The sequence below is a fragment of the Mustela lutreola genome, chromosome 9 (assembly GCF_030435805.1).
Source record: "Mustela lutreola isolate mMusLut2 chromosome 9, mMusLut2.pri, whole genome shotgun sequence".
Lineage (NCBI taxonomy): Eukaryota > Metazoa > Chordata > Mammalia > Carnivora > Mustelidae > Mustela > Mustela lutreola.
In genome coordinates, this window is record NC_081298.1 from 19,422,651 (window position 1) to 19,566,829 (window position 144,179).

The following is a 144,179-nucleotide window of genomic DNA, read 5'->3' on the forward strand; positions in this document are numbered from 1 at the left end:
CTGTTACTAGAAATTTAAAATAAAATTTGGTAACCCATAGTGCAGAATTCCGTCCATTCAGTGGTCTGCAGTACACCAGAGCAGGAGAGCTCTGGAATCCCAGTTCTCATTTCCCCTCTTACTCGCTTTGGGCCCTCAGGCAAGCTGCTTTTCTTTTCTCTTCTCCTTTGCCCTGTGGAATGAGCATGCTAATACTACCTTCCCTATAGTGTTATTTTTAGGATGCAGTGAAATAATACAGAGCAAATGCTTAGTATGGCCTGGAACATAAGTGTTTAGTCAAGCATCAAACCCCCAAATTAGCTATGATTGTCATTATTTTCCACTCCAGGGACCAATATCACACTGGGAGGTAAAGAGGCCAAGTAAAACATTCAAAGGGTTGAACTCTTAAAGATACTGAATCTTCCTTACCAGTCTCCTGAAGACATATCTTACAAGACCAACAAATCCTGTACTTGCTAACATATACCTCTTCTCAGACTGTACTTCCCTGCATTTTTCCCCTAACACGGTTGCTTCCCTTTCTCCTGTGTGTGTGTGTGTGTGTGTGTTTTCCAATAACAGTCTTCTCTAATTCTGGCTTGCATGGTTGCTAACCTTAAAAGGTGGACAGATAAGCACTCTGTCCCAGGGGAAAAGGAAGGGGATAGGGATAAAACCTCTATTCTGCCATATGTATAACTTCCTCTTTTTCCACCCTCTATTGAACCACCATACCAACCAAGCGGAGCCTGGGACTGTTCCCAGTCCAACAGGACCCCACAGTGGGAGCCTGAAGTATGTATATCTTGAAGCTTCAGACACGTCCAGGAATGCCTGGAGGGTTAGCCAGGCAAGCAGGATATTAGCCAAGGAGCCTTGTGGGTGGGATTTCAACCTATGATTCTCTCCCTACCCAGTCATAGCCCTGTTAGAGCAACTGTAGAGTTCTGGTTCAGGTCTTAGCTTGCCTGTTGGCTCTTTCCTAAATGCCAAATTCACTGAGGTCTTCAAGGATGTCTAATTTAGTAATATTCATCCAGCACCCAACAGAGGGCCTGACCCACAGAACACACCTACACGACACTGGTATGGAATAAATGAGTGAATGAATGACAAAGAACTAAAACTCGTAAGTCCGACCCAAGGAAAATGGTTTTCTTTATTACAGGAGAGGATATTTTGAAGAAAACATAGCACAGTAAGGTTTTCATATGGAATTTGGCTACCCCTGTCCCTAAGAACTTGTGATCTACTGTAAGAAATCGACTGTAAGAAATCTATAATCTACTGTAAGAAAACAATTTCAAGTGAAACAGATTCCCACCAATCTCTCTAATCGAGGACAACACCGAACATTCTGGCTTTAGGTCTATTTCCCAAGAACATGTAATGAGAGGGCCTGGATAATTTATCTCCCTGGTGCTTGACCACTTGAGAACATTGAAAAACAGAAGTAAGGGGAAGTTAACAAACATTTTGGAAGCCATCGAAGAGGGTGACATCCCTGAAATGACCTGGGAGTCCTTGTAATTAGAGATTGAATAAGAATCCAGGGGCAGGGTGACTGGAGAAAGGAGACATCAATAGTACTAGCTCTGTTAATGCCCTTGTTCTGTGGCTTTGGGCATGAACCCCAGTTTATTCATCACTAAACTAGAAGTTTTAATGGTATTATTGTAAGATTAAATTATATAAAAATACACAGTGTTCTGTATGGATGATAATTCCAGTGTGTGACAATTTAGTCAGCCTGATGAAGAGAACAATGCTGAGGAGGAGGAGGAGGGTAATGACAGTTGATGAGATCATGTTGCAAAGCTTATCAAAAATACTCCATTCTGATCAGGGTAGGGAAGTCTTGAGTGAGTTTTCCCAGTTCTGGCATGTGAGTAATGAGATAGAGAAGGACTGTTTTATAACTATTCTGACAATTCAAAGGTATTTTAAGACTGTTGTGGTCAGGATTAAAAATTAAAAAGGATTGCAATTTTGAGGACTTATCCAGATGTATTTAGCAAGTGCCCATCTGGACCATCAGCCAATTTCTTCTCTCGATAGTAGAGCCAACTCCTCCTTTGTGAGCAATGTACCAGATAGTTCACTGGTGTAAGAGACGACTGTGTGTCTTCACATGTTTCTTCTAGCGTGGGTGATATGAATGAGTTCCTCTAAAAGTCTGTGCAGGAGTTAAGTCTTGGAAAGATGTTCAATATAAGGAGACATTAAAAAGGCAGTTTTCCTAGAGCTTTCTGTAAAGATAGATTAAGTGATTATTCCCAAGAGTTTACTTGTAAAATGGGAACCCAGCTCTGTGCATCTCAGAAGAGTTTGCCCTTATTTGTAGAAAAAGAGTTTAGGATCTTTTTAGCAAAGATCCTGTTGCACATATGGGAACACACCCATAAGTGCTGAGTACTGAATGTCGTCAGAAAAGTATGACCTTATGGTAGGACAAAATGGAGAAATAATTTAATCTTCTTATGAAAACCATGCCCTAAGGGAAATGAAATTGGTCCTAGGAAGAGTTCCTTGAAATTCAGAGGGGAAAATATCTGAAACATAGCTGGTCAAATGAGTATTCATTCTCTAGGTGTGGTGTACAAGTTTATGTGTTCTTATCACATTAATAAAGCCTTACATATCTTTACTTATTTTGTCTGTATGATGTGTCAAGTTGAGAGTAATGTATATATTGCAAACAAAAAATTCCCTTTGAATTTCTAAAATTTGGCATGTTTATTTAATACTGAGCTATTGAGACTAGCAGAGAATATTAGTTACTCATTCAAAAAGGAATATAACTCCTAGTAAATCAACTCTTGTCCTATTTGTATGTTTTTCCACCCAGGAATCTGCTCTATCTGATATTAATACTGACACATCTATGTTGGTCTTATTTGCATTTTCCTGATATGCTTTTTCCAAATACTGTGTTTAAAATTTTTTTAAAAATTGTATCTGAGACATTTTTAAAAATTCTATCTTCCAAAAGGTATATTTTTATTTCTCACTTGAACCAGTGGTTTCTAAATATTGTGGTGTTACAATCACTTACATTTATTGTCATAAGAGATAAATTCCTGCTTCTTTCTGTGATCCTATGTTTTCTGTATTTCAAGCTTTCCTACCATTTTCCCCTATTTCCTGTCTTTTGCTAGTTGAACTCTGCTTTGATTTCTTTAATCTCCTGCGGTAATTTGGGAGGAATCATCCTGTTTTTGTTTCTACTAAATTTTGCAAAATAACACACTTGATCTGATATTCCTCTAATTATCAAGGTCAAGAAGAAACAATAGCCTTTGACTCAATCCTATTTTGGTCAAGAAATTTAGCACATTTTATTTTTTCATCCCTTCTCCCATTTCCCGGTATTTCATGGTACCATATGTGATTTTAGGCAACTGTTATTATTTCTAAAATATCTTATGTTTTAAGTTATAAATATTTACTTTAAAATTTAGAAATCCCCCCCCCCTTATTTCTTTCAGAACGTTCTTGGCCTCATTCTCATTAATTTCCACTTTGAAGATTCTTGTTCAGTTTACTTTTCCCTTGTCTCTGCTAGGTCCTTGATGTGGCAGCTCTTAGAGGCTGGCCCGGGGTCTCTGTTCTGTGCCTTCTTCTTCTTGATCTCTGTAGCCTCTAGGGGGTCTCAGATACTCTGAGGCATCTGATCATCACCTCTGTGCTTGTGACTCTTGAATCTCTGTTCTCCAGGTCGATTTCTCTCCTGACATTGAGATTGGTGGACCCAACAGCTCACTGGATCTCTTTTCCCAGTCTTGAAGGGTTGCCTTCATGTCAGAAGTGAAACTTACCATTCAACTGTGTCCTGACTCTTGGTTGTCTTTTGAAACTCAGTGATTGTCTGAGCAGCGTATTTTACTTCTAACAGCTTGTGGTTGTTGAGGGGTGCCAAGACCTGACGGTGTCCCCAAAGGGGGCAATTTCAGTCAGTACTTAGATTTAGGCTGATCGGAAGCCAGATCCTCGGGCAGCAGCTCTTAAAGTATGCAAATATATACAGACTGTTGACCGAGAAGACGACAAGGCTGTAAAGCAACCCAAAGTGTTTATTTGGGGTTTTAGGGATTGCAATCTGGGAGACACAGAGTCGACTGAAATCGAAAGTGTGTTCCGAATTGCAAGTAAGGAGTGCAGGCTTATAAAGGCAGAGACCACAAGGTTACGTAACTTGTTTTGAAGAAATTATGATTGGTGCTGACAGAGTTAAGCTGACTCTCTAACACATCATTGGCTATATAGCTAACAGGTGTTACATTATCTTTATTTCAGTCCAAAGTTGGAAGGGTGTGTTCCAGAAGGTGGTCCAGGTGCAACTGACAAGTTACAACGGACAAAAGTCAAAAGTCCGTGGTGTTCCAAAAATTGAAACCACATAGGAACAGGAGACTTGCATAGGCCTAGCTTTCTCAGTATCCTCCAGATGCTATTTTTAATGACTCCCTTAGCACTGCTTGCTTCACTTTGGAATCTTCTTTCATTGAAAGCTCCATTGGCTTTCAAAGCCAGATGTTTTGGGGGTTTATTTCTCAGATGCAAGTCTTAAAAGTTGGGGTACCTGATGCAGTGTACAAACCCTTCACTCCTGAGGTCAATGCTCCAGGTTTGTGAGTTCCTTCCAAGTTGTGGGTCTCCCCAGGGTTGTGGGGTATGGCAAGACTGAGTTTCAGCCTCTCCTGCCTACCTCAGATGTGGCCCCTTTCGTGTTTTCTCCATGAGAAGGCATTGCTCTCCAAGCTGTCAGGTCTTTTTCAGAGGCTACCGTCTCAGCATATGTCTGCAGATTTCATGTGTCCTGGGAGGAGGTGGGGTCAAGGTCTTCCTATGTCACCATCTTGGGCCACCTTTCTTGGATATCTTCTTCAATATCTCAGAGACACACAAAGATTTTCAAAAGAAACAGTTACAGAAATACAGACTGCTCACATTCTCAAGTCAAGGGAACATGGTGCAGAGCTGACCAATAATGAAGACCTATTATATGCCTGGGTCCACATGTAGCATTTTTACACTCAATCCCCATTTTAACACCGGTCTGATGACTCAGGTGTCTAATTCAAAAAGAGTCTTGGAAGAGTCTTGGGAAGGTTAAGAAACTTATCCAAGACCCAGTTTTGGGTTTAAATGCTTGAATTTTATATTTCATCAACATCAAAACTTTTCTCTATTGTTTCTTCTGATTATCTTCATGGCTTGGTTTCCTTTCTTTAAAGAGAAGTATCTTAGTCTTTCCCTTTGGACTCATTCTTTTAGGCTATCCATTCTTTTCTGAGGCTATTTCCAGGTTTGGTTCAACTCTGAAGAGGGAGTGGCTTTATTCTACAGTTGGCCAGGAGACCAGCTTCAGTCTGTAGTGGGAGTAAGGATGTCCTGAACCCCAACTCCCATGACTCTAGTGGAGCAATCTGCTGCCAGAACCCAGAACTTGAGGTGGATGGGACCATGGCGATGATGTACTATGGGGTTCTGCCTAAGAGATTCATTGGCATTCAGAAATATTTTGCTTCTAGTTCTTTCCATTTTACTTAAGAAGATAGATGGAAGTAGAACAGTACACTGTTTTGTTTGTTTTGTTTTGTTTTGTTTTGTTTTAATGGACTACTGTGTGTGGAGTGCCATGTGGAAGGTTCTAGTTTAGTGTTAATCCTAGAGGATTCTTCCATGGGCCCTGTTTTTCTGCAGCCAGGTTTCTCTTCTCCAGAACTTCAGGTCAACCTAAAACATGGCAAAGTATTACAATGATCAAGCTAAAGGAGCTCTCCAATTTCCATGTAAATGGAATGTGAGCATGGAACTTTCCTACCTATACTTTGGGTGGTACAGAATGCCCCATTCCTGCAGTCCTGCTTCTCTGGACCAAGGCAAACAGATTGTCCTTTGAATGTCTCAAAAGCTCTTTTTTTTTCTTGTAATGCCAAATGCAATATTTGTTTGAAAAGACTACACCAGAAGTTTCCCAGCTGAGAAAACAGGCTTGTGAAAAATGGTTTCAGAAAATGAAATAAACCATGCAAAAGTTGTTCAGGGTGTGTTTGAAATGAACATCTGGATATGAACTGCTAAATTACCTCCTTCCTCCTCCTCCTCCTCTTTCTCACAGCTGTTTGAAAGAGTCCTGAGGGCAGGGAAACAGGTCAATGGACCAAATTGCACCTTTCTCCCCCCCCGCTTCTAATCCCTTTTGCACCTATGCGAGGAATCTCGCTCACATATGTGTTTAATAAGTGGGCACAAATACAAGAAAAAATTATCTCAATTCCTGTTGACTCTCTACAGCAATACCAAAGGAAAATAAACTCTGGATTTTAAAATTTCTTTAACAAAACTTATGGTTCTAATAAAATATCACTTTCCAGTTGACTTTTTTATATCAAGGGCTGAACAAACCACTCATTCCTCTTCATTTCTTCAGAAAGAAGGAACGATTATTACGTCACACTTTCCCCAACGTTAAGAAAATTCAGTCCCCAAGGCTCTGCCTTTTAACTTATAATTGAGAAACATGAGCAGTTCTGCGTGTTCTTACTGAATTTCCCATTGCATCTGTTGATCACACACCCCCTCCATAACCACCACTTCAACACACACACACACACACACACACACATCTAAAGAAGCACGTTAAGTACATTGGGAAAGAACAAGTTGACATTTATAGGTCTTTGTGAGAGTATCAGTGGCCACAACTAATGCAGAAAATATGAAATAATTGTCTCATATCAGAAGAACGTGTAGGCAGATCTTTGGGGAGGTGTGATAGATATTTTCACATAAAAGGAGGTTGACTGGCCAACTCTGTACTGTCAGAGGCCAAAATGGGCCTAATGAGAAAAGGAGACTCAATATCTAAACAGATTTATCCTCTGTTCCAAGTGTGTTTCCTTTACCAGCCTCTCGTCTCTGCTAAGATAGGAAAGGAGCCATGCTCACCCTTGGATCCTGGTGTTATGTGTTCACAGAGCATGACAGGTGCTCAGTGGATGGATGAACACCTAACTGACCGACTGAATCCAGCTACTAGTGTAGGTTTCTCAGAAGAAACAGAAGAAAACGCCCTTAAGAAGAAATGGCCAAGTATTTGCAAGGAAAGTTTGAGAGGCGTGGGGAGGAGGTTTCTTAGATTAGATGGACTCCAAACTCTTCCATTCCTTTGAGTCTGAAATTCTAAGTTCTCCTTCCATGTTGTTTAGAAGGAGATTTCTATCCACACCCAGGGTCCTATCTCAGCAGTCCCCCTTCCTCTTATATCCCCCAGGCTATACTTGAAGACACAGCTGGTTCTTGCTAGAACCACTGTAGAAACAGTCTTTGAATTTGACTCAAAGCTGCATGCTTCTAAGCTATGCATCTCTTTCCATCTGATTTTATTTTGTTGTTTTAACCTCCTGCTTTGTACCAAGCAAACCATTCATAGCACTGGGTACCTACTGGGGAGCCACTGAATTGGATGGCAGAGAGAAATGACCTGGCACAGGAGATCAGAGAAGGCTTCCTTGACAAAGCAGGGTTTGAGGCAAACAACAGCAAAACAGATGAAGAAAACGTCCAGGAAAAGTGTCTTATAGTACAAAAGAAGATCATGGACGATACTACCTTAAAGTAGGGGTCCTATAAAAAGGTGTGACTGGAGAGTAGAACCCAAGTGAGAGAATGTGTGATCAGAAGTAGGGAGCAGAGGCCATTGTGGGACATCTCTATAAATCATACTAACTTGAACTTTACAATGATCCAGCCCCAATGGATTACCTAAAGACCCATACTCCTATGTACTCCTCAGGCCAATGCTGTTTGCCAGGCTATACCATCTGTCAGGCATTTCATGCTTCTAATTTCTGTTTCACATTTTCTCTCTCCTCAAAACCAACCCTAGAGCTCCCTTCTCCAGGAGTCTCTGATCATTTCCTCCAGTAGGCATTCTTCTCCCCATGGGGAGTCTGTAACTCTTAGAGCACTTCCGCCTCCCACCTCTCTGCTGCTTGGACTGGGACGTTCCACCCCAAAGACTGGGAGCTTCATGACAGTGGGGGCTATCCCCTACAGCTTTCCCTGCCCCAGTCGTCTTGGTAAATATTTGTTGATGAACTGTGTACAACATTCTGCTCAAAATAGAGTATTAGTCAGGAGGAGCGTAGGTCAGACTTCTTAGGTAAGAATCTGGACACTATGACCTGCTTGATGTGGAATCTTCAGCAGGTCGCTTCATCTCTTCCAGTGTCATTTTCTTCAATGACAAAGTAGGGATAGTGATAATACCTATCCTCTAGGAATTGCATGAGCATTAAAAATAGCATGTTTTGAATAACTCAACCAAATACTCAGAAATGTTAGTCATTATTATAAAATCCTGAGGAAAGATTAGAGAGGCTGAATTGTCAAGCCTGGTTCACACTCACTTTTTTCAGTGAAGTCAAAATCTTCAGAGGATCTTGTTTCCCTTAGGTCCCATTCTAGTATGTCCTTAACTACCCTACAATAATGCAACTTGTGAAAAATTAAAGAAAAAAGGATGGCCATAGGTTTTTTTCTTAATTGAGATATAACTGACATATATCATATTAGTTTCAGGTATACAACATAATGCTTTGGTCTTTGTATATATTGCAAAGTGACCACCACTAGTTAACATTCATCACCATAGTTACAGCTTTTTTTTTTTCTTGTGAAGAGAACATTTAAGGTCTTTTTTAGCAACCATCAAATATGCAATATAGCATTATTAACTGTAGTCACCATGCTGTACATTATATCCCCAGGACTTACTTATTTTATAACTGAAAGTTTATACCTTTTGATGATCTCACTTATATGTGAAATCTTAAAAATCTGAACTCATGCAGAGACCACACAAATACAGAGAACTCAGGTTGTGATTCCTCACATGCCCAAATACACAGACGGAAGCTGAGCTGAAGGAACAAGCTGGGCTCTTCTTCAAGTGACTTGTTTGCCCCTCCCCAAATAGATTGTACCCCATCCAGTCTCTCACTATAGTTTAACTAGGTATGTAAATTACACAATAATTACACAAAATAAATAGTAAAATACACTATCACACAATAACTAAGTATGTAAATTACACAACAACACAACCAGGACACTTTGGGGAGGAAAAGGGTGCTCTGTTAAACTTTACACTGGGACTGCAGATGTGAATTGCACAGTCACAAGTCATTCATCATGATCATCTGTTTGATCATCTAACTTAGAACCAGTAGTCATGCCGCACCTGGATGGCTCAGTTGGTTAAGCATTCGACTCTTGACTTCAGCTCAGGTCATGATCTCAGGTCATGAGATCAAGCCCTATATCGGACTCTTTGCTCAGCGTGGAGTCTGCTTGAGATTATCTCCGCCCCTCTCCTTCTGCCCCTCCCCCTGCTCACTCTGTCTCTCAGATAAATAAATAAATAAAATCTTTACAAGACAAAAACAGCAGAAAAGACCAGCCATCATGCTGACTTGAGTCACACAGCTTTCAGTGTTTTTCAAGTTCAAAGCTTCAGCTCCCAGCAAAAGAAGAGCAAAGGCTCTCTCTGATCCAATTTATTTTTAATTATATCAGAACATTTTCAACTCAGTGTTGTACATAGGTTTCCTGGAAGGCTATGTCAATATACTGTGAAACATCTGGATCTTTGGGTATTAGGATGTTGGAATATAATGAGCAGTTTTCATCCCAAATCTTTAGAATCATGTAGATAAACCGATTGTTTTCGATTCAGGGAACTTAACTGCCAGCTTCAATTAGCCTGGGTTCTTTAATATATTCTTTTTCTAACATAGTAGACAACTTCAATAAATTATTATTTATAGAGTACTTATTAAAATGCTACAGGGAAATCGTTCCTGGAAACATCTCACTGTATAACTGTAAATGATCAAGCCCTTACTTGCTGATTGAGTGTTTGAGGACTGAAGTCAGATCACAGGATCACAGCTACTCATGCCTAAAGACCTCAGACAGCACCCATGCCAACTCTGCACCCAGTCCCTGAACCCTTTCAACAACATTTCTGCCATGGAGACACCCAGGAAATATTTGATGTCTTGGTGATGGAGGGACTCCTTCCTGCCCAAAGTAGCCCTTTCCTTTGCTGGATGACTTTGCCAGCTAAAGAAAAAAAAAAAAAAAAAAAAATCCTGGTTTTAAGTGGAAATCTGCTTCCCAAATTTCCAGGCACTGAGCCCCATTCTCCAATATGGATTCATTCTGTGACAAAATGAATCGCTTTCAGCCCCTCTCTGCTCTCACAGCATGAGAGGTACTACAGACAGGCATCATCTGAACCAATATGAAGCAAGCACAGCCCATGAAGTGACAGCACAGCGAAGTGGCTCAGCCCATACACTAGAGCCAATGTGCCTGAGTTTGAATCCTGGTCCAGCTGTCAGGAGGCAAGGCATTTAACCTTGCAGGATCATAGTTTTCCCATCATTAAAATGGGAACCATTCCTGGGTATCTACTTTAGGCATTCTTGAAAGATAGGAGGTGGTATATACAAAGTGCTTAGAATAGTGTCTCCTGGTGATGTAAACTCTACATAGTTATTATCACATATAGTCCTATCAAATAGAGTCTGGAAATCATCTTTCAGTTGTTAAGATCAGGGCTCACTGGGTCAGGAGTTAGTACAGGACAGGTGGCGACCCTAAATGCAGCCTTCTCAAAATACCCCATCAAGCATTCCTAGTTCTTTGGCTTGAATGCTGAGTTCCCTTTTGGAGGGAATAAATCCTAGTAATTAAGAATCAGGGCCTGGGAAATTGTATTCAACACTGGATATACATTAAATTGATTGGACAGGTCTGTTTATTTTTTAATAGCAATGAAATAAGAATTATTGAGGGATCAGAAATGGGTATTTCCTCAAAGCTCCTAAGGAAATGTTAATGTGCAGTCAGATTAAGAACAATAGATTTAAAGTGAGTCTTAATGAGTGAGAATCTGGGTTCCTTCAATAACTAGCTGCACAACTTTGGGGGAACTTCATAATCTCTTCAGGGCTCTGTTTTCACATCTGTAAAATGGAAATACAAATAAAAGAATTTCCTTGCTCATAAAGTTGCAATGGCATTTAAGTGAAATAGCACATACAAAGAGAAGAGTACTCAGTGGGTATTTGTTCTCTTTACCTCCCCTTAATAAGTATTTCCCATCTTTAATTCTCATCCTTTCTCCACCTATGACCTTTGCCTCAACCTGCTAGCAGGTGCCAAAGCGTGCTGAGCCCCATCTTGGCTAGAGGTACAACCCAAGGGCCTAGATGCTAGGATCTATCAAGAAACCCTTTCCAACATGGGTACACCTTAGACTGATGGTGGCCCAGTTTTGTTTTTGTTTTTGTTGTTTTTGTTTGTTTGTTCGTTTTGTTCTTTGAGTAATTAATGATGACTTGCCTTGACAAAGCACTGGAATAGACCTGAGTTCCAGAGCACTCAGAAGAGATCACAGCAAACTTATTATCATAGGCTATGGCTTATATCAGCATTTGACTCATCTGGGTAGTATCTGCTCCAAGATTGGTAGAAGTGCTCTGTGTACCTGCTACTCAAACTGGGGAACCTAAAGCAGCAGCATGGGCATCAGCTGTGAACTGGTTAGAACTGCAAAATCACTGGTCTTAGCTCAGACCCACTGAATCACAAAGGGAATAGTTAACAGAACCCCCCCGGTGACCTGTGGGCACATTAAGTTTAGGAAGTATTGTTCTTCATCAGCATTAAGAGAAATTCATCCCCAAGGTTTGTGAAATTTTCCAGAAACAACCGTCATTCTTTTGCCACCAAAAATTGATGCCTAGATAAAGCTCTTAACATCCCCTTGAATCAAAGGCCTCTAAATGAGTAGCTTCTCTCCATCTCTTCACCATCCTGTACCACTGGTTTAGCATTTATATAAATGCCCTCTTTGAGTTATTTCCTGGCTTGGACTTTCTACTTGATCCTTGGTCCTTGTTAAGAAACAACAATTATCCTGATATTTGGTGTAAGGGGGGCTTCCCAAGACCAGTTCCCTATGCTAGTCATAGAATGAGGGTATGCTACTAGTTCTTCTAGCTTTCCTCACTGATTGACATTCCATCTCTATGATGTTCCTCTCTGCAGGCACACCATATTTAGAAAGTTAGGGGGTGTTGGAGCCTGAATTCACATAGAAACAAAGAGGAGTCTGGCCTCAGGGAATATGTGCTAAAGGCTTTCACTGAACAACAAATACCCGGAGCAAAGTCAGAGAATAGCTTGCCCCAATTATCATTTGGCTTGACATTGTCATCAATATGTAATGAAATCCCTGATTTCACTGGATTTCAAATAACTGGAGAAAAGATGGCAAGAGACTAGTAAATAAAAACCTGAGGTAAGTTTTGGAGTGTAAGAAGCCAGCCATTATGCTGGACAGCGTAGATCCCAAAGCAAACAAAACCAAATCCTACCTCCAGCTCTCATCCTTGGCCCTTGTGGAACTTACACCTTCAAGAAAAAGAGACATGAAGCAAATAACCACAAAAGTATACGTGGCATCACAACAGTGATCAACATGCATCAGAGAGAGGTATGAGCATCCTAAGAACACAAAAAAGGAGACGGCTCTATTCAGGATGTCTCCTCTGAAGAAACGACAAAACTGGAGGGTGGTAGGGTTCAACAGGCCAAGGCCAAGGCGGGTGTGACAGGGAAGGGTGGCACAGCTGGTGCTAATGTCCCATGACCAGGGAAATCAGGGCCCCTTGAGGAACTGAAACAAGCTGGAGTGAGAGGAGCCCAGAGGAAGGAGGAAGCAGAGAGATGTCTGGGAAGCTAAGGCTAGAGTAATTAATGGTGGGTACGTTTCAGTCCTCATTCTGAGAGCACTGGGAAGAAACGAAGGGGGCAACAAGATGGTGTCTGTGTTCCTACACTAGTGACCTTTCGGCCAATATAGAGGACAGATTGGAGAGCGACATGAAAGGATGTGTGGAGCAGACCAGCTAGGATTGCATCAGAGCCCCCAGGGTGGGGTCCTGGTGCCTGAGCTGTGGAGGTGGTCGGGGCAGTGGAGAGAAGTGGGGTGTTCCTAGGGGTAGGTGGTAAAATCAAAAGCACTCAGGTTGGGTTGGTGGGCAGGAGTAGGGGAGAGGGAGGTGTTAAGCATGACAGTTTGCAGAACTTCCTGGGTGCTGCTTTCTTGACTAAGTAAGGCAGGGAGTGCTGGACAGTCATCAGATGGGGAGGTTGGCTGTGGAAGTCATGAGTTACATTTTTGAACATTGTGAGTTGGAAGCCTTCCCTGACCTCCCAGACAAAGATACGCAAGACTGGAGTTTGGATGGGAGTTCTGGGCTGGAGGAGAACATTTTACAATAATAATTTTAAAAAGTAGGAATAACAAATGTTACCATTTATTGAATACTTGCTCGATGCCAAAGCTAACCATCTATTATCTAATTTAATTTTGCAGGACTCCATGAAATGACTGATCATTCCCATGTAGCAGATGAGGAAGAGGAGGCCGAGAGACAACATAGCATCCAAGCTCCTACCCACTGTGTCACACTGCCCCCTGCTGAGCACCTACTAAGTGCCAGGCTCTAGAAAAGAGTGGTGTTTGAGACATTCCAAGGAGCTTCTGTGTGCGTCACGTAAGTGCATGGATTTGTGTGTCTCCCATAGAAAACTGGAGGAGGAGAGGCCAAGAGGTAAGGATTCCTGCCATTTTTCATTTATACTGTCACTCATCCACAAGCCACACCCCTCTTGTATTGACATGCCCAGGTACAAGGCACACCTGTGCACAACTTTCTCCCTAGTCTTCTTTCTAAACTTTTGAACAAGAGCAATTTTTTTGTTTTGTTTTGTTTTTGGTCCCTGGTTTCCGGTGGCCCATGGACAGGTAAGTTAAATAAGAAGAATTTCACCATGCATCCATCAGGGAACACACCCCATTGGGCTTCAATTTCAGGGTTTCAAACACAAAGGAGGGGATCTGGGAGGCAGCCCAACACTGCTCTCTTTTTGTAAGATACCCTAATGTCCTTGTTTGCTGTAAGCTTCTTCTTCTGGGTACCTGTCTGGGTATTTTTCTGACGACGACAAGAATGACATACTCCCCTAACTAGCTCTGAAGTGGATATACACTCACCACAGCAGCTAAAGAAAGCATATTGATACAAAATGATCCCTTCAAACATACTCTGCTTTTGCCCCGAAGTTGAACATAGAATGGAAGAATTTCACTGCTCCCGTTACCTAGAAGAGCCTGAGATTTGAAACTGGGAACTTTTCCATAGTTTACATGGAACAGAGCATCCAGATCAGTACTGAAAACATAAATCACTCTTAAACCCTTATTTCTTATCATTCTGGTAACAATAGTCTAGTTAGAACTGAAGAAATTCTGCCTGCCTGTGTGTCTTGTGTGTGTCTGCCTCTGCGTGTGTGTGTGTGTGTGTGTGTGTGTGTGTACTGAAAAATAAATACATTTCAAGTGATCCACTTGGGATTTAACTAAAATTTAATTTTATCTATTGTCAAGTGTGTTTTTACTCTTTGAAATACTACCAATCTAATTTTTTAAAGAGCTGTTTAGAATTAGTGCCAGTGATGATAATTAATGCCAATTCTGTCGTGCAGTGAGAAGTCTCAAGCATAGATCTGTTACTGTGTTTGACTTTTATACACCCTATAAAACTTTTTTCTCTTGTACAGAGTCATGCTTTTCATATTTTATAATTTTCCTTAAACTTAAGTCCAAGATCATAAAAGAAGTGATCCTTGGACTATCGGGCATGAGGCAATTCAGAACAATGCCACATTTGAGCAGATAATCAATGTTATCCTCAGGGACTGTCAGAGGTTATTGGCCCTTGGCAAACAACTGAGAATACGTAAACCTAAGCCCAGAGAGGAGCATATCACTTTGAGCATATTTTTTCCAGAAATATTATTATGATTTATTTTTACTGAGAGAGTAAAATATATTCATTCTAAGTCGTTTGACTATTAGGGGGAATAGAAAACAGTCCATTTGCAAGGAGGGTGGGGAAATACCTTTGGCAGTCGCTGTCGTGGCATCCCAAAGCAGAGTTCCAGATAACTCATGTCCCCCCCACGATCATATAATTGTCCACATGTTAGTGTGCAGTGCTGGTAATTACATCAAACCCAAGTTAAGAACAATTCTAAGAATTTCTAGATTTCTACCTGAGGCAGTTCCTTCATCTGTGCCCTGGATGACATTCATTTCTGTGTTTTCACTAACTTTGCACTCTCTGGACTGTGGATCTTTCCAGAATATAGTTTGCTCAACTCTTTCTACTCTTAAAAAAAGAATCTTCCTTGATTTTACTTCCCCCTTAACTCTTGCTCTATGCCCTCTGTTAACAGCAACATTTCTCGGAAAGTGGTCCGCTCCACTGATCTCCATTTTCTAACACTGCTCACTTCTCTAGACATGCCAAATCTGGCTTTGATTCTTATCAGTCCAGGAGATAGCCTCTTTTCAATGCCATAAGAGGCCCAAAACCACTACATAAAATGGATCCCTTCGATCTCTGTTTCATTTGTTTACTCATTCTGGTATTTATTGAATGCCTGCTACTTACCCAAGTTCTGTTCCAGGTACTGGGGACACAGCAGTCAAGAAAACTGACAAGAACTCCTGTTTCTTTGTACATCACCATTATAGAGGAGGTTACAGATAATAAACTCAAGAAGTCAAGTTGAATAGTCTGATCACTCACCAGACTTCAACTAACTTGACCATTTCCTGCTTGGGATAGTCTGGGCTTGTGGGATCCAGCACTCTTGCTTCTCCTCTTCCCAATCTGATTCATTTTTTTCTTTCTTTAGTCCTCTTTGTCAACCCTTTTTCCTCTTTGGTCGGTTATTCCATATTGGAGTCCTTCAGGATTTTGCTTTAACTTGTTTCTTTGTATTCTTTGCATTCATTTATGTGATCCTCATTTGTGTATGTTCTATTTTATTCCTAGGTGATTTTTTAAATAAGTTATTCCCCATTGTTTTAGCCACCACCAGATCCCAGTGATGCTAAAAGTAATGACTCGAAACCCAGAGATGGGTTTATTGTAAAGCTGAAGAGATTGTAGTTATGCCATGCTGCTCTTCATGGGCCTCTGTGAGTGTTGCAAGCTTCCAGGGAATGTACAATGTTTCAGATGTGGAGGGAAATAAAAGTTACAATTAGGGACCATTTCCTTGGAAACATTCCTGGCAAATCGCCTAAAGAAATCTCAGAAGGAAAGAAACTGAATCTTCGTGATTACGGTAATTTTGTTGTGACTTCTTTTCCCACTCTAAGCTTGTGCTTGTAATTCTGTTCATTTGTTTCTGAAAGATGGTCCCCCAAAGTGCATAATCTTCAGGCCCCATAAAATTTGGATTCCTCTCTGTCCAGAGCTCACCTCTCTTCTGAAGCGGTTAGTGCCAAACAAAGTCTTTCTAAGTTTCTACTTATTCTATCATTAGCCTCTCATCCATATTCTAGAATTCCTTTCTTTCTTCCTAGATTATGGAGTATCTGTCGCTCTGGTCTTTCCAACCACAGTGAACCTCCCAGTTGTCCTCTCTATGCTTTGTCAGCCAAATACCTTCTTCACAACATAACTGATGTAAAATTTTTATAAACAGATATCATCTGTGCTACTTGCATCTTGGTATTCTTCATTCTTCCATTGTTCTTAGAATCCACAGATTTATATTCAGTCCAGTATTTTTAACTCTACACCCACATGCCATAGGATCTCACCCATGCTTACATCCCTGTTTTCATTCCTGGCTTCCTTTCTATGAACCAGTAGCCCTTTTCTCATTTCCTTCCACAGATAGCACTCCTCCATCAGCACTGTGCTGCATGACCTTTTCACTTGTTGGGATTCTCTTATCCAAGATTTTTCAGCCGGCTAACTCTTAAGGTCTTGGATAAACATCTTCACTTTAGAGAATCCCTCAGCCCCTGGAGGGATTATTGCTTCACTAAAGAGATATGGGATAGGGAAAAGGTCAGTTACACCCAGTGAAGGATCAGGTTGCCACTGCCACAAGGAGGTGTATGAGTCCGAGATAGAAAGACTAAAATAAAAATGATGCAGGCTGCTGTGTTTTTATCATGTCCTGTTTCTTCTTCATCTACTATATATAGCCCTATGACTGCGGTCTTACCAGTGGAGTATGAGCGGTTCAGGTCTGGCCCCATGCAATCCTCCATGCTTGTTCTCTCTTCCCTTGTCTTTCGGCAGGATGCAGGGGATCTAGCGTAGGGCTCTGAAGCCCTAGACCTGCATGGAGATAGCCACTTGCCCTTTTGATGATAAAAAAACATCCTTCACTAGATTTAAGCCTGTGGGATGTGGAGCTTGTTTTTACTGCTATTAGTATCACTTACTATCATCCCTCAAGCAGCAGATTCAGAAATGAGCATCCACTATGTGTCCTCATCTCCAAGCCACTTTACTTTCTATCCTATTTTTAACTTTCCATACCCCCACATGGATATGGAGTGGCCAAAAGAGTTTGCTTGGAAGGCCCATTGGACTGTAGCCCCTGCAGGAATCTCAAGATTCAAAGGATTATTAATTTCGATGAGCAATAGACATAGTCGTTAAAAGCTGGGGCTTGAGAATCTTTCAAAAGTCGACTTACTGCATTATAGCCTAAATGTATGCGCACTCTTTGTCCTTTCTTTTGTAGTCCCTCCCCTTGTCAACTCTGGGTTCAACCATGTGACTTCCTTGGTTATGGAGTTGTTTGCAGACCTGACGCAAGCAGCATCTTGAAAAGCACATTCATGTTTCTCCTTTCTCCTTCCTCTTGCCGGGCTTCTTCATTTTCACACTTCTTCCTTGCCATAAGAATGTGCTATTCTAAGCTCCTAGAGGAATGTGAGAGATTCACGGAGAAAAGTCAAGGTCATCTTAGATGACTTGACAGCTAGCTGACTCCCCTACCGGAAAAAAGAGATAGAGAGAGAGAAATACCAGACAAGATTAACAGCCACCTATCTCGCTCCCAGTTGTCTTCAGAGACATGAGTGAGACCAGAAGAGTGTAGCCTACTCAAACCTCATTAACAATAAATGGTTACTGTTTTGAGCCATTAAATTGGTGGCTTGTTTCAGAGTATTACAGAGGTTATAGATCAGTGTGAAATAGGTCAAAGTAAGAATCCCAGAGCTGACATTTGTTAGCTCTGGGACCTTTGGCCAGTTACTTAATGTCTCTGTGCCTCAATTTTTGCATCCAATAAATGGGATATAGTGCTGTTTGTTTCAAAAGATAATTTTGAAGAGTGATCAAGGTGACAGATGAAAAACACAAAGTTTAGTTATTCATGTGTTGATTCAGTCAGTAAATCTTAGGATGAAGAGGAGAGGTAAAGGAAAATGAGAAGGGGAAAATAGAAGGACCGTGAAGTCTTCTGTAAGTCAAGAGTTTGGATTCACATTGTCTGCTCAGCATTTTGGGTATCTAAGAGGCGAAAAAAGTACATAGAAGAAATAAAAACCAAAAGACAGCCCACTCATTCATCACTTCAAATAAACTAAATTCTTTATTTTTATAAGATATGTACACTTAGCCCCAATGTGTTCAGTCCCTTAGAAGATTTGTAGACTTAGTCCTTGGGAGCTCAGTCCCTTGGAAGATATTCTTCTCCAAATCTTGCTTTAGTATTTTACCTTTAATATTTATCAGAGATTTTTTTAAATCAAATAACCATTTAAAAACCAATTCTGTCTTGGCTTCAATGTTGCTATAAGTATTTTTCATTCTGCCCATCAATACTCCCATTAGAAGATGTCATGTAACATGTTTCTTTTAAAAGACAGAAAAATACAGAGAATGAAATGGAACCCATCATTTCCCCTTAGGAATCAATCCGGTCCTCCTTTTTGACAGACCTTTCTTTTAACCCCAACCATCAGGACGCTCAAATAAATTTCTCATCTTAACAACTACATTACTCTTGAGTTTAGCATATTCATTTAAGCCTCCAAAGATTCTGGATCCTTATGAATATATCTCTAATGCTCTTTCTTACATGCCATATGATTCAGCCACCTCAAGTTACACATAAGCAAATGGGCCTTTTCTCATGCATGATGACAGTCTAGAACCAAATGTTCACAAACATTTGTAAAATCTAGACCAGAAGCTATTTTCTAAGGGCCTCAGCTCAAACTCTGAAACCTGTTTTATGGTCTCTCAGCCTTAGTTTTGGAAAAATCATCAGGTTGCTAACTGCTTTGGCGATCATAAAACAAAGTTTGCTCCTAAACAGAGGAAAAGGCTCTAAGAAGGAGAAACTTGTTCACAGAACACAGAGTGAGAAAGGCCCCTCAGAAGCTTTGCTGGCATGAGTCCCAAGCTCATGTTACCGGGAATATTTACATTAAAAATATATCTCCAGCTTGACCAGCAGCTCTGAGGTCAAGCTCAAAATCCTGCCTGGGAGTTCTTTGGTTTTATTACCATTTGTCAGCTCAAGCTTTGGCTATGATTTCCCTGCTTTCTCAGGCATGAAGGCAAATAGAGTGGAGTAAGGGCTGGAAATAGCAGCCTTGCTAGTGTGAGGAAGGGATGAGGGGCTTCTGAGGTTTTCAGCAGGAAGGGTCTGGTTGAAGCCCTGGTGGCCAGGAACTTTTCCTTTACATACTGGCCTTTTTATAGGCAAGGAAATGCCTACCAGGAGGTTAGTAGGCTGTATCTTGCCTCCCTTTCTGAGACATGCTTCTAGAGATAAACTTATTTGGTTCCCTTTCTCCACTCTCCTGGAACCCCCTGAGAGGCCTTGCCAGCTTCAGGAGTGAGAGGGAGAGATTTATGTAGTCTCCATTGTAATTATAGCTATAATTATGATTTTGCTAGGTTGCTTCTCAACCTTAAATATCTTATCCTGAGCTTGACAGGGCTAAACACCTGTCAGGGAAGCATGTAAAATATAATTTTATTATTCACATTATTTCGTTTCAAAACAATTATAGATCTACGTTTAAAGAAAAAATAAATGAATAAGCAATTCCAGTTTCAGTCTGTCTCAGTAACAACACCAGCCCAAGCAATTCCATGAGAGACCACATAGTACAGAAGAAAAAGACCATGGTCACACAGACCTGGGGTTAAAGAATATCATCACATTGCAGCAACATATAAATAAAGTTTCAGCCCTCACCCACATTTCCAGTCCTGGTTCTGAACATCTTATCCCTAATCATGCTTCATATTTTACTCAGTGAATCTTTTAGGCTTCTTAGCAGATTGCTTTTCCACCAATATTAGTCACCTTTGCAGTTTGGACTTGACTTTAGACACTAATGTCATTTTTACCTTCCACTGCTGCATTTAGATCTATTTTCCAGCTCATCAATTCTCTCTTCAGCTGTGTCTATTCTGGTACTTCATTTGTTCACTGAGGCATTTTTAAAAAATTGCTTTCTGTATTTTTTTCAAGAAGTATTATTTGATCCTTTTGCAAATATCTTATTTTTATACCATATTTTCATTATGCATTCTACAATGCCACTTAATCTTTAATAACATTTAATGTTATTTTATAGAATATTTCAGATTATCTTAGTTCCTTCAAATCTTAGAGCTGTGTGTATGTGTGTATATTGACTCATTGACTCTTCCTTATGAATTTTTCGGCTGACTCCTGGTTCTGTCCCTACTCTGGACATGTCATAGGTAAAACATATCCAGGGTGCCTGGATAGCTTAGTTGGTTAAGCTTCTGCCTCTTGGTTTTGGCTCAGGCCCTGATCTCATAGGTCATGGGCTCAAGCCCCATGCTGGGCTCTGTGCTCAATGTGGAGTTGGCTTGGTATTCTCTCACTCCTCTCCCTCTGCCTCTCCCCCATGCTCATGGTCTCTCTCTCTCTCGGATAAATGAATCTGGGATGGGGTGGGGAGGAAGAACACATCCACTCTGGGTGGTAATAAGGAGACAGAAAGCATTGCACAGACAACAGACCACCTAGATACTTTCAGTTCCAGGGTATCCTTCCCATAGAAAGCAAGGAGTCTTTCATTTTGCAACAATTTCTCTGGTCAGTCACATTGATGAGTTGAACATAGAATAGAATGTAGATGTGTGATTAATGTTTACATACTCTTAAGATAGCCAGAGACACAATGAACAAACAGTACCAGAAGCTTTTTAGAGCATATAGCCTCAAATTAATTCTTATTAACAGAAATCACCTTTTCACCCCTTGGTATGCACCAGAGACTCTTCCCCAGTTCATCCTCCAGGGGGCGCTCACCAGACTGCAAGTGTCTCTTCTGTCCATCATACTGATGGATGGATGGTAGGAAACCTACTCCCCTGTTTCCAGATATAAGGAAACTAAGGATCAGAACAGTGAAGTAATTTCTCAAGGTCACATAAGTAAGTAGAAGAGTTACTTTTTGATCCAGGAAACCTTCTGATTCCAGGGTCTGTGTTTATTTTCCCCAAAGGACAAGTCAAAGGAGAATGGACACATAAGTCTACGGATTAGAGGCTTTCCCCAAAATGCATAATAAAGGCAATCTCACTCTATGCCTTTTATTCTATGTTAAAAATTAATATGAATCTTGTATATTAATTCATAAAATTTGGTGTCAGTCTTAAAGTGAAAATGAGGTTTCATATTTTGAGTTAAATTACCTAGTTACCTAATTTTAATCCCTCTGTAGGTATTTTTCTCCCTCTTGTTGAGGCCTTGGCTAGCTGTCCACTAAGAATCCGTGCTCCCTCACCATGACAGTGCTGTGGTGGGAATGTGGCTACCTGATCAGGAACAAAACTTCCTGGCCCTTTTTGGGTAATATGATGAAGTTACTTATATCCAATGAGATGTGGGTAGAATTGATAATGTGCCATTTATAATCACGACTTGTAAAAACACCCCAAGTGTAATTTTCCTTTCTTTCCATCTGATACCTGACTGCAGATGCCCGAGGCAACCTCAGAAATTATACAGTAAAGATGGGTGAGCCTCCATGGTCTCAGTCCTTCTCATGGAACAGAGAAGGACTTGCCTCTTCCAGTTCTCTGTGGCTTCCAGCCTTCCCTGGCTCAGAACTCATATCTCTGCCTCCATCTTCACACTGCTTTCTTGGTTTTTATCAGATCGCCTCTCCTTCCCCCTAATAACAACAGGTGATTAGATTTAGGACATACTTAGGTAATACAGCCTAGTCCCCCAAGTCTAGATCTCTTTGGGGGCCACAATTCAGCGTAGTATGCCACCCAAATGGCTGGAGTGGATCCAGAGCCAAAGATGATGCAGGAGGACGGAGTTCTTAAAATGGGGAGGATGGCAAGTTGGGGGCTACTAAGATCTTTCATGAACTTCTTCAGGGAGGTTAAGAACATACATTTTACACATGCACGAACAGGCACACGCAGTGAGGAGAGAGATCAGAAACCCCCAGTGTTGGCTCAAGTCATGCAGGCTCTCTCACAGTTACCTGGTCTGCCAACTAAAGCCCTGAGGAGCATCATCATGGGAGGAGCTGCAGGCTCATCTCCATCCCCTGCTTTTATTGACTCACTCAACCAATATTATTCAGCCCCTGCTGTGAATCAGACTATGTTCTGTGCACCGGGTTACATCAAGGGAGCAGATGAAAGCAAGATTCCTGGACCTTGTGGTGGGACTGACACTTAACAATACACTTCATTAATGACTAAATTAAGTGTAAATAAAAACATTCCAGTTTCCAGTCTTCTGGCATCTCTCCTGTTTCCTTGACTCCCCAGAGATTAAAAGTAGAAACCAATAAGTCACCACCGGGCATGCCTTCATCACTTGGGTGGCATCTGGTTCTTCTTTTAGAAGTCTTCTTGCTGCCTTTATATTTGGGGTGGATTTTTTTCAGCACCTAGTAGATTGTTGCCCAAATTCCTACTGATCTGTAGGCAGGAATTACTTTCCAAGGACAAAAATGTAGTCTGTGCCTCACAGTTTCAACCGCACAGCCTTACATCTCAGTGTTTATATTTGTGTCCATCTTTCCTTGCCTCGGTGCAGTGCCTCTGCCCTCCCTCCCCCCGTTCTCCCATTTGAGGTCTGTACAGGCTGCCAAGAGACAGACAGCCCATCACGGCCACACTGGCTGCCCAGCCTCTCCTGTCTGGCCCCGCTCTCAGTACAACCTGATGAAAAGATGTCACCGCAGACAAGCGCTTCACCTCCTCACCTCTCCCCTTCGCCCTCTGCCTTGTCTGAGCAGCAGTGGGGGAAGCTGGGAGTGAACAGAGAGATTAAATCAGGTGGTTGAAAGCTAACACCGTCTCTAAGCAACCTTCAAAGCGAACCCAGGAATTCCAACTGTAATATTATCCCCCAGGAAAGGGAGGAAGAAAATGAGAAAGTCAGTGCCTTGCTGGGCTCAGCATTGGGGTGCCCAGGCCAGGCTGGCGACAGGGAGGGGACAGCAGCCTGGTCTTAGCTGAGGAGCCTCTGGGGACAGACAGAAAAGTAGGGACTCACGTAGACATCCATGTGGGAGCAATCAGGAACACGCCTGCCAAGGCTCTGGGCTCTGGGAGACATTCAGAAACTCCAAACAAGTGCATGGAAAAGATATACTTTTGTTTTCTTTTTCCCCCACTGAGAAATGCTGTGCATTGTGTTTCCATGGGAGGCTTTTGTGGCTAATTTTGAAAAATGAAGCGAGCAGGTAAACTGGAGCTAATGGCCCCAACCCCGGGGGCAGACATCTGGGGCGATGTTGACTTTGCTGCCTGAGACCCAGCTGGCCTCTGCGCGGCTCTCCCCACCGGCCCCATTCCCTGCCCACCTCCAGGGGGCTGCAGCTCCTAACGAGCTAACTGCGTGGTCTTCTGGGCTGGGTTCCTGTGGCTGCCCAGCCTCTTGCCACAGTGCCAAAAATGTTTGTTTTATGAATGAACTTGATCTGGGCACACCTTGAGGGTGCCCTCTCCCTCATTTTGAGAAGCAACAGCTTCCCAACAGCCCTTCCCATGCTGGCGGAAGGGACTCTCAGGTCCAGGGAGAGCTAGACTTGGTGGAACTTGCAATATGAGCTCGGCTTACTGATTGAGATGTTGGGGAAAGAAATGTCCTATACGCCAGACACTGTGTGTCTGCTCTGCACCCCTCACCCTGACAATTTAGGAAAGAAATTTGTTTTTGTTTTTGTTTTCTCATTTTATAGGTGAGAAAACTATAGCGTAATGCATGTAACAGAACTAAAACCACAAAATAACTAGTACCCTGGTTTTAAAGATAAGTGACCCGTGCAAATAAATGCTCAAAAGGTATTTGTTAATGATATTGGAAGATTGGTGATCCTTCCACTGAAGTGAAGTTGGTTTTTAGAGCATAGAAAAATGGTTGGTTTTCCACTACATACAGGATAACCCTAAGGTTTGTGCAGATATTCCCGCTGGGCTGATTTTAGGTGGTCACTGTTTGGTGGGATGAAGTGGCCTTCCCCATTTCAAAGCAGTGTCTGCTTTCTACCATGGATTGTGTGTGTGTGTGTGTGTGTGTGTGTGTGTGTGTGTGTGTGTGCTTAAGGGTGCTGGGTTAGAGGGAGAGTCAGAGACTCTCCAGGACTGAGAAATGAGGTCTAGCTTCCTTACATCTCTATGCTGGGGTCTTTTCCGTTTTCGGCAACAGAAGGTCACCTTCCCAGAATTGACTGGAGTCAGCTCCATCAACAGCTGGGAGTCCACAAGACTCCTAGAATGAGGTTCTCCAGGGCCTCTTCTCTATCCTTTGTCTAAGTCTGGTGGCAAGACTTAGACACGAAAGAGAATAAAAGGGAAAATGATGGTTAGTCCCTTCTCCCTGCTAAATGGTCCCATTCTTTGATTATTCATTCATTCATCCAACCATCCACCCATCATCCAACCATCCATCCATCCATCCACCCACCCATTCAAATTTTCTTAGCATTCCCCACACACCAGTCATGGTGTTAATTGTTGCCCAAGAACAGAAGAGAAGAGACACCTACAATGACACGTGGATGTAAGTTTACTACAAGAACAGCCCCTTTTCAGTCTTACTGTCAGTCAGGAGTGTAGATGTGTACCCAGAAGCTGGGACACACACACAACAAGAACACAGGCAGAGTAGGGAGCATTCTGTTGATGTGGATCTGACTTAGCATTTCATGTTAGCCAGGCACAGGCTCTTGTGTCTGTTTTTACTCTTCCACTCCTGTCCCTGAGCCTCTAAATCTCCCATCCAGCACTCTGAGGCTTTGCTGCCTCTGCACCATTGTATTCCCCTGACTTCATGTCTGAGCTTACAGGGAGAGACTGTCAAGCAGAGTTTCAGAGTGAGCTCCCATGCTTGCTCAAAGAGCAAGTCTGTGTTTCCTTCATCCAGAACATCAAACAAATGGTCTCCCTGGGGCCCTGAAATCCATGTTGCCACCTCGTTAATGACTATCCAGGAGAAGGTTTTATGAGGTATCAGGGCAGATGCGAACAGATATGGGGGAGAACAAATGTCTTCTAGCCTGAGTCATGATGGGGTAAAAGCAGTGCTGACCTTTTTGTGTATCTTCCCAAGTCATCAGCATGTTTACTGGGTTTTTGCCCTGTGCCCTCCCTGTGCTCATGAGCCTGGGAAGACACAACAAAGTAGGGTTACTTTGCTGAGTATGATTCCTTGCCTCAAAGTATGCAAGAGACTCATGGGAGAGCGGGGTTCCAACCCTTCCTGCTGGTCGGGTGGCTGAGGTGGAAGGTCACAGTGTCATAATAACCAGGAAAAGATGTGGGTACCTCAGTTTCCAGTAGTGTTATCTGGTAGCTGTAGAGAGAGTATCTAGCATAAAGTGAATGCTCCATAAATATTAACTAAATGGATAATTCCATAAATAAATGAATGAGTGGGTGGTGGGAGAGATGTAGCAGGTGACGTTTCCCAGACAGTGATGGTGTGCATAGCGCTATCCAGAGAGAAGGGGCACGGTGGACAAGAGCTAGCTAGACCCGGGAGGTGACTAGCACAACCTAAATTAAGTACTGTAGATTCCATAGAGGGAACAGACTTCAGGGCTTGTTTTTAATCATTGTAGAGAAACTGAGGCACAAGCCCAGTCAGCAGTCCTGGTTACAAATGGTCAGTATGATTAAAGAAGTAATAATAATAATGGCCAAAATACATTGAGCTCTTACTAGATGTCAAGAACTTTCTAAATGCTTTACATTTACTCTTCACAAGTACTCTCCTATACACACTACCTTTATTCCAAATTTGCAGAAAAACAGAAACAAAGACAGGGGTTAAAAAGCTCTTCCACTTTCTGGGTGCTGAGATTCAAATCCAAGCAGTCTGATTCCAGAGGTGGCATTCAGAAGATACTGGGGTGGAGGAAGAGTTCAGTTGAGGGGGCAGGTGGGCATCTGGGCTCCCCCCACACAAAAGGACAATGTCATATGCAGACTCCACCCCCTGGGGGAGCTAAACCAGTCCTGCAGGGTGGCCACAGGGACTAGACAGAAGTGTGAGTGGGGGCAGGGGCCAGACTGTCAGGCTGCTGCCGTGGTGCTCTTGCTGCACATGCTTTAGACCTTGACTTTCTTTCTCGGTCTCTCTCTAATCTCCAAGTCTACACTCAGGCATCACAGAGCTACAGGCCCCAGCTCCATGCAGGTGAATCCCACTCAGGTGGTCTCTCTCCTAGTTTATCTTCAGGTTTCCACTGAACGCTCCAAGATGCCTTCTGGTGGGTGCCCTCAATGCCTCGTCAGCAGCTTATACCCCCAGCTAGGCCAGAGGGAGCCATCTTTGTCCCAGCTCAGTCCACGCCGCCTTCCCCCTTCCTGTCTCCTGACCACACCACTGTCATTCCTTTTCCCAGGGCTCAAGCCGTGGAGCTCCAGATGATTCTCTCTCTCTGTCTCTCTCTCTCTCTGCATGACATGAAATCACTTATGAATCCTTGTCAATTTTCCTCTTTTAACTTTAAAAAAAAATAATTAAGTTTCATTAAATCTCAATGCCTGCAGCTGCTTTCTCGCTGCCATCCCTATAGCCCATCCCTGAGTGCACTTGCTTGTGTGGATTCTTGGAGGATTCTTGTCTCCAGTTTCTCTCTCTCTTTGGCTCCATCCCCCACATGCTGCCAAACCAATCTCTCTAAAGTGCACTTCTGAACATGTCAGTCCCCCAAGCAAAAAGCTTCGACGGCTCCCCATTGTCTGCCAAATAACGTCCAGATTCCTTATCATGGCTTTTCACATCCACTTAGATCTGGTCTCAACTCAGTGCACATTTATTGAGTTCTGCTTTGTACCAGCCCCTGTGCTAGGACTGTAAGTGTGAAACTGAAGCCAGGATGCTTCTTGCCCTTGGGCGAAGAAAAGAGGAGAAGCTGGTCCCCAAGCCCCCAGCCAGTGTTTCTTCCCACTTACGCCCACTGCTGAAGGTAGGAGGGTGGATTTTTGCTCTTCTCTGGAACTTCCTTGGCACTCCCTTGACTCTGTGTCCAGGAACTTCCTCATTTCCATTTCCAGGGGACCTTCTCCTGCTTTAATATCCCTTCCCTATGAAGTCAACCATGAGCATCCCTTTCCAAGAGGAATGCCTCTGAGCACTCACCTGTGCACACCTTTTCCTGACGGATCACTGTTCGCTGCACATTACAGATTTGCACCTACCTTCCTCTCTCTCGTACCTTCATTTGCCCAAACTGGTGTGCACCGGCAAGCTGGTCCATGGAGAACTCATTTACCTGCATTCCTGGAAGAAAACAACAACAACAACAACAAAAATCAGCCACCTTTGGTACTGTTTCCATTCAACAGAATTGGACAGACAGTGTTTTCTCTTGCTTGCCTTCTCGGAGAGTTTACCAGTTGAGTTTTATGCCCTCAGAATCTGTGAAAGAAAGCTGGAGTGTATAGTGTTCTCAAAACATACGATGATATGTATTTATTTATTTTTCGTAAGATCAGTTCACATTTCCTTGCAGTAGTGTTCCACAAAACACAGTTTAGGAAACCCTGTCTTAGAAAGGAAGACCTCTGAGTAATAAAGAGAATAACAATACTATGAAAAGCTTGTGTTTTGAATATATGCCCTGTGCTGGTTAGCCCACCAAGGACTTTGAAGTGCAAGTTTTTATATAATTTTCATGAAAAAATGAGACACAATTGCTAATTTTAACCCATTTTGCAGAGTGATTAGGAAATATGCTCAGAGCTCTTAGGAGACATTCCCAGGGTTATTACTATCATCAAGAAAATTGTTAAACTATATCATGAAACGCACCTGGCTAGCCCCAGAGCCTGTGCTCCTTCAGGGAGGGGAGCCTGTTTTTAAAATCCTTGTGATCCTTCTTGCCCCTAAATTCATAACGGTCTATGGCTCTTCCTACACTTATGCCTTTGCTTTTGCAGTCTGGTTTTGCATTTGTGCTTTGATGCTGTACAACAGGGAGTAGAAAGAACACTGCTATACTGCTCCTTGGCTCAGGAGACCTGAGTTTATGACCCCAAATCTGCCTTTAATTAACCATGTGTCATTAGGCAAAGAATTTCTTCCCTCTGGGGCTCAGTTTCCTCAGCTGAAAAATGACAGTGAGGTTGGGCTCATTGATATCTGAGGTCCCTTAACCTCTTTTGACCATGCTCTTCTTTTTGCCAAGATTCTGTGATTAATAGAATTAGATGAGCCCTTTGTTGCCCATTGTATCTGCCACTAGGAGAGCTGGAACTGTCTCTCAGAGGAATCCAGGACGTGGCCAATTCACCGTGTGGACTTGCAGGCCACTTCATTGACCAGCAGTCCCTGACGGCAGGAGGAGCAGAAGCCGTGCATTGCCTTTTACCAAATATATTCTTCCATTAGAGTATTTTTTTTTTTTAATGTGAAACATCAAATAAACTTCAGAATTTTATTTGGATGATATAAGCATAAATGAGTAAAAAAAAAAAAAACAGATGGGATACATTTCCCTTGCAATATATATGTGATTAAAAATGGAGGAGAAAAATGTTTGTGGCAAATGTGTTTTGGATTTTCTGAACCCAGAGCTCTTGCAGAGTAGTTTCAGGCTTGCAGAGCACCAGTACACAGCTGCTCTGGCCAGCCTTCAATGACCCATCAAACCCCAGTTGTCTTGGAAACCCGCCTGCATCCTGCGACGTGTTCTCCATTGAGCAGCTAAAATGGCTTAAAGTCTTCCAGGGTAACATGGTTTGACCGTAGTTCACCCCTCGAGAGCCTTCATACAAACAAGATGTCTATCTCCTGACCCCAGAGCTGTAAGTGGCCTAGCTTGAAGAAATAAAACAACAAGAGAGGCTAATGTTTGTTTGGGGGTTTTCCGGAAGCAAAGCACAGAATTTCAGGGATGGTGGATTTAGTCTGTAAAAAAGGCTCTCATTTAATTATTCCTACCCAGAGAATGAGGAGTTAAGGGTTAGCCCGAAGCCACCATCATGGTTGGGAGGGAGAAGGAGCACAACCAAAAAGAAACCTGAAGATGCTGTTGTTAATTAAAACTTTCTGAGGCTTGGACTCACAAGACACGGGTTTTAATATGAATCCTGCTGTAGTTACGATAACGCTAATGCTGTCATTTTAATTAGAATGATTAGTACTTACTGAGCACTGACCATGTGCTAAATCCTTCAACTGGTCATTTTATTTATCTTTTTGACATCAGTAGCAGATTCTGTTAGTGCCTGGGCCTGTCGCCTCTACTTGGCTCAGAGGTCACAATGGGTACTAAAGAGATCTGTGTCTGTCGGCCTCAGTGTCCTCTGCTCATGGGAAGACTTTGGCCCACGGCACTGGATAACCAGAACAGCCAAGGTGTTGTACGAATGAGCAGTGACCCGCAGACAGTCAGGGGTATAAATTGGTCCTTAAACATCCTATTTGCCTTACCCCAGGGCGATTCTGGGACGATTCCTAGATGTGTCTGTATGGGTTCTCAGACAGTCCCCGGCAGGATCACTGGGGAAGTTCAAATGGCATGTTCCAAGAACACTCAGCTCTCCAGTGGGAAAACACCCATGCCACATTCTGTGAGGAGATGCCCAGGAACATTTGAAGCGTACTGACCCGAATACCAGCAAAACTGGAGGTTCCCAGAGCTAAGGCAGTCCCTGTTCTCCCTTTGTTGATTCCTCCCTACGCTATTCCCCACAAAGCCACCTGGAAGCTTCGTAAAAGGATCAGTAGGCTCGGGGTTTCATCCACACTGAAGAAGCACACCTCCGGCTTCCTCAAAAGGAATCAAAACCCAATATTTCCCTTGTCTTTATAATACCATTCCTTTATTTCTAAGTATAAAGATAAAATATGCCTGTCTCTTAGAATTTTTTTTTGTCTCATAGAATTTTAAAAATAATGAAAATATCAGGAAATGTATACCCATAATCTCTCTAGCCCAAGGACAAGTACTGGCAGCAAATCCTTTAAAAAAAAAATCTGTTGGGGCGCCTGGGTGGCTCAGTGGGTTAAGCCGCTGCCTTCGGCTCAGGTCATGATCTCAGGGTCCTGGGATCGAGTCCCGCATCGGACTCTCTGCTCCATGGGGAGCCTGCTTCCCTCTCTCTCTCTGCCTGCCTCTCCATCTACTTGTGATTTCTCTCTGTCAAATAAATAAAATCTTAAAAAAAAAAAATCTGTTTATTTGAAAGAGAGAGAGAGAGAGAGAGAGAGCGTTCACACATGAGAGCGGAGAAGGGGCAGAGGGAGAGAGAAAGAATCTTCAAGCAGACTCCCTACTGAGCACAGACCACCCCCACCCCCACCCCCTGAAGCGCGGCTCCATCCCAGGACCCCAAAATCATGACCTGAGCCAAAAATCAAAAGCCAGCCACTTAACTGACTGAGCCACCCAGGTGTGCCTTGACAGTTAATGCTTTTTGAATGGATTTCTTGAGCCATAAAATGAGAATAATAAGAGAACATACTTCTTTGAGTTGTTATGAGAAATCAATGATTCAATGCTTATATTTTTCTTAGAGAAGTTCCTGATAATTATGAACTCGTGTTACGATTTTCAAGATATTCCAAACATTTTCCGGTGTGCATTTCATGACATCCCCTTACGCCTTCTCGCCCGTTCACACACACTCACACCCATACACACACAAATAATCCATGCGAGGTGTTTACCAGATTATCCACGTTACAGCTGAACTGAATGAATAATCTTGAAATAAATTTTCTATTTTGCAGCTAAGATATGGCAAAACCACGATTTAAGTTCATGTTGCCTCACTATTTTTTTTTTCTCCTGTTAACACACCATGGCATAACAATATGGAAAGATTCTTGAACCTTTGCTACTTGCCTATGTTTCCTATCCTGTTCTCCGAACATTTCTTTCTAGTACATAATGAGTAGTAAAACCACTACAACAACAACAACAAAAAATGGCCAATATTCTTCTCATTCTTGACAAGAAAATACAGGAGAACAAAGGATCCTGTTCTGGGCCACTTCCTTCTGTGCCACAGGGAACTTGCTCTAACAGTTAGAGCATTTGCTATCTCAATATATCTTTCACAGCACCACCTCCTCGGCCTCTAAATAGAGTCAGGGCTTTCCCATTCCAAGAGGAATATCATCCCTTAACTTCTACACTTTAGGGATTAGTTAGGATAGACAACCTGCAAACAACTCCAGAATCTCAGGGATTTTATACAGTAATAGTTTATTTCTTGCTTATATCAGGGTATAGGGTAGCTAATGTTGAGGGTTGCTGTGTCATGCAGTCATTGCAGTTAGGGTCATTTTATCTCGCAGTTCTGCTCTGAGTCCTTGTGTTGCTCTTTGTGTGCCACAGTTAAGGGGAAAGAGGAATTGGAGGCTCTCCAGTGGAGGGTTTTATGGCCCAAGATTGCAAGTGATGTACATCACTTATGCTGATATTAGATTGGTCAGAAATAATTATTTTGTCCCACTTATGCAATAAGGTTGAATGAGGTAGTCAAGTAGAGTGCCAAGGGGTAGAGGAGACCCCAGGTATTATGATAAACCGTCAGTCTCAGTCATGACTCATCTCTTTCTATTTGTTTCCTGCTTTCATTTTTTTTTTTTTTTACTTTTTAAAACAATTTTTATTAACATATAATGTATTATTTGCCCCAGGGGTACAGGTCTGTGAATCATCAGATTTACACATTTCACAGCACTCACCATAGCTCATGCCCTCCCCAATGTCCATCACCCAGCTACCCTATCCCTACTCCCCCACCCCACAGCAACCTTCAGTTGTTTTGTGAGATTAAGGGTATCTTATGGTTTGTTTCCCTCCTGATCCCATCCTGTTCCAGTTTTTCCTTCCCTACTCCCCACAACTCCCTGCCCTGCCTCTCAAATTCCTCATATCAGGGAGATCATATGATAATTGTCTTTCTCTGCTTGACTTATTTTGCTCCCCTGCTATCATTTTTGAAGGAAAGATAAAAGTTACTAACCTCTGAATTGTGTGTTACATTTAACACAGCATTGACCCACCTTAGCTGTCATTCTCCCTAACATTTTAGTCTTGATTTAGCCCCCCTGCCCTGACTCACTGCTCTCAAAGCACTGAAGACCAACTCCAACTATGTCAAAATCTAGTCCCTAGAACAGAGCCTGACACAGATTAAATACATACTTAATTTTCATTGCAGGGATAAATAAAATACATAACTTTGGTGGTGTTCAACTTCTTTCTTTGCACAAAAAGCAATCACTCTTCTTTGATGTGTCAGATCTTGTTCTAGATACTGGGCAGTCACTGGCTGAGCCCTTCATAAGCAAATGCTGAGAAAGAGTTTGATGTACAGTACTCCATTAGGGATTAACACTTTCAGAAGGGAGAGGCAAGAAGTAAGATTAGCAGATGAAGAAATTAACTTGTTTTGGAGGTCTGACAAAGACGTAGGCTACCACATGGGAAACTCTGGAGTGTATATGGCTCATGAGAGTTATTCCAGGCATTGGTTATGGGCTGCCATGGGAAGGTTATACCCTTGGGCAAGGTGGATCTCTGCAGCTGAGCAAACCTTGTAGGAGTTGACAGCTGAGATAAGTTCTTCTGTGAAGAGTGATCTGAGTGGCACAGCTCTCTGTCCACAAATGGGACTATAAAGTTAAATGTAATACGGCTTTTGCTCCAAAATCTAGTAAGAGACATGATTATACACATCGCACATTTCAAAATAACATAGTTACTGTGACAATAAAAATTTGCAGAAGGTGCTTTGGGTATTCTGGAGGGGCGTTTTGACATACTTGGGTAATAAAGTTGTTGCAGTTCCCTAGATGAGATTTATAGGTGAGTTTTTCTAGAACATACAGCCCCTGTTCTGACATTTGAAACATGCATGGAAGTCAACAGGAAAAGACATGGATGGAGGGTTTTCCAGACAGTGACTGCAGCGTGAAAAACAGTATGGAGATTATTTTCTTCTCTTACTTTTTTGGCTGCTCCTTTCCTTACTGATAGAGTAGTTTATTTTCCCTCTTGCTTCCTAAATATTAGATCTACTTAATCATTTTACTTATGTTCTCTTTTGCATGAGTTCTATCCTTTTTCCTAATGTCCTCACTAACTGCCAACTCTAGCACCACTACCTCTAACATAGCCTTTCTCAAATGGGATCATTTGATGACTTGAATGACTCTTCTCAATTCCCTCAAGGATGTTACATAGCTAATATCATTTTCCATGTACAGGAAGAAAGTCAATTCACTACAGACAATGGATACCTTAGGACAGACGGGGTTAATCTTTTTAGAAACCAGTTGAGAAGGGCTGTTCTAAACTGAAGACCCCAAATTTGTATCTCTATCCTCAGTCTCCTAACTGGTCTTTACTGTTATTGAGCTGATTTCTAGCTGCTCCTAGAAAATCTACAGTATCACAGATTTCGCATGTCCTAAACTGCCCCCTCATGCTGTGCTCACACTTGTGCCTAATTTTGATCTTTCTCTTTGAGTCAGTGGTACCACCATCTGTCTAGCCATCAGAATCCTCAATATCCTTTGATAGCCAATATACCCAGGGGACTGTCAGGTCCCCTAACACGTCCTTCCATTTTCTCATTCCACTCCAAAATCCAGGCTTTATAACTATGTAAATGTTATTTCCTTTTATTCAAACACATAACAGTTCCGTCAAACACACACACACACACACACACACATACACACACACACACACACATACACACACACACAAACACACACACTTCCACAGAGTTGTTCTGCTCCCAAATCTTCCAATTCCAGTCTCCCCTTGCTAGAACCACAAATACTGGCTTGCTAAAGGGAAGTCCCTAACATGTCATTCCCCTGATCAAAAAGCTTCAGAGCTTCCTAGATTCTTTCACACAACAGTTTTCTCCTCAAAAGCTAGAGGCAAGGGACGCCTGGGTGGCTCAGTGTGCTAAAGCCTCTGCCTTCGGCTCAGGTCATGATCTCAGGGTCCTGGGATCAAGCCCCACATCGGGGTTTCTGCTTGGCAGGGAGCCTGCTTCCTCCTCTCTCTCTGCCTGCTTCTCTGCTACTTGTGATCTCTGTCTGTCAAATAAATAAATAAAATCTTAAAAAAAAAAAAAAAAGCCAGAGGCAAGACAGGAGCTGCCACCTTGTCACCATAGCAATATTCTAGAAAGCCCCCAAATAAGAAGGGTGATTCAGTACCATATGAACAGTAAGTGCTGTCCTCAGTTACTCACCACTCTCATTCACATGAGAAATGAATCTAAACTAGAAACCATTTATGTTTTGTGATTATCCTTGCACCTAGAGACTTAATAGGAGTCCAACAAGTGTCCTATAAATAACCAACCATACGTGACTAAATGAGTAAACAAATACATAACATTAGGCACATACAATTCCTCTTCTATATATTCAGAGTTCTCTACCACACTACTGTAACTTCCCCCTTTCTGTCTCACCCCCATGATACCTGATTTACCCTCTGCAATCCAGCCAAAGAGCACGGCCAGTAATGCTCGGTAATGCTCCTGTTCCAAGCATTTGTCGATAATTTCCCTTCCCCTCTTCAAGTCCTGGTTTTGCACTTTTTACTTGTCAAAATACAACCCATCCTATCATGTCATATTTTTCTTGATGCTTTTTTTCCCCCACTGATTTATCACCAGGATGTTAATTCTCCATTCCTAGAAATAGTACAGCACAAAATTGTGTGCCCTTATCATATTCTCTCTGGTAATATGATTGTCACTACACAGGTAATGAGGCCCCATCTGCATATCTACCATGAGAATTCCAGCGTGAGATCTCAGCTGAGGTGGTCTGAGTTTCTCCCTGAGCCTTCTAGAAAAGATGCTGCTACAGTGGCTGCCATTGCTGCTGCTGGTGCTGGTGATGATGATGATGGGAAAGAGTTCAGGTCCCTAGTTTCAATTATCCTTCAAGTCTGCCGGGTCTGTGCCTTACCTATAGTTTGGGTTTTCATTTGTTTCTTATTACATGATGAAGCCCTACATTTAAAGCACATTCTACCTTTTGCCTGAGCTAATGCGAACTGGGTTTCTGTCCTGTGTACAAGAAATATTCTACCTAATACACGGACTGGCACAATGTAGCTCCTCAGTTTGGCTTTTGAAGAAGATTTGAACTAATCCTCCACCACTCCTGCTCCCTGCCTCTCTCCCTTCTTACCTCTCTCCCTTCTACCCTTCCCCTCCTATTCTCCGTCTCTCTCCCTATTCTCCGTCTCTCTCTCTCTCCCCACCCACGCCACCCTTCTTCCCTCCCTCTCTTCCTTCCTCGATTCTTGCTTTTAACATTTCTTGACTCTTCCCTGCAAGACTGAGCTTTTGAGAAACACCCCCCATGCTTAGATCCTAGAACCATTCTATCACAAGCTCCCTCTTAAGAGAGTGGTGGAACCCAGAGGAAGTATGGCTCAGGAAAAGAGCATTAGCTGACACAGATCTGGATTTGAATTCTAATTCTGTTGCCTGCTATCTGTATGACCCCCTCAAACTTACTCCCACCCTTTAAGTTCCAGTTTATTTGCTTATAGACGGTTCATATGGCTATGAGCATTCTACCCCCACCATGGTCATAGGGTGCCAGGGGGACTCCGGTGAGGCATGAAGGACACCTAGGGTGCCATGTTTAAGGGGGTACTTGCCCTTCAAGCCCTCACAGTGAGCACCTTCTTGCATTTTGCCCCTGGGAGCCTTCCTAAGCCTCATCTGAGTCCAGGACTTGAGAGCTGGTACATTGTTAGATGTAAAAGGGTCAGAGCAGGAACTTGTCCACAGTAAGTGTTCCGTAACTACTCGGTATTGGTGTTATATTGTAATTACAATAACTACCATTCTTCTTTTATTTAAAGGATTACCACAATCACCACTCTTACTATTTCACCAGCAGCAGCACCACTCATACCAGGAACACACTGATGCTCATTTGACTTTACAATAAAATTAATTAGACTTATTTTGCATTGAGGTTCTTTCCCATGCTTCTTACCTTTTGAGAAGAATGGCAGCCAAACATGCAGGCAGGCTTGGTGGAGCTTTAGAGAGGAAAGCACAGTTCCAGCCAAAAGCCAAACCGGGAAAAGTTTAATTAGTGTCCTAGCAGCTCGAAACTGCTTGGTGCCAGCTGGCTTTGGGAAAGCTATTCCCTGGAAAGGGAGGAAATCGGAAGACTGATCACTCCCAAGAGACAGAGTAAGGTGATGGTTAGGTGCTCAGGTTTCAGTACACCAGGATTCAAGACACGGCTTCTCCACTTCCTGACTGTGTGACCCTGGGAAAGTCATCCTTTCTCTGAGTCGTTTGTTCATCTGGAATAATAGACTCCTCTTCAGTTGACTGTGTGACAATGACGTGGGACAATGCTTGTGAATAACGTAGCATAACCATCATGGACTGAGTGTCCATGTAAGGGAGGAATTTTGTCTTTCCCATTCTTGATGCTATTGTTATTGGTGTGGTACTGTGATGCAGCCACTCCTTGTCCTTGTAATTCCAACCCCAGTGTAAGATCACCCTCTCTAGACTTGTGGGAACTGGAAAACCATGACACCCAAACCACCTGCTTTGAATGGGACAGTGTTCCCTGCAAGGCAAGGCTGTGGATCGGGGGACCTCACGGTGATCTTCCACAATGCTTGACAAAGGTGAGATGGATTTTATAATCCAAGTTCTTCCATCAAGGGAGAGCCTGGTTGCTCTGATATTTCTTCTTCTAAGCTTGCCCCACCCACGTTCTTCTCTCTCTGTTTTCTGCCTATCTATGGGCTCTGTCTAGCGAAGTAACTGACATCTTAATGATAACTCTCTGTAGCCTCCTTGCACCCTCTGATTCAGGATGAGGATGCCTCCTGTAAGCTTGCCATGATGGCCACGTGTCTACTATGTCCCTGGAGGAAGATGCCTTAAGTCTGAGTGATAGCTAGGATGTGCATATGTTTTCAGATTCAAACCGGGTGGAAGAGGAGAATGCTCGATGGGACCGGACAGAACTGGATGGGGTGCTGAGTGGTGCTGTCTCCAGCAAACAAGGACATATGGTCCCCCTGGCTGTTACATATTACCCCTTCCAAGGCCACTTTGGGGAATACTCATTCCAGTGTTTGCAATGGGTCTCTAATTGGGCTTCTGTCTTGAAAGATGTCTCCTTTCTTAAAAGAAGCCGGTGTCATCAGAGACGCAGCCATAGACCTGCACCTAATGGAAGATATCAAAAGTGGTTTCCAGAATACAATCCAAGCTTTCAGCCTGGAATACAGTCTTGCTCTCTGAGAGCCATGGGGGTGGTTGGTCTAGAGCAAAAGTGGTGAAACACCAGGCCTCTTGGCTGGAATTCCATGTACACGAGGGTGTTCCTTCCCTCCCACATTGTTAGGGAGCCCACACAGAGGAACATCTGGCCAGATGCAATCTACAAAACATGCTGAGAAACATATTAGCTCCCTCAGGCCAGTGGAACCCCACCTAGTAAATGAACAGGAAAGGGCCCCCCAGTGAATTCTGGAAGCTGAGCTCTGCCTCCCACGGGACTTGTCTTTCTGCAAAGAATGAAGTGGAAGCCAACGATTCACACTGAAGTCTGACAAAACCTGGAAGGCTGTCTTAGGAGTCAGGGGCATGAACAGAAGGGATCGGTCAGGACCTGGAGCCACAGTCTGCCAGTTTGTCTCAACAAGAAGAAGGGAGGCAAAACCTCGGTTTGTCAACAGCAAAGCATCCATGAAAAGCTAGCCTAAATCCAGCAACTTCTGTGTCTCCAAGTTCTGTGCTACGTGCTTGGGATGCAATACTACGTCTGATTTGCCCAACGACCATAAGATCTGTACCCATTTTGTGGACCTGGAATGTGAGGCTGGGAGGACACAAAACTTTCTCAAGGGCATGCAGCTAGGGCGCGTGGAGCCAGGAAGAGAATCCAAGTCAGCCTGCTTTTCAAGTATTTGCTTGTTGCCATGCTGGGAATCAAGCAGATTTTCCGCCTGCAGACACAGCTTAGCTTCCCACCACAACCTGGGATCCTCGAGATGAGGGAGGGAACATGGACATGTCACAGTCTCTCATCTCAGAATCACTACCTCCCAGGGCATGGACAATGTGTGTTTGCTTTCTTGGGTGACTGCACTGGTAGACAGGCCCTCCTGACTTCTCGGGTGAAAGGTGAGCATCTGTATGCAACCAGAGCTCTCTCCTTGCTGTTGTGCGGGTGTGAAAGCAGGAAAAGGGGAGGACAAGGGAGGGGTTGCACATAATTAATTGAATGACTTAACAGGTTCCAAACTTCTGATTCCAATTAACCTCTGGACTTAGTTCTCTCTCGATCTGATGACTCTCAGCAGGATGGACCCTAGCCCCACAACTGGTGAGAAGTGTGTTTCTAGCAGCTTCTCCAGGATCCTGATGAGGGAAGGACTGATTGGATTCATAACCAGGGCTGTCATGTAGGAAAACAGGCCAGTGATCACAGGGAAAGGGCTCAGACTCAGGGAAGCTGGTGCAGGCCAGCACCTCGATGGCTTCTGAGCACAGAACATTGGAGGACAAACAGATGACTCAGACCAGCAAGCCCGAGACCTGAATCAGCAGCACATGCAAATAACAACCTGTCCATTTGGACCCTTCTCTCCCACTTAGCTGCTGCACTGTCAACATCCTACTTTCCATATCACTTATTACCTCTCATTTACTGAGACTGATGGGAAGTGAATGTTTCTCGGAGCAACTCCACTGGACCTTCTCTCCCCAAGCTTCTCCAGAACTGCAAGGTGGATCCAGCCACAGGATGTGGCCTCAAGGATGGCCTGATGCAAACCCTTACCACTCCTCTTCCCACCTTGAAAATGAGACTTACCTTCTTTAGGCTCCAAGACTCCATTTCCTTATCTATCTAATAGGAGTACTAACTGCACCTGCCTCCGAAGGGACAAAATTAAATAATACATGTAAGAGGACCCAGCATATGGCTGGTGCATCATTAACCTTCCAAACAATTTTGTTGTTGTTATTATTACTATTACTAAGAGTGTAGTTGAGGGGCGCCTGGGTGGCTCAGTGGGTTAAGTCTCTGCCTTCGGCTCAGGTTATGATCCCAGGGTCCTGGGATCAAGCCCCGCATCTGGCTCTCTGCTCAGCAGGGAGCCTGCTTCCCTTCCTCTCTCTCTGCCTACCTCTCTGCCTACTTGTGATCTCTGACTGTCAAATAAATAAATAAAATCTTAAAAAAAAGAAAAGAGTGTAGTTGCAAGTGTATTAGTTTGTTAGAGCTGCTGTAACAAAGTGCCGCAAAATTGGTTGCTTCTGGAGGCTGGAACTCCTAAATCAAGTTTTCCTCAGGCTTGCTTCCTTCTGAGGGCCTCAAGGAGGAATCCGTTCCAGGCCTCTACCACCCCCAGCTTCCAGTGCTTTCTTGGTGATCCTTGGCTGTCCTCTGTCTGTAGGTGGCATCACCCAGTCTCTGCCTCCTCCACCCTCTCATGACCTTTTCCGGCACATGTGCTGTGTCCCCATTTCTTCTTCTTAGAAGGACATCAGGGTTCTGAAGGATCCAGGGTTCATCCTACTCCAACATGTCCTCATCTTCACTAATTATATCTTTCATGATCCTATTTCCAAATAACATCACATTCTGAAGCCCTGGGGGTTAGGACATCAACACAGAATCTAAGGAACAAGGATGGGTGAAGAGGGAAAAAGCCAGGAGTAGAGGTGAGAAAAACACATGCAGCTAGACCCAATGGTAAGTGCCGAGGCCATTTGTCCAACAGAAGGTACTCAAAATGAGGTTGCAACGTCAAGGCAGATTCAGATTACTGTAGCGATTCAAGGCATTCCAGCGGAGTAGGCTGGGTCTGGAAGAAACACTGTGACCAGTGGGGACTTCTCCCATTCTAGAAGGATAGATGTGAGTTTTGCCCCAGCTAGTAAATAGAAATAGGTCAAAAATGCTCTGGCTCCAGGAAAAAAGAAGGGAGCTCTGAAGCACTCTTTGCCCAGCCGGCCAACCCAGAAGACAAGGAAGGGAAACACTCATTTCATTGCTTCACACAGTTGGTACAATATCTGAGATCTTGCAACTTTGCAATGGACACACATTAAAGGATGCTCTCAATCTGGAAGCTAAATATGTCATTTCAGAATTGTAATTATTTCTTGTGTTTGGCTATTCCCCTTCTTGAGGTTTTGTGTGCACACACACTCACAGCCATGGGGCTATCTCAAAGAGTTTTCCAGAATCTTTACTTAATTTACTCTTCCCAATAACCTTTTTATTAGGTTCTATTATTGTTACCCTTTTATAGATTTGGAGACTGAGCTGCAGAGATGTTAAGAAACTGTCTTTACATAACACAACTATTAAGAAGAAGAAAGAAGAGGAGGAGGAAACGGAGGAGAACTGAGAAGAGATATTTCATCACAGGTAAGACTCTGAACTCTTGGTCCACTAAGAATGTCTAAGCCAGGGGTGAGCACACACTGGCCTATGGGTCAAATCTGGTGCACTGTTTGTGTAGGTAAAGATTTATTGCAACACAGCAATGTACATTCATGTGTTATCTCGGGCTGCTTTCAAAATGATGTCAGAGTTGAGTGTTTACAACAGAGACCATATGGCCCACTGAGCCAAAAATGTTTATTATCATGCCCTTTACCAAAAATGGGGACTGAACTGGACATAAATCAGCTCATACTGTCTGCCTTTCAGACCCATTCTGTGTGGGTACACTGTGAGCTCTATTTGAGCATGGAAACTGGATTTGCCCGGAACCATCCATATTTTTAATCGTCATAGTCCTTGAAATTAAAATGTCCCATTAATGGGGCACCTAGCTGGCTCAGTGGTTGAGTGTCTGCCTTCAGCTTGGGTAATGATTCTAGGGTCCTGGGATCGAGTTCTGCTTCAGGCTCCCTGCTCAGTGCAGAACCTACTTCTCCCTCTCCAGCTCCCCCTGCTCATGTTCTTTCTCTCTCTGTGTCAAATAAATAAATAAAATCTTTAAATAAATAAATAATAAAATAAAAATAAAATACCCTGTTGAGTATGAGGTAGAAAGATGCCGACCAGTCTGTGGACATCACTGTCTCTAGCCTGCCCCTTTAGTCCAGTGAACTAACCATAGGGATCCAGCCATACTGTCGTTAAAAATCACTGTTCCCATGACTGACAACTTTGGCACCTCTTCCACAGTCAATGACTCCCATCTAAATGTCCTTCTCTAAAGATTGCATAAATTATCACCTATATGCAAATATGATTACAACTTAATTACTAGGGCTGATTGGTGATTAATTTTTTGATTATGATCAATCACTTCTCATGAATCGTATTTAAACATTCAGGGCAATCGGCAGGATGCTAATAATGCAGTTTTCCTTCACACTCTGTAATGACTCCCAACCCAGTCGGAATAAGCTCTTTGCTGAAATCTTCGTTTTAGAAAAAAATTATCTGAAAGCAGTTCCTAGCGGGGGGAAAGTCAATAAAACTATGAAAAGCACTTAATATTACTCATAACTAAAGAAATGCAGTATAAAGGGAGTAATGATTTTAACCCATCAAGGTTTAACATTGATATTTAAACATTGATAATTTAGACATTGATAATAATGCCCAAGTATGGAAGCAGATTTCAAGGAGTAGACCTTCTACACATCGATGAAATAGTTTCATAGAGAACTTGCCAAATTGATCCAAATTCAATATACAATTACTCTTTGACCTAACTGTACCACATCTGGGAATTTCTCCTAGAGAATTCTTATAAAATTTATAATCATCTATCTATCTGTCTGTCTATGTACCTATCTATGCATCCATCCATCCTTCTATAACACATAAGCGTAACACAAGTCTTTCTGTTTTTAACTCTGCTTATGATACTGAAGAAACTTGGGTGCAGATGTGGTTGTGGATTTGTTCAGTGAAGTATGATGTACACATGTGACAGAATCTTGGCAGTTTAAATAATGTATCATTTAAATATATACAGAAAAAGCTGTTTAAGGTCTGCTAAGTGAAAGAAGTTAGCTACAGAATGGTATGTAGAGTCAAACTTTATTTTGCATCAGAATCACCTAAAGGCTTTGCTGAAACGCAGATTGCTGGATGCACTTTGGAATTTCTGATTCAATAGGTCTGGGTCAAAAACTGAAATTTTGCATTTCCAACAAGTTCCCAGGTAATGCTGCTGATGCTGCTGGGACCACACTTCGAAACATATTGATCAGTGAATGGCACATTGTATGTCTACTAATGTATGAATGGATACATTCTGGGAGAAATAATATTATCGATTTGGAGGCATAGGACTGGGGAATGAAGAGAGTCTAAATTTTACTTTATAATATTTATACTACGTGAATGTGTACTACTAACATTTATAGTATAAACATATTAGAAATATGTATTATTTAAAAAAAATAACCTGTTGCTCACTTCATTCTTTCTCACCTCCCTTTTCATGCTAAATACATGTTTCCATAAAGAACTTATAATTCCACATATTTTCTTCTTGTCTGAGAGTAAAGAATACATTGTTGATATGGACTGTATTCGTTATCTATTGCTGTGTTAACAAATTACTCCAAACTTAGTTTGCACTTAGCAACAAAGATTTACTATCACATACAGTTTCTGAGGTTTAGAAGTCTGGAAGCAACTTAGCTGTCTGATTCTGGTTCCCCTAAGGTTTCAGAGATGCAGTCAGCTGGGATTACTGTCTTCTCAGGCTTTGAAGTAGGGCTGGAGAACCCAGTTTCAAGTTTACTTCTGTGGCTGTTCAACAGGCAGGCTACTTATTGTCACTCCTTGCTGGGTAAGCTTAGCAATTTTTAATTATGACCTGAGCTCCCAAACACCTTCAAAGTGGTCCTATGATGGCTTGTCGCTAAGATCAAAGTATTTCTTGTTAATACAAGTCCATTATTTCATTGCAACTCAATCAATTATCATTCCAATAGGTAAGAAGAGAATGAAAGACTAAGGGATGGAAAAGAGGAGGAAAAAGAAGGAAGGAAAGGAAAAGAAGAAATAAGGAAAAGAAGGAGTAAGGAACGAGAGCAAGGAATACAAAGGGAAATAGGGCCCCAGCATTTCAGGCCAGGACTCTTACCACATTTCAGATAGTACCATAAGCAGGTAATTACGTTAATGTTTAACTTGGGATTAGAAGGCATCTGTTGACTTTTCATATTCATTAAGCCCTTGTGAAGTGCTAGGCCTTGCCTGGGCAGCTCACGATGCAGAGCTCTAAAAGTCAGGGGCTGTGCCCCAAAAAACTCACAGGGAAGACTGACCTACAGACGAAAAAGAAAAACAAACAAAAAACAGCGAGTGCTTATTTAGTACTATTGTATTCTGCTGTGTATTATTCTGGCATGATTTCATTTAATTCTTACAAGAACTCTGGAAAGGAGTACTTTTATGCCCATTTTATAGAGAAGAAAATGGAGTCACACTTAGTTTAGGACCCAGGAATGTGTGCCCTCCGAGCCTGAGCAATTCATCCCATTAGCCTGAACCTCAGGCACTTGCCATACAGCTTTGAGATAAGTCCTTAAGAAAGTCTTTTGAGGTAAGTCCCTACTCTGATAGAATTAAGGAGAAATACGGGAACACAGACGAGACTGGTTCCAAACTAAAAGCATCAAAGAAGGACCTGGGACATTGTGTCTTTAAGGATGGGTCTTTAAGGGTGACTTGAGGCTCACCATGGAGAAAAGAAGGTCATGGATGTCTTGGCCAGCAGAAAAAAATATTGCAGAGAGAACCATTGAAAGTCGGCTCTATAGACACGGAATTCTTGTTGGTGCCTACTATACAGAGGAAATCAAGGGGCGGTAGCCTGGAGAAGAGTTCTGGGGCAAGGCATGAAGGACTTTGTGTACCAAGTAAATGATTTGTACTGAGTGTCATAAGAGATGGAAACCAGTAAGTTCTTTAAACAGAGTGAGTTGTTAAAATTGATCTCTTAGAAGGCGTCCTCTGAACCAGAGTTGGGGAGCGATCACAGGAAGGGAAATTACTGGCAAGGGGGGACAAGCTGAGGGCAATGTTGGTCCTGAAAGTAGAAGTGATGAGAGGGATTTATCATTCGTAAAAATAATAACAGCAATGACAACAGAGAATATTTCCCGAGTGTTTGCTAGAGAGCACACCCTGTGCTAAGTCAAAGCTGCTCTGTGTGACGTGGTGTTTTATCCTGGGAACAAGAAAGGCACCAGTTTTACCAGAATTTTGCAGGATGAGGAAACTGAGACATAGAGGTTCATTCACTTGCTTGTCCACAGACCACTCACCAAAGCCACAAATCCACAGAAGACCCTTAGATCCAGAGGCTATATCTTAACCACTATGTCACAGAGATATATTATTCTGTTTTGCTTTAAACAAAGATGTCCTAGGAGGAAAGGGGTAGGGGTGGGATTCTTTGTTGGAACGGCCCACAGTCTTAAGAACCAAGGAGGTGTCTAGTTCCATCACATGGTTTCAGAGTAACAGACGATGATCCTCTTCAGAAGTGACAGTCAGTATGGTCTGTTTTTAGGAGAGAGTCATCTTTCCTTCCCTCCCACACCCACAGTGAAGATGCATTTGCTCTGAACCGTTAGCCCTTTCTGGCTGGGTTGCCCTGGTGACCAATGGCATTTGCAAGGCAGCTGGCTAAGGTCACGGGTCAGGCTCTCGCTATAGAAAACACACCCCAGGTCTTTGTCTCCTCAATAACCAGGCTGGTCTCGCCAACTGAGAGAGCTAATTGGCCCCGTCCCTTTGAAATGGACCCAGCATAGCTGGAAGTTAATAAAATGCATCTAGGAAAGCACTGAATCATATCAAAATCACTGGGGAAGACTTGAGGACCTGGAGATTCCTGAGTCCCAGCCCAGACCTCCTGCATCAGGATCTCTTTAAAGGTATCATGTGGATCTACATTTTGTTTCTTAAGTTTCCCAAGTTATTCATATGCACAGCTAGGTGTGGGCACCACTGAAAATAGCCTCCTCTCTCATGTCACCCCGAGGATCATCAGGTGGAATGGAGACTCCAGGTGCTGAGCTGGGAAAAAAAAAGTGGAAGGAGAACTGGTGTACCCCATGTCTCAAGCTTGTCACTCTGGAGTGCTTAGGACTGGTGGAACAGATGGCAATAATAGGGGCTGGGCACAGGCATGAAGAGGTGACTTAATATCCCTGCTTTGGTAGGAAGGAAGGAGCTACTGCTTCTGGATTCCCCCACGACCCCAAAAGTAAGCAGTGAGAGTATAGTCATGTTTACAACCGTAGAAGAGACAAGTAAGTTATCGGGTTTGAGTGTCATCCTCAACTGTGGGTTACTCGACTTCCCGAGCTGCAAGGGATCATCTATGGGGGAAACTGGCAACAGAGACTGGCATTGACATTTGGTCTTTGCCCTACATTCCTTTCTTGGGCAGCAAAGGGGAAACCCAGATCTCAGGACCTCTGTCTCCTTGGAGACCTTAACATCTGGATTCCCTTAACATCTTTGGATACTCGAAGTCCTATTCCTGTGACTGTCACTTCCTGAGCTTGGCTCTGTATAGGGCCGGGGAGGTTGGTCCCATTTCAGCAACTCTTTCACTTAAGTCTATCAAGAGGCATTCAAGGCTTTTCTTTGTGTGTTGCTGGTACCTTCTTCCATAAGCATTGGACTAGGAACCTAACCCTTGCTCCCAAGGTGTATTGCTTCCCTGGATCTGGGCAGAGTATGGTGGCTGTGACCAGCCAAATGTATCAGAGGCCCAGACTCCAAGAAGCCAGCAGCTTTTGCTTCCTGTCTTCAGAAATGCTCGCTCCTAGATCCCCAGAACAGTCATGTAAGGAGTGTGATACCTTGCTGGAGAGACCACTGGAGAGTCCCTGAGAAAAGGTGGAGAGGGAGAGGAGCCCAGACAGCCCAGACAGCCTGCTGAGAGTATCTGTCTTCCACCAAATGTGCAAGCAAAGTCCCCTTGGGTCATCAGACCAAGTGCACCACCTCGAGATGCCAGGCAGTGCCTTGAGGAGCAGAAGAGCCCCCATGCAGCCTTGCTTGAATTCCTGAGCCCTGACGAAATCAGGAGGTTTTCTTCCAAACCACTAAGTTTAGGGATACTTTGCTAGATAGCAACAGACAGTTGGACTAGAATCCCAGAGTCTGCGTGAAGCCCTCCAGAAATGGAGGATGGTTAATATTCCACGGGACAGCTTCCTCAAGAGCTGTAGCGTTGGCCATGCTCCACCAGACATTGAAAGTCAACACCTTCTGGGAGCGAAGGGCCTATCAACTCTCATTTTATCAAAATAATAGTCTGTACACACAAGAGACTACATGGGTCAGCCTATTCCGAAGACTTCCCCTTCAGCACATGCTTGCCTTCTCCTTGCTCCCCTTGCAGGGGATGGGCCTTTAAGAAGAAGCTGGCAAACACTCCACTTAGCAGAGCTGTCCCTATTTCAAAGGTCTTTGTGGGGGGCCAAAATAAAGTCCCTGGGACTCCCAGAGGAGGGACGACTTTGAAAAATATAATGTAGTGACCTCTCTTACAGTGACTCAGCTGACCTGATCCTGCCCTGGGAGTGGGCTGGGCCTGGAGAAGAAGATGAACCCCTGAACCCCACAGCTACAGATAGAGGTTACCCATCAGTACCCTTACTAAACAGAGCTTCCCGCACCAGTAGTCCCAGGGAGAGAATGCTAGCGATTCTTCAGCAAACACACATTCTCTCTCGCTGTCTCTGTCTCACTCAGTGTTCTGAACCCTTCTTGTTACATGAAAGCAGGAGCACCTCGATCCCCTAAAACCTCAGTCCCTGAGACAAGGACAACACCCCCCCCCCCAACCCCTCTGTCCAAGGAAAACCAGATCTGTACACGCAAAGAGGAAGTGCCAAGGCAAGGGCCCTGCTAAGATTACGGGCTGTTAATAAGGAAAGACAGAGCTAGGAGGTTTGATGTACAACTCGACAAGCAGAGGTTAAGGGGAGAGCCAGGGCAGGCTCATTTGCAAACTTGGTCCTGTTTCATTAAGTGAGAGCAGAGACAGCCTGTCTCAGTCCAGCAGAGAAGGACCTCATTATCCACGTAGGGAGCAAGAGATAAGAATCTTTTAATAATTGTTGGGAATTTTTTTATTATGATGTGGAATGCCAATTTAGGCCTCTCCTCACAGACTGGATACAAACAGCCTCCTTGGGAGTGAAAGCTGCTCCCCACCCCGCCACCCGCCGGCTGTGGTCATTAAGGACAAAGAGGAGAGAGACGGATGTTTGCTCGAAGAAAGGCCGCTGCTCAGGGGGCTCCTGTGGCTGCCAGAGACCAGCAGCTTCTGCACTGGTTGTCCTGGCTCCAGAACCTTCCCAGAGTCCTCAGAGGTTTGTCACCCTGGGCCCTACCACCCAACCTTCAGTTGGCCCCGAACCTCCTCAAAATATCCCAAGTATCTGTGAAGGGTTGTGTTATTTTTCTGTTCATTTAGAAACTAAACAAAATAAAACAACAAAAACTTCAGGAACAAGGATTTACACAGAACTTTGTATCATTATTGGAGCGAAAACAAATATTTCCTGTACTAAGCAGCAGTTAAGCATAGAAGTGAAATGAAAGCCGGACAATGTGATTTTGTTTTACCTAGACACCGTTGCCTACCACAGGTTGGGCTCTTTGTTTGAAGGGAAGCTGAGGAAGGAGTTCAGTATTACAGACACCCTAGAACTAATCGGATGCATTGCCCTTGGTGTACTCTAGGGATGAAAGAGAATTGAAGAGGGAATGACTTTTTTTTTTTTCTCTTGATGTGATTTTACCTCATGATTTGTGGAACAATCCAGATTTATGACACTCCCATTGGGGACTTCCTGTCAGAAGGCTGTTCAGGCCCCACTGGAGACCGCTCGTCCTGAGGCAGCATTTGCTCAAGCAGCGGCTGCGGTGTGCCCTCAAAGGCAGAGGAGAAGGGAGATCAAGGCCTCATGAGGCCTGCAAGGCATTGATCCTCTGGCCCTGAGCTGTGCTGGGGGCTCCCCTTTGATTCCCCCACAGCCGGGCTTTTAACCATGTGCCCCCTAGGATTCCCACAAGTGGGTCCTTAATTCTTTCCACCAACTTCTGTACACCCCGCCGCACCCCGCCCTCGCTCCGCGGCTCCCTTCCATTCTCTCCCCATCTTTCCCTACATCATGCCCCGCGGGGTAGATGATGAATGACAGTGATGGTGGGTTTTAAGTCCGAGGTGTCAGGAGCAATGAAGCGTCTTGGAGTCAGACAGGCCTGGCCGTTTCCATCTTCACAGGCGAGGGCACCGTGCCCGGGGCTGGAGGCTCCAGGAGCTGTCTGAGCGTTCGCTCAACGCCTGCTCCTTGGCCGGGTTTCCGAGAGGCCCGAGGAAGTAAGGGGTGTTGCTCACTCCCTGGTGGGGTCTGTGCTGACAGCTCTCAGGCTTCGGTGGGTCCCTGGTGCACAGGCCAACAGCAGCTCCCAGGCAGATGTAGCCAAGCTAGCTGCCTGTGCACCTTGCTCGCCTTCTCACTATAGCCCTTCTGACATGCCCCAGAGCAGGAATTGTAGTACTATTAATGATAATTAACTAACAATAGCAACAAAAGGGGAACTGGGAGGCGGGGGAGGGTGGTGTGGAGAGCAGGAGGCCCCTGGCTTTGAGTAATGGACACCTTTGCCACTTCCTAGCCTTTGGAGGAGTTCCCTAATGCGTCCGAGCCCCAGTCTGCATGTAGAGATGGGATAATCATGGGATCTGTCTGTGTGAGAGGGAAAGAGACAAAGAAGCAAAGTTTGGCTGTGACCTACGTGTGCAGGGGAGGAGGGAGCTCTGCGGCAGTTCTGGTGACCCGTGCGGGATGTGAGCTGAATCTTCCACCATCTCTGAGTTAACCTAGTCCGTGGGAGTCACTGTACCTCCCAAGGAGGCTGGGAGAACTGAGGTGGTAGCTGTGACATTGCCCCTGGAGGGGACAGGAAACAAGTCCCGCTCACACCAAAGAAAGAAGATGGAAGGGATGCAGGTGCAGGATCAAAGTGCTCAGGCCTGGTTTTCACAGCCCCCTGCTGTTGGTCTCCTCGCTTTGTATTCCTGACCTTGACTTCTCTCTAGCACAGACTTGCTCTAACCTGGCTTGCCTCCACCTGTACACAAACCAGGTGGCCACACTTTCAAAACTAAGTGGCTGTGTCTGCAGTCTGGAATGTGCCTCTTTCTCCTTTCTACCAACCGGCGTTGTATGCTTCCTGAAGTCACCTCCTCCAGGAGACTTCCCTGACTGCCTCTGAACCATACAGAGCCATACAAAGAGAAGAGATCAATATTTTTATGTGAAGCACCTTCCATCTCTCACTAAGGTTAAATAAAAGGTGGCTCTGGGGCACCTGGCTGGCTCAGTCAGAAAAACACATAACTCTTGATCTTGGGGTCATGAGTTCGAGCCACACACTGGGTGTAGAGATAACTTAAATAAAACTTAAAAAAAAAAGAAAGAAAGAAAAGAAAGAGGTGGCTTTGGCATTGGGGCTGCTGAGCTGGTCTCCTGTTCGTGGCAGGCCTGAAGCAGAAGCCCTGCCCACAGTAGGCTGCCTTCAGAGGCAGCATCCATATTCTATTTTGCTGGTAACTTGGAGCCAAAGAAATTTTCCACGGTGTGTTCTCAATGTCCATAAGCACCAGGGATAAAAACAGAAAGTTGTTGTACAGTGATACAGTTCGTATAGAAATCAAGGTGAAGAGAAAAGAAAAACAATTTTTTGGCCCACTTGGCACACAGGCACTGTGGTATTCAACAGTAAAATTTGAGACAATGTTGTTGCCATACCTATCTTGGGCACCCTCATGGAGGCATGTGTTTTTAATTCTGTGGTTTGCCAGGGCAGTCTTCTGACAACCTGTGCCTGGAATTTTCTTTTCCACCACCCTCAAATGCTTGGCTTCTTTGCTTTCTTCAGGCTTCTACTTAAATGACACCTCCTCCAGGAAGCCTCCCCTGACCACACCATCCAAAGCAAAACAACCCTCATTATTTTCTCTCCCTGCCTCCTAAGCAATTTGATAATACTTACCGCAATGTAAAACTACTTTATGTTTATAATTATTTATGTAGTTACTTTTTGGCCCTACCCATATAATCTGAGCTTCATGGTTTTAAGAGACTTCTTCTTGTTTGCCACCATAGCTCATCATCTAAAACAAAGTCTGGTATATTAAGTGGTAATGAGTGTTTGTTGAATGAATATAGGAGGGTCCATAGGAGTGCTGAGTAGGTTACAGAATAGGACTTTGGACTCGAAGAGCCTCCTGAGTAAAGATAGTGTGTAGACTGGCCAGGGATCATTGGTGACATCATCCCCTTTGCTCCCTGTGCTCCCTCGGCCCTCATGCACTGCGATCAACCACAAATAACTGCCCTCACATCAAGGCCAGGAAGACAAGAGGGTGCTATCATGTTTACCAATTAGTTAAGTTGCCTTTTGTGTCTCTGTTCTGGGGCAAAAGGGCTGGACTTGGATGTCGAGGTTGACAAGTATGATTTGGAATTCTCAGTGAAGGATGGGGCCAAGTCACGGAAGTCCTGCTTGTTTTGCTTTTACATTAAGTGCTTTGAACTGTTGACATCCCGGGGAAATAAGTCTGTACAGCCTGCCGGAGGCAGACACCTTGCAGACGGGGCTACGACCGCATCTCTTACCTAATCCTGCAATTCCCTGTAAGTCCAGCCTCGGAGCTGGTCATATATGAGGAACCCCGCTTCACAGCTCCCACCTGCAGGGAAATTTCTCCTTTCTACCGCCCTGTTCCCACCATGGCTAAGAGCTCGTGCATTGAGATGGAGCCGGCTTTAAACTCAGCCTTCTGTACCACAAGCTACGGTCAGACATAGGACAATCCTGTTAACCTCTCTGGGTACGCCCCAGTTTGGTTGGCATCTGCAAAATAGGGATAAAGATGCCTCCTTCATGGGATTTATGTCACGAGTAAAAAGTGAACCACTGAGAAAATCTTGGCTAATATTATTGCAAAGTGTTTTGGGACTTTCTCCACTGTAGTTGTGAGTCACTCGGTCATCATACCCTCCACCCATTTGACTGGCCTCAATCTACTTACAATCGCTTCTCCACCTTTTGGCTAAGATCAAGTCTAAATCTACTTACGGGATGCCCTGTACCCAGCGACACCCAGTGCACAACGACGGGAAACAGCCCCTGCCCTCCGACAGTTCAGGCCTCAGGGCAAGAGAAGGCCTTGTGCACAGATAATGGGAAAACAATTTGGGAAATCTGAAATCGTGGTAAGAAAATGTCTGGGGTGCCCGGAGGAATGAGTGATCTCATTTCCTGGGCTAATCATGGAAAAATTCACAGGGAAAGCTGCTCTTGAGGTGGATGTTGGGTCAAAGAATGACAGGAGAGAGGGCATATGTGAAGGCCTGGGAGTGTATGAGGACACGGCATCCCCCAGGGAGCTGAGCACTCGGGCTGACCCGGACAGCTCCCACAGGTGGCATCGTAGCAGCTGCAAGAGGAGTCCCACAGGCTCTGTCGTACTTTCTTCTGAGGCCCTGGGAGCGCCAGAGATGTCAGGGGGTGAGGGTGGGCACTTGCTCAGGTCTGGAGTGGAAAGGGGCAAGAATGATAGCAGATGGAACATTCGAGAGGCTGGTGCCTTCACCCACTCTGGGGACAGTAAAGGCTCATCTGGATCAGGGCACCGGGGGTGGAGAGAGAAAGGCTGGGGGAATATTTGGAAGGCAGATGGAAAGACTTGGGAAAACTGGTTGCACAGCAGACATCTGCATGATGAAGACTTCTTTAAAAAAAAAAAAAAAAAAAGATGTATTTTATGTATGTGAGAGAGGGAGGGAGCAAGAGAGACAGAGAGTGAGCACACGTGGAGGAGGGGCAGAGGGAGAGGGAGAAGCAGGCTCCCCAGTGAGCAGGGAGCCCGACGCAGGGCTTGATTCTGGGACTCCAGGACCATGGCCTGAGCCGAATACAGACGCCTAACAGACTGAGCCACCCGGGCGCCCTGATGAGGCTTCCTGCAGCAACAACCAAATTTAGTGGCATTCGTCAGAATGGCCCCATGTTCATAGCCTCTCATCTGGGTGTCAGTCCCCGCAGGAAAGGTGGGAGCTGAGGTAAGCCCATCCTACTACAGCGAGCCTCGGAATGTAGGACTAGCTTGGAACCTGAAGGTCCTCTGGGTACCCCAGATATTTTCCTGCCTTGATTTCAGATTTCCCTAACTGCTTGCCAATTGTCTGTGCACACAGTGTTCTCTTGCCCTGGTGCCTTAACTGTTTGAGGTCAGGGGCTCTTTTATGCTGCCATGCACTGGGCACTGGGCATCATTGGCTGCAGTGTCCTGCCAAGAAGATTTAGGCCAATTGAATGAGCGGAGGGCATAACAATGAGTGAGTCACAAGTTCAGTGGATTGTTCAGGATCATTCAGTGGGTGGTTCAGGGGCAGGAGGCCTTCCTTTATCTTTACTTCCTTCGGGATGTTTGGCATTTCCTCCCCTACTGGACCAGAGAGTCAGGTCCAACTTCCAGTCCCTGCTCCCTGCCCACTAGCACCACCACTTCAGGCAGGTTTTCCACCCTCTAAACATGTTCATGTCCTTATTTGTGAGATAGGAAGACCAGTGGAACATCAACTCAACCAGCTGATGGAAGGTTGGAGTTCCATGAAGACATTTCACGGGGCCCATGATCATCTCGCCACTGTTCTATCCAGCAAGAACCTGCTGGACACCCTCTCGGGACTGGGGCCAGCCACTCCATCAGCCCTGAGAACACAGCAAGGAGGAACAAGCCGCCAGCTTGCATGGAACTTGCTTTCTAGGCGGGAAGGGTGGTCATCGACAACAGAGAACCCAGGACGAGTCAGATGATACATGTTCGGAAGCAAAGATAGAATAGGCACCAGAGCACCAGAGCAGAGCTGGGGGTGCTGTTTTAGCTGAGGCAGCCAGAGGAGGACTTTCTGAGGAGACATTGGAGCAGGTAGGGGTGAAGTGAGAGAGCAAGCTTTGCAAAGTTTTGCAGGAAGAACTTTCCATGCGAAGCAAACTGAGGCACAAAGGTCCTGAGGCTTTTGATGTAAGGAGCTGCTGGATGACTCAAAGGAGTGGGAGCAGGGTGAGCAAGGAAGAGGGGTTGGAGCAGAGCAGGCGGCCTCAGCAGCCATGGGAAAGGGCTTGGTGTTTATTCTGAAGGAGGTGGAAAGTCATGGAAGGAGTCTCCACCGTGGGGTTTCCAATCTCAGAGGGTAACTGTGGCCTCTGTGGGCAGCTGAAACTCGAGGTGGGGGTACCTCCTGGGAGCTCCTTGCAGTTATCCAGGGGGAAGGTGTTGGGGATGGGGGTGCCCCGTCCTCATGCAGCTGTTGCCGGTACATTGTCTGGCCCACGTTCAGACCGTGAAAACGTTAGTCATCCTTCTCTCATTCTTTATTAATTGTCCCTCATTTGCCTCTCCCTCCTATTTTGCCCCCACAATATATGCAGGCCCCCAGCCCCCGTGTTCCCAGTCCTTGAATCTGAGAGCACCCAGTTGCCCTCCTCCCCTGGAGCCAGAGCTGCTGGATCATCAGGGGGTCAGTCCAGCCTTAGGCAATTTCCTTGGTCCCATTGGGTTGGTGCTGATGACTGAGGGCACACCTTGCATAAGCGTCTTGGAGGGCTTGGCTCCAAACACAGAGCTACCTGGTCTGCTTATCTGCTGAGCATCTTTCTGCATAGCCACCTGCTACTGGACTCGTCAGAGGGTCGACAGGCTGACCTCCAGGTGGCCTGGAGTTGCAGGGAAGGTTCTTTCCAGTGGACTTCATTCCTGAAACTACTAGGATCTGAAGACTCATGAGCCCGACCTCAAAGGAGTTGCCACAGCTCAAAGAACAACCAAAGGGCAAAGTGGGATTGGGTGTAACCCAGAGACAGTATCCTCCGGGAAGATGGTGGGCGGGCTGTGGACTGTTCCTTTAGTCTGAGCTGCCAGTGTCCTTGGGACAGTTTCATGCGCCAGTATTTGCAATCCAGACTGTGTACAGAGGGAGTCCGAACTCCGGAGAAAATCATGAAAATGCTGCTGCCCCATCACCCAAGAAATGCAGGGGCTGCCGACACTGCTCCTAGAGAAGAGAGACTGTAGCTTGTCTGTGTGTCTCTGCCTCCTTGCCTCACTTGGGAACTCAGTGCAGCTCAGCCCCAAAGCAAACAGTTACCACATGACTTGGCAGTGGCCTTGGGTCTATGTCTCTGTTGATAACTCTTAAGTCTTGCAGCTGTGTGTGGTGTCCCCCTGAGGAGGCCCTCACTTGGTGCCTGTGCTCAGAATCTATGGCTTTCCAGAACAAGATCAGCCCAGTCTCAGTAAGGCACTGCCAAGGCACCTTATTTGGGGTGTGCCCTGGGATTTCTTAGTACCAGCTTGGCCTGCTCTTGTTTTCTAGACTATCTGTCCCTTCTGAGATGTCCCGTGGGCCTACCCTTTATCTTACTCCCTAGGTCCCCAGCTTCTTCAGGTTTTCCCCTTTCTGTCTCTGGATTCCAACCAACATACAGACCCTGACACTACCTCAGTTCTGGTTTTGACGTCTTAACAGAACTACAAGGACCAGTACTCAGATACTAGACATTTGGCATCATTAACAGAAATTGCAGAGCCCAGGAACGAGGGGGAGGGGTACAAAGGAGGGGCTCATTTAAAATTTAAATTATTTGCACACTCTGAGCCAACACATATATCTTGGTATTGATCGAAGCTCTTTGGAAGCTATTTACGTTTTCAGCCCACCTATAAGGCTGAGATTTATACTGCGTTTGGTGTTTAACTAGCCTCTTAATGCATCCTGTTGAGCCATAGTGTTGGTGGGTGTATTGTAAATTTTAGCCTTGGCGCTAAATGGATTTGCTTAGTGGAGTTGAATTTAGGCCATTAAAATAAATAAATAAAATGAATAAGAGGGACTTCCAGGCCCTTCATGTCATATTAAAATCAAGCAAAGCCAGAGAGACACAACCTCTGGAGTCATGATTGGGTTCTGTGTGCCAGGTTTAGGGCGTGAAGGAGTCCTTTCGGTACGGACTCACACAGTGAACACCAGCAGTGTGGACTTAAGGGAGAGACTGTGGTGCAGCATGGGTATGTCCTGAGTTGAAGTTAAGAAGACCTGAGTTCACACCCTGACTTTATCTGCACGCCCATAGCTGGATCTGCTTTTTCCCAGTTTCTAATTGAGTGTGGTCTGGCCCGGTGATTAGGTAAAGTCCCAGTGTCCTGAAACCGATCTCATCCCCTTGAATATGTTGCCCGCATTTGCCTGGACTCTGACATCGGCCCAGCCCCGGGGTTGGAAGGAGAGGACAACAGCTCTCAGCCATCTAGGGCTGACCTCAGAGGCATCTCTTGTTTAAGTGACCCCTGAGAATCGTGGAAGATCTCAGATTCGTCCACATTCCAGTGAAGCTAACAGCTTCCGTGAAGTCTCAGGCTGCCAGGATCCAGGCTAATTGGAACACAGGCCCAATATTTTCCGAAAAGATTCAGTATAGATAAAAAACTTATTTTGGGAAAAAAAAAAAAAAAAAAAAAGCTTATTTGCTTATTTTGTCTGCTAGAGATAGGTTAAAAAAAAAAAAAAAAAAAAAAAAGAGGTTCTGAAATCACCAGGTAATTTAGAGCCTTTTGGTATTCTGGTTCCCTGGAATAACAGCATTTTCCTCCGCAGTCAGGACAGAGATGGTAGTCATTTGAGCTGGCTTCTTACCGCGACTCACGGCATACCGGTCATAAGCCACTGTGAAGAGTGGGTGGCCACTGAAGTTTTTCTCTGGAGGAGGAGCAGCAGGTCTGCGAAGGCTGGGTGACCAGAATGTGGGTGGCTCCTGGAGCAGATCTGTGAGGATAAAAGTGCCAGCAGCCCTTTCTCTCGCCTCAGATGTGTCAGGCGAGGTCTCCATCGCTCTCATTCAGCCTCAGTCTTTTGATATGCACCTTCAGCATTTCCTGAAGATGGCGCAGTCCTCTCTTCACAAGGCATGGGCTGTCGTCTCTGACACTGCCCGGGCCTGAGATAGGACGTGAACTCGGTTTCTCCACTTTTTACCCACCCTGACCTACCCTTTCAATGGCCCTAGCTCTGACCTTGACGTAGACACTCGTGGATCCCGTCAGAGGAGTTCCATATTCTTGAAAAGGTCGGGACCATGGGAAAGCAAAGGGCAAAATGGGGAGAATATAAACAGATGTTTGTGTTTGTGCACATCCTTCCTCGTCCCTTTATTTTTTCAGTCGAGAAATATTTGCCAGGCATCCTCTCAACAGGCTGAGCAGGTCTTTGGCAGAGCGATGTGTTAGCAGTCAAGGTAAATGATACAGCAGGCCTACTGATTCCTTCCAGCTGAACTGTGGGGTGCTAGGGGTGCGTGTGCCAGGTGGACACAAACTGTTTGAGCAGAACGTATAAATGCCAAGTAAAGGAGTTTGGACATTATTATCCAGGACATTGGCTTATTGAGAGGATTTGGGTCAAGGGAGTGCATTCCATAATTTGTATACTAGAGTTTTCTGATGAAATCTGAGAAGATTGGACCTGGATGAGCTTTGAGGCACAGGGATGGCACAGCTGCCCTGGGTGAGAGATGGCAAAGCCCCCAAATCATGAGTAAATTGGGAAGTAACTTATTAATAATTCATTGCAAGTGAGATGACCATTTCCCTAAGGGGCCATTTCCCAAAATTTATAATCCCTCCATGTCCTACATACACATACACCCCTACCTCACATACACATACACACACCCCTACCTCATACCTCCCACACATGCACCTCCCACATACACACTCCTACCTCACACTCACACCCTTACCTCATACACATACACACCCCTACCTCACACATACACATGTGAGGTAGGGGTGTGTATGTGTAGGTGAGGTAGGTGTGTGAGTGTGAGTGACCCGGATTCTGGTCACCCAGCCTTTGCAGACCTCACCCCCACACACACCCCTACCTCACACCTCCCACACATGCACCTCCCACATACATACCCCTACCTCACACTCACACCCTTACCTCACACCCCCATACACACCCCTACCTCACACACACACACACACACACACACACACACCCCTACCTCACACCATGCCTCTACACCACAGTGGCTGTGCTCATTCATTTCTGAAATATCAATTTTAAAAATGCATTTCAAAAACTGTAGAAGTTACCATGACCCTCTTCAGTTTCTCTGAGAACATGGTCTCTTCAAAACCCTGGACATGGCCGAGGAACCGGAGAAAGAATCAATATTGCTGACTCTACAGTCATTCAGCTTCCCTCACTTCAGTCCAGGGGGAACACTGGCTTCCTCTTTCCCCCGGAGTACGTCTGCCGAGCAGGGGAGAAGTTGCCGCAAACCTCTTCCATGCGGCTTGGGCCCTCTTCAAAGCAGTGATACTATTACAGCAAAAAGTCCATGCGAATGCTCACCCCATGGTAAAAATCCATTTAAACAGGCTCTGGTTTATTTACTGTAACCAGAGCAGCGTGGAACTGGAGCTAGGATAATTAAGCCCTAATTCATCAACACTTGGGGAACAGCACGTTTTGAGTGGAGAATTCCAAAATGGGATGGCTGGACTGGGCCAGACTGGCCTTGGCTGGATCCCTGGAAGGAGCAAACATTATCCTGGGTCGCCTGCTCATTCTGACCCACACAGCCATCAGGCCTTCATCTGGGTTCAGGAGACTATCGGGCCAGCTCGGCCCAGTCAACTAGTCTGTCCCCTTGGAGGTTTCTGTGTACCCCTCAGGGGCTGGTGTAGGGGTGGTCTGATGCTGAGAAAGCATGACCATCCTCTGTTTGCCTGGCACTGTGCTACTTTTTAAAACTGAAATTGGATTCTAGGTTCCAGGCCAAGCCCAACTTTCCTAAGAGGGTACGCTGAGAAAATAGCCATTCTGAGTGGCTACCTGGGCATTTCACAGAATGACAAACTCTTCCCACCCAGAGTCTGGACATTTAGATAAAGACCTTAGCATCAGAGCTTAGGAGTTCTACCACAGATTCCCAGCTGGCTTTTCCTGGGGTGCCTTTTAAAATAGCCAGTTAAAGTCCAGTCTGTGAAAAATGAGTGACCGCTTCCCCAGCTGTCTCCTGAGTCATAAGTGCTTGGTACCCTGCCCTCCACTTGTGACCTGGGATGGAGGGTTGCCTCCCCCAGCTGGCTGCATTCCTCTCTTGGGACTTGTAAACAACAGACCTTAGGACTCTGCTTCCTGTGAATGTACTGAAGCCGTGCCTTCAATCAAAATGACCTTGGAGTTTCACTTCCCCAGAATGCCCCACCTCTGAGGAAGCTACGTGGGGACCCCTCTTGGGCAGCTTGTGCCTCCTTATCCAGCAGGTCCTAATCGACAAGTTCTTCACCCAGCCCATGGGTGGCTGCAGGTCTTCCAGGCTCAGAGGGAGCTGGTAAGATTTGTTGCCAGCCTATTCTCCACACAGCATTTCTGGCCAATGCCTCTGGTACTGTTGGTAGCTCCCTAGAGACTCAAAAAAAACAGCAGTCTGGGGATGAGATGTTCTGCTGTCCTTTGTACCTGCCCTCCCCTAAGCGCCCTGGCATAATTCCCACAGCTCTGCCCCTCCCTTGGCTTCCCTCAAGCTTCCCTCTTTGTGACTCGCCCGGGAAGATGTCTGTCTTCAACTAGCTGTTGACTCCAATTTTCATTCGTTTATTGATTCATTCGTTCAATTGAGAACTACATCTTGGTGTGTTTATTTATATTACAGACATAGCCTTAGGTCTGGAGTGAACAAAATAACATCTCTGCTCTCATGGAAATTATATTCTAGAGGGGGTAAGGGAAAAGAAAAAGTGTATTTCAGACTTGGAAAAAAATGAAGGATAAGGGAAACAGAACGTGAAAGTGGATGTTATGTTATGATGGTCAGAGGAGGGGGTCAGAGGAGGTGTCTATGACAAGACCCCATTGGAGCAGAGACCTGAAGAATGGGAGGGAATAATCTTTGGAGGTATCGTTGGGAAGAGTTTAGGGTTAGAAGGAGAAAAGTAAGTGCAAAGGCCCTGCGGTTGGTTCATGAATGGCATATTCCAGGAAGACTTCTCTCTTATTTCTATTTTATATACATAATGTATAACTTTGTTATAATTTCCCATTTGCCTTTTCCTTGGAATGAAGATAAGAGACCTTGGTTTATTCATATATATCTCCCAGGGCTTACTACTGCTCTTGGAATATAGTTGGTGCTTAATAAATGCTTGTTGAAAGAAGAATAATCTCATTAATATTCCTAGCAATCATATGAAAGTATGTATCATTATAACTTGATAGACAGAGGAAACAGAGAAATTAAGTAATGCTTATGTTTGCACAGCTTGTACATGAGAAGTGCTGTCTAGATCCCCTCTCTAAGGACCAGAACGAAAATTCTTTCTCAACAGTCTTACTTGTGGAGTCAGAACGTCTCTTCCTATAAGCCTCAGGTCATGTACCTGTAAAGTAGAGTTTGTGTCATGGCAACAGGGATCCCAAAGGCCTGACTCTGCCTACCTGCCTGTCTGCCTTTCTGGCTACCTCCCATCATGTCCTGGGGATTAATGAATGCTGCATTCATGACTCTGGGCTTGCCCTGAAGCCCATCAGAGAGTGTTACTTGAGCAGAGCAGAACTTAGGTAGAATCCAAGTGGTGTTGGGTCCATCTCTACAGCTGGGCAGTGGAAGGAAGAAGAGACCACTGTGGAATACTGGTGAGAGCTGGAGCAGGGTGCGGAGTGCAGAGAATTGAGGAAGGCAAAGGGTCTTGGGAGGGAGAATGGAGAGATTTTCTGTCTACACACCCAGCTGTGACCAGCAGGGCATTCAGTGGGGTCCAGGGAGGTGAGAGAGAGGGGACAGTGGCTTCCCTCCTGGCTGGGCTGGGCAGGTGACACAGTAACAGGGACTGCTGAGATCAGGGACAGTTGGGCATTGCCTGTGGAGTCTACAGTGGGCCGGTGTGGGCACCAGTAGACACAGGGTCCGGCCAGTCTGGTGGTGTGCCCCAGGTCCCAGGCTCTGGTTGGTTTACTCCAGGACTGGATGTTTGCTTTGGAAGCCCTGGAGCATTAGTCTTGGCCTTAGCATGATTCCCCGATGGCCGTATGGCCAGGCCAGAACACCTGAAAGTCATTAGGTTGGGGTCCTATTTTGTTCTCACATTTCCAAGCAGTGACCTGCAGCCATGTGTGACCGGCTAGGCACTTTATCAACTTGCTTTCCCCAGCCCACCCCACCCATTCACCTTTCCCATTTCCTCTATCCCTGCCCAAGACCTACCAATCGTCCAAAACTGAGAGCTAACAGGGACCCTTTTCTTTCCTCTTTAATAAATATTTGTAAGGATTTTCACAACCTTTTATATTAATCTTCTTCATTTTTCCATTAATGAGGACTATGAGGCTCAGAGTGGTCAAGTGACTTGCTCAGAATTACACAGCTGATAAGATGCAGAGTCTAAGTAGAAGCTGAGGCTTAGCTGATATCAAGAGGCTATTGAAGTGTGGGCATTATACAATCATCTACCACAAATACCCTGGCCAGTCTGCATTGGTACTTCCCATCAGTGATGCCCAAGCCTATGTTTTCTCCTAATGTGAACCCAGTGCTTAATTTATCTGGCCAGCAGCTACGAGAATTCCTGTTCTCATTTCAGTGTATTTGCAGCCACATGGGGAACTTATGAAATTTACTTTCTTTTTAAAAATGTGTCTTCTACATATCAGGGAGATCACATGATAGTTGTCTTTCTCTGCTTGACTTATTTCACTAAGCATGATACGCTCTAGTTCCTGGGGATAAAAATATATGTTTATAAAAAATAAAAAATTAAAAAAAATGTGTCTTCTAGACATATATATTTTCTAGCCTTTGTTTGTATTTTTTTTTTAAATCACAGTTCTCTACCAGAGACATATTGTCCCCCAGAGAACATGTGGTCATGTCTGAGGACACTCTTTGGTTCTCACAACTGGAGCAGGAGGGTAGTTCTAATGTCTCATGGGTAGAGGTCAGAAGTTCTGTTCAACACTCTATAATGTATAAAACAACCCTCCACAATAAAAAAATTATCCAGTGCAAAGGGTCAACAGTGACAAGGTTGAGAAACTGTTCTAAAGTCATAAATAAATGCATGTAATACTTTGTGTAGATTATTATATATGGAAAAATAAATACCATTGACAATATGGCACTATGAATCACTGATGGGGTGTTACGGAAACTTGTGCCAACTTGTCCCGGCATCCTGTGTGCATCTATTCCCAACGTCAGCTTCAGTGACAATGTCAATAGCTTGAAATTGGCCATGATGGGAATATTTACACCATGGAAATTGGCAAATACTGCATATTAGGGCTTTGGGGTTTTTTGTTTTTGTATTTTTCTGTTTTTTTTTTTTTAATTTTGTTTTGTTTCCTTTTGGAGAGTCAGTTTCATCACACCATTAAGAACTTTCTGTGTAACAAAGATTGTACATTGTCATTTAATCCTCACAATACTGTGCTGTAACTAATATCATTACTCCCCAATTTAATATTAGGAAATGAGGCACAGAAAACTAAAGCAACTTGTCATATATAATATCATTGTTTAATGGTGGAGACAGGATTTGAAACCAAGCAGTCACTCTCCAGAGCTTTTGCTTTAAGCATTACCTGCCTGGCCAAACATTAATTAGAAACAACTGTGATACACTGCGTATTCCTGAGTTGGCCCATCTGAGACAGAGAAATGGACATTTGTGTTTAGTGCATCATATTCCAATATCATCTTACAAATTTGATATCTTGATAAATGATAGCATTTGTATGAAGTACTCTCTTTTGGGTAAATAGGTATTTACAATGAATGAAGAGTAAACAAACTAATTACAGAGTTCTTAAAAATCTTAAAAGTATCTGTCCTTCAAATTGTTACCTAAATTTACTTTTTCAATGAGATCTTCTCTAATCAATATTTTAAAATTGCAACTTAAAATTTTGTCCCCCAAAGCACCCCTGATCCTCCTTCCTTCTTTATTTTCTCCAAAGGACGTGTTCCTTAAGGCTGTGTATTTTTGTTTCCACTTCAGCATCCCCAACACTTAGAACAACATGTAGTACATTGTATATGTTCAAGAAAAGATTTGTTGAGTAAATAGCTAACTGACAAATGCAGATGTTTCTCCAAAATAGAAGATAACCCCATCACTGATGAAAAGGTTCCATGTTTGATTCATATTTATGACAAATACAGAGAAAGGTGGAATCTTCCCTTAGACAAACGGGTTAGACATCTTTCCAATAGCCAAAATTGGAAAAGACAAACTGGACACCTGAAACAGTGGTGCTGGTTTAGCTGGACTGATGCTGCTCTTCTGAAATAATTGGAAGTTGGGGTTTTCTCCCCACGTCCTCCCAGAGCACTAGCATTCACCATCATGGTCTTTGGGATGAACTTGGGGCCCATAGAACAGCCAGGTATAGGTATGAAATATATGCATACAAAATGGAATCTACAATGCCGAGCTGTGCAGAAGGCTATGTTTATTAAAGAGGGACCTCCTTATGACTGTCGGCTCCATGAACAACCCACAGGAATAGATGTTCAAAATGTCCTCTTAGAAAGGAGCATAGTCTTGGTTAATGCCTCAGCCTACTGATATTAGATAACTGTAGAGAGTAGGGCTGTCAGGTGTAGCAATAAAAAATACAGGATACAGACCATCTAGTTAAGTTTGAATTTCAGAATACACACACACACGTGTGTATATATATGTCTATACATGTATATATAACATATAATTTAAAATATATATGACATATATGTGTTTAAAAAGTATTTATTGTTTCTCGTTCATCTGAAATTCAAATTCAACTGGATATTCTATATTTAATCTGGCAACCCTAGCAGGGAGCTCAGGCCAGACACCAGAGTTGCTTGGTTACTGTCGGGGACTCTGCCCCACAGAGTGCTGAGGAGGCGAGGATGGAGACCAGGCACAGGAAGCAGTCCCAGGACACGATCAGTCAACAGTGTTGAGCACAGGCTGTCCCTGCCTTCTGCCTCAGAGAGTCATAATATTTGAGAATCATGTAGTCCCATTCCTGGCATTCACCTAAAACTCTTGTTTTTTTTTTCTTTTCTTTTGTTTTCATTTCTACCTACATTCAGTGGTTTCCTTCTCTCTACTGCTATTGTGGGAACATTGAGAGTCATTCTAAAGCCTGGCTGATTCACAGAACACATGGGACATTCCTAAAGATACAGATTCCCAGGCCCCATCTAACAAGCAGGTCTGAGATCAGACCTGAGATTCCGTTTTCAAAAATCTCTTTAGGAGGTTCTGATAGTTAGCCATTTGGGGGAGCCACCTGAATACCTCAGTTCTATCAGACAGTCTACACTATTGAAGAATCTTGGAATTCAGTTTCATGCGGACAGGTATCAAGGCTGGAAGGAAACTTGGCCCACCTATGGAATGGGAGCAGCACTGGGAAATAGGGCCTAGGATGTTGTGCAAGGAAGGACCAAAGGAGGGTGATAGCAAACAAAACAACTCACAGTGGATCTTGGACTTTTGATGATTTGATAGTTGGCTGATGATCTAGAAGTTGGCTCGTGCTCTAGCTGTCCAGCCAGAATCTTGAACTGTGTGTCATTCGTCCATTTTACCCAAAGACCTTCCTTTTTTTTGGACTAAAGATAAAGGTTTGGATAGCTTCTTCAAAATGAGAGTCTCCAAAATGGGGTGGTGGAGTCGGCTTATACCAGGTCACAAGAGTGATTGTTAAACTTGCAGAAATCTTTGGTGCCAGTTCTTATCATGACCTTTTTTTTTTTTTTAAGATTGATTTACTTATTTTAGAGAGAGAGCATGAGTGAGGGGCAGGGGCAGAGGGAGAGGGAGAAGTAGACTCCCCAGTGATCACAGACCCAATGACCCTGAGATCATGACCTGAGCTGAAGTCAGGAGTCGGATACTTAACCAACTGAGCCTCCCAGGTGCCCCTATCATAGCCTTTATTAAAAATCAAATTAATGAACTCACAAATAAGTTGCATTAAGAGCAAAGGTAATAAATACTCAAAATTCATTGCTTTCTAATTGTTTACTACATGTTATTATTGTCTACGTTTGTGAGGTTATCTACACCTATTGTGTTCATGTGGTGCATTCACTGTTGAATGGAGTGCTCTTGTCCGCTTATTGTCAGTATCCATGTTTAGTGATTTCTCATTGATAATATGAAATGGGCCCTAATGGGAATATTTACATCATAGGAATTTGCATATGCCACAAATCAAGGTTGGTTGGGTTTGGTTTTGGAGGTTTTTTGTTGTTTGTTGTTGTTGCTGTTGTTTTCCCAAGAGAACTAGTTGTTGACATTTGCCAGCACAACACTGGAGTCTCTCCTCCCCACTGAAACTTGACCAGACTTGGAACAATGAAGAATTAAAAATAATGATGTCATGAATCCTTAAATGCCTTTACCTCTTTGATGAGAAAAGTCATTCAAAGGAAAGGCAGACACTAGTTTCTGACACTTTGGCTTTTTTTCCCCTTGTCTGAAGATTTAAGTAAACAAAAAGTTGTCTTTTTCCATGCCAAGACTTCAAGTTAGAGTAGTTGAGTCTGACATACCCTGAAGTAAGAGGGTACATTGGAGAGATGCCAAAGGAGTGGGAAAACTAGCAATTAGGCAGTGCCTGGGATTTTGTTACACAATTCTTGTGTGCCTGTGTTTTTATGTTACATATATAATTTTATATATATATATATATGCATATATATGCAAATGATCTTTATGTGTCCATATTTCCCCTTTATCAGTAGATTACGCTGAAAGAGAGTGAGCTTAGAAGTTAGATAGCCTGGATTTGAAGGTCTCAAATCCAGGCTATCTAATTAGTGATACTGTAGAAAGTTTCTTTTTGTTCCCTTGCCTACAAGTTGGAGATAATAGTATACCCCTCATAATCTATATAGAGGATATGACAGAAATTGGCACAATTCATTCATCCAATTGCTTTGCTTAGTAAATATACTTCATTTAGAGAACACAGAAAAGCAGGTGAATGCAGTCTGCCCTATGGAAATCATAGTTTTATAAGAGAGACTGGCGTTAAACATTTTGCTTAAAATAATTTTGCTTAAAATAATTTTGCTGTTGTAATGATGAACCTACTGAAAGAGGGTACATGTCAATTAAGCAAAACTGAAGAGTCAGGAAGAATGTGGGCACTCCAGAATATTCAGTTTTCTTTCTCTCTCCTGTCTTTCCCTCTCATAGCAGCCAGTATCCATCCCTGCCCACATGTCTTGGGCCACATCCCTTCCATTTGCTCAGAATATGCCCCAGGGTCTACAAGTCTTTGCTTATAGCTTTTCTCCAAAGCAGCTGAAGGCTGCATGTCCTGCTGCAGACAGACGGGCAATGCTAGAAATAAACCCCCTGGGAACAGTTTCCCCAACACAAGGAATGATTCTGGGCCATTCATTGTCTGCCAGAGTTTCCTCCATAGACTCCAACTCCAGGTGCCCACAGTACTGTCTGCTAGCACACATTTTTTGGCTGCTGTCCCTTTTTGTCACTTCCCCATTCCCCTACAGCTGTTGTACCATCCAAATAAACTATTTGTACCAACACTTTGACTCAGATCTGCTCTTCTGAGAGCCTAAACCAAGAAAGCTTCTCTCAAAAGTATCTGTGTCCCCACACTGGGCACACAATGTGGTCCCCAAATTACGAACAGACTTCTAGGAATAGATTGGTTATATAATATAAGATCTAAACCAGGACCATGTGGAGAGTGAGGGGGGCCAACTATGCCCCCTTCACTTGAAAATATGCCAAGAGGACAACAGACATAAACCAGAACTATGCTGACAAACATGGTCCGCCTGTCTTGGAGAAGCCTCAACACTTCTGCTAGAATGTCCAGGCCAGAGTTCTGCGGGCTAACCAGGGGGCTCTGGGCATCCCTCAGGAGACAGCGGCATGGGCACTTAGGTCATTTCTCAGAACCTTGGGGCCTCCCATTCCCAGAGCAGTAGCTCACCCCATGCTGGGGAAGCTCATTTCAACCTAAGCACTCACAGAAACTCACCATTTTTAGGGGGAAAACAAAACAGATCTGTCAATGTCTGTCACCTCCTTTGTGCAGCTGCACTTTTTTAAGAGCCAAGGAGTCCCCAGTGAGTGTGGATCACACCAGTGCATGAGAAATGATTGACTCGGAGAACTTTGCAGAAATGACCACTGATGTTGGAATCATACTTGACTGGGTGTGTTTCCTGTGCACACTGGGGCTGCTGTGGGTGTGCTGGGGACAGGGAGGAGGGATTCTCAATGAAGGAAGTTTCTATGCAAGCCCCGCAGCCCACACAGATCAGATTTCAGCTTCAATTTGCTCATTCCCCTTGCGTTTTTCTTTCTCCCCAAACATTTAAACTCAGAGAGCTATATAAGTTCAAATGTTCTTTTATAGAGTGAAATAAACAGCTTTTATAGCCTGAAAACAGCAAGCTTGGAGATCAACCGTTCACCACTGAAGCAGGCGTGTTTAAGTCGAAGAAATAGATGGCATTCTCTTCCTTATTGTTAGCTATATTTTTCCCCAAAACTAATAGGAGGTAGCGTGTAAATTAGCTGCCTTCCAAGTTGCCAGGGAAAGAAGTTAATGCAGCCTCTGGGCATTTTGCTACAAGGCTGCCCCCCTCTGGCTCCCACCACAATGTGATTTGTGGAGAAATCAAGTATGTTTAAGAAAGAGCAGTTCGGAATTCAGGCAAGTCAAGGTCATGGTCTCAGGAGCTGGTCATTCTTTCCCCACCTTCTAGTTACCACCTCTGTCTTCTCAACGCATCCTACACTTTCCTCTAGATGCCAAAATATGTAACTGAGTTTAAGGTGAACTTTTGAGTTTAAGGTGAACTTTGGCAACCTATGGTTCCAAACTACACATGATGGACGGGTTAGGTTGAAAGGCAGAGAACATGGAGAGGACAGACGAAGGCTAGCACTGACCTTTTCACTCCAGACACCATTTATTAGCACCGTGCCTTTAGGAGTCTATCTTCATTTGGGGATAAGGAAGCCACTGGAACATTCATGCAGGAGGTAGAGACTAATGCTGGATATACAAGGGGTCCCAAATCTTGCATATCTGTGCTCACGTAGCCAATTCTTGTCTATTCATTTAACAAATAGCATACTGTGGGCATATCACAGAGTTGCCCTCAGGCTATTCCAATGCCCTGATCCTCTCTTTCACCAGTAGTTATAATTAGACATTGCAACCTCAGAAAGCATCTCTCTGCAATTGCCCTGATTTTCTAGCCACATTCTTAATCAATCTCGAGCATGCACTCCAGAAACACAAGTTGCTTTGCAGTGATTCCCAAGGTTCATTTTCTTCAAGCAACTGAGGCTCTCTTCAACCCCTTCAGCCTAGAGGACCTTTCTTTCTTTTAATCTTTAATCTAGTCTCTTCATCTCTAATCTAAAATGCTTAAATTAATTTGTTAGGGCTGTTGTGACAACACTGCACAGTTTCGGGTGGCTTAACCACAGAAATTTCTTCTCTCAGAAGGCTGGAAATCCAAAATCAAGATATCTTCCTCCTGAAGGTTAAGGGAGAATCTGACCCATCTCTCTCCCTTTGCTTCCAATGGTTTGCTGGCATTCTTTGGAATCCCTTGGCTTTTAGAAGCATCACCCCAGTTTCTGACTTTAGCTTCACATGGCATTCTCTCTACGTATAAGTCACTACATCCAAACTCACCCCTCTATATGAGGATATCAGTCACTTTGGCCCACCCTAATTACCTTGCTTAACTAATTATATGTTCAATGACCCTATTCTCAAATAGGTCACATTCTGAGGTATTAAGGGCTAAGACATCAACATAGAAATTTTAGGGGGATGCGATTCAGCACCCTTAACAATGATCATTCCATGAGTCAATACAATAGAGTTGGGAGCTCCCCCTACCTCCCTGGGCACACATTTAATTCTTTCAATGACCACAATATAGTAGTGACTTCACTGAACTTCAACTGTTTGTTCAACTAGCTCCTACACTTGCTTGTAAGTTGTACGAGATCATGACCCCATCTATACCCTTCAGCCTGTGGATGCTCAGTGAATGTTTCTTGAATAAATACTAACTCATTCAGAATTGCCTCCTTTTTGCTAAGCGCTAGAGGAGAAGCATGAAGAGCAAAGTCATAAAGGGTTCCACCAGCCAACTCCTCTTATGGACCAGTCATAAGAGATCCCTGCTCCCAGGTTAATTTCTTCTGGCATTCTCCCCTTAAAGTCATCATCCGTCCACTCCATTTCTACTGCTTTGTTTTTCTTTCCTTTATTTCCTACCCTGCTTACACCCTGCTGCCACCAAGACACTTACCACATATGCCCCTGATGTGTACTGAATCTAAGCAGCTATTATCATGAGGTTAAGGGAAGTATGGAAAACTGGGAGCTTATCAAAATATTCTTAATACAATTTATAGGCTGTCAGCAGTTGTTTATGCCTTCCTATTAATCCAGGGATTTATATTTATTTTGTTCTGATGATATAATATGATGTATAATTTCTTTTGAGAGTTTGGAATTGCTTTGTAGAAATATAGGAATTGGGTCATGAATCCTAATGTCTTGCTGCCAACAGGCTTTTGTCATGCTGAGGAGGACGTTTCATGTCTCTTCCCATTCCGAAGAGAACATTTCACACCCCAGTGAGTTAATAAAAATGGAGAGTGTGTGATCGTGATCTTGAGCAGGCTTTCTGGGAAGCTCTTAGTTGAGGTTACATTTTCTAGACACATTTGAAGTCCTTGCCAAATCCATAGCCCTTGATTTGGAAATGCTACTCCCATTCCATCCTAAGGGAGAGGCTGGGGCAGGCATGCTTTGCACTGGTTGACTCTGCTTTTTGGTCCTACCTGAAAAGTGTATAGGAAGATATCCAAGTAAGGTGGGGCCAATCAGCTTCACTCTTGAGAATATAAACTAAGCCTTGTAGAATGAGCAGTAAGATTGGGATTGACTCTGGATCAATAAGGTCATAGAAGGGCTAGAACCAGTATTGCTCCCACAAACCATGTGCTAGCCAAAGTTATAGGGAAGTGGAAATGTACAGCCTTACAAAAGAAGTGGGCTGCACAGAGAAGACTATAGTCTGTGTGCAGGGAAAACAAAGACACAGAGCCACCTTGACAAACATCTAATATCAGGTTGACTACTGACACACTTCCCTTTAACATGCTTCTTTGGGAGGTCTTCTATTTATTGCAACAGTGAAGTCCACGATGAAGATCCTTTTGTGTGGAAGCTCCAACCAAAAAAATATAGCATAGGGCTATTCTGATGGAGGGTTCAAAGTAGAGATAACTTTGGTGATCTGTGTATTAGTTACCTATGCCACATAACAAATTATCCCCAAGAAGTGTCATCAAACAATAAGCACTTATTCTCTCATCCAGTTTCCATGATGTAGAATCCAGGAGTAACTTAGTTGGGTGATCCTGCCTCCTAGAATACAACTTGGCTATTGGCCAGGTTTGCCTTTGTCTGAAGACTTGACTGGGTTGGAAAATCCACTTGCACTGTATCTTAGTTACCTGTCTGGCAAGGTAGTGCTGGTATTTAGTAGCACTAAAGCTAGTGCTACTGGTTTAGAAGCCTCAGTTCCTTGCTAGATGGGCCTCTCCATAGGTCTGTTTGCATATCCTCGTGGTAATAGCAGTTGGCTTTTCCATAACTGGTGACCCAAGTAAGAGTTAAGTAGAAACAATTTTATGACTTAGCTATGGAAGGGCCACCTTAATTTTGACCACATCCTATCAGTTGCATAGGTCAGCCCTATTCAGTGTGAAAAGTGACTGCACAAGATAAGAAAAGCAGTTGAGAGTCACCTTGGAATCTTGGATACCACAGTCTGTGACCAAGAAAGACACCAATCTAATTTATAAGAAAGAGAAAAGTGAGGTAGCTTCTTTCTCCCATACTGTTCCCAGATGTTACTTATGTATACACACTCACCTACCTTCCAGACACACCAGTCTCTATACCTGTGTTCATACTATTCCCATCTTGCCAATGCCCTTCCTTCCCTCTTCCTTCAACTCCCTATGCATACTTATCCTTCAAGACCCTATTCATGTGATCTATCAGCCCCTGGGAAAACAGTCTGTGCCCCTCAGTGTTCTGTGTAATTCCTGCATTGCTCTCATATTACATCTATTCCATTCAGTGGCTCTGTCTTGAAAAAGAAACTATGCTATGTATTATAGACAGGAAATAAGGTAGAGATTCATTATACAGTTGTTGGAAGAGTGAGAAGCCAACAGGTATGGTCTGAACATGGGCTAAGGCCTCAACTGGGATGCACATTCCTGCAATGGAGTCTCAGCCTCTGGGTTAATCTCCAGACTTTCCTAGAACCACCAGCCACAGCTCAGGGTAGCACCATCCAGCGAATGCTGAAATGTGCAATGCTCCATAATTCCAAACCTGCACTGGGAACATCTTAGAATATGTGTTCTTTCCCCAGGCCTTCAAATTACTAAGTGATCCTCATCTACCACTTTGTGGTGAATAAATCCAGAGTGATTCCCTGGTAGGACTAAAGTGGAGCCTTATGTGTTTTGGGGCCAAGGACCACAAGTCTTCCCTTGCGTTTTCCACTCAGCCTGCTCAGACAGAAAATGGATCAGCACATTCCCTTTTTGGAAGCAGGGGAAAACATGCTCTGGGGAGGGGTGTGTGTGTGTGTGTGTCCCTTGAACAGGAAAAGCATCTACCAGGCCCTAGGGATGGATGACACAGTGCTGTTGGAGATGCGTTTAACACAGTCTTGATGCAATGTTGTGTTGGTCTCTCTCCACTCCTGAGAATTAATCCCATCAACTGAGATTTAATGCTGTATATTATGCACCTGGCACCATGCTAACCCCTTTATAACATGAAGGTGAAAAGTTAACAGTGGTGGCAGGACTGGAATCAAGGAATCTCCAAATCTAGCCCCCCACACTGCCCAGAATGAGTGCCAAGTCCTCAGGATATTCTCGATTCTTCTGCCCTGCCATTTGCTTACCTTTTAAAGGACAAAGATGAGAGTATAGGTTTTAACCCCATTACCCATTCAGTCAGTCAACAACCATCTTCCTAAGGGCAGGGAGGTGTACCTGAGACCTTCCTTCACCCCAGTTTACCCAGTTATTGCCAGTGGTGTCAGTACTCCAGTGGGCTCAGAATATTTCCCACTCCCTAATATTCTCAAAAGTCCCAGATTACACAGCGTGTAATATGATCACTCCATACAGAGGCAACATTTGCTGCAGTTTCTGGAACATGGTCGCTTCATGCTAAATACTGGTTACTTACTAGGGAACAGTATCATGCCCAAGCTGTGGTGATAACCCCTAAACACAGTCTGTGCTTCTCAGAGGAAGCAACTAGGGCCCTGACAACCAGAAATGCCCCCTGCTCCGTGCCTCTTACCCCGATATCCTGACACTTCCCCTTTTAGGAACAACAGTGGGGCCAGAGGTTCAAGTACCCATGGTTTAACCCCATACTTCCCAGCCTGAAAACCATACACCCTTGGTCTGCGTCCCTAGCACCAAGATGTGGCCTGTCCTCCTACTTTCCCTGCTTTGCCTTCTTCCTATCACTCTCTGTGCCTGTGTCCTCTTCCTTCCCCTGAGTCTGGCCCCTAATAATGCTTCCTTCTGATGAAAATCCCGAGCCCTGTGGGACCGCAGAGTAAAGGAATGTCAGCATCAGCCAGGCCTGGGGCATGCTGGTGTCAGTGGCCTCAGCCTTCTCTGTGGTCACTGCTGGCCCAGGTTTAAAGGCATTAGTCAGTCCCGACCACACCCCCATCCTTGGGGGCCCACACCTTTGATCCCCTACACCGCTTTCTCCATAACCACATCCCAGCTCTTGCAAGTTATAAACTGCCACGTCTGCCCTCTTTGGATGCCTATGGTGTTTGTCTGTCTGTTTCTTCCATTTCACAGTTGAAGGCTTTATACACATTGGCCCAGACCCTCAACACCAGTACCTGGCTGGCCCTTTCTCACTTAATATATCAACTGGCAAGCCATCCATTCCAAACAGAATTCCCATGACCACTCCCTCCTAAAGCATCCCTAAAGCACACAGTTTATTACAAGTTAAATTGCTGTATTAAGCATTGTCATTTGGCTTCTCCACTGGACTAAAAAGCCCACAAGGCCAGGTACAATGCCTGACTTTCCACCATAATCTGTCCATACAGGTCTGGTAGGTCACTGTTGATGAGATACGGATATACTTACTCTGCACTTCACGCTATCTTCCAGGGCTATGACTTCATATTCTCCAAAAAGAGTCACTTAGTGTTTCTCTTTTGCATCCAGCTGGGGAATGATTTCAACTTTCTTTGTCCTTCTGACACCTCCTCGGAGTTCACAGATCCTCTGAGGCTGAGGACAACAGCTCATGTTTGCATGTGGTTATTTTATCATCCTAAGATGAGCTGTTGATTGTTATGACTGAAGGGGACTGGACAAAGGTGGGGGTTATGGAGATTATTGAATATTGAGGGGTACTCTGTGCCATGAACTGGGCAAGGATCTTCACAGACTTCAAAACTATGCATGGACTTAGACTGTTTGACTGCTATAACAAAATACCATCAACTCTGTCACTTTTAAACAGCAATCTGTTTCTCACAGTCCTGGAGGCTGGAAGTCCAAGATCAGGGCGTCAGTATGGTCAGGTTCTGTTGAGAACCCTCTTCCAGATTGCAGACAGCCAACTTCTCATTCTATCCTTGTGGCAAAAAGAGAGCTAGCTAGCTCTTTGGCCTTTCCTTAGAAGGGCACTTATCCTATTGACAAGGGCTCCACCCCCCTGATCTAGTCACCTCCAAAGGCCCCACCTCCAATTACCGTCACCTTAGGGGTTAAGTTTCAACATACGAGTTTTGGGGAAGGCACAAGTTTTTAATCTATGGAAGCAACTAATGAAAGTCATGGGGTGCTGCCTGGCTAACAGTGATTTGGTATCTAGAAGGCTGTCTAGAAGTGCTACTTTCTATGGTTTGGTAAGTGTTACCTTTGGTCTCTGCAACACTAATTTATCACCTCTTGCTTTTTAAGGTTACAATTAAAAGAAACCTCAACTCAAACGGGCTTAAATGATAATAGAATTCAATGGCTCATGTAACTAAGCATTTCAGTTATATCCACTTTGTGTGGTGTGGTCCAGGATTTAAATGTTATATTAAGGAACTGGTTTCTATTTAGGCATTTCTTGGCTATGCTTGTTAATTGTGGGCAACATTTTCAAAAAGCTCTTTTCATATCTGTTGAGGACCACCAACAGCTTCTGAGGTTCATATCCTTCCTCATTCCTATCCAACGTATGTGTGGGGAGCATGTAGGAAGCTTGTGGTTTCATCTTCTGGAGAAATAGGCTGTCCTCCCCTTACAACTTCCAAAAATGTCCCCTTAGGCTAAGGATTCTGGCTCGGTTGTATGCTGGGTCCTAAGGGCATCACTGTGGTCCAGATGGAATGGGTTGTCCTAAGTCAACTAGAGACTCTGTCCTAATGGTCAACCCCATTGCAAGTGCATGGTAGGAGGAAGGGAGAATAGTGAATTCCAAATTCCCAATTAGAAATCAGCACACTATTGGAAAAGAAGCCAGGAGTGAGCACTGGGAAGAGAACCAAGGGATGTTCTTGTGATAGTCCGCCTATAGAGTCATGATGGTTTGCTTAGAGGTCAATCATTAGTTTGTTCATTAAGGTGACTTTATTCTAGCATCTGCCATATACCAAAGGAGCTAAGGATGCAGAGAAATAACTGCTAATGAGCACTCACAACCCAAAGAGGAAATTATTATCTCTTTAAACAATATGTCAAAGAGGTGGCAGTTTCTTAAAGAGATGTCTGGTTTTCCTGGCAGAAAGTATTGTGTGAGGGTAGGCAGTAGAGGGAAGGCATTGTAGGCACGTATAATGGCATAAAGTCCTGAGCAAGCAGGGTAGGTCCGGAGAATAGTGGAAAGATCTTTTAAGGTAGAGGCCAGGAAGGAGGGATGAGAGTGGTAGGCAGGAGGGAAGGACCCAGGGAGGGCCATGCCATGTTGGCTAGATGCACCTCTGCTCAAGGAACTGGTGGTGCTTTCAGTGGATCTTAACCACAGATTGGAAAGAACTGGCTGAACCATTAGGAAGCAAATATTTTCTTCCTAATTTTTGTCATCAAAGAATATAAATAGTACATGACTTAAAAAGTTGAAGTTTTAGAAAATGAAAAACATACAAATACTTGTCACCTAGGTAAGATACTACTAACTATTTCACAAAAAATGGAAAACAGAATAAGTAAAACAGGCATAAATATTTGAACGCTGTCTTTTTTTCTTTCTTTTCTCTCTTTTTAATTGAAGTATGGTCAACATGCAATATTATGTTAGTTTCAGATGTGCGACATAATGATTCAACAATCATGTACATTACGAAATGCTCACCACAGTAAGTGTCGTCACCATGCAACATTATTACAGTACTATTTACTGTATTCCCTATGCTGTAATTTTCATCCCTGTGACTTATTTATTTATAATTTATTGATTTTTTTTCATCATTATAAGTGTACTCTTTAATCCCCATCACCTATTTCACCCATCCCCCCACCCATTTCCCCTCTGGGAACCATCAGTTTGTTCTCTATAGTTAAGAGTCCATTTCTCAGTTTGTCTCTCTCTCTCTTTCTTTCCTTTGCTCTTTTGTTTTATTTCTTAAATTACACATATGAGTGAGATTACATTGTATTTGTCTTTCTCTGACTGACTTACTTCCCATAGCTTTACACTTTCTAGTTGTTGTTTCAAATGACAAGATTTCATTCTTTTTTTGTGGCTGAATGCTGTTAAATTGTATGTATATATACCACATCTTCTTTATGTATCTATCAATAAACATTTGGGCTGCTTCCATAATTCGGCAATTAATTAATTAATTATTAATTAATTAATTATTCGGTAAATAATGATGCAATAAACATCAGAGTGTGTGTATCTCTTTGAAGTAGTATTTTTGTATTCTTTGGGTAAATACCGAGTGTTGCGATTGTGGATCATAGGGTAGTTCTATTTTCAACATTTTGAGGAACCTCCATACTGTTTTCCACGTGGCTACACCAATTTGCATTCCCACCAATAGTACATGAGGGTTCCTTTTTTTCCACATCTTGCCAACACTTGTTGTTTCTCGAGCTGTTGATTTTAGCCATTCTGACAGATGTGAGGTGACATTGCATTATAGTTTTGATTTGCACTTCTTTGGTGATAAGTGATGTTGAGCATCTTTTCATGTGTCTGTTGGCCATCTCTCTGTCTTCCCTAGAGAAATGTCTGTTTATGTCTTCTACCAATTTCTTAATCAGATTATTTGGGTTTGGGGTGTTAAATTGTTTCATTTCTTTATATATTCTGGATACTCACCCTTTATCAGTCATGTCATTTGCAAATACCTTCTCCCACTTAGTGGGTTGCCTTTTAATTTTGTTGGTTCTTTCCTTTACTCTGCAGAAATTTTTTTTATTTTGACGTAGTCCCAGTAGTTTATTTTTTATTTTATTTCCTTTTTCTCTAAGAAACATATCTAGAAAAATATTGCTATAGCCAATATCAGAGAGATTACTGCCAGTATTCTCTTCAAGGATTTTTATGGTCTCAGGTCTCACAGGTGTTTAATCCATTTTTTTAAAAGATTTTATTTATTTATTTGACACACAGAGAGAGATCACAAGTAGGCTGAGAGGCAGGCGGGGGGAGCAGCAGAAGGCTATCACGGGGCTCGATCCCAGGACCCAAAGACCATGACTTGAGCCGAAGGTAGAGGCTCAACCCACTGTGCCACCCAGGAGACCCTCTTTAATCCATTTTGAGTTTATTTTTGTGTATAGTGAAAGAAAGTTATCCAGTTTCATTCTTTTGCATGTGGCTGTCAGGTTTTCCCAACACCATTTGTAGAAGAGACTAGACTGTCTTTTTCTCATTGTATATTCTTACCTGCTTTGTCAAAGAATTATTGATCATACAATTGTAGGTTTATTTCTGGGTTTTCTGTTCTATTCCATTGATCTATGTTTCTATTTTTATGCCACTACCAAACTGTTTTAATTACTACCACTTTGTAATATAACTTGAAATCTGGAATTGTGATACCTGCACTTTTGTTTTCTTTTTCAAGAATTCTTTGGCTGTTTGAGGTCTTTTGTGGTTCCAGACAAATTTTAGGATTGTTTTTTCTTGTGTGAAAAATGCTGTTGATATTTTGATAGAGATTGAATTACATCTGTAGGTGGCTTTGGATAGGATAGACATGTTAACAATATTTGTTCTTCCAACCCATGAACATGGAATGTCTTTCTATTTATTTGTGTTGTGTTGAATTTCTTTCACCATTGTTTTATAGTTTCCAGAGTACAGGTCTTTCACCTCTTTGGTTAAGTTTACTCCTAGACATTTCATTGTTTTTGATGCAGTTGTAAATGGGATTTATTTTCCTCATTTCACTTTCTGCTGCTTCATTATTAGTATATAGGAATGCAACAGATATCTGTACATTGATTTTGTATCCTGCAGCTTTACTAAATTCACTTACCAGCTCTGGTTATTTTTTGGTAAAGTCTTTAGGGTTTTCTATATACATTGTCATGTTATCTACAAATAGTGAGCGTTTTACTTCTTCCTTACCGATTCGGGTGTCTTTTGTTTTTATATGTTGTCTGATTGCTGTGGCTAGGACTTCGACTACTATGTTGAATAAAAGTGGTGAGAGTAGACATCCTTATTTTCCTGACCTTAATGGGAAGTCTTTCAGTTTTTCTCCATTGAGTATGATATTGACTGTGTGTTTTTCATATAAGGCCTTTATTATGTTGAGATGTGTTCCCTCTAGACCCACTTTTCAGAGATCTTTTTTTTTAATTATTTTTTTAAATTTCTTTTCAGCGGAACAGTATTCTTTTTTTTTGCACCACACCCAGTGCTCCATGCAATACACGCCCTCCCCAATAGCCACCACGTGGTTCCCCCAACCTCCCAACCCCCCCCCCCGCCCCTTCAAAACCCTCAGGTTGTTTTTCAGTGTCCATAGTCTCTCATGGTTCACCTCGCCTTCCAATTTCCCTCAGCTCCCTTCTCCTCTCCATCTCCCCATGTCCTCCATGTTATTTGTTATGCTCCACAAATAAGTGAAACCATATGATAACTGACTCTCTCTGCTTGCCTTTTCAGAGATCTTAAAATGAACAGCTCTCTTCACAACTAAACAAACTAAACATTTAAAATTTTTAACAAAAAAGAAGAGAAAATGGAGAAAATTCTAGTCATATATGTGGAAGAAAATATCTGATATCTTCAGTATTAAAAGAGACCTTATACATCAGTTTTTTTTTTTTAAGTTATAAAGAAATGGTCCAAAAAAACCCCTGAGAAATAATAGACAGTAAGACTGTGAATATATTTTTAACCATATTGTTGCTAAAATAAATGCAAACTAAATTAAGTTATAAGTTTTCTATCAGAATGACAAAGAATTTTTGTTATTTTTATTTTGTTCATTTTACATGACACTTACCAGCACTGACATACATGATCAGAAATGTACATACACGGATGTTTATCTCAGCATTTCTTTTGTGTTGTTGTTTATTTAAGTAATCTCTACACCCAATATGGGTTCAAATTTACAACCCCACGATCAAGAGTAACAGCTTCTTCTGACTCTGATCCAGGCAGGTGCCCCAGAAAACATTTCTATAAGAAGAAATAATCTAATGTTCAATAACAGATAAAATTAAGTCAGGGCTACCTATATGGAATGACACTATTCAGTCAATTAAAGTTGTTGTGGCTGATAAATATTTATGGCAATGGAAAGATAGACATTATACAGTTTAAGAGCATCTGAGTATGTTTCAATATATTATGTACATTATAACACCATTTTTGTTAAAATTTAAATATATATTTAATATTTTATACTTATAAATTTAAACTTGTAAATTTAGATATATCTTATATATTCTCAAGATAAAAATGCTGGCGCTAAGAAAGCCAAAGAACAAGATATTTATAGACTCTTTCGTACTTATCTCTGAGTGGTAAATTTATGGACCTTCTCTTTCATTATTTTGTATATCCACATTTTCTCTCATTCATTCCTTCTTTTTTTCCTCTCTCTTTTATTCTTTTAAATATTTAACAGATCACAAGTAATGAAAATTTTCATTTACGTGATTGAGTCATTTAACTTACATGCGGTGCATGTGATAGCCAGATTGGATGAGAAAAAGGTGGTCAACAGAGGTGGAACATTGAGGTGTGGAATGAAAGCCCAGGATGAGAGGAGGGGCCTGGCAATGGGGCCAGCACTGCCCAGGGTTCTCATCCACTCTGCAGGAAGGCAGGATAAAGCCCACAGGGATACAGCTTAATACAAGCTACAGATTACATTACATTACTACATTAATGCAATCTACAGACAATTTTAAGGGGTGGGGGTTCACAGGGACAGATGAGAGAAAGCCTAGGCACATTAACTTCTTTTTTTCTGCTAAATGGGGACAATAGCCCTTCCCCTTGTCTAAGAGTTTTCATGAGGATCCAAATGTTCTCTGAATATGAGGTGCTTGCACACTTTAATGCCATCAGACATGACTATCCTGGGAGTGATAAAGGAGTCATGGTTCCAGAGTCGCAGTCCTCTCTGTAGATTAGGAATCCTGGAGAAACAGAGGCTGTCTCCCCATCCAGTCCCTCCCCACCACCCTAAAGGCTCACCCTTTTGTGGAGTTTGGTCCAGCCTGGTCCTACGCACTTCTGCAGACATTAACTCATTTATTCACACAAGGAAACTGAGACATACTGCAGGCTTGTGGGGACGATGCATGGCTATTAGGGAAAAGAACAGGGTTTGGAACTTAGGCATTTTGAACCCTGAATTTGTGCTTTAAGCACTGTTATTCTATATTGTGTGTCTAGTCCTGAAAGAAATGGGACGAGTGGATGGAGAAAAAGACACGAGGGCTAGGGAGGAGGGAATAGGATGAAGCTTTGTGCTGTGCGGGTGACGGGCAGTATTGAGACATGTCAAATGAGGAGCATTTGCTCCTATTTAACTCACCGTGGGTTGGTCCCATCCCTTCTATAGCAAGGAACAGGCCGTAGGGGCTTAAGCAGAATGAGAAACTCTTGCCTCTGTCACCAAGGAGCTAATGGGGAGAAGCAGTTTCTAGCAGCTAAGTTTGCTCCAATAACCAGGGAAGATTCTGTTTAAAGAATATTCTCTCTGTCATAAATTCACAAATGATTCTGTCTGCCTGGCTCAGAAATGTGGAACTTGACCTTGCCGGGAGGAAGAGATGCACCCTCATGGCCCAAGGCATCCCTGAGGGCAGGGTTCTGCCGGAAATCTTCCTCCACAGCAGCTGTAGACATAAAGCCCAGGGTCTAAGGGTCTCCTAAACCAGGTGTCTATTCTTGGACACCTCCCTCTGCTGGTGCAGGGCTCCCCTGGGTGCTTAAGAATTCCTGGCCCAGTGAATTTACCCACAGTACAGGCTATCCTGCCATAATGTTGCCAGAAGTCTGGCCTCCAATCTGGGACGAGCATGGTGGAACTCAGCTGTATGTGCTAAACCTTGCCTATGGCCCCACAATTCCACTCTTATTAATACATCCAAGAAAGGGGAGTTTGATGTTCACTGAAAGGATACTCAAAAAAATAAATAAATAAAAAATAGAAGGTTCATTCAAACAGCCCCAAACTGTTAACCATCCAAAGGTCCACCAACCAAAGAGATGAAGCTATTGTGGTCTATCCATCCCGTGGACCGCTGGCACACACGCACAAACACAGATGAGCCTCCCACGTGTGCTGAGGGAAAAGGCCAGTCACAGAGACAGCACACCGACTGAGTGCATTGAGGTGAAAATTAAGAACAGGAAAACTAATTGTAGGACCAGAGGTCAGAGAGTCCCCTCTACGGGCAGGAGCAGGTGGGAGCCCTGTGGTGGCTAGCAATGTCCTCTGCTGTGATGGGAGTGGTGGTCTCACAGGTGTCTGCCTATGTGAAAGTCCATCCGCTTCCACAGTTGATTTGGGGATTTCACTGTACATCAGTTTTGTCTAATAAATGGCTGAGATACTTGGACTTCCGCTGTCTTGTTTAGTGTGTCCCTGAAACTATGTCTGGATTCCAAATGTTTAGAAGTTGATTAATGGATCTTCAGATCACAAGAGCACCCCCCCAAAGCCAAAGCATATTCTAAAATGCTGAATAATTTTATCATGCTTCCAATACTTCAGGCACCTTTGCATTTGAACACAGAGTTGGACCCAACGAGGAGCATCTGGTTAAAAGGAATGACGGTAGTTATTGCTTATATAACACTTACTGGGCGTGCTCTAAGCCCTTCAGGTATTTGATGTAATCACACAACAAAGCTATGAGTTAACACTATCGCAATGATAATTTCTGTGTTGTATATTCGGGAAGGAGCACAGAAAGGGGGTGGTGATTGCCCAAGTTCCCACAGCTAGTATTTAGCCAGCTCTAGGGTCCACACCCAGGCATTCTGCTCTAAAAGTGATATGCTCAACCCTACTCCTCCTGTTTAACTAGTCACTCCTTTGCAAGCGTAATAGTTGTCATCTTTATCTTTGTTATATTGCATTTAGGAAAGTCTCATTTCCCAGCACTAGCACTAGCCATTGAATTTGTCTGTTTTCTATTTATTTTGAAATAATATTATGTGCAAACTGCAATCAAAAACTATTTTCCAAATGTGTTTTAGTAGCAGAATTCAATCTTTCAAATAAAATTTCACCCTGAATCCCAAGATACATAAAAAGTTGAGCCCTTCCACCAAAAGCGAGGTGAGGAGGCTGGGGGTTCAGGGTGAAGGAGGAGCCATGGAGAGGAGGATAGGAAGGTCTTGAGAGCTGCTCCCTTTCTCTGAGCTACCCCTCCATTTCCTTCCACAGAAACTTTGGGTCACAAAATTACAATAGTCGTCTCATTTGAAAAGTAAATAAAAACAAGGATGGCCTTCTTTTGTGGGAGATGGAAACTTGCAGAAACAAAAGCTATTGACCATATTATGCCAGTTGGAAATTGGCTTCCACCAGCTGATGCCAAGTGGCTCAAATTTAATGTAGCAACAGTTTCATAGAGCGGCACCCTACCGTGCGAGAAGAGGTGACTTGACAAAGCACTGAATACAGTCAGCCCAAGGACCACGTGCTCTGTAGGGTATAAAGGACCATTCTGCAGGAAAATTCCCCAGGTCTCAAGTCTTCCAGTCAAACTCACCTAGTTCTTTAAAGAATATTCCCTGAACTGGGATGTCGTTGGCTTTCTAAGTGCGGGTCTCCTATGACCTTTCCGTGATCCAGTTTTGAAAAACTTCTGCTTTCTTACTTTACATATTCACAGTCCTTCCTGAACTACTTTTCTGTGTCAATGTTGCTTTTAGCTTTTGATTTGATTTAATTTAAAAAAAATTAATACATGCATGGTTAAAAAAAAAAAAGAAGAAAAAAGAAAGAAAGAAATCAAATAAAACAAAAACTTCAAATGGCAAAAAGGGTACCATGAAAGTAAATTTTTTTCCCATACCAGAATGCCAGATGTGCCTGCTGTCATTGTTTCATCTTTCTGGAATTTTCTCCATAAGACTGACATGGATGTGAGTGCACCCTTTGTGTTTTCGTGTGTACACGCCTCTGGATTATGTCATTGCTGTTTTCATTTGTGTGTTCTTTTGTTTGTTTTTATACTTGAAAATACGTAGTTTGTGAGTGTTTAACTCATGCTCTATATAAAGACTGGGCGCTTTTCTACATGTGGATGAAACATTATTTAATCAGTTTCCGGTGATGGGTATTTTGGTCCTTGCTGATACTTTGTCATTGTAAGTGAAGCTACAGGAGTCTTCCTCAGATGTTTTGTGACACCCAGATTTCGGAACTGTTCCTGAAAATCTAATCACAGCAGCAATGTTTATGTGCATTTAAAAAATTGAAAGACAGTCGAGTTTCTGGCCTCTAATTCACACTCCAGATAGGTTCAGATGTTGCATTTCCCTCCACCCTCCCAGCACTAGGGATCATAAATTCCAAATGGTTACACTTGAGCTGGGAGGAAGGATCATAATGTCTGGAGTGGGAGTGCTCTTTACCAGCCAGGAGTTCAAGTTCTGCAGACACCACGCTTGCCGGAGGACTAGTGATCATTCAGTAACCAGTCCTAGTCATAGGATGACTAGGGAAGTTCTCGGAGGGAGGCTAGTCTGAGGTCAGTTGTGTTGGTTGGCCCATGCTACCTAGCAGATACCGGGGACCTATGTCTGCAGTCAATGCCATTGAAGAACTGTGTGAGATCTTCCAAACATCCAAGGGAGAATCTGAATCAGCCACAATGCTGATGTGCTTCTGAAGCAAGCATCCAAGGCGGGTAAGGCTAGTGAGCCCAAGTCAGTTCTCAAGTCCTGACCCTGCACACAGTGTCTGATACTCAAGGGATCACGCTGGAATGACCTCAAGTGCCTGTGAGTAGTCCTGCTGCTCAGGCAGGTACAGAAGCCACACCTGTGACACCAAGGCAGACCAACTGCCTTAGGTTTAGATGGCCACGGTCTTCATAAAGTGCCTGCCCTTGAGATTGTTTTAAAGAAAGGCCTTAACACAAAACCTTTGGGCCAAACTGAATATGCAGTGCTCCAGCAATTCCTACCTCACCCAGTGCTCATCAAGATGACTGTCTTCTTTAATACCCATCACCTAAATCACCCATCCCTGCACCCACCTGCCCTCTGGGAACCATCAGCTTGTCCTCTATGGTCAAGAGTCTGTTCCTCAGTTTCTCTCTTTCTCTTATCTGTTCCTTTGTTCCTTCATTTTGTTTCTTAAATTGCACATACCCGTGAAATCATTTGGTATTTGTCTTTCTCTGACTAACTCACTTCACTTGGCCTTACACCCTCTAGCCTCGTCCATGTTGTTTCAAATGGCAAGATTCCATTCTTTTTTGTGACTGAATAATATTCCATGCATCTTCTTTATCCATTCATCAATCGATAGACACTTGGCCTGTTTCCACACCTTGGCTATTGTAAATAATGCGGCTATAAACCTCGGGGGTGCATGTATCCCTTTGAATTAGTGTTTCCATATTTCTTTGGGTCTATACCCAGTAGTGTAATTGCTGAAGCATGGGGTAGCTCTATTGCTCACTTTCTAAGGAGACTCCATCCTGTTTCCCTCAGTGGCTGCACCAGTTTGCATTCATTCCCACCAACAGTGCACAAGCCTTCCTATTTCAAGGAGAGAACTTCTCTCTGGTTCCTACCTCACATTCTACATTCATGAAGATGGAATTAATGAGATTTTACTAGGCAAAATTCTGCATTCACAGAATACAGAAAACAGGAGAGGTTTGGGGGGAAGGAGGGAATTTACCCCGGGGTTATTTTCAGAAGTGCTCTATAGACTTACATTAAAAATAAGATTTAATTTGCCAGGGCAGCTGCGGTACAGGCAACAAACCAGGACCTGATTTCCTGGCAGAGCTGCCATTTATGGGCTGTGAGACCTGGGAATAATAATACCTACCTCACAGGTGTTAATGTGAGCACTGAAACAGATGATGGATGGGAGGGCTTCGGGAAGCCAGAGTGCTGTAACAAATGTGCAAGGTTAGCTTTCCAGGCCTCGGCGGGTCACACACATGGATCCCCGCTGGCCTCAGCTGCCAGTGTGGGAGCACCGGCCCTGGTGACGGGTCTCCTCCACTGTTCATGGTGTCCCCACCGGTGTCTTTGGATTCTTGTATATGTGGGCTCGTCTGGCATTCCATAGTGTTCTTTCTGGCCTTCCTTTCTGCTTCTGTCCTTAATGCTGTGGCTCGTGCTGCTCTCAGTTCCTGGGGACAGGGTGGGTGCATCTCCTGCCCATGTTGAAGCCTCTGCCACCAACACTTGGAGAGTGATTTCTTTTTAGTCTGGCTCTAGAGCTTGCTGGTCTATACAGCATGTCTCTCCCCATGCCAGTACCATCCCTTGAAAAGGAAATGTCCCATTCTGGTTATCTGTGCATTAAAAAAAAATCACCCCACAAAACCGAGTTATTTAAGCAAAGGCAACGTTTAGGTCACTCATGAGTCTGCAGTTGGAGCAGGATTCAGTGGACAGATCTTCTCAGTTCTACTCCACATCCAAGACAGAGATCTAGAATCATCTGGAAGCCTCTTCACACCTGTCTCTGACAATGCTGATGGTTGGATGGAAGCTCAGTAGGAACTGGGGCTTGCTACACCTTTTTGGGTCTTTCTATGGAGCTGATCAGCTTCCTCATAGCATGGTGTCTGGCCTCCAAGGGCAGGGATGCATGCACGAGGAATTGGAAGAGAGAGAGAGAGATTGAAAGCTGCATCATCTTTTATGATCTAGACTCGGAAGCCACACAGTGTCTTTGCAATAATAATAATTATCAGAAGCAAGTCACTTCTAACCTCAATGACTGGCTCATAATCAAGAGGAAGGGAATTAGACTTCACCTTTTGGTGGTAAGAGTAGCGTGTCAAGCATTTACAGACAAATTTGAAACCACCACATACATTCTTACATCCAGACCCATAAGTATTACGTTCTGCACCATGGGCTAAAACCCCTGGCATTAGCAGGCCTTCAGTCTTTATTATGATTTATTAAGGAAACACCTCTTGCCATTGTATTGGCAGTGTTTGCAATCCCTTTGCCCTGGGACTCAGACATTAAGTCACCTGGTGCTAGACTGAGAGAATCACCCTGCTGCACTCATGCTTTCATTTCTTGACTCTCATTCCACGTGATTCTTGTTCGTGGAACGTGTTGTTAACCATCGCTGCGTGGCAGGTCATGCCTAGACCCACAGATCTGCAGAGTGGTTGCAGTTCAGCTGATGCAGGTTGGGCTTGGCTAGCGGAGCCTATCTGGGGCAGCTTTGCTCCATCTCTCAACCACTGCCTGGCACCAGGGCGCTTACCAGGGTGAGTTTCACCCCTAGTGGTGGCAGAGAGGTAATTAACAGGGCAAATCAAAATAGGTGAGGCCTCCTGAATCCTGGTCTCTGAATCCACCCACATCACTTCCACCCACATACCGCCGATGAAAGCAAGTCATGTGTTCAAGCCCGAAGTCAAGGGTCAGAGAAATGCACTCCAACTCTGATGAGACCAGGGCATGCGTGTGGACGCAGAGAATAAGAATTAATAATGCAGTCTAACTGATGAATCAATCTTTTGTATATTGACTTTCTCTTGTCTTTAAGCGAGGATTGCAAATGTCACTATCCCTGTTCCTACCTCCATGTCAGTTATGGCGGATAGATTCCAGCATGCTTTATGAATGATCTGGGACACACTGCAGGACTTTTCTCAATACAGTGCTCCGCAGTGAACTGAATGGATCTGAAAAATAATATAAACTATTGTTAGGGTGTCCCAAGAGGCTCCTAGGCCCCAAATTCAAAGTCCTAGCCCCAAACATGCTAAACTCTCCAGGCTTGCAAGCACGGTGTCGAGGTACTAAGGGAAGAAGGATGGAAACTGCTGATACGGAGGTGTGTGAGCGTCACCACTTGAATTATTCACATAAGTTGTGTTTCTTTTTCTCTTAGAGTAAGGGGCCAAACTGATATAACCTTGCCCACAAACCATGAACTAAGGACCTATCGCCCTATCAAGGAGGAGCTTTTGCTTTCTTATGTAAAGGAAAAGTCAGACTCTGGTTAGGATGGAATGGCTGACATGCTAGAAGTAAGACTGCGGTCCTGTGTCTCACACACATGCACACCACACACACATGCACACAATGTACACACAGGGAAACTCTAGAATCAGACAGTCAGAGGTGATTCTTATTAATCACATATTCTTAGAAAAGATGTTAGTGGTAAGGATTCTAGACACAGCCCCTTGTCCCTTTTCTCTAATTGTTATTGCCACTCAGGAGCTGTGATATATTAAGAAAACGTTACCTTATTACAAAGAAATAAGAAATGTGTTTCCCGACTATTTGTTGTTACCAATGAGAGATAAACAATTTTCACAAATGCATAAAAAGCATCTTCAGATATCAAAGGGCAATTAATTAAACAGAAGACACTTCGCTGGGGATTCCAATCTCTCCTCCTCTCTGGGCTCCAGCCCTTGCTGATCCTCCTAAGCCACAAGACCAGCGGAAGTCAGCAGGGCAGGACTGGTGTAGGGGCCCCACGCCAGTGAAAGCAAAAGGCAGGGTTTACTAGGGAGGAGAGCAGCAAGGTTAGGTGCCTGCAATCTGTAGGAGTTGAGGACAAGAATGCTTCAGAAATAAAGGAAAATAGGTGTGCCTGGGTGTCTCAGTGGGTTAAGCATCCATCTTCAACTCAGGTCATGATCTCAATGTCCTGGGATGGAGCCCACATTGGGCTCCCTGCTCAGCGGGGAGCCTGCTTCTCCCTCTCCCTCTGCCCCCCCTCCCACTTTGTTATCTCTTTCTCTCTCTCTGGCGGATAAATATAATCTTTAAAGATAAATAAATAAATCCTGGAATCTATATCAGAAGTGGCAATAATTCATAGGGATCAATGTATTGGCCAGGAAGCTCTTTACATTTTAGTCTTCTAGGCAAGTTTGCTTTGTTTTGCTTCTCTTCACCACAGAAGGGATGGCCTTCTCTATCTGCTCCACAGCACAATGGTCATCTCTCAGGGGAGAAGAACTGTTACCTTCTAAAGGAAGGCTAACAGCTAAGGATTGAACCTCCCTTGGAAAATTAACAAAGACCCTATGGCTAGAGCAACTCTCTTTCCAGGACAGATTGGATGACCCATCTAAATGGTAGAAGGGGGGAACCGGGTCAGATCTTATCGCAAAACACTCAATAAGGAAGTCCTAAGACACATCAGCCAATCCAGTCCAAGTGATAATTGGTTTGCAATTCCCCTAATTAGTTTGTCATCTACCTGGACAGCTTAGCAGCTGGCGGGAAGCCCAGACCCTGCCCAGCCAAATTCACAGCTCCCGGAATTTGGAAGTGTAGCAGCAATGACAATTCTGCACCTTGTCCACACGTGGGCATGCCCACCCGCACATACACACCTTCTTGCTAAATGTAGCAATGATAACAGATTCTCACAATGCTGCTAACAATCTCATTAGGCTGTTTTGTGTGAGGAAGAAGCAAGAACCCTTCTAACTTTGCTCTAACACTTTGTGAACAAACTACAGAGCTGCTCAGACCTGTTTCATCATTAAGCGAAAGCTGTAGTTATGATTGAAGGTGTTTAGAAGGCTCCGGCTCCCAAATCTCTCTTCTATCATCAGTGAGACAGTGTGCCACAAGCTATTAGCTTGTTTGAGTGAAGTACCACCTGTTATCTCTTCCCCAAAGAGTCTCTATATAGCTATTTAGAGTCCCAGGATTTTAAACTTGAGTAACTTGAGTAAACTTTGAGTTACTCTTACTTTGAGTAACTTGAGTAACTTTGAGTAAACTTTCTGAAGGAAAAAAAAATTATGTATATGCTCAGCATTGATATAATTTCCATCATGGTATTACTTCAAAGTATACAAAGGTAAAGCTCTGTGTTAACTGTTTATCCTCATGGTTCATATACCACTATGATACAAAACACATTCAAACTTGAATAGAAGCAACATAATACCCATTACATTTGAATTAAAATATTAATTTCGTGTGGCGTCTTGTATTGTGTTCCTGAAACGAAGTTGTTATTTGAAATCTGAAGATGACACTGATTGCTATGTTTCTACAGTATCTTATCTTACTACAAAGCCCTGTACCCACCCCATTCTCTCATCTTGTTTGCCTATTGAACTATTACTAAGGCTTTGTTCACATAAATGGATCGGGGACATTGACTGACCTACACTAGAAATGAACACTTCACTGATGCAGTAAGACTACCTCTCATCTTTTGTTAATTTGTAAAAACAAAAGAAAGAATAGGGAAATAAAGGTATCTAGCAGTATCTAGTTTTAGAGTAGTCATCTCTATGACCCAGAATAAATTTACATTTATGCTTTTTCTATTATTATCAAAACAATAAAGACACTGTTGGTCAAATAATTAACACTTCTTCACTGTGGAAAATTACACACCTGCATTCTCTCTGTCCCAGGAGGCTCCTTTTTTTCTGCATGTAAACTGGCCCTCAGGAGTCTTCTGTTAGGGTCAGTGTATCTTGGACTAAAGTTTCAGTTCCTGCTACACTAGTGCAACTCTGGTCTTTGCAAGATTCTTTTTTTCAAACCAAAGGTTTGTAAAGGCTTGTGTTTTTCAATTACAAAGACATTTAGATACTTTGAGACCTCTGAAATATTAGAATATGCCAGTTCATGTCTGGAGAATAAAGCAGCCAGTATCAGGATTATCTTTTTTTTTTTTTTTATAAACATATATTTTTATCCCCAGGGGTACAGGTCTGTGAATCACCAGGTTTACACACTTCACAGCACTCACCAAAGCACATACCCTCCCCAATGTCCATAACCCCACCCCCTTTCTCCCAACCCCCCTCCCCCCAGCAACCCTCAGTTTATTTTGTGAGATTAAGAGTCAATTATGGTTTGTCTCCCTCCCAATCCCATCTTGTTTCATTGATTCTTCTCCTACCCACTTAAGCCCCCATGTTGCATCTCCACTTCCTCATATCAGGGAGATCATATGATAGTTGTCTTTCTCTGCTTGACTTATTTCGCTAAGCATGATACGCTCTAGTTCCACCCATGTTGTCGCAAATGGCAAGATTTCATTTCTTTTGAAGATGTGGTATATATACACAAAGGATTATCTTTAACGTACAGAAAAATCTAAAGACATTTCTCTAGACATGGGTGTTTGCCCCAAGAAAGGGCCAACGATAAGGTGAGGCAAGTGAGTGAGGCATTCACTTAAGTTGTAAAATTTAAAAGGGTGCCAAGAAACTCAGTAATCAAAATATATAATAATTTGATGCAATGTGTTTTCTAGAAATCAAAGCTAATTCAGAAAATCCATGATGAGCAAAATATGAAAATTTTAAATGAGGGCCTCACTCCACTGAGCCATGTTGAACCCGAGGCAAAAGGAAAAATATGTGCCCCTGTATGCATGTTCTTGTATATTTTATTAGTGTTTTTTATTTTTTTGGCAAAAGATTATAGTTGGGGAAATATTGAAAATTGAAATGTAAGTGTATAAAATCTGACATTATTTTTGATTTAAGTATTTTATTTATACCAAAATATAATTTATAATCATTTTACTTCAGCTTAAGTTAATTAAAATTTGTTTAAGATTGTCACTTGGTGAAGAGAAATTGCCAATATGACACTCTCTCAATTGAAAATGAGATAAGCAAGAAAGCAAATTTTGAGAGTATTGTTGGTGTGTTTGCTTCCATTAAATACAGGGCACACATGTTTCCTTCTGTCTCAGGTTCCAGTATGATTTGATAAACCATTCCCCTAGGCGAGGCAGAGGGTAGATATGGAGATTAATTAATGCCTGGAACAGGATAAATATTTATTAAATATTAGTTGTTATCACTATTATCACAATCCCTTCTTGTGAGCTCCAAAGCAAAACAAGGACTTCCGGCTGACTGTGGTGAACACAGTACTGAGGAACTGAGAGATAGATGGAGAAAGCAAGCTGGACAGTAATCAAAGTTCTCAGAAGTCTCCAAGGGCTTCTCCCACCTCATGATGTTAGATTCTACTTGGTACTGTCTTCATGGTAACCTCAGAAGTAATGTTTCTCACTCCTCTCTGTCCCCCAGGTTCGTCTGTACCTCTCAACCACATGGGTAGAGGAAAATCCAAATTCAATATGGAAGAGGGGGAAAGGAGAGGATGCGGAGTTGCAGAAAGATTTGGGCTAGAGACCCGTCTCCAACATTCTGGAGTCTGTGCTCATGCCTGCGAACATCAGGATGTTAATACTTACTTCTTAGCAATGTTTCGTGAATTAAATGCTCTGATTTTTATAGGGTGTCTGAAGCAGTACCCAGAACACGCTGTGCCAAGAATAAATGTTTATTAATGCAAGAGGAAGGAAGGGATGGGTATTAGTCTTAAATTGCTGCCTAACAAATTACTACAAGCTTGAATGCCTTAGAATAAGACTCATTTTATTTCATTGAAGTTCTGTTAGTTCAGAAGTCCGGGTGGGCTTGACTGGTTTCTCTGCTGAGCATCTCACAGAGCTAGAGTCAACATGTCAGCTGGGCCGGGTTCTTATCTGGAGACTCTGGGAATGAAACCACTTCCAAGTTACTTCAGGGTGGTTCTATGCAAGATCCTGTTTTTTCTACTTAATGCTCATAACAACATATGCTAATTCATATCCTCTTTTATAGATGAAGAAATTCTTCAGTCATTGAACAACTTTCTCAAGGTCTCAGTGTTAGTAAGTCTAATTGATGACTTCAAATTTTCATTTGAAAGTAAGAGAAAACCCAAATTGAATGTATATAGAAGACAGTAATTAAAGAGTTTTCTTTCACGGAAAATTATGTGATCATTAGCAAGCTTATCAGAGACAACTGTCCAGCATATTAACTTTGTTTCTGTATTTCCACTTGTCTTCTCTGAATACTTTGACGACCTCAGGTCTTAAGATTTTATGAGCAACAAGCTCTAAAGTTCCCTGAGTCCTTCCAAAAGTGTAGAAAGGAACATACTGGGTAGAAACCAGGCTCTTTACCCTGCCTTTGGATTGCTATGCAAGCATAAGTTTCCAATGCCAGCTGAAAGTTGCCCATTTGTATGTAACTTTATTTTCTAGTTTTCCAGTTTGGAAGCTATAGTTCTAGGGCTTAAATATTGGAAATTCGGGAATATGCCAAAGTTTTAAGGAAGATGTTCTGAGAAAATTCAAGTGAATGTTCATTTGCTCACCTACTCCACTACAGATTTAACCTGAGTTCCAGGTGATTTGTCTGTGACCACCATTGTTATATCCTTGGTCCTCACTGAGTTGAGCATCCTATGAGATTATGGCCCTATACTTTGGCCCCATCCCTATAAGGTAGGACCAGGAAAGACTTAACAATTCAAAAAGATGTCCCTACCAAAGGATTTCCCTAAAAAAAAACCAAAAATGATGGATGGTGTAGTCAATTATGTTTGGTTCTCTGTATTCTACCTTGGACCATTTAATACAACCTATGCTCAGAATTAAATTTGGTATGAAACTTGGGGTCTCTTTAAACTATTTATTTGGTTAACCTTCTGATCTCTGTTTTATTCTTATTTCTCAGTGGAAATTCTTTTTTGAGAAATCCTGACCTCTTTTGGAGAACTAAAAGGGAAATGGATTTTTCCCCCTATTAAGTCAGGATAGACAGGGAAGCAATGTGACCCTAGATCATTAATGCGGGAGTTCTGGCTGTTCTTGGGAGTAGGCCAGTAGCCCAGAAGAGAAGCCAGATGGGGTCAGTGACCTCAGACTGACAGATGTGGCAGTGGAGGATTCCAGGAAGAAAGATCAGAGGCTGGCCAGGAATGAGAGCCACTTGCCCAGATGCTAAACCCCAGGGGGGTGAAGGTAAAGACTTGGGTAGTGTTTTGGCTGAGTCATGGGATAAACTGGTCAGCAGCTGGGGTCAAGTTCAGGACAGCAAAACGCTGCCCAGGGAACTTGAGAAAAGAGAAAGAGGGCAGGGAAGAAGGTGCTTGTGGGACCCTGGGGAGTTAGTTGTATCATCTATATAATGATTTTGTTTAAGTCTTCATGCATATCTAAATGCGACAATACATCCATCTCTCGAGAGTCAAGGATAATGGGGCAGCTTAAAGATTGTGTATGGATCACAGAGAAACAAAAAAAGAAGAGCAGAGAAAATAAGTTGGAACTCTCTATGAAGTTTGCTGCTTTCTTTTTCAACTGTGTCACCACAATGTCAAGCATCATCTGAGTAATTTTCTGACCCAAAAGGAAAAGATGGTGCCTGGTGTGACTCAGTCCTCTACCTCTGAGACAGCCAACACTCTCCCACTTGAGAGAGGAGAGGATGGGAGACTTCACTCTGAAGACTTTCTCAGCTTATAAAAGGAGTCTTGGGCCAGTTCTTCTTTTCTGACAACTTTTACGAAACGCCTTTATCCATGCTAATTTTTTAAAGACCCACTTAAACTGTAATCCACTTAAAGTTTATTGAACAACACATCCTATTATGTAGGCATAATTTCTTCTTTAAAACAGTGTTCTTGCTTCAAATGTTTTCATGATAACACCAAGTAAATAAGTAAAACAACTCACACAAATAATGTCTTCTTTGGACCAGACTGAACTAGACAAAGAGGCCACAGATGGAAAAGACATTCCAGAATTGCAATTAATAAATAGAGAAAGAAAGATGGAATTAGAAAATCACCTCTTGGCAGTCACTTCAGTAATAATTGTTTCAGGCAAGGATCACTAATAGATGCTAAAATTAGTGAAAGGACTATGAGAAACAAAATATTTACATAGTCCCAAAGTATTGCCCCATGAGATTCTAATTAATTACAAGAAGAATAACAGTAATTTTGCAGCAGAGAACCCTGGCAGATATAACTTACATGAAGCAATTAAACATCACACACATACACACAAATGTGACAAATGAACATCATGTGCCTCCTGATATGATGCACTGAGAAGGACATAACATCACTTTTGTGGTTCTTGTGTCCCAATTGCATGGCCTGAATCTAATTATGGGGAAACCTCAGAAAAACCCAAATTAAGGGAGATTCTACTAAATGACTGACTAATCTGTATTATTCCAAAATATTAATATGAAGAAAAACAAAGAAAAACTTAAGACCTGTTCCAAATTAAAGGAAAACAAAGGGACATGACAGATTAAAGGGATGTGACAACTAAATGCAATGATGTGATCCCAGATTAGATCCTGGACTAATGCCTAGGTTTTGTGAACAACTAGTAAATTTGAGTAAAGCCTGCAGATTACATACTAGCAATAAATCAATGTTAATTTCCTAATTTTGATGATTTAGTTACATTTATAGAAAAATGTCTTTAATTTTAGGAAATTCACAATGATGTATTCAGAAGTGAATTTCAGGGCAATATGCGTGAGTGTGTGTAAAGACAGAATCATAAAGCAAATGTGGTAAATTTTTAGTGTGTACAGAGAATCTGGGTGAAAGGTATATAAAAATTATTTGTACATTTTTTAAACTTTTTGGTAAGCCTGAAATTATCTTACAAAGTGAAAAATAATAAAAACAGAAGGTTTTAAAAAGAAGAAATGATCTCTGCCATCAGAGTCAACACCTCATGGGGACAGATGGACAAATCACTATGAAGAGATGAACATAACTCAGTAAACTATAGGGTATTTTAAGGACATAGGTGGTAGGATATAATTTCTGGAAGACAATAGGCATTTTCCAGAAAAGACACTAAGTTTGGGTTAGATGAATCTATTGCCTTCCTAGGCCCTTAAGGAAAATATTTAGGCTCATCACTCTGAGAAGTATATCTTATAGAGATATAAGAAAGGAATTAGTTCATTAGGTCACTCTATCCAATAGTATGACATTGATTCATCTACCAGTAACAGAGCCACTTATCCACCTTGGGTACCCCAGGCTGTGAACCCCAGTTAAGCCATTTTACTATCTATGCCCAAGTTACAGCAACACTATCTTTTTCTTTACTAGTAAAGAGCCAACCATTCTGAAGAGTTCCCCTCCGTTAATAGTCTTGAGTTGCACCATAGCGTCAGGTTTCCTTGGAAAGTTTTCAACCTCATTTAACTCTGTTCTAATGAATCCAAAAATGTGCCCACTCTTCCCTAGGAAAATAGACAGGGAAAAAAAAAAATTCCCTGCAGGTATCTGTGTAAATAAAGGAAAGTGTTTCCAAGCCTTTCTACTGAATGCATTGAGATAAGGGAACATTAGTACCCCTGACTATCAGCATGAATGGTGGATGTTCAGAAGCCAAAGGAGGAGAGACACTTTGGGAACTGACAAAGAGGGCTTCCCAAAATGTTGTACCTGGGCAGGAATAGAAAGCCTATAGCAAGTCTGAGCCACTAAGAACAGGAGAATTGGGAATATATCTTATTTTCAATCCAATGGGCAATTTTAGTTTTTCCAGAATCATTGGCTTTCAGTAAGTAATATTAGTAAATATTAGTAAATTAATTGACTTCTAAGTTCCCATCTTGGACAACCTGGTGAATAAGATTTGGAATAAAAAAAGAATCAGATGTTTTCTGATTTTAACTGACCTAGCTCTGGTCAGTTATAGAATAACACCCTCCTTTTCATCACTGAAATCTTCCAAAAACATTCATATATGACCAAGGGCTGGTGATGATGAGTTGCTGCTATATGACATGGCATGAATGTTTTATTTAACACTAAATTCCTAAGACAATATTCTTATTTTCTCTTTCAGTATCAATTCATTCAATTCAATGCAAATTCACTGAATGGCTAATATATTCTTCTACAGAAAGGGGTCAAATGCAGACTTGTTGATATATCATCATTAATGAGAACAAGCTGGGCTGAGAGTCATGAGGTCTGGTTTGGACTCCAGTCATGCCATCATATACCTACATGTGCTTCAATAAAGGCTACCTCCTTTCTGGACCTTTGTTATCCTACCTGTAAAGTGAGGATCATTTAACAATCGCTTTGATACCTTACAGCACTATGGTGTTAATTGTCAGCTGTGACTGTCCACTTGAAACCCACAAATTATGACTGTAGGCTGAAGAACTGATTCAAGGGGAAGTATACTAAGGAGAGAAAGAATGAACACTGTTATTCAGTCCAGGTAGGAGTATTGTTTCCCCCAAAGTGAGGAAAGGTTCTCACAGAGAGGTTATAAGAAAAGCTTTGGGAGACATGGGAACCTAATAATGTCAGAAAGAAGAGAAGATGCCCTCACATGAGAGAGTGATTGTCTCTTCTAGTACCTGGATAGGACAAATGCAGAAAGAAGTGAGGGCTGGAAATGAAATACAGATTAGAATTTGCTTGCAATGGATGCAAATAGCCTTTAAAATTTTTATAAGGAAGACTATCCCTCCTTTATAAAGGAAACTTTTGTTGACTTGGGAAAAGTCCAAGGAGCAGCTTGTAACAGGTTCCCCACAACTAACATGCTATGATATAACTCACCAAGGAGCCATATCATTAATGGTAGAACCATTGTTCAAGAGGGAAGAGTGTTTTCCTCGAAAATGCTTAGGATGTTTAGATAATTGATCTGTCTCCTTTTCCAAATGTGACAAGATTTGAGTTATAGCTTCATGAGGGAACTGGAAACCACACTGAGATACTGTTTATTTCTTAACTACTTTGCTGTAAGCTGTTGTTTTAAGTTCTAAACAGCTTAGTAAAACTTTCCAACAATTTCAGCATTTTCTAAATTTGAGAGGCCATCTTTATGGCTTTTGGAGGAAAGTCCAGGAGTATTGTCAATGAGCAATTTCAAACAAAAACCTAACTTTAACAGATGAAATAATAACAATTGGAGTGATGTAGTTTAAAATCCCCTAACTACTCAGTGTGCATGTGACTTACACCCATTACCTCAGCCAGCTGATTCAGAGAGACGAGTATGTGCTATACAGGAAGGTTCATCTAAATGTCTACCTCAGCTCCTTTGCCTTTGGTCAATGGGGAAACTCACCAAATCAGCTGATGCACTGACCCAAAGACTGTAGTTGTCTCAGGACCCATATAGTTTTGCTCTGGAGGGTGGAAGAGATAAAGAAGGACCTAGAGCCAGACTCTCATACGTACTCCTTGAAGTTAGGTGTTTGCCCAACAGGAATCAAGCGAAGGGCTTCTCTACACCTAAGAAAAACTCTTCATCCTCATAGTCATCTAGGGTAGACACTGTTTCTTTCTTTTTTTTTTTTTCAAAAGAAACTGAGGCTCAGAGGGATGAAGTGACTTATCTGAAGGCTAACAACTTGCAGAGCTGGGATTTGAATCCAAGACAGACTCCAACCTTCTTTTAGAGACTCATTGCCAATGCCCCTTGGAGAGTGACTGCCCTTTGCCTAGGCTCAAGCTGAGACCTTGCCTCCGTCAAGCAGAACTTCCACTCCTCCTCCACCTCCTCCTCCTGTAGTCACTCTTGCTTTTTCCCTTGGCTTTTGGCAATAGTCCCAACTCCTTCTTTGGGTTATGGGTTCTGCACCTATTCATTCTTTCTTGGCCCTGCGATATGTCATGTGCCGAAAGCAGAAATGCAAGTAAGCTTTAAATGGCTGATCTTGGCAACAGACCCGTCACAGAATCCGCTCAGAAGCTGTTCCTGTGCAAATTAACAGCTGAAGCCGACAGCCCAGCAAGGACTGACCGGTGTGCTCACTGAGGACGGTCTTGCTTCTCCGTAGATGTCTCCTTCCTGTTTCAAATGTCATTACCGGCACAGAAGGAAGTGGGGGCTTAAAGGTTTGAGTTGTGATTAGGACTTGGCAGGGCTTGAATCCTTGAGTTAAATGTTCAGATGGCCCAGACTTTCCCTCCTGTTTCAGAGCTGATGGCTGTTTTCCTCTGAGTTAAAGGCCGTATCGAGCACCTGACAATAATGAATGCCGTCACAGGGAGGCAGGTCCTCCCCCCTTTCTTGTTCATAGCGGTCAGTGCAGGTGCATCCCCGAACTTCCATGGAGTCACCAGCCAGAGTTTCTGCTGTTTCCAGCAGAAGGGACAAGCCCCAAATCCAGGAGTCAGTTCTCCACACCCCTGCCTGCCTCATCTGCCTCTGTCAGAGACCTTCCACAGTATAGAAAGCGCTGGGCATCTTACCTTCCTTCCTCGACTTCACCTCCCCTTCCCCATTTCCTCAGCCACCTGCTGACACTCCATCCTCAGCATCCCTGTACCCGCCGAACCAGCTGTCTCCCTGCTGCTCTTTGGGCCTCCGTTCTGCTCCTACAATGAGCCACTCCCCACCCAGTCACCAGAGCAGGCTTCTCCAAACACACACTTTGCGCTTTGTGCTATTAATTTTGACATTTCTATGACTCCGCACTGACCGCAAGATGAAAATGTAAACTGGATAACACCGCCTGCCTGAGCCTGGGACGTGCAGCCCCTGCCTGCCCTTCCAACTGCCATCGAACGTCCTTAGCTCCAGGCACACCACCCACCTGAACTCTCCCAGACTCCAGACCTCCACTCCAGCTCTTGTCTGCCTGGAGTAACTACTGCCTACTTTGGTGAGTTCCCTCCCATACCACTTGCACAGAGAAGCCGTGCCTGCTCCCCAGGATGAGGCCATGCCCCAGCCGCTCACCCCTTGTCATTGCAGCCACAATACTTGTAGTGTCTTTCTTTGTGTGACTATTTCTCTGAATTTTTGTCTCCCTCATCAGTTAGAGAGTTATCTCCTGAGGTTAAGAACCACATCTAATTTCTTCGAACCATCGAACTAGTGCTGTGGAAATTTGCAAGAGGTCTTATGACATTATTTTCTTTGAGGTACGTCTGTGTTTTTGCTAGCGCGAATTCAGGCGAGAAGGAAGACCTTTGAGAATGTTAACAGCTTAGCGTCACTGTCCTTCACAAACTGAGTGAAGTCTTCTTCACCGGGTTAAGAAACACAAGATCGGTGAACGTGCTTCAGCTCTTATGACGAACGGTAATTTAATCGTAAGTGAATAAATATAATTCTCAGCAACAAAGATAACTTTCAATAGCCAGCATATAAGTCTGAGGTTACAAGTCAATATCCTTTGCAGATACATTTAAAACAAACCCCTCTCGATGTTTTTGGAAAGCCCTTTGTACTCTTCAGTAAATCCTCTTAGACAGAAAAACAGAACATGATAGTGACAAGATAGAGAATAAGTATGGATTTAACTTCAAATACAAAGTTAGTAACCGATACATAAACATTCTTTGATCTTTTGCCTTATCTTTCCCAAAACCTGTAAAGGCTGACCCAGTGTGTCGAATTCTCAAAAATATTTGTGTGTCAACTATCTCTTCCAAGAAACCTCCTTCCAAGAAACCTCTTTGATGTGTGGCTCTTAGGTCTCAACTATACTTTTGACAAATATTGAGTAAAATCATTTGGTGTTTTAATATCGTATGTTCACAGACCCTAACACGGTCACTTAATTGGTGCTTAGTACATATGCACCGAATGAGTAAATGACCGACTGGGTCGCTTGCTGTCAAGTGGACTGAGCAGGGCAGGATGAGGCAGATGACCCTGCGCTTCCTCGGCTGCAGAGTTTCTGAAACCCTGTGCTGTGGGTATTCGGGTTCGGCTAGTTCTCTTCCATGAGACACCACCGGTCGGTGCATGCTAGGATGCCTAGCAGCCTCCCTGACTTCCACTCACCGCACGCTAGGAGCACCCCGTACTTTAGCGGTGGCAATCAAAAATGTCTCCCGACATTTCCAAGTTGAGAGGCACCAATCTAGCGTGACAAAGTGAAATTCAACGTTCCATGAGCCAGGGCTCGGCTAAACATCATTTATAGTAATTACATGGACAATACCCACAAAATTCCCGACCTTAGGAAGAATAAGAGAAGAGAATGTGTTTGTGATTTGGCCTCCTGGCATGGTGGAAAATTCAGAGCACTGGAATCATACAAGCTTGGGTTTGCATCCCGGGGATGCCTGCAAACTGCTGTGTGATACTGGGCGGCTCACCCAAGCCCCCAGCACCTCAGCTTTCCTGTCTATCAAATGGAGCTGGCAGCAGGTGGTTCTAAAGAGTATGTAAGTCAATCCATGTGAAACACAGTGTCCGGTGCAAAATCAGGACTGAATAAACTGGTGTTTACTGTCCATGAGATTGCTAGGATCCCTGCCTCTACCCTCACTTTCCCTCCCTCATGGAGCACCTCTCTGACCCACTCAAGACACACACTTCACCACCTCACCAGAAGAGGGACTGCTCTGCCCCTTTCCAACCTCTGCCTCTCACCCCTTGGACCACAATTACTTCTGCTTTCTGGCACATTTTCCCGATACTTCTCTGAGCACTTAAAGATAAGGCTGCACAGTAACACCCCATCGCCGGGGTTCTGGAACATCCCCCTGTACCACCACCATTGTCTTGCCTCTGGTAGTATTTTCTGACCAAGAGCTATGTCTCTGGCACGCCTCCTCATGTTAAGAGGTCTTCCTGTAACAGGTAACCTCCATCTTCACCTAGGCACTGCAATTTAGCCAATTTAGCCCCTGGCAGCAGGCTGCGATGGCAGGGAGCCAAATGCTTCCCTCCCCAAACCCCACGCAGCCCGGCCTCTTGGTCACTGCTAGTTGCATGGAGGGAGAGGCATGAAGAGAACCCACAGAAATAAGCTCAGGATGCCACGGGATGGACAAAGAAGTGTCCTCGGACAGAGGTCCTCAGTGGGCTGGGGAGGTGGGGAGGACAGAGGCAGGAAACTTAATCAGTCCTGACCCAAGGAATCCCTCTCTATATAGGCTCCTGCAGCTAGAGTGGAGACAACTCCCTAGTGAAACATCTCATGGGGGTAAGGGAAGTATTTGTGATGGGAAAACCATAACAGGATTCACTTTCAGGTGCCAGAAGGCTAGCAGGGTAGCATATCCTGAGGCCTGAGGGATGGGTTAATTCCAGTCAGGTGGTTTAGTCTCTGATTTTCCACTCTGTCTATTTAGAGAGTGGGGCTGTCATGTTAATCACTGGTTTTCTAAATCACACTTAGGCTTACAGACGAGTCACATTAATTTCTTTTTCTCTCATGTACTCTACGTGGAGAGCTTGCTTTTATTTAGAATCCACTAATTAATAATTTGTTCATGTGTAGCAGGGGCAAGGCTTAGACTTACCTCGGGGCTAGGGAGGAAAGCTTTTTGGGGAAATTGATATTTTAGTAGGTCTCTTTAAATAAATAATAGATAAACTGTTCTTATTCTGCTAGAGATGCTATTTACATACAGTAAATAGGAAATTAACCTTATCTATTCATGGAAGGAAGCTGTTGAGCAGGGCTGTCCAGTAGAAATCTAATGTAAGCCACACATGTCATTTCGAATACTATAGGAGCCACATTTGAAAAGTGAAAATAGCAGATGAAATGAATTTTAATAGTATAGGCTATTTAGCCCAATGTATGTAAAATATCTTGTCAACATGAAATCATTATAAAAATTATTAATGACATCTTTGACATTCATTTTTCCATATTAAATCTTTGAAATCTGGTATGTGTTGTACATTTGCAGCACACTTTAATTCAGGCTAGTCACATTTCAAGAGCTCACTAGCCACGTATGACCAGTGGCTACCATATTGAATAGCACAGTGTGCTAGAAGTTTCCATCCCCTTTCCCATCTTCCTCCTTCTGTTTTCCTCTTCCTTATTGCTTCCTGAGACAATAAATGTTAGTTGCTATTGTGAATCTGTTTACAAAGTGACATAGATTCCCTTTGGTGCATGCATTCTCCTTTTGGTCTGGAACACTCAGAGTTAGCCTTCATGAGTACTAAGCCATATTTTTCAGCTCCCTTTGAGGTCAGGCTCTGTCAATTTCAAGGGAAAATAAGAGTGAATTTTTTAATTTACGCAAATCCTGAAAACTCTGCAATATGTAGTCAGTTGTGATTTGGGGTCTAACAGCAGCAATTTAAGCTCTACCACACTGAGTTCTCACAAAGCTTTGATTTTGCGTGGCCTCAAATGCTGGCCTAGCCAGACTTGCAGTTCAGAGTCTACGTTCACAGAGATCATTCCCGAATCCAGCAGAGTTGTCCATCTTGGCTCACCAGACCAAATCACTTAACCCATTAGGAAGTAGAAGGTGCCTGGGCACCAAGAAACCAAGCAACCCAAAGCAGCTTATCTTTCTCCCTTTAGTAAAGTTGATGAATGCATTTAATTCAAGAAGTAGATTTTTTTTGAGGTTGATGCCAATTACAGCTTTCTTGTGGTCACTGTATAAATGAATTAAACCACAGAAAATAAAAATTACCAGGTAAAAACTCAGATTGCTAAGATAAGACTCCTACATAATCATTAACATAATGATAATTTGTGTACGCTTACAGGTTAAGATGTTCATGATGTTATCAGATAAGGAAAATATAGGTTGTTATGTATTGCACGATCCTTGGCAAAATGTATATTTGAAAATGTAGATGAGGACACGGCTATATTTGTAAAGTCAGGAAGATGAGGTACAACAAATTATTAAGAGTGGTACTGGGATGCTGGGGTTGACTCAGTTGGTTAAGCGCCTGCCTCCAGCTCAGGTCATGACCCCAGGGTCCTGGGACTGAGTCCTACATTGGTCTCATTGTTCAGTGAAGAACCTGCTACTCCGTTTACCTGCTATTCCCCCTGCTTGTGTTCTCTCCCTCTCTCTGACAAATAAATAAAATCTTAAAAAAAATAAATAAAACGCGTGGTATTATGGAGGGGTGAAATTGGATGAACAGGAGGGCACAATTACTTCTAACTGGGAATAAATCGTTATAGTACAACTGGTTGGTTGTTCCTTTTCTGTGTAATTTTTGGAATTAATATTACCATTAATAATAATGGTAAAAGAGTAATGGTACTATGAGAGTAAATCAGTTCTGTCCAAAAAAGCTCAAGTGAGGGACGATTGATTGCATGGTTCAGTCAGTTAAGCCTCTGCTTTCAGCTCAGTTCATGATCCCAGGGTCCTGAGATCAAGTTTTACATAAGACTCCTTGCTCAGTGGGGATCCTGCTTCTCCCTCTGCCTGCAGCTCCCCCTGCTTGTGCACTCTCTCTCTCTGGCCAATAAATTTTTAAGAATATTTTTTAAAATAATTTTTTTAAAACTCAAGTGAAAGGATCTCAAACATCTACCATTGCCCTGACCTTGCCTTGACCTTGACCTATCCTATGCTGATCTCAATCCCTAGCTTATCAGCTTCTATAAACTGGTGAAACTTAACATTTGCTGATCATTTGGTAAGCACTTCACTTGCCTCCATTGAACCGTTTGAACATTCTCATGCAGTAGGTATTACAATTCCATTTTACAGATGGAAACACCAAGACCAAGAAAGAGTACATCATGTAACCAAGGTCCTATTGCTAGACAGCCGTAGAACAAGAATGTGGTTTGGCATTTCAGTGACGGCAGTTCTCCGACTCTGACACTTCCATGCCATCTTAGGACTTGTGGTCAGTAGGGTCCCTGAATGTTTCAAGTTGCGCACAAGTCAGTTGAATTAGGTAAGATGTGTTTTGTTTGGGGAAGAAACTCTCTGCTTGAGCTCACCTGAAGATGGGTGGTCCCCAGAGTCAACAGTCTGCTAAAATTGCCCATAAAACCAGGGTGTCATGTTGCCGAAGTACAAGCAAGCCAAAAAGGATGGGGCGCCAAGGGAGGGTGATATGGGTGTGTTCAGCACATTGTCACCATTCTAAAGAGTACAAGTTTTGTTTTTAGGAGGATTTGAGCTGCAGAATGTTTCACCACCAACAGGCTGAAGTTTTAATGATCTAGCTTGAGTTGTGAAAGTGAAGCTCATGTTTGTGAGAAGTGTAGAACCCGTAGACAGATTGGTTGTATTACCTTGAATGCTGCACGTACAACAGTTGGTGTTTTGTTTATGAACTGCTTGTTTAATGTTGACTTTGGGTAAGTTTTTTTAAATTATTATTATTATTATTATTAGCCCCCAAAGGGCTCCAAGTCACAAACAACCACAAACATCACCAAAGGCAATGACCGGCAACAACAAATTACTAAGGACTCCTTTCTGTTCTTTACTAACATCATAATGTTATCTTCCTAAACATCACCAGCCATCATGCATCCACCCTGAATGAGCCTTGGTACAATGTGTTTTGCCGACACTCTGACTCAGATGTGTTTTTTTGTTTTGTCTTTTATTTTTTTAAGATTTTATTTATTTATTTATTTGACCGAGAGATCACAAGTAGGCAGAGAGGCAGGCAGAGAGAGAGAGGAGGAAGCAGGCTCCCTGCTGAGCAGAGAGCCCGATGCGGGGCTCGATCCCAGGACCCTGAGATCACGACCTGAGCCGAGGGCAGAGGCTTAACCCCCTGAGCCACCCAGGCACCCTCAGATGTTTTTAAAAACGTGAAATATAAACCTATCTAGCAATGGGGGAATAGCAACGAATAGGTAGAGCCCAGAGGACTTTTAGGACAGTGAACATACTCTGTTTAATATTATAATGGTGAGTATATATCATTATATACCTAAAGAATGTGCAACAGGAAGGACGAACCCTAAAGGAAACTCTAAACTTTGGATGATTATGATATATCAGTGTAGATTCTTCCTTAGTAAAAAGTATATCATTCTGTTGAGTGGTACCAATAATGAGGGAACCTATGGATGTACAGGGGCAAGGGTGTATGGGAAATCTCTCAATTTTATTGTAAAACCAAAACTTCTCTTTAAAAACTCTTTAAGGGCACCTGGGTGGTTCAGTGGGTTAAAGCCTCTGACTTCAGCTCAGGTCATGATCCCAGGGTCCTGGGATCGAGCCCTGCATTAGGCTCTCTGCTTAACAGGGAGCCTGCTTCCTCCTCTCTCTCTTTCTCTCTCTCTCAATCTCTCTCGGCCTGCCTCTCTGCCTACTTGTGATCTCTGTCTGTCAAATAAATAAATAAAATCTTATAAAAAATTAAAAAATAAAAAGTCTTTAGAAAAAAAAAAAAAACCTATGTAGCTAAGAATTTTAAATGGTACCTCCAGACATTTTCTCTTAAACTGTAAGATTCAGATACTCTATAATATTTAGATACTCTTCTTAGAGTAAAGCCAAACTGGCAATTTGATACTTTTTTACCTTCTCCCATCACAGCACCCTTCCCTGCTCTAGATTAATTATCAGCCAAATCTAACCCTCAGGCTTGGAAAACTCTCCATTGAAGCAGTTGTTAAGGGATAATGGATGGTTTGTCAGTAAGTTTCTTATACAAATCACTTGAGTTTAAGTACCACGGCCTGCCTACAAGCACTCCATAACCCCCTAATTTGTTCTTGATTAGCCCAAGATATTTCTATATGACTGTAAGTATTTGCTCCCTTGATGTCTTTGAACAGAACATCTGGTTGCGTCTGAAGTGTACCAGTTCTGTGATTTTGGTTGAGCATGTCACTTTCCTCTCCATGCCTTTCCTTTTTCTTTTTCTTTTGTTAACTTTTTTTTTTTTTTTTACATAGACACAGTAAGAGACGGAACACAAGCAGGGAGAGTGGGAGAGGGAGAACAGGCTTCCTTTTGAGCAGGAAGCCCAATGCAGGGCTCGATCCAAAGGCACACCCAGAAGGACTGACCCACCCAGGTGCCCCTGCCTTTCCTTTTTCATCTGTAAAATGGGAATAAAAATCTGTATTTTGCAGAATTGCTGATATGATTACAGAAGATAATGGATATTATGTGCTTAGCAAAAATCGTATCTGGTTTCTTTAGTCTACCAGGTATGATTCAGAATGAAAGAAATTGACTCAGGAAGGAAGAAATGGAGTCCAAGAAGGAATGTTAAGAAAGAAGGCAGTAAACATATTGATAAATCTTTTTAGAATTCCTTAAAATGTAATAATTGTAACGATAGTGTATTATTTAGGGGATAGATGAGAATGGGGAAATAAAATACTGGAAACCAGTAACGGAAGATGGACGGAAGAAAGACCCAAGTCAAAGAATTTCAGAGGTCTTTTATTTTGTTTTGTTTTGTTTTGAATCCTAAGAAAGGAGACAGATTGCCTAACTTGAGACACTGTTAAGATAATTATGTATGTTAACAACTTTAAGGGTACCTTCTAAAATAAGAGACAATATATGACTTCTGGGAAACGAAAAAAGAGGAAAACAAAACAAACACATGCAACTGCCTGGAACATTCTGAGATAAAACAGGAAACGAGATGGGGAAGAGACACACAAAGAAAATGCATGGTAAGTAGAAAACAGTAGGAACAGGTTCAAATCTATTTGATTGATAGAAATTCAAAACTTATACACTACACACAAATAAGCAACGTATGTAGAAAATCTTAGAAATACTATTAAATGGTCAGGAAGGCTAAACAATTATGGAATGTTAATTGCCTCTGGTTTTGAGAGGAGGTTGATCAAAGAAAACAAAAGCTTAGAGGAATAAAACAGCTAAAAAGAATTCTCTCAGCCAAATATGTCGACATGTGGAGTGAGAGGATACTCACCGTCTCTTCACTGATACTTTCAAGTCCATGAACATGGGACCCAGCACTCCCATGGGACAGAATCTGAGCACTGCCTGTGAGTGGTGTTCAGACCCATGCAGATATGTCTGAGGAATTGCTTGGAACTGACTCTTAGCTGACTAGAAACATTCTACTTGAAGGTAAAAATAATTGCAAACAGAGAAAACCCTTTAAAGAGAATTGTTGCTTTTCCTAAGGGCCTCCAAGGAACCAAAAGCTTTCTGCTTTCTTCCACCAAGGCTTCATTGTTGATCAGACCCAGGGAGGGAGACTTTTCTTTTATGCTGAAAACATTTGTCTTCCTTTTGCCTCCACTCTTGCTCCCTGACATCTGTTTCCCAATGTTTCACCCGCCATTTCTACCTTGTGACTTTTGACTCTCTTGTGGACTATGCCACACCTCTGGTAGCTGCCAATTATAGATGTATTTGCTTTAGTCTGTGTCCCCTCTTCCTCTGTGATGTCCCACAATATGTTTGTCTCTGACTGGAGAAGTCAGTCATGAATTTAAATACCTTCAGTAGCCAAGCAGACAATGACTGGATGAGGCAGCCTGAGTGGGAAGGCGGGTAGGAGGTGGGCCTCTGATAGTTCATCTTGGGCAGACTTTTGTCATGAGGGAATATGGCATTGTCATGAGGGAATATGGCATAAAATAAAACAGGGCAGGGCTGGAGGTTATGGGGGGGGGGGATACCAATTATCAAGATGGTTGAAACTTCCCAAAAGATGACACTTCATCAAACCCTTTCAATTCTCTTGGGTTTATTCCTAGGAGTAGAATTGTTGAGTTCCGTGGTAAATCCATGTTTACCATTTTGTGGAATTCGACTGTTTTCCAAAGCAGCTGTACCATTTTACATCTCCACCAGTAAAGTAGAAGGGATCCAATTTCTCTACATTCTCACCAACACTCCTTATTGTCTGTCTTTTTGGTTACAGTGGGTGTGAGGTAGTATCTCATTGTGGTTTTGATTTGCATCTCCCTGATGACTAATGAGGCTGAGCATCTTTTCATGTGCTTAATGGCTAATGTAAGTTTTTAATATCGGGTCTGGATGTTTCCTCCAAAAGGGACAGTTCTCTCTTCAGGGGGCCCTACATGTCTACCCAGTGGTATGACACTCATCCAGCCTTTGAAACTCACCAGTTACTCATTTCCACACTTCTGGGCTGGAGAGAACAGATTCCCAAGAAAGAGGCAGAAGGCCAGAGATTTATGCCTCTGTCTCTCTTTTCTCCATTTCCTGTCAGTTGCAGCTGGGTCTCTCCTGGAACAAATTCCCACAGACAAACTCTCCACCAGACCTTCAACCCAAGAGGACAAATGAGGAGCTTATTGTGAAGAGTTTGGGCCAAACCACCCAGAGCTTCCTGTGCCAGGTGAGCATGACTAGGGGCTGAAGTCACCCATTACTAGCCCCTCACCCTTGACTGCCTGAGAGGTATTTCTCAGGCTTTAACCATGAAACCTGTTTCCTCTCTCCCCTCCAAAGCTCAACCCAGAGAGGCTTGATAAAAATCACTCAGCAAATGGAAAATATTTATTTTGTGCTTGTTCTAAGAAATATGATCCATCAAAAATGAGCTGTTAAGTCCTTCCATTTTCAAGGACAGTGTCCACACATTCCAGGCTGCCTCTGGACCTGGAATCAGACATATCCAAGTCGGAGGCAAGTGACAGCCATACAGATGTCTTCAAGGGTGATGCCGTCACATGGACTTAAGGCACCATCTGCAGAGTCAGACTGCCTGGGTTTCAGCCCAGCAACCTTGTCCACTAGCTGTGAAAAAAAAAAAAAAAACTGGGCAAGTTGCTTAACCATCCCTTAATGAAATTTTCCCCATTATGAAACAGCAATAATAATATTCATATGACTTTTTCATATGACTGTTTTGAGAAGCAAATAAGGCAATAACTCCTTGGTGTTTGACAAAGGGCCTGGAACATATCAATCAGTAAAGAGAAATTAGATATTGATAATTTGGCTGTCATGTCCATTTCTCAAATCTGATCAGTCCGGTCAAACTCTCGATTTCTTACTAAAGCCACAGCATAGGTGTTAAGTATAGTTAGTTCTGACCAGATTATACTACTTATGAGTTAACAAACTCATGCTTGGTAATATGAAAGAATGGGTAAAACTTAATATTTAATTCCAAAAAAAATTCAGCTGAACAAGTGTGGGATCGGGGAGATGGGTCTAAATTTCACCAGTATCAACTGTAGACAGGATTTAGAGTCTGTATAGGCCCCAGATTCAGTAAGCTTCTTGAAGGGTCTTTGTTGCTTTGGTCTGTACAGTGACTAGCTCTACATGGGGTGAATTCTTAATGGTATATTTCCTTTGTCAAGTCACAATAAGAACAAAAATAAAGCCAAAGTTCTGGGAGTCCTATTTATTAACAAAACTGGATGGTGAAGCCAAATTTTTTATGCTTAAAATGAAGCCAAATGTAGCCAAAGGCAATTGGTTTAGAACCAGATAATGCAACAAAATGATGGTACCTAGTCTGACTTCATTGGTTTCCTATTTCTGCTGTGACGTGTTGCCACACATTTAGTGGCTTAAAACAATACAAACTTGTATCTTTAAATTCTGGAGGTTAGAAGTCTGCAATAGGTCTTATAGGGCTGAAAGTGTCGGCAGGAATGTACTCCTTCTGGAGCTCTAGGGTAGAATCTGTCCCTTGTCTTTTCCAGCTTCTAGTGGGTTCCTTGAACCACGTCTTCCTTCCAGCAGTTGCATTGCTGAAACCTCTCCTTCTCTGACTCAGCCTCCTGACTCTTTCCCTTAAGGACCCTTGTGACTACCTTAGGCCCATTCAGGTAATTCGGGATATTCTCCCATCCCAAGATCTTTAACATAAATTACATGCATCTGTGAAAACCCCTTTGTCATGTAAGGGAGCACATTCACAGGTTTCTAGGATGAGGATGGGCCATCTTTGCTGAACCATTGTTCTGCCATACTTCCCTACCTGAGGATTATTATGTGAGAGAGGGATAAGCGAAGATCTAAGACAAATGGGTGGAAATAGCAAGGAGGCTGCATGTGGCTCCAAACGCATGAATTTCACTAATGCTAAGAGGTAAGATAAGGTGAGAGGAGCTTTTGTGGGAGATGTGGGGTCTTTTTCACTGGGATCAGGTCCCTTGTTGTAGACATTCACCTTGGCTCAATCCACATCACAGATGTTGGATTACATGGCCTCTGAGAGTCTTTCCACTTCTACGTGTCTGGATTTTTGTGAACGCCTCCACACAAGTTTTGAAGATTCAGAAGCTGGATCAGTCAGGTAGGCTAAGCTATGCTGGGATATTTGTACTAAGGGGTAATTGTACTAAGCAATTTCCACATTAACTTTCTTTATCCTAGGCATCCGGGCATGAGTAAATCATGGTTCCCATTTTGTAGCATACTTCCGTCATCAGATCATGCTAAGACAATCTCCTGGTGTGCGTATTTTTTAAATTTTTATTTATTTTTTAAATTTCTTTTCAGTGTTCCAGAATTCATTGTTTATGCACCACACCCAGTGCTCCATGCAATACGTGTCCTCCATAATACCCACCACCAGGATCACCCAACCTCCCACCCCCATCCCTCCAAAACCCTCAGATTGTTTTTCAGAGTCCACTATGGACTCTGGTGTGTTTTATTCATGTGTTCCCACTCCTCATTTCAGCAATCATTATGCCCTTGATATGACACCTTGATCTTGTATATATCTTTGCAAAATATATAGTATTGTCAGAATAGTAATAATAGTTATATATGCAACTTGGTTCTTTTTCCTCCTTTCTTGCATTCTGCATCCTTTTTATAAGATCTTTTCTTGTTTGTAAGTAGACAGCTCACACAGTTTATGACTTCTAAGAGCCATGTTGTATTCCATAGTACATGCCCCTTACATTTTACCTAACTTTTCCTTCAGCAAAGGGGCTCCAGGTTGCCTGTAGGAGTTATAGGGCTCAGCTCTGCTCCTGTAGCATAAAACAGCCATAGACAGTATGCAAATAAATGCATGTGGCCAGATTTGGTCAACGGGCCACAGTTTACCAAGTCCTGCAACAAACAAGGCTATGATGAATGTTTTCTGCATGTCCCCTATGGAGTTGTGCCACACTTCCTCTCAAATATACTGTATAATTAAGAATGAGAGTGCAGGATCATAGAGTATACTCAAACATCATTATACTAAGAATTTCTAGGGCTTTATTCTGAATGGATCTGCCTGACAATATTTCATATAAACACACCCACGTCTCTCCCAACGATCTTAGTTTTCATCCATATGATGGGGTAAAGTAACATCTCGTTGCTTTTTTTGTTCATATTTCTCTGTTGACTAGTGCATTTGTGTCCCTTCCTGTAGTTACCAGTCATAGGCACCACCTCTTCTGTGGACTGCCTGCTCATGCCTTTTGCTTTATTCTCTATTTCCTGATGCCTGGTGGGAATTTGTTACATACTCTGCAGATCAGTCCCTTTTCAGTTTTACAACTTGCAAATAATTTTCAAATCATTTCTCCCTATTTGATGACTGTCTATGCACCATGTCTGTAGCATTTTAAAATCAGGAATTCTAGTGATCTGAAGGGGCACGTGCACCTGAATGTTTATAGCAGCAATGTCCACAATAGCCAAACTATGAAAAGAATCTAGATATCCATCAACAGATGAATGGATAAAGAAGATGTGGTGTATATACCCAATGGAATACTATGCAGCCATCAAAAGAAATGAAATCTTGCCATTTGCGACGAAGTGTATGGAACTAGAGGGTATCAGGGTATCATGCTTAACAAAATAAGTCAATCAGAGAAAGACAACTATCATATGATCTCCCTGATATGAGGAAGTGGAGATGCAACATGGGGGGTTAAGGGGGTAGGAGAAGAATAAATGAAACAAGATGGGATTGGGAGGGAGACAAACTATAAGTGACTCTTAATCTCACAAAACAAACTGAGGGTTGCTGGGGGTAGGGGAGTTGGGAGAAGGGGGGTGGGGTTATGGACACTGGGGAGGGTATGTGCTATGGTGAGTGCTGTGAAGTGTGCAAACCTGACGATTCACAGACCTATACCCCTGGGGATAAAAATATATTATATTTTTATAAAAAATTAAAAAAAATAAAATAAAAATTAAAAAAAAATCAGGAATTCTTATTATTGATGACACCTGACTTGTTCTTTACGAGGCTTGTTTAAGAAAGCTATCCATACTCCTAGGCCACAAGAATAGTATTTTCTGTGATTAACCTTAGCATTATACCTTTTACGTTTTGGACTCGAATCCATCTGGAGACCCTTTTATTTTTAGTGAAGAGATTCCCATTGAAATCCGAATAATGAATCAAGTTTTCCAGCACCATTGGTCAAAGCTGAAGGATGAAACTTTATCCACTGATTGTCTTGTCATCTTCATAATATGCCAACCACTCAGGTGTGCATGTATTCACCTGAGAGCTTTCTCTTCTGTTCCACGGATGTCTTGATCATTTGGGGGTGAGGGGGTGCTACTATATTGTTTTCATTTCTGTGGCTTTGTAATATATTTTAATATTTGGTACAGCAGCTTTCTCTTCCTTGCTCTTCTTTTCCAAAATGAACTTAGTTATACATGGGCTTTTATATTTGTGTGTGTTTCTCCAGTCTCTAGATCTTTAAAAACATCCGGATGGAATTTTTGTTGTGACTGCATTGAATTCATAGTTTAATTTGAAGAAAACTATAGCTTTAAATATTGTGATAAGTATGGACTATCCCTCAAACCATCAGACCATCTTGTATAACCTTTTTTTTTTTTTTTAAGATTTTATTTTTAAATAATCTCCACACTCACCATGGGGCCCAAACCCACAACCCTGAGATCAAGAGTCGCATGCTCTCCCAACTGAGCCAGCCAGGTACCCTGCCCCCCAATCTTATATATCCTTTAATAGAATTTTAGAATTTTCTCCATAGGACTTGTATGTTTTGTTCAGCTGATTCCTAGACACTTCTGAATTCTCATGACTATTTGGAACAGGCTCTCTTTTCCCCATATAGTTGATATTTGCTGGTATAGAGAAACGCTATAGATTTTTGTGGGCCAATTCTGTTTTCTCCTATTGTAATCCTCACAAGCAAACTTATGAGATTGGCTCTTGCCCCATTTCGCAGGTGAAGAAGTTAAGCACCTGCCCCAGGATCATTCAGCTAATAAGGGGCGACGCTAGGGCATGGTGCTAAGCAGTATTTCCCATCACTGGGGGTTTTGGTTGTGGGGAAGGGTAAATAGTAAGAGCACATTTAAACCTCCCAGACACATGCAGAAATGCTCAACTTACAAAATGGAAACTCCCTGTGCAAATATTGCTCTTTGGCTATTGTCTACTGACGCCTGCTGACTCCCAGGAACATGGCTACTACAAGGCCTGTGGTCCATGGTCCGGCTAAGAGCAGTGCAAAGAGAAAAAACCAGCTTCCTTTCCCCATGGGCCATTCTAACACATTCCTGCACCAAGTTAAATTCGGCCCTGTCAAGGCGGCAAGATACTCTGAATAGGGCTTCCCCAGACTCCCTGGTCGGGCTAGCACCTCCTGTCATTTCCCTTGTCATTTTTGCTGAAACCCAGCCCCAGCCCCACATTAGCTCCCGCTTGGAAGTCTCCTGTCTGGAGCCAGTGAGGTTTGTCTGCTTCCTTGGGTTTGGCTAATAAATTGGGATCATGGGGTCAGGCAGCAGGGGACCTGGCACCCAGGGAGCCCCTGACACCAATTTTATTAGATTTCTCTTTGCAAGGCCCGGGATGCCATCCCAGCAGGGAGCCCACAATCGCTCAGTAACCAAGATTTTGTCGTCTCTGGTTTGACAAGGTCATTTTTTACTAGAGGAGGAAAAATCCCACATTAATTATACAAGCAAACTGGGGCCAAGGCCGTTAGAGCTGGCCTCCCTCTTCTGTGAGGGGGGAGAAGGAGAAGAGGTGGTTTCCTCTGTGAAAAGGGAGCGGAGCCGGGAGACAGGAGGGAGTGTGTGGAGTTTGGGCTCAGACCTTCCATCTCTGACGTCTGTATGCGCTGTGTTTGAGGTAGTCTTCAGAATGTTTGTTTATCTAAAACAGATTGCAAGGAGACAGAGCCCAGGAACTTGCACGATCATGTCCACGCTCATTCATTCATTCAACATCCTTTCATAAAGCACCTGTTGTCCAACACAGAGCTAGACACTGAGAAAAGGAAAATGAAAGAGGCGTAGTTACTGCCTTCCTAGCAGCTCTCTCGACATACTCAATATACTCCAGGGCTGGTTCTCAGTCCCCAGGACCATGGCCCACCTCTCCAGGCCTGGAGAGGTAAGGTGAGCACGCCATCGCTCTTTAGCTCAAAGTTAGGAAACTCCTGTATCCTTTCTGGTAACCCGCAGGACAGTTCTGCAAACTCAGAACCAATTGTTCCCTTATGCCTTTTTGCCTTGGGATAATATTTGCACTGAACCAGCAGGAGTAACTATGAACTCAAGGCCTGAATCTTTCCTGAAAACTTGGCTTATAAAGTTGGAAACACAAATGGAAGCTCTCTTTTCAGGACTGGCAGCATGTTGGCCAGAAGTCACAAAGATTCAGTGAATCTATGAACATGTGCATTAGGTTGGTGGGAGTGAACCAGGCAGGTTTCCCATATCCCTTGCATACATCTCCCCATTCACCATCTTACTCCATCACCTGCTTTATAAATGGGGAGAGTCCTTCATCCCTGGTCATTACCACTCTGACTGCTTCGAAAATCCTGGGAAGCCACGATTTCCTGTGTGCAAATGCTCGGGGAACTACATATCGGAACTACATATCGGGCATATCGGGTGTCTCTCAGGTCACCTCCTGAGACCCTTGACCACACCAGTTCACTTCCTGTCCTTGCAACAAAAGAGCCTTCTCCTTCTGCCTGAATCTGCCTCCACTCCTGCCCTCCTCCTCTGAGGCTAAACCCACCATGTCCTCTGAAACAGTCTCCAAAGCACCTTGATACAGAGCAGGAGAACACCTCTGGCAGAGAGCACACACTCCCCATGGCATCTGCCAAAAAGCTTCCTGAACATCAAGGTGACAACACGACACTAGGACCTGGGTTCATTTTCCAATTCTGCCACTTTTAAAGGAGGTGGCAATATGACTATCAGCAAGTTACCTAATCTGTCTGAATATTTTAATCCTTATCTATAAAACATAGATAAAAATAAAGCTTCTCATGGGGAGGTAGTGAATCCTTACTGAGAGGATCCTTGTAAAGCTATTGATGGCTTATTGTCATCAATAGTGTTGCCGCCCTGGGAGCCCTCTCTTCCTGTCTCCCTTTCAGCAGATAACCTGAGCATTTGCTTTGGAAAGCAGATCAAAGCCATTTACTATAAGGGCAGCATTTTTCCTTGTTCTCCTAAATATTGATGGAGGTACATGTCCCTCAATTTCTTATAGTTCTCCCATGTGCTTCACCATTTTTCCTTCTTTTTTGGTTCGTAAGACAGATGAACTCCTCTAAGGCCTTCCTTCATTAACTCCTTGTCATCCTCTCCAGGTTTGCCTAGAGCTCTTCTATGAGCCTTCCAATACAGCCGTCGCTCACTCGTTTACCAGCCTGGAATGTCCCTCCTTAGTCTCCCCTTCCTCTTCGTTGTATCTTTCAATCCTTCCAAAATGGCCCCGTGTGCTGAACCTCCCTGGATTAATTATCTACTGTTGCATAACAAAATACCATCAACTTCATGGCTTAAAACCATACACATTTATCATCGCACAGTTTCTGTGGATTCAGGAATCTGGGCCTTGGCTTCATGGTGTCTCAAATCGCAATCAAAGGTATTGGCCAGTGTTGAGATCTCGTCTGGAGACTGGAGCAGGGAAAGATCCATGTCTAACCTCATGTAATTGATAATAAAACTCAGTACAAGTTCTGGATATAGTTGAACCAATGAGCCATCTGGGCAAAGCATTTAGAAAGCAGAACAACCAATGAAGGGGATATTGTCATTGTCCAGATTAAGGGGACCAAGGGAGAAACATCAGGCCACCCCCCCCAACCAACTATAATCTCTTTATGCCTCAGCTTCCTCTTCTGAAAGTGGGAATAATAATAAAGCCTACCAGATAGGAATACTAGAAGGACTGAAAGACATAGTGCTTTGTAAGTGCTTAGGGTAAGGCCCAACACAAAGTGAATTTTCTGTAGGTGTTAGCTAGTTTATTATGATCATTTGTAATATGTCACCTGACCTGCACTGGCTCACATCCTGTGATTCTCTGCTCTTTTATGATTTTTCCTGTCTCAAAAACGTACTGAGCATCTTTTCCCTGCTGACCCTAGGATCCCCCCAGGGCTGCGGTGATGGGCCTGCCTTTCTGCCCAAGTCTCTGCCTCTGATGTGGTTCGGCAAGAGCAAACCAGAGCACCCTCTGCCTGGTCGTCACCTCCAAGCTGAGCTCAGCGCTGGGCTTTGAGAGTGAGTGACTTACTCCCTGGTCGGCACTTTTATTGTGGTTTCATGATTGGTTCAGGATGGCTGGGCCTTTGCTACCCACCCCCATCCTCAAGTGAATTCCCAGTCCTGCCAGAGGCTGAAAGGAGAGTGACTTAGTCATTAGCTCCTCTGGCAACAGCCCCTGGCAGCGGTTCAAGGCAGCTTAGAAAACAGGGCAACAAGTGGCTGCAATATGCATTTCAAAAGCCTAGCAGACAAGAAAAGGAAATGAAAACCAGAAAAAGCAAGGATAGTAATGTCTGAACCTGGAGGCACAGCTAGACATCACTGGGCACCAAAGACAGTGCTCCCAGGCCCTGGGCGTGAGGGACCTGGGAGGGCAGTGTTAGCAAAGCTGAATGGTAAAAGGCCAGGGCCTCCTTCTTCTCCCATATGCAAGTCAAAAATGAATGAGGACTTCCTGTGCATCCTGGAAGACCATGACCAGGCACAATTGGCTTGGGGGGGTCTATGTTCAGAGCGTAAGAAGGGTGTCCTTTCCTGTGCCAGCCCCTTGAAAAATTCTTTTGACTCCGACATTTAAGATCCAGAGCTTCACTAGCAAGACCTCTAGAATCCAGGCTTCATAAAGAGAAGATACACTGGGAATGGTGATAAAAGGGCTGGGATCTTTTCCACTAACTCCATCCTAAGTTACCTGACTCTTACAACATAAGGTGAATGTTGTCACCTCCTCCATTTCACAGATAAGGAAAGAAACTAAGGTACAGAAATAGTATATAACTGTTGGATTAACTTATTTGTTCTCTTCTGCCTGTCTAGACAAAATAGAAGTTCCATGAATGCTAAGGTCGTCTGCCCTAGTCATCATTTTATTACAAGTGTTGAAATAGTTGCTGGAATATAGTAGATTCTTCAAAACAGTCTGTTTTTTTGTTTTGTTTTGTTTTGTTTTCTAAAAAGCAAACTTATCAAAGATCACAGAGATTTTAAACAGTGTGCCCCCTACTCTTAATGGCTGCAATAAATTATCTCTGATCTGGTATGTTCTGATGGAGGCTGTGGTATTGGCGAGGTCTGGGGAAAGGGGTTGGGGAATGTGGTCCATAATCACATTTCCCCCATTGAGTCTCAAATTCGGGAGGTCTTAGAAAGACCCCTATAAAAAGTGAAATGATGTTTATAGTTTGAATATGGAAATCCTCCATTCTTTCTGGAGGACTCCATGTCCTACTTGGGGTTGACCTTAAATTTAAAAGGTGATTGTCGGGGCACCTGGGTGGCTCAGTGGAATAACGCATCTGCCTTCGGCTCAGGTCATGATCTCAGGGTCCTGGCATCGAACCCCGCATCGGGCTTTCTGCTCAGCAGGGAGCCTGCTTCCTTCTCCCTCTCTGCTTACCTCTCTGCCTACTTGTGATCTCTGTCTGTTAAATAAATAAAATCTTTAAAAAAAAAAAAAAAAGGTGATTGTCCCCTATCAGGAAGGATGCTGGTTCTGTGATGATATGCCCATCCCATGGACTTAATAACAACTGCAATGGGAATGAGAGACTGACACTGGCCATCAAAGAAACCCAAAAGGGGGAAAGAATGATTTTACACAGAGGATTCTAGAATGGAAAAATATGCCCAAGTAGGATTTTATCCCACCAAGATCTTAGTCATGATATTTGGAAAAAAAGGGCAAAGTTGTTGGCATAATAGCCTTTATTTACATTCCCTCACCTCCCTTTGGCCATGCTCAAAGCAAATACTGGTAATCATGGAAAGCATTCATTCCTGTTGAGCCCCAATATGCCTCTAAAAGGTGCCTGCGTGTTGTCTCTATTTCTCTATTTATTTTCATAAGTTCTGGCAACACCCGTCAGAGTCACACATGGCCAATCCCATACTTTCTCAGTCTCCCTTTTCAGATCAGGTCCTCATCAGCCCTTTTTCCTTTTTCATTTTTTAAGACTTTTGAATACATCCATTTTTTTCTGCATCATGTCTCTTTCAGTATCTGAAAGTTTACTAATTTTTTTGCTTATGTCTAATCTACAGACATTTGTAAATTTTACTCGGAAACATTTTAGACTATAAATTTGATTTGGTTAATATTTACATCTTACCTGCCTATATTTAATTTTTTAAATGTATGAACTAGAGTTATAATAATGTTTAATGTCCTCATCCGAGAATAGGTAGATGAAGCAGGAACCCACATAATGTAGTTGGGGGGGGCAGTGACAAAGTCCTATAAAGCCCCAAATATTCAATTAGTTGTCTGTTATATTGCTGCCATATCTCTTACTACATTGGCAATTTAAAATTTGATGTTAATATCAGTCTAAATGTGATGCAAATCCTGGTTCTTGCATTTAAATCTGATGGGTCTTAAATCAATCATCTATCTTCCTTGAATCTTACTTTCTTCTAAACATGGATAATAAAACTAAATCATCCTCCCTATTTTCCTAGTGGGAGTATCCCAACTTCTTGGGAAAATTTCAAGGTATCCATAGTTATCTGATACTATATTCTTTGTTCTTTGTCACATTACTTTATATAATATGGGTTGCAAATAACAAGTATGTGTCCTGTCACTCCCATCTCCTAGCCAGTGTAAATATAACTGATAAAATGCAACACTCTTGCTGAACTCAAAGAGGTCTTCAGTTTTCTTCTCAACACAAGGTCTTGCCTCAGTAATGAGAGAAAATTAGTCCTAAAATTAACACTACTTTGATCTCACCTAAACAGATCTTAAAAGTAAGATTCAAAAGATCTCCCTACCCATCTATCTGTCTGAATATACACATATCAAACCCGTAACATAGTAAACATCATAATGTCTGCCATTCAACTAAGGATTATCAGGCATGCAAACAAAAAATAAGAAAATGAGAAAAATTGATCAATTGAAATTTTACAGAATTGATGCAGATGTTAGAATTAGCAGATGAGGACATTAAACATTATTATAACTCTAGTTCATACATTTAAAAAATTAAATATAGGCAGGTAAGATGTAAATATTAACCAAATCAAATTTATAGCCTAAAATGTTTCAGAGTAAAATTTACAATGTCTGTAGATTAGACATAAACAGAAAAATTAGTAAACTTTCAGATACTGAAATAGAAATGATGCATAAAAAAATGGATGTATTAAAAAGTCTTAAAAAATGAAAAGAACAACATGAATACACATTTCTCCAAAGAAGACATACAGTTGGCCAGCAGACCTGTGAAAAGATGCTCAACATCATTCATCATTATGATCATGCAAATCAAAACCATAATGAGAGATACCAACTCATACCTGTCAAAATGGCTAAAATCAAAAATTGCAAGGAACCAAAAGTGTTAGCAAGGATATGGAGAAAAAGGAACACTTATGCACTGTTGGTGGGAATACAAACTGGTATAGCCACGAGAAAAACAGTATGGAGTTTCCTCAAGAAATTAAAAATAGAAATACCATATGATCCAGTAATTCCACTACTGGATATTCACCCAAAGGAAAAAAAAATATGAATTTGAAAAGATACATGTGCCCCTATATTTATTGCAGCATTATTTACAAAATAGCCATATTATGGAAGCAGCCCAGGTGTCCATAGATAGATGAATAAAGGAGATGTGAGATATATGTGTGTGTGTATGTGTATGTGTGTGTGTGTATAAACAGTGGAATATTATTCAGCCACAAAAAGAATGAAATCTTGTCATTTGTGTGTGTGTATATATATACATACATATATATGTGTGTATATACACAGTGGAATATTATTCAGCCACAAAAAAGAATGAAATCTTGCCATTTGCAACAACATGGATGAATTTAGAGAGCATAATGCTAAGTGAAATAAGTCAGTCAGAGAAAGAGAAATACCATATGCTCTCACTCATATGTAGGATTTAAGAAATAAAACAAAGAAACAAAGAAAGGAGACAAACCAAGAAACAGACTCTTAATGATAGAGAATGAGCTGATGACTACCAGAGGGGAGTTGGGTGGAAAAATGGGTAGAATAGGTGAAGGGGATTAAGAGTACAGTTGTCATGATGTACAGATTGTACAGTAATGTACAGAATTGTTGAATCATATATTATAAATCTGAAACTAATATAACATTGTATGTTAACTATACTGGAATTAAAATTACAAAATGCAAAGAGAATTTGTGATCTATAGAACAATTTCAAGTGATCTAATTTACACTAAAGCAGAGTAACCAAGAGAGGAGAAAAGAGGGTACAGAAAAAAAATATTGGCAGGAAAAATGGCAACCTTGATTAAAACTATAAATACCCAGATCCGAAAAGCTCTCAAACATAGAAATACAAAGAAAATCCTAAAACATAGAAATGCAAAGAAAAGTACACCTCAGCACAGCCTAATCAAATTTCTCAAAGTCCATGACTTAGAGAAAATTGTAAACTAGCCAAAGAAAAGGACATGTTAAACACAAAGGAACAAAGATTACAGTAGATTTTGTATCGGAAACACACAAAGACAGTGGAACAACATTTTGAAGTACTGAGATGAAAAAAATCACTGTCCATGTAGAATTCTATACCCAACAAAAATATCTTTCAAGCATGAAGACAAAACAAAGATTTTCTTCAGACATAAAAGCACTGAAAGAATATATCACCTGAAGATGGTGAAATTAACAAAAGATCATTAACACTTTAGGCAGAAGAAAAGTGATACCAGATGGAAATATGCGTCTTGGTATCACAACTGTTTTTTATAAATATCCCCCTAAGGATTTTTTTTTTAATTTTTTCCCTAATTGCCACCTTATAAAATTTTAATATCACAGATACAGTATATATCTGCTTATGTATGGCATATATTATCTGTGCTTCAACATTAAAAGTGATATTTTGCCCCCCAAGAACGAGTTTCACCCACATGGGGGTGATATCTCCACTGATAATACATGATGTATCACTTTCCTATTGTTGCTGTAAAAAAAAAAAAAAAAAAACTATCACAAACTTGGTGGCTTAAGGCAACACAAATTTGTTAACTTTACAGTGGTGTAGGTCAGAAGAATGAAATGTGTGTGTTCCTTTCTGGAGCCTCAAGAGAAGAATCTGTTTCCTCACCTTTTCTAGCTTCTAGAGATCATCCTTGACACCATGAAGGACCTAGAGAGTTCTTGGTTTATGAGTTCCTCTTCCATTTTCAAGTCAATGATGTTACAACTCTCTGACCATAGTTTTAAAGAGATATCTCCCTCTGGCCTCAGCCTCTGGATTCAGGCACGAAAGATCCTTATCAGGAATCATGTGACTAGGATGGGTCCATTTGAATAATCCAGGATAATGTTCTCATCACAACATTCTTAACCTTAACTACATCTACTAAGTCCTTTTTGCAATGTAAGAAAACATATTCACAGGTTCTGAGAAGTAGGACATGGACATCTTTGGGGGCCACTCTTCTGCCTATAACACATGATTTAAACAAAGAAATAAATAGACAAGAAGTAGCTATATGGATAGACATATAAAATTTTGTTCTTATTATTTAAATCCTTAAAATACAATTGACTATTAAATTAATAACCATGCAGTACATGATTTATCACTTACATAGAAGTGAAACTTATTCTAACAATGGCCCAAAGGCCCAAAAGGATGAAATGTAAGTATACTATTTAAGGTTCTTATACATGAAATGTATAATATTACTTGAAGGTGGATTATGATGAGTTGAGGATATATACTATAAACCCTAAAGCAACTACTACAATAAAATAATGAAAAGAGATTTATAGTTAATACCTAAAGAAAACAGAATGAAATCAGAAAAGAATACTCAGTTATCACAAAAAAAAAGCAGGAAAAATAAAAATAGAACAGTGAGATAAGACAGAAAACAGAGCAAGAAAGTAGATTTAAACTGAACCGTATTAATAAACACTCTAAATGTAAATGATTTGTGTAAACCAATTAAAAGACTCAGACTGTCATACTGGATATAAAAAATAAATCATAATGAAACTCAGTGGTCTGACTGACTGAGGCCAGGTCTCATCTTGCATCCTCAGGTCAGAGCTGGAGCTCCCACAGCATATGGGCTTAGAGTGGAGGATATGGTTCCCCAGGAGGCAATTTAGGTAGGATTTCTATAAGAACAAATGGACAATGATAAGGAAAAGTCAATACATGTCCTTCTCAATGGCTGTTCTATCATAGAAAATAGTATTTCTCCCTTCTTTTTTTCCATGGAGGACAACTTTGAATTAACTCTCTCTTGATCATTTTAGGAAGCTTACATTAAAGTAACTCTCTTCCTCTCTTCTCTTTTCCTGATCTTTCTCTCCATCTTTCTTACCAGGCTGTCATTTGTGTTTATGAGTTAGTCTGACTACTTTAAGAATGAAAAAATTGGGCTTCCTGGTTGGCTCAGTTAACTGTCTGCCTTTGCCTCAGGTCATGATCCCAGTGTCCTGGGATTGAGTACCACATCAGGGTCTTTGCTCAGTGGTTAGCCTGGTTCTCCCTCTGCCCCTGTTCTGCTCATGCTCTCTCTCACTTTCCCTGTCTCTCAAATAAATAAATAAAATAAAAAGGAAAAAATTATTTCATTTGGCCAAACATATCCTATGAAATGTTTAAGAAGAGTAATATCTTCAAATATGTCTCCTCTAGATTGCCAACTGCACAAACTATACTATTTATCTATATTCTTATTCACTCTTTGACTCATTCATGACCAAGCTCAAATGTCACCATCTCAATTAAACCTGCAATCCCCCATGTAGTGGTGGCCACAGCTTCCTCTCTGCCTGAAGCATGTAGTGGTGGCCACAGCTTCCTCTCTGCCTGCAGCATGTTTGAAATCCTATTGGAAAGATTCACGTTTTCTTTCTTTCTGCAATAGTGGATCATCTATAATAGAGATGAAGCTTTGTTTATCTCTATAGTCCCCGGTGTCTAGCAGGAAGCTCAGTATAGCATAGATTCTTAGTAAATATATTCTGAACTAATTGATATAGAGATGAATGAATGAATGACCCCCATTGCTTGGCAGTGTCCCACTGTCCCTCACAATCTCTATCTCCAAGATGGTTAGCAGGTTTCATCTCTAGAACATATTATGAATAACATGCCGTGGAACATTGTCTTAATAAGGATTGTAAGGTTATCCCTGAGCTCAGAAGGAGTGCCATGATGGCTCAGTAAAGTCTATCGTGGTTTCTGGAGTGGAGAGTTTCACAAGTATCATGAAACTCTGTGATTCTGGCTTTGGCTATGACTTCTGGCCAGTTTTGTCTGTTGAGCAGATTACTGGTCAGATTCCAGCACTGAATCCAGCAAGGTCCACCCAGTCTAATCATAAAGATACTAATCAAGGGATGGCCAGATTCATCAAGAAACAAAAGCCATATTAGGCCAATTTTCTTATAAATTCCTGATCAAGAAAGGAACTGGGGTCGCTGACCCTGGCCTCACCAATCACTCAGTCCAATCCCCTGAACCCACAGCCCAGCTGAATCTGTGTTGGTTCCTCCCAGGCTTCCATAACCCAACAAACAAAAGCAAATATGGCTTATCCCTCACATGTGCCTCCCAGCCTGTTTTGACTTTTTTGTACACCAGTTATGGGGCATAAACAGCTTCTTGTGAATACCAGCTCCGGCTCAAATTTACCTTCCTGGGAGGGAGATATTTGTTGTCACCGAGATGAACAGTCTCTCCTTAATATCATCCCACCTCACAGAGCCAAGCAGAAAACCCCAAAATGCATCCAAACTTTCCCAGCGTGGACCTTGCTGGGACCTCCTCCAGAGCCAAAAGCCACCTCACTGCCGATGCTCCCTTCCCATCTCTCCCTCTCCATCTTTGTCCTCCTCATTTCTTCTTCTCACCTTCCTTCATGTCATACCTGATTTCCAGGTAAAGAAAAGGATGGTCAATTTTTCCACCCTCCCCTACCAGTCTTCCCAGGAAGCACGCATCTCTGAGCACAATTCACACATCAACAGAATTGTTGACCCATCTTTTCCTTCTAGGGGATGTGAGGGAACGGTGTGGATATAGAGGCACACAGTGGTGTGTTCTGCGTGCTCCTCACCACTCCGGCTTTCTTAGGTGACTCCATTCCATTCTTGACCACTACAGTGGGTATTTTCCAAGAGAATGTGTGTCCTCCCGGTCGATGATCCCATGGTTCCATCCTTTTGGTGCACTAGCACTGTCCATTTCAGTGGTGATGGTCCATGCATATGAGGACACACCTGTTATTCTATATCTTCTTGACAGTGTTCACCATACCCCGCCCCTAGCAGACACCACGGGCATCCTCTCCAGATACTTCACTCTATCCTGACACTTAGCTGTGCCTTTCTCATTTTCAACATAATTACTGATATACACAGGAAGTAAAGAGAGAGAATGCAGTACCAAAAATCAGAGATGGTCCCAGAGTGTGCACCTTTGCTCTACCCAGTGGAATTTTTTTTTTTTAAAGATTTTATTTTTATTTGTCAGAGAGAGAGACGGAGAGTGAACATAGGCAGACAGAGTGGTAGGCAGAGACAGAGGGAGAAGCAGGCTCCCTGCCGAGCAAGGAGCCCGATGTGGGACTAGACCCCAGGACGCTGGGATCATGACCTGAGCCGAAGGCAGCTGCTTAACCAACTGAGCCACCCAGGTGCCCCCCCAGTGGAATTTTTGATCACTAAGGGACAAAAGAACCATGTTTTCTTTCTGCTATTAAGAAGGGATATCCTGGAGCACCTGGGTGGCTCAGTGGGTTAGGCCTCTGCCTTCAGCTCAGGTCATGATCTCAGGGTCCTGGGATAGAGCCCCGCATCTGGCTCTCTGCTCACCAGGGAGCCTGTTTCCCCTCTCTCTCTGCCTGCTTCTCTGCCTGCTTGTGATCTCTCCTTCTCTGTCAAATAAATAAAATCTTAGAAAAAAAAAAAAGGAAAAAAAAATAAGAAGGAATATCCTGTAAAGCCCTCTGAACTGATTTCTCTGATACTTTGTAACCCTTAGAAACCAGCTTCTCCCTTTCCTTTAACAAAAACAAAAAGAGGGGTGTTATTTTTCAGAAAGGTGAATTTCTTGAGCCTAACATGTAGCTGCACCAAGGAAAGGTTTAACTGAACTCTTGAAACACACACCAAGACCAGAAATCTGTGTTGCACAGCACAATTAGTTAATAAATGCTTATTCTTCAAATGGATGAATGAATAAAGAAGTGAATTGCTTTATACCTACAAGTGTCTAAAAATCTACGTTTGTTTGTATCTGTCTTACCTCTGTCTCTTTGAACCGGATTTGCCCATGGCTACACACACGCATGTGCACGCGCACGCGTGCCCTTCACCAGAAATTGATTAAATGCATCTCCAGCCTAACTGCACAATCCCCAGGTCTTTCCTTGAATGTCCCTGCCCTACACTCAGTGTGAGTCCTCAGTGCTCATCTCAGATTTTCCACACCGTGATTTTGATCTTCCTTTCACAGACAGTGTGGTTGTTCTCTTCCCAAACAAATACCTACCAGCACTGGGGGGAATATGTGCAGACTCTGGGCACTGAGCACGTAAAATGCCAGGCTTTTATAAGGGCACATATTGGAGGGAGAGGCATCAGGAGGCTAAGCTCTTACACTCATATTCTAGATCACTTTAGGACTTGCTAGCTATTTAAGACCCATCAGCTATAGCCACTGACGTCTTTTTCTTGAAGCTCTGAAACATTTAATCCTGAGTGAATTCTCACTAAAGGTACCACTCATCTGTCTTGTTAACCATTCCACTAGACACCCAGGAGAGAAACTAGGAATTCTAGAGCAGAGTTTCACAAAGCAGAGGTATTAAGATGGAAACCTGAGAGAAAGCAAATTTGTTTTTGGAATCCTGGTCAAACCATTTACCAAAGTTTTATTTTGGACAAGTTATAAACTTCTCTGGAATGCAATATTTTCATCTAGAAAATACTAATAGTACCGATTTCAAAGGATGTTATGAAAATTGAATTAGTTAACCTATGCAAACACTTAGGATGCTGTCTGGCATGTAGTGTTTTCTGCAGGCAAGGGAACTGACTGGTTAGCCACCTAGGTGATGGGTAAAAAGTCAAAACAGTTTCCCTGAAGGGCATCAAGTAGAATCTGAGTGTCCTGATCATATCCCTGGGATATGACCAAGATGAAGAAGCTGGGAATTGTCTGTTCTAGAAGGGAGGTTGTTAAAGTCATTGCTCAAATTCCAGACTTTTTTAATGGGCACAGAACTCTCCAGATCAAATGTGAATACTGACACATTAAACATCAAATAGATTAAGTGACGTATGGTATCCTGCGTTGGATCCTGAAACAACAAAAAAATGACAATAATGGAAAAACAGGTGGAATCCAAGGGAGTCTGGAATTTAGTTACTAGCAGTTTACTGTAGTAAACTAACCATGCTTGGTTTCTTAGTTCTGACAAATGAACTATGGTCATATTATTCTTTTTATTATGTTATGTTAGTCACCATACAGCGCATCATTAGTTTTTGATGTAGTGTTCCATGATTCATTGTTTACCTATAACACCCAGTGCTCCATGCAATCCGTGCCCTCCTTAATACCCAATAGATGTTAACATTAGAACAAGCTGGGTGAAAGATACACAGGAATTCTCTTGGCTTTGAGACATTTTCGTAAATTTAAAGTTATTCTAACATCAAAAAGTTTGTTTAAAAATAATCAAATAGATCCCTTTAGCCTTTGGAGAATTTTCCACAGTGGATTTATTTATACTTAAAGTCATGTCTTTCATTTTGGCTTCCCCGGTAATACCGGGAGAGGATGGAGGGACTGGGTCCCTTCTCCCTGCGTGTAACCAGCATGAGAGTCACTCCTATAGTCTCATCCTGGCTGTTTTTCTCATTTCTCCAGATCTGGCTGTGGCAGAGATGGGGCCTGTTCTACATCAGAGCCTGGTCACCATCTTAGCTTAATTTGAGAGAAAGATGAGGTGTCAGAAGGAAAAAGTGGCCAACATTTGGTTTTCCTGAGCTCATTTTTCTCATAAAAGTCAATGAATGTCTTATGACTCTGTACCCCCTCCCCCAACACATTGGCCCATTGGACAACGTTCTTGGCTGTAGCTGAGAGACTTCATAATGGCTTCTTGAAACCCTGAGACAGGTCCCTGGATCTGTAGCCCTAGTGGGTTAGCAAAACAAGAAGTACAGAGGAGGAAACACCATTTCACTGAGCAATTACACTGATTCCAGAATGGTTTTGAATGTTCTACATTCTTACTGAAGTCTCATCCTAGTAAAAAAGGAAGCTGAGGGTCAAAAAGACTAGATACCTGCCCACAGTGATATGAATAGATACAATAGATGACTACATAGGAGGGGAGTGACATAAAAATTCCAGTTTCTCCCTGCTTCCCTCAGATACATACATGTAGACATAGACCCACACATGCCTCTTTTGGATGTCAGAACATCTCTGATTTCATTAAATATGTGCTGACCGATTGTGCTTAGTGCCTGACACACATTTAATGCTAACAGCACTTACCCATAGTTAATCCCATTTTACAGAAGAAGTAAATGAAGCCTGAAGATCTTTCATATTTTACTTAAGGTTTACATAGTTTATAAAGTGTCAGGGCTAGGATACATATGCAGCCAATCTGATTCCAGAGCCTGGACTTCTAATCACTTCATTGCTCAATGAATATTTGTTGAATGAATGGATGGGAAAACAGCTTTGATGAAGGAGTGCAGAGTTATCTCAATAAGATCATGCACTGGATCTCATGTCTAGAATGTGTGAGACCATTTCTCCTAGAGCAAGCAGTCCCGAAAGACCCATGCTCTCCTGCTTAACCTCTGTCTTTGCCTCTTCTCTTCCTTCTCTTGGGGACTTGACAGGTGCTTTATGCTAAATGTCAAAGAGAAAAAATATCACCCAAAATATTTTAATCAAGAGAGAGAGCACATACACACAAAGAGAGAGAGAGGGAGAGAGAGAGAGCACAACATGTAAAGGAAATCTCCGTTCTTGTTCTCACTAGCTATAGGACATATGGCTTTGGGGAAGATACCAGCTCTCTGGGCCTCTTTCCTTATCTAAGAAATGGACTAATGGTTCTTAACTCCTGTGGTTGTTGTGAGAATCAGACATCATTTCTCCAGAGTCTCTGCACCACGGACGGCAGAGGAGATGCCCTACATGACTAGTTTTTATGTTTTTTATCTTTACTGTCATCCTTGTCTATTCATAAAACCTGTTTACTTCAGCAGAGTCTCCCGGCCACATGCGACCCAAACACAAGCACTGAAGCCACATGTCCCCCTAATACCACCCAGGCAGATGAAAGCCCAAGCCTTAACAAGGCTTATCATCAGAGTGGAGAGATGAGAGGGTTCAGCTGGGCTGGAAAAAGAAAGAGTGTGTCCAAGTCAACAGAAGGAGGCCTTTCCATGGCCTCCGCATCTGATGCCTGACCCACGCAGCTAGAGGATGGATGCCATCTCAGATTCTCTTTCCTGAAACCATGGTCTTTATTATCAGTAGTCATACCAGCAATGAAATTGAACCTGAGCTCTACACATGGACAGACAAACTAGCAAGAACACCTACTATCAACAAACACAGAACTAAATTAAATTCTATCCTTTGTGTGTGCCTGGGTGGCTCATTGGTTTCAACTCAGGTTGTGATCTTAAGGTTGTTAAGACCCAGCCCCATGCTCGGCTCTGCACTCAGCGGGGAGTCTGCTTGAAGATCCTCTTCCTCTGCCCCTCCCCTACTCTCTCTCTCGTGTGTCTCTCTCTCAAATAAATAAATAAATAAATCTTTTTAAAAATAAGGGAAAAAACTGTATCTTTTGGAGGTATTACCTTTGACATTTTTTTTTCTTCTGTTTGGTCTACTGCTAATGGGTTTGTTTGAAAAGTAAGAGAAAGGGACACTTGGGTGGCTCAGTTGGTTAAGCCGCTGCTCCCGGCTCAGGTGATGATCCCAGGGATCAAGTCCTGCATTGGACTTGCTTCTCTATCTCCCTCTGCCTGCAGCTCCCCCTGCTTGGCGCTCTCTCTCTCTCTCTCTCTCTGTCAAATAAATAAATAAAAATCTTAAAAAATAAAAAAGAAAGGAAAAGTAAGAAAATAGCATAACAGAGAAAAATCAAGAGACCATGCCAGGACTCCAGGAGTGAAAAATCCTGAATGGAGGCTAGTCTCTCATCATAGCAGGTCCCTCCCAGCAAGAATTAGGATTGTAATCAGTGCGATGATGGCCAGGGCCCTGACCATCCCTTCGTATACAGAACCCAGGGCAGGACTTTGAGGGGGGAATACTCTCCAGGTGAGGACCTTGTGAGAGGGAATTCAGGTCGGCAGTTTTCTGAAAAAGCAGAATAGCCCCATCCCTGGATAACAGGAAGACAGAGACTGGGCTGTCCTGGACCTCTGTTCTCTTGACCGATTTTCCACAGAATTGTGACTTCTTTCTTGTTTTCCTTGCAGAGATTTTCATCTGGCTTGTTTTTGTGTCTTCTCATCTTCTTTCTTCTCAAGCCGAGAATACTTTTTTTTTTCTCTTTTTGAGGCAGTTGTTTTCAATAAATCCCTGCTTGTTTTCTTTAAGTTGCTCAGTTATTTTAAGTTTCCTCTTTCACAGCCCTCTGTCTACATTTCTGCTTTCCATCTGGGCCGCTTGGTTCACTTTGTTTCTGGAATGAAGACAAAGGGAGGTATCGGAAATTCAGAGATCCTGGCCTGTCCCTGGGATCAGAAAGGCCTGGCAAAGGACGAAATCCACCTACTGATCTTTCCAGCACTTTTATTATGGCTCAGATTGACTATTCGCACAACTGGAGACACCTTGATTGGCCATGAGGACAATCAATGTTCCTGGTTTCTATAAAGGCAATCTAGTTACACACTGAGTGGGACCTTTGATCTGAGTGCTTCTCTGTGTGTCTATCAGTGAGGGCCATGGCAGAAAGCATTTAGTACACTCAGATTGGGAAACTTAAAAAGAGTTTACTGAAAGAACAAGTTACAAAGGTGTAGGCAGGCTGCAGACAAACCACAAAGGACAGAGAAGTGTCCTAGGGACAGCAACAGCAGAATTCTTTGACCACTGTCCTCTTGAAAAGATAAGGGCAGGGAGCAGCTCTCTGGAGAGAAAGGATCCTGTAGGAGGACCTGCCATCTTGGCCCGTGGATGTGGCCAGCCTTCGTACTCACAGGGAGGGAGATGAAAGATTGCAAGCTTCCATCCCACTTCCTTCCCCTCTGATTCCCGCTGAGACTCCCCAGAAGTCAAGAGAACCCACTGGGGTTGTCAGTATCGATCAGACTTTTGGATCATAGACCACGGTGGGAGTGGATAGAGAATGAATCTGGAGGGGTAAATAGAAGTTATTCAGCAGAAGGAACATGCAGGTTTATGTAACTCTCTGCCCATATATACATGCACATATATACACGAGTGTGTGCTAGGCTCAAGAAAGCAAGTATCTGGATTTTCTCTAAGGGAGGAGTCATTCAGGGGCTACCCCTTTCTCTGTTCAGTCTGAACAGATTACTAAGGATCTTGATTTCCTCTAATTCTGACTACTTAGTGTTTGAAGAGCAGGACAGAGTACTGGAAATGGGAATCTTCTCTGGGATCATATGTGTTCAAATTATCTTTAGATATTGAGGTGACAAAATGTTTCAAGGATGAGCTATGCCAAAAGGTAAGACCTCTTCTTGCTTCTAAAGAACTCACTCCAGGAGAGTAAAGTAAAGGATGAATGCTTCCATGTGAAGAGAAACATCCCAACCACCTCACCTGAACAGGTGGAGAATAGAGACTCATTCAAATGATGGGGCATTAAGGAAAGGGGCTTTTTCTAGGAGCCTTAAGTGAAAATGAAATCAGGGATTGGGTTAAGTCAGCAGCTCAGTAAATTTAAAATAGAGCTCAGAAACTCTGAAAGAGACATCAGGTTGGTGTCACATAGAATAGGTCTGTAATAGTTGGTATATTACACAGCCTCTTTAACACAGCGCGGTATCCATGTCCACAATATGGCACTATTACTTTGGAGTGTATTGTTGGCATGTCTTTTTCTATCATTAGCTCATGAAGGTCTTGTTGACCATTATATCCCTAACATGTGGCCTAGCATCCAGGAAGTCCACACCAGTTGTCTCTTGTTGGACAAATGAACACCAGTATTTGTCCATTTTGAGGACTTTACATGGGACTAGTGTGTAGCTCTGAGTTTCACTGGATTGGGCCAGGAAAGAGCTGCCCGTGCTATTCAGGTTTCACTTTAACCAATCCCTCCACAAAGTCAAAGCCATGAACTTACTTTTATACCCAAAGGGAAACCCTCTCTCTCTCATGAGTTTTGGTGGACAAGACTCATCCCATTTGACCTGTGTAGTGCAGCTCCTGTATTCTTGGTCCAGAGTTTTTCAAGGCCCAGCCCATCAAGCTTTCATTAGTTCCTCTGCTTTTGCTCCACCAACACCTTATTTTGAATCTAGGCTTCTGGTGGACAATACTATGCATGTCGCCACTTTTTAAAGTCCCAGTTTTCTCCCTTCCTTCCTTCCTTCTCTCCTTCCTTCCTCTCTCTCTCTTTCTTCTTCATCTTTGTCTTCATCTGCTTCTTCAAAGAACTCATTGATTTCATCCCATTTTCCAAGGAGTTACAATTACCTGAGACAGTAAAAGGAGATGTAAATATCCATTTGGTACCTAATCCTTTCCTGTCTATCCCCACAACTACTCTAATATCATAATTCTCATCTTATAAAGGACTAAGCTGATTATCACAAAAGTGATTAAACTCATTCAAAGTTTTCATGGTGAGCAGCAGCAGTTCCTCATTTTGAACCTGATCCATCTGTGACCAAACCTGTGCTCTTTCTGCTCTACCAATAACAAAGGAGTCCCACTTCCTCCCAAGTACTTCTGTAACTGTGTTACTTTGAAAGAACTGAGCAAAGGAAGGGCACCACCATCTTTTTTTGGCAAACTCCATTTCCATTTCAATTTAACTTAGATTTAATAAAATGCTTAATGAATCTTAATTAAACCTAAATTGAAATTAAAAATGGTTTAACAAGGTTTAATAGTGATGTGAGAGATCACACAATTCCACTTCAATAAATATTTTCCTAATAACAAATAACCATTTCATTAGTGAGGAAAACGTTGCCATTAAGTCTAAATTAAATTAAATTATCCATAATTTACTGGCATAGTTCACAGTATATGTTAATGAAAAATATGTAGTTTGTGTAGGACTTTTTGTTTTGTTTTGTTTTTTGTTGTTGTTGTTTTTAACTGCCTGTGTGCTACAAATGACTCTAGAGAATTTAAAAAGGCACTGAGAAGATTGTAATGGGTAAATGGCCTGAAGTCAATGGAAACATCTTTGAGATTCTGTCTTATCTAAAAACAGAAACAATGAGAAAGGGGGAAGAGAAGACATGAGGCTTTTCACCAATGCCATGTGGATTACTATCAATGTCACAACCATAAAATGGGGTATTGATAAGGGTGGGTGAAAAGATTATGAACCTAGGATATCTCTAGCTCAAAACAAAAGTGGAGATAAAAATCAGACTCCCATATAAAATGGCTCATATCAGATGTGCTGAGGAAGGATAGAGGATGCAGAATATGAGAGAGGAGAAGAGGGCTGATCATACTTCCTGGTGTGTGTGTGTGTGTATGCATGTGCCTGGGCATGCATGTTTCTGTTTTCTATTTCTTCTTTTTTTTTTTTTTTTATTTCTTCATGATTGAACTTGAAGCATGAATTAGGAAAGAGATTTGTTAGAGACCATTCTAGGAAAGGATTTATCTAGGTTTCTAGAATAAGGGATCAAATTCCAGATTGGGAGATAGGTTTCCAGCAAAGAAAGGGCAATGAGAAAGGGCTTTAAGGAAAGGGTAATGGGGCTTCACAATAAAGTCCCAGTTTGGGTTTCACTCCACAGTGCTGATGTGGGAGGGTAGGGAAGGTGCTGTGAGCAGAACTGTAAACCTTGCTGTGACTTGAAGGATGTCAGAGACATATTCCCAGCCAGTATTTTCCAAATCCAAGAAATTACCCCCACTTCCCAAGACTCTGATCTCAAACTTTCCCATACAGAAAATAGAAAGTGTCCCATACTTCTCTCTACCACACACAGGATAGTACAACGGCTACACTGATACTGTAGCCATGAGCCATATGGGGATATTGAGCTTTTGAAATATGGCTACTCCAGGGGCACCTGGGTGGCTCAGTGGGTTAAAGCCTCTGCCTTCGGCTTGGGTCATGATCCCAGGGTCCTGGGATCGAGCCCCACATTGGGCTCTCTGCTCAGCAGGGAGCCTGCTTCCTCCTCTCTCTCTGCCTGCCTCTCTGCCTACTTGTGATCTCTCTGTGTCAAATAAATAAATAAAATCTTAAAAAAAGAAAGAAAGAAATATGGCTACTCCTAATAGAGATGTGCTGGGAATATAAAATATACTCTGGATTTCAAAGACTGAGAGAATAGAAGTATCTCACTAATATTGTTTTCTATCAGTTACATTAATAATTATTTTATATTGATTATATGAAAGTAATGATATTTGGGGTATATTGGCTAATTTTGAAATATTTTAAAAATTAATTTCTCCTGTATCTTTTCATTTTATTCAAGGTGGTTACTAGAAACTTTTAAATTATGTCTGTAGCTTTCATGATATATCTAGTAGAGCTCATCTAGTTATATCTACCTTAAACAAAGCAATGGGCATATTTCTTTCTTTTTTGTGTTAGCATTAACACACATTCTTTCATCCATTCATTTATTCAACAAACATGTTTCAAAATTCATTAGCATGAACTCTGTACTAGGCATTGGAGATACAGTGGTAAGAAGAAGCCAGTCCCATGTATCTGAATCATGTCCATGCACACATCCAAACACCTTCACAACACATGCTCAAGTGTATTCCAATCAACACATGGATGTGCATGTATTCATATATGCAGGCAAATACGTATGAAGAGCGACAATCAGGTGCTGAGAACCAAACACTCCTTGAGTTAGAAGTCTTCAACTCTTCTGGTAGGTTCAGTTACTCTAGCGCCCCGCCAGGGAAAGCCACAGCTCTGCATTTCCAAGAGGTCAAAAACTATCTTTGTAATTTTGGCAGAGCTTATAGATCAGAATTGCAAGGGAGAAGACCAAATAGGGCAGATTCAAATCTATCTGTTCATGCCTGAGCACACCAGGAAAGGCCAGCCTGGGTAGGCTCTTTGGGGGTAGGTTTGTTTCCATGGAAGTTCCTCTTTTGGGGTCCAACTTCCTGGGGAGTGAGGAGAGCCCACCCAGAGACACTGGCTGGGCTGATGTTGAAACAGTTTGGTGTGGTCTCATTCAAATAACTTTCTGGCTCACCCCTCAGCTTTTTGGCCCAGGAAGTGGGGGAGAGGACTGAGGTAACATTAGACAGGTCCAGTCAGGAGTTAGAAACCACACAGGTGATTTTAATAGAAAATTTAATATAACAAACTTCATGGTGAAGAACTGGGAAGATAAAGAGAATACCCTGGGGTATTGAAAAGTAGCAAATACAAGAAATAGCCACCCCTCTGAGGCTGCAGGAATGTGGAAAAGAGGTTTGAGTTGTGAAAATGTAGAACTGAGAGAATGGAAGCCCAAAGCTGAAACAGGCAAGGGAGAAGGGGTTCCAGTCAGTCAGCGCTGACTGGGGAACAGAAGTCGTCTTTGCCACTCTGTCTGTCATGACGGAGCACCATATACTGAACGGCTTAAACAGAAATTTAATTTCTCTCATTTCTGGAGACTAGGTCTAAGATCAAGTTTCCAGCAGGGTTTCGTTCCTGGTAAAAGCTTTCTTCCTGGCTCTTACCAGGCATTGGCGAATGTCTAATGCCCACTAAAGTCTCTGTGTCTTAAGGATACTCAAAAAAATATTGGTGGAATGAATAAAATAAAGTAGAAGAGAACAGACAGAAAATGCTGTGAAAATTTCCCAAAAGCTGAATACAGAAGTGCAAAGCCAGAAAGGAAGACAGCTGCCTTCTCGCTGTGTCCTCACATAGCAGGGATGGAAAGTATGGTCTGGTCTCTACCTCTTCTTGTAGAGCTCCAGCCCTGCTGGGGTACAGCCCCTCCCTTGAAACGTCATGTAACTTTTATCACCCCCTCACAAGCCCTATCTCCAAATACAGTCACATTGGGAGCTGGGGCTTCAGTGCATGAATGGGGATGGGGGGAGGTGCTGTACTCAGTCCTTAGAAAGGGTTATGACACTAATCCTACAAGCGTCGTTTAAAAAAATATGTCCAACTGTATTCAGCTGCTGAGATGGGAAAGAACAGCTCTCAGGGTGAAGGAGCTTTGCTGAGGGCATAGCTGAGAGAAACAGGAAGCAGAGACCAGAAGCACCTGTCCCTTCTTCCAGTTTTTCAGTCTCTCTCTAGCTCCCCCTACTGACAGAGGCTGTCGTGGAGTCAGGTGGTGAAGCAGAAAGGTGGTAACTGAGCTCCAGGTACACACGGTACAAAGAATCCAAGGGTGGGGTGGAACCCCTGGGAGGTAGTAGCTTAATAGCCAGCGCAGGGACAGACATAAACATGAAGGATGATGAAGACATGAATGCTGTTTTCATAAGTTTATTGTGCACGATTTTATCTCCAGGAAAAAAAAAATCCACCAGAAACAGAATCGTCAGTCAAATCCATTTAGGGAATCTTCATGGTATCCTTCTGTTCAGAATTCATAAAGATGCATTGGCCGAGGAAGTCCTTGGATAAATTTTGCCATAAAGAAACATGTGTTTCTTTTAACAGAGAGTTCCCCAAACACCTTGGACCACAGATGTAGTTTCTGTTTGTTTTCTTTTTGGAACAACTATCAATTTCCAAAACAATTTTCCAGGTATCTTCTGCAAAACTTTGAGAAGCATGTGCTGGTAATGATATCAGCACTAAGATCATGATAGATATATGATGAACTGTGGCCCACTAATAAAGTAACTCACATTTGAACATGCTGTACTTTTCCATAAATGCTTTAGTCTAATGACAGCTGAAGCTAACTGTGCAGTCAAGGATGATTTCCCTGATGTCCCTGGGGATTCCTATGACACAGAAGCCTGTGAGAGCAGAAGACTTTTTTTTTTTCTTTCTTTTTCACAGTTGTAGGCTCAGCAACCATCACAATGCATGGGACCTAGTAAACATCCAATAATGTGTGCTGTATGTGGCCATGGAAGAACGGAAGGAGGGGAGCAAATGATTGGCCAAAAGGGCTAACAGTAACATTTCATGTGCAAATCAGCACAGGGAATGGTGAGAAAGAAGTACAGTGCTGTCCTGTAGGGAGGCAATGAAGCTGCTATGTGATTTAAAGTTTTCTGGTAGCTCCGCTTGGAAAAGTAAAAAGGAAACTGGTGGAACTAATTTTTATAATCTATCTTACATAAAATAATCTCTCCAACAGGTAATCAATATAAAGACATTAATACAATATTTTGCATTCTTTCTATTAAGTCCTTGAAATCTGCTGTGTACTTTACATTCACAGCACCTATTAGTTTGGCCACATGTCAAATGTTCAACAGCCGCCTGGCGGCTGTAAGGACCTATTTAGCAAGAGGCTTTCATTAAAGTTAAACTGTCCCTGCTCCCCTTCCCCCAGGGGATTTACTTAAAAACAAGTCCCGGAAACCAGCTCCAGGTAACAAAGCCCAGATACAAGGGTGGGTCAGGCTTGGTGGAAACATCCGGATCAGTGAGGTGTTGCATAATGTCTCCCTAGCTACCAAGGAGTATGGGCCCCTACCCTTTGGGAGCTTTTTTGGCGCCAATCCTAATCAAGGTGTGATAGGCTAGTTCAAATGTCTACTAGGGTAAATTGTAATTCAATTGGTCACTTAGCATCACTGTGGAGTTTCCTGCGTGTGTTACAATCTCATTGGCCACCTGTGCGTGGCCAGGCCCAACCGCATGGCCTTTGCCCTTAAAAACTAGTCTGAGAAACAGGGAAGGGTCGCCCTCTCCTGTAAGAGGCACGACCCTGAACGTTCGGTTAGATTCTTGATGCTTAGCGCAAAATAAAGCTTTGCTTGACCTTCACTTTATATCAGTCTTGCTCCTTTAATCACGGACCCATTATTGGGGCATAACAGTGGCCACTTGTCTTAGATACCATAGATAGAGACTTATCAGGTACAATCCCAAATTAGGGGGATATGTGGTGAATGGTCAGATTGGTAAATGGATATTGAGTAAGAAATCATTGTCCAGTTGCAGGTACTGAATATTGTGAGGATATCTTATTTCACTGACATTATTCACACATAAGTTCATGGTGAATATGAAACAGAGTTCAAATGACAAGAAAGAAAGAAAGAAAGAAAGAAAGAAAGAAAGAAAGAAAGAAAGAAAGAGGAAGGAAGGAAGGAAGGAAAGAAGGAAGGAAAGTAAGTTAATAGGAAGTCGTTTCACCATGGTGGATTCTACTCGAAAGGCTAGTGATATTTTAACACTTGAAAAGGTGATAGGATAAAGGTTTTAGAGAAAATGAAGACTCGAAAAAATGTTGGTGGAATGAATAAAATACAGTAGAGGAGAACAGAGAGAAAATGCATGTGAAAATTTCCCAAAAGCTGAAAATAGAAGTGCAAAGCCAGAAAGGAAAATCCCACGTGAGGGGAAGCCATGGTGCCACCACTCCCCAAATGACCCTCGTCTTCACTGTCATTCTAAGGGACTGGTGCAATGAAAATGTTTATAGCTTTCCTGCCCAAAGATGTTTCATTATCTTCCCTGCGACTGCAGGAAAGGGTTATGCAAAAATCTGGAACATTTCTCAACCTTCTGATTGCTAGTTCTCTCCAGTCCACTCTCCAAACTGACCCCAGAGTATAATTCTTGTCAGCATAGGACTTCCTCTAGGGAAAGTTTTGTTCATCTCTGTGTAAATGTCTTAGTGTCCAGCACAGTGCCTCTTACCTAGCAAGCTCTCTAAAAATAGTGTTATGTATATTGGAAGGAAGGAAGGAAGGAAGGAAAGAAGGAAGGAAGAAAAGGGTAGGGAGGGGAAGGAATTAACAAAATGTCATATCAACATTTTCAATATAGCTTTGTACCTTAACAGGCCATTATTTTAGTAGAACCGAAATTTGGTATTTTTGACGTTATTTTCACTATACATTCACATCTAAAGTTTGTCTTACAGAGGGGAAATGCATGAGCCCTGGTTCATATATGCAAACCCAGCATGTCTATGAAGGGGTTTTCACACTTCAAGGCAACATTCTTGAATCCACACATCTTTAAGACATTTTTCTTAATATGATACCAGTTCTTTTTATTCTGCCTCCCAAGAGTTAGAGACAACTTGACATTTCCGGCATAAGGAACCCCTTCTTCAGACTGAATGACCCTTCACAGTTCTCTGTCCTTGGACACAGACCATCTCTCATATGGCCAGTAACTCTTTGTTGGAAGCCCTTATGCGACAAGCCTTTAAAAGCCTTCTTGCCCCTATACCAACAATATTGTGCATCTGACCATCCTGAAACAGAAAACGAAGTCATCTAAAAGAGCGTTTTTGTAAAATACCAATTTATAGAAGCCTAGGTGTTTTCTCTGTCAACAAAGCATGCCATATATGAGGAAGAGGAAAACAGCGGGCCCTTCTGTTTGGGCTTTGGGGTCTATTATTAGTTTTTTCTGTTGGAGAGAGGTGAGGATATAGTCTTAACATTAAAACAGAAAACCTAATCAGTATTTCAGCTGTCTGGGTATTGTGAGCTGAAGACATCTGTATTTTTAATTAGTTCTTTCATAAATGTGATTATGGGATGTCACATGATCGCCGTAGACACCAACACCTGGAACTTTGAAAGCACGGCCCTTCAGGGTCCCCAGGCTTGGACAGTATGCTCAGGGAAGTCCTGGCAATGGCATTAACAGTGTTATCAAGAGGCCTCCAGATCCAAATGATTTTCCTGTCTGTAAATTAAATAATAATATGAAAACAAAATCCGCTCGGTCAAGCAGGAAGGCATAAATATAACAGTGAGAATTTCCTGTCAGAGGGACATTTTAAGTCCCTGTTATCAAAAAGCCTACTGAGTGGAGCCTGATAAAGTCCTTAGCCTCCGAGAATAAGTCCAAGGGCAGCCCAGAGTTTCTAGTGGTTTTGCCAGGATAAAAAGAGCAAGGTCCCCTGGAAACTAAAACTAAGCCTGAAAGGGTGGAAAGGCACAACCTTGAGTGTACGGAAAGCCTTTTGAAACCTCTGGCTTCTAAATTCTCCTGGGGAAAGCATCACACCCCGTGGTTAATGTAGTTACATTTAAGCAGTTCTTTGCTTTTACCCTAGGGACTCATGATGAGAAAATATGCATTATGGTTTTGAGTACATGGAGAGCACTGATTATAAAAATTCAAGGCCTCCGTGGCTGGTCTGCAGTGCCTCTCAGTCCTCTTCCTGCTGGTCACAGGGGATCCAAGACCACCCACCAGCAGCCTATAGCCTACTGCTTGCTCCTTCCACTCCTTGCAAGCCACATGGTCCTGATGGGGAGAGAGACCCATGTTCTAGATACAGCCTTTAAGGAGCTCGAATCCCACAGCTGCACTGTGACTTCGGTGGCAAAGTCTTGGAAAGCTGATTGCCTTCACTCTATTCTTTTTCTTAAATGAGGGGTTTTCTTCTTTGCTTTCTAATCATGGTCCCTTATCATTTCTAATTAATGATGACTAACAGGGAAAAATCTATGCAAACTGACATTAGGTGAAGTTTCCTCTTCTGGTCACCTCCCTGTGTCAGAGTGTGTAACTCATTATCAGTGCCATTAAATCCCCCTTAACAGCATTAGGGAATGTTGCTAAAGGTGATCACATCTAATTAAGGGTTATGGGTAACTTATCCACTTCACCATATGAATGATGGGACGTGTTTAAAATTCAAGTATTAAAAGCACAATAGGATATATGCTTTTGAGAACCAATGTATTTATTCTCAACAAACATTTAAAAAAAAATTGGCTATATAGTGGTAGATGTGCACATTTTTAAAAACCTGCACAAAGATAAAACCCAAAATTTATACTGCAAACCCCAGTTATTAGATCTGCCAAATACAGCACATTTTGGCAAAATTGAAAGAGAGCTTTGGTGGCTTTCAAGCAATCCCATATTCAAAGAGATGGCAATGCATTTCAGGAAAGCAGCACAAGATATTCGGAGAGTCCTGTAAGTGTTCCCCATTTTATAAGGATCTCTCTGGAGACATGAGAATGGGTTAGAAAGTCAAAGCGCATGCATCCCTTCGAGGTCTTTGCCCCCATCTGTGAAGTCTTCGTGGCTTCACTACTCCAGGGAAGAACCATTATTCTCACCAGAGGTGGGGCAGCAGAAATGATGTCAGCTACCTGTGGAGTAACACCTGCTCTCTGGGACCAGACCCTGTCTAAGGCAAAGGCTTCCATTTGATTAATACCCAGGCATGCATGTGATCGCTGCCCTCTCCCGCAGACACACAAAATGCAATTTTCTCAGGTGGAATCTGGGTTTTATAGAATGAGGATTGTACTGAAGTTTGAAATAAGGGTGTCTTGATCTTCTCTCCAATTCTAAAAGTTACCTTAGCCCATCATCCCCTGAGGGTAATCCCTGCCCTATTTTTAAGTAGAATCCCTGAGAGCAGGAAGGAACTGCCACAGGGAGCTTACTACTTGGGAGCAGATCAAAGGTTTTTATACTCTATGCTATCAATATAGGTGTATGTATATTTGAATGACTGCTTTTGAGGTTCATGGCCCAAGTCTTACCTCCCCAGATGGTGTTCAAAGTTCACCTCACATAAGTCAAACAAAGGTCACCTACATACAATAGAATTCCATGGGTCTGGTTACTAGGATCTGGTTCTAAAATTTAGAAGATACTTCCAATATTCATTGGTAGTAAATATTTGTTTTAAGATTATTTTCTCTTTTTTACATATTTTTTATTTTCCCTTGTTTACTCAGAAATAATTTTAAGATTGCTAAAAATGGAAGCTTTGCATTTAAGATAAAAGTCAAGAGCTCTATAAATATAGAACAACAATCTAGATAGTTGTATCTGTGACCTATCCAGTAGAAATAGTGCATGGAACACATAAGTAGAAAAATACTTTCTTTAAAAAATCTTGAATAGCATGGAGGACAGGGGGTGTTAGAGAGGAGAATGGAGTTGGGAGAAATTGGAAGGGGAGGTGAACCATGAGAGACTATGGACTCCAAAAAACAATCTGAGGGGTTTGAAGTGGTGGGGGGGTGGGAGGTTGGGGTATCGGGTGGTGGGTACTATGGTGGGCACGGATTGCATGGAGCACTGGGTGTGGTGAAAAAATACTGTTTTTCTGAAAATAAATAAATTAATTTATAAAAAAAAATCTTGACAGGCTAAAGTGAAAAAATTAAAGTTATACAGTTTTTTAAATTTATTTTTTATTTTCAGCATAACAGTATTCATTATTTTTGCACCACACCCAGTGCTCCATGCAATCCGTGCCCTCTATAATACCCACCCCGTGGTATCCCGACCTCCCACCCCCTGCCCCTTCAAAACCCTCAGATTGTTTTTCAGAGTCCACAATCTCTCATGGTTCACCTCCCCCTCCAATTTCCCTCAACTCCCTTCTCCTCTCTATCTCCCCATGTCCTCCATGCTATTTGTTATGCTCCACAAATAAGTGAAACCATATGATAATTGACTCTTTCTGCTTGACTTATTTCACTCAGCATAATCTCTTCCAGTCCCGTCCATGTTGCTACAAAAGTTGGGTATTCGTCCTTTCTGATAGAGGCATAATACTCCATAGTGTATATGGACCACATCTTCCTTATCCATTCGTCCGTTGAAAGCATCTTGGTTCTTTCCATAGTTTGGCGACTGTGGCCATTGCTGCTATAAACATTGGGGTACAGATGGCCCTTCTTTTCACTACATCTGTACCTTTGGGGTAAATACCTGGTAGTGCAATGGCAGGGTCATAGGGAAGTTCTATTTTTAATTTCTTGAGGAATCTCCACACTGTTCTCCAAAGAGGCTGCACCAACTTGCATTCCAACCAACAGTGGAAGAGGGTTCTCCTTTCTCCACATCCCCTCCAACACATGTTGTTTTCTGTCTTGCTAATTTTGGACATTCTAACTGGTGTAAGGTGATATCTCAATGTAGTTTTAATTTGAATCTCCCTGATGGCGAGTGATGATGAACATTTTTTCATGGGTCTGATAGCCATTTGTATGTCTTCGTTGGAGAAGTGTCTGCCCATATATTCTGCCCATTTTTTGATACGATTGTCTGTTCATTATAGATCCTGGATATCAACCTTTTGTCTGTACTGTCATTTGCAAATATCTTCTCCCATTCCGTGGGTTGCCTCTTTGTTTTCTTGACTGTTTCCTTTGCTATGCCGAAGCTTTTGATTTTGATGAAGTCCCAAAAGTGCATCTTTGCTTTTGTTTCCTTTGCCTTTGGAGACATATCTTGAAAGAAGTTGCTGTGGCTGATATCGAGATTACTGCCTATGTTCTCCTCTAGGAGTCTGATGGATTCCTGTCTCACATTGAGGTCTTTTATCCATTTGAGTTTATCTTTGTGTACAGTGTAAGAGAATGGTCGAGCTTCATTCTTCTACATATAGCTGACCAGTTTTCCCAGCACCATTTATTGAAGAGATTGTCTTTTTTCCACTGTATATTTTTTCCTGTTTTGTCGAAGATTATTTGACCATAGAGTTGAGGGTCCATATCTGGGCTCTCTACTCTGTTCCAACGGTCTATGTGTCTGTTTTTATGCCAATACCATGTTATACAGTTTTTTAAAAAGATTTATTTATTTTAGAGAAAGAGAGAGAGACATCAGAAATTGGAGGGGCAGAGGGAGAGGGAGAGAGACTCTCAGGCAGACTTAGCACTGAATGTGGAGCCTGATATGGGGCTTGATCCCATGACCATGAAATCATGACCTGAGCCAAAACCAAGAATTGGACACTTGACTGGCTGTGCCACCCAGTGCCCCAAGAGGTATGTAGTTTTAATTATCTCTTAAATGTGAATAAAGCCATTAATTTTATTTTAAAAAAAGATTTTGATAGTCCTGACTTAGAACTCAGAGTCACTTTGCTCATTCATAAATCGTGGTCCCATAAATCAAATTCTCAACTTTTCAATACTTACGGGGAAAGTTTTTAAGGAGGGTGTGGCCAGAGGTGGCCACAGGGGGGAAAAAAAATACCCCCTCTGTCTTATCCTTCTGGGTCACAAGTTAGTGGTAGTTAGATTTGCAATAACAACCTTAGCACACATCTTGGATTCCTTGTATTTATTGTGCTATCTCTCCTTCAGTCAGAGGCTTGTGTGTTCATTTGTTCAATCATTCATTCATCGATCTTTCCATTTGGAATAAACATTCCTCCTTCAGAGGACCCACCCTCCCTACAAGGCAGTGAAGCTTTCATGTGACATGTTTAGCATAGGATAACCGGATCACAAATGGTCATCACTGTAAAAGCAAACGTGTATCACAGCGGGAAGGATATATATATCCTTCCATATATATATATATGGTGATATATATATATATATATATATAAAATATATAATAAATATATATATAATATACAATTATATATATAATATATATATATATTATATATATATAATAACATGAAAACTTCTTGCTTTCAGCTAATATTTCTAGGCAATCATTACTCAAAACTCAAAACTCAGCCTCTGATACCAACATCCCTCTTTTTAGGTAACTGAAAAAATGTAATGTGAAACAAAAGATATTCCTTAAAATTGAAAGCTGAAAGTTACAACTTTCACGTCAGAAATAACAGGCCAATTTCATTTCAAATGTATGTTATTTCAAAATAGCATCATAAAAGAATGATTTATTCACGTATACTTAATTAACTTTTTTCACAATAACAAAAGGAAGTAGACGCGTGATAGAACCAACATTGCTTGAACACAGACATTCAATGTCCACTTCCAGAATAATAACAGTGGTAAAATTAAAGCTTGCCATCATTATGGACTGCCTTTTTCTCAGTTTGCATTTGTGTGGCTACACATGTATAAGGTCTTTTCTTGTGAAGCAATGAATGGTAGACATTATCCATACAATGCCTGCAGAAAATCAGCTCCCAATGTGATAAGGACGTGGCTGTGGCCACAATGATGAATTTTTATTAAGAATCACTTTTTAAATGACAGAGAGAACCAGAAGGTGAGAGCTGTTCAAGGCAAGGAAGAAGAAGGGAAAACAAATTAGACTAGATCTAGAGGGGCACCCAGGTCACTCAATCAGTTAGGCACCTGACTATTGGTTTCAGCTCGGGTGGTAATCTCGGGGTTGTGAGATTGAGCCCCATGTCCTGCTCTCATCATGGAGTGTCTCTCCCTCTCCCTCTGTCCCTCCGCCTCCTGCCCTATCTCTCTCTGCCTCTCCTTCTCTAAAATAAACAAATTTAAAAGAATAGATGTAGGGGCGCCTGGGTGGCTCAGTGGGTTAAAGCCTCTGCCTTCGGCTCGGGTCATGATCCCAGGATCCTGGGATCGAGCCCCACATCGGACTCTCTGCTCGGTGGGAAGCCTGCTTCCTCCTCTCTCTCTGCCTGCCTCTCTGCCTACTTGTGTCTCTCTCTGTCAAATAAATAAATAAATATCTTAAAAAAAAAAAAAAAAAAAGAACAGATGGAGAATAAGAGTCGTTTTGACCAAAATGCTGAAGTAATTAATAGTCTTTTAACGAAAATATTTTGTATTACATTAGTAGTCTTGGTTATTGCATTTTTCTCCTGCTTTCACTCTCCGAAAAGACTTGAGAGAGTTATGGAAAGGATATGCTTACTATAAGGAAGGCTCCTGGCTGAAAACT

General features: G+C 42.5%; 1 long non-coding RNA gene across 3 annotated transcripts; it reads left to right on the forward strand.

Moving 5' to 3' along the window:
• Positions 1–13,245: 13,245 nt before the first annotated feature.
• On the forward strand, positions 13,246–92,855 carry LOC131808005 (uncharacterized). Of its 3 annotated transcripts, none has more exons than XR_009344646.1 (4): positions 13,246–13,365; positions 13,448–13,685; positions 40,748–40,866; positions 90,383–92,855. It is a non-coding gene; the product is annotated as an uncharacterized LOC131808005 (long non-coding RNA). The 3 variants fall into 3 exon arrangements; XR_009344644.1 differs by lacking the exon at positions 90,383–92,855 and adding an exon at positions 56,178–56,400; XR_009344645.1 differs by lacking the exon at positions 90,383–92,855 and adding an exon at positions 56,178–56,400 and having other exon boundaries at positions 13,448–13,628.
• The last annotated feature ends 51,324 nt before the right edge of the window (positions 92,856–144,179 follow it).